The 126,667-nt window shown below is 38.3% G+C and overlaps 2 protein-coding genes and 2 long non-coding RNA genes across 16 annotated transcripts in view; all 4 read left to right on the top strand.

Annotated features, from left to right (window-relative positions):
• Positions 1-8,820: 8,820 nt before the first annotated feature.
• On the top strand, positions 8,821-11,538 carry LOC103881760. The gene is made up of 2 exons (XR_643295.4): positions 8,821-9,602; positions 10,417-11,538. It is a non-coding gene; the product is annotated as an uncharacterized LOC103881760 (long non-coding RNA).
• Positions 11,539-12,373: 835 nt separating this feature from the next.
• Positions 12,374-15,510, top strand: LOC103881762. The gene is made up of 3 exons (XR_643296.4): positions 12,374-13,203; positions 13,982-14,103; positions 15,477-15,510. It is a non-coding gene; the product is annotated as an uncharacterized LOC103881762 (long non-coding RNA).
• Positions 15,511-22,964: 7,454 nt separating this feature from the next.
• TRDMT1 (tRNA aspartic acid methyltransferase 1) lies at positions 22,965-80,147 on the top strand. 13 transcript variants are annotated; one of them, XM_009199812.4, is made up of 11 exons: positions 22,965-24,884; positions 52,827-52,936; positions 62,160-62,236; positions 65,906-65,977; positions 66,598-66,663; positions 67,730-67,799; positions 68,871-68,954; positions 70,327-70,649; positions 73,543-73,600; positions 74,640-74,769; positions 79,656-80,147. In XM_009199812.4, exons 1-11 carry the CDS (start codon positions 24,821-24,823, stop codon positions 79,754-79,756), a joined length of 1,155 nt encoding a protein of 384 aa, XP_009198076.2. In that variant the 5' UTR covers positions 22,965-24,820; the 3' UTR covers positions 79,757-80,147. The 13 variants fall into 13 exon arrangements, with proteins under 13 accessions (XP_009198076.2, XP_021789491.1, XP_003919381.2 ...); XM_003919332.5 differs by having other exon boundaries at positions 22,988-24,884; positions 70,327-70,670; XM_009199814.3 differs by lacking the exon at positions 62,160-62,236 and adding an exon at positions 52,611-52,731 and having other exon boundaries at positions 22,992-24,884; positions 70,327-70,670.
• Positions 80,148-100,659: 20,512 nt separating this feature from the next.
• The window catches only part of CUBN (cubilin), a 308,229-nt gene continuing 282,221 nt past the window's right edge, over positions 100,660-126,667 (top strand). Inside the window, 11 exon segments of the mRNA XM_031652472.1 lie at positions 100,660-101,510; positions 101,904-102,033; positions 103,261-103,356; positions 104,380-104,418; positions 107,508-107,609; positions 108,308-108,411; positions 115,216-115,342; positions 116,628-116,790; positions 119,770-119,901; positions 121,084-121,179; positions 125,890-126,008. Coding sequence (XP_031508332.1) covers positions 101,392-101,510; positions 101,904-102,033; positions 103,261-103,356; positions 104,380-104,418; positions 107,508-107,609; positions 108,308-108,411; positions 115,216-115,342; positions 116,628-116,790; positions 119,770-119,901; positions 121,084-121,179; positions 125,890-126,008 — 1,227 coding nt within the window. The 5' untranslated portion in view covers positions 100,660-101,391.

A 126,667-nucleotide genomic window follows, 5' to 3' on the forward strand; every position in this document is an offset into this window, starting at 1 on the left:
ATAAACACTACCACATCTAAATTACCAACAGTGATTTTGGAATTTGCAAGCTGTCATGATGTCAGTTGAATTGGGTGACTTAAACTGACGGACCAGCCAGCCGTGTGGACAGAAGCTTAGTGGCCTATGGAGGCTTTGGGAAAGCTGGCTAGCCATGCCAAGAGAACAGCATCTAGCAGGACTGTTTGGATGGAATGTTAGAAAGAAGGAGGAGGGTAGAGTGAGAGGGTGAAAACCATATCAAAACCTAAAATCCATGGAAATACAGGTAATAATAATAGTATAACTACTTTAATGTTGATACCAACTGGATGACAGGCACTGTGTATACATTTAATTTAACTTAACGCACTCACACCCTCCTGCAAGATAGACTTGATCATCCACTTCACTAATGAGGAGTCTAAGATACAGGCTAACAATTTTCTTGCGGTCGTATGACTAGCAGGGGAGGGAAGAAGGGGACAAGAATTTGAATCGAGGCCTTTCTGACTCTAAATGCACGTCTGTTTTCTGTTTGCCTTAATAACAAAATTTTGCTTATTATCAACCAGTTCAATTCACAAATATTAAGTGCTAGACTTATTATTTAGGGACCTACTACGTTCCAGGAACTGAAGAGATGGGATGATTAACACAGATCTTGCTGCTAAGGGGCAGATTTTTAGAGGAATTTGGCAGACAGCTACAACACCATGTTTATGATGTAAAATGATGTAAAAAGCAAAATCAAATGATGTAACAGTGATCGTAATATATAAGAAGGGAGTTTGTTTTCACCTGCATTCTAAAACTTTACTTTCATTTGTGAGTTAAAATTTTTCACGTAGATTCCGTTTTGCCTCTTAGGAGGAATCACATGCGAGATTGGGTTTAGCTTGCCTCACGCCCTAAAACCCATGAACCACCGTCGCTTCCCTTGCCAGCTTCCCTGTCTATTCAGGGCAACGCAATGAAACAACAAGATTGGAAACTTTCATCATTGCCACTTTCTAACTCTTCCATCTCAGATCCAATGGGTATCATGCCCCCCTCTTTCTGGATCCACTCCTCTGTTACGTTGCTGTCACTCAGATCCAAGCCATTTCGTACCTCCTTCCTGCAATACTGCAATTGGCTTCCATTCCTCCATCCTTTTTTTCTTCCACCAATGCATCTATCTTCAAGCCATCACCCCTTTTTCTTTAAAAAATATATATTTATATATATATTATTTATATATATTTATATATATTATTTATATATATATATATTTAGAGACAAAGGCTTGCTCTGTTGCCTAGTCTGGAGTGGTGCAATCATAGCTCACTGCAGCCTCTTAACTTCTGAGCTCAAGCATTCCTACTGCCTCAGCCTCCCTAAGAAACTGGGATTACACGTGTGTGCCACCCATGCCCAGCTAACTTTTTATTTCTTGTAGAGCCAGGATCTTGCTATGTTGCCCAAGCTGGTCTTGAACTCCTGGGCTCAAGCAATCCTCCAGCACTGGCCTCCCAAAATGCTGGGATTACATGCATGAGCCCCCACAGTTGGCAAAAAACTTCCTTCTTTAAACTTCTTGGTGGGAATTGCTCATCTCCTCACTAGAATGTAATCTCCATAAGGGAAGGCAGGAATTTTTCTCTTTTTTGTTCACCATTGTATTTCCAGTGGCTAGAGAAAAGCCAGGCACATCTGTTGAATATATACATTAATACATGGGTAGTTCATAGAAGGAAGAAATAGTGTGTGGGGCTAATATTTACTGGTGCTTATGTTTAAGCATTGTGCTAGTCACTTTAGACATGACTACATTTAATCTTCACAAGGTATCATGATACACAACTTTTATTCATTTACTCCAAACATATTTATTGAATATTTGCCATGTGCCAGGCAGTCTGGTAGATACTGGGGAAGGGACAAAAGCAGGTATGACCCAAAGCCTCTTGGAACATAGTGTTGAGTGTGTATATGTATATGATGCAGAGAGACAATACTCGTAAAGGAACAAACAAAATAATTGCAAGTGGTGATAAAGACTGTGAGGAAAACAGAAATTTTGCTGCAGAGGAAGTTGAGGATCATAGTTAACTGGTGGCCTTTGGAAGCTATGTTAAGTATGTATATCCATCCTCATTTCCCACTGTTCCCCCCAGGCAGCAATTTCAGTAAAACCCTAAGCTCCTTATTCCATGAATATAGTACATTTCCCCCACCCTCAGGTCTTTCCTCATATTCCACTCAACAGATAGATGTATTCATATTTTTTTGCACTGCCTGCAATGTATCTTAGTATATTTCAGTAAGTAAGATACTTTTTATGCCTCTAGGGATCTCATAGCCTTGTATAAGGATTAGAAAGCAGATAAAGAGTTGGAATACATAGCAGAATGTGGTAAGTGAGTGCTGTTGCACAGATAGGATTAAATGCTGAAGAGTTTAGATGGAGAAATAATAATTGCGGCACTATTTACAATAACAAAGACATGGAATCAGCGCAGGTGCCCATTTACAATGGATTGGATAAAGAAAACGTGGTGCATATACACTGTGGAATATTATATAACATAAAAAAGGATGAAATCATGTCCTTTATAGTAACATGTATACAACTAGAAACCATAAATCTAAGCAAATTAATGCAGAAACAGAAAACCAAATACTGCTTGTTCTTACTTCTAAGTGGGAGCTAAACATTGAGTATACACAGAGACAAAGAGGGAAACAATAAACACTAGGGATTCCCAAAGTGGGAAGGAAGGGAGGAGGCAAGGACTGAAAGACTGCCTATCAAGTACTATGTTCGCTATTTGGGCAGCGGGATCATTAGAAGCCCAAACCTCAGTATCACACAACATACCCATGTAACAAACTTGCACGTGTACCCCCTAAATCTAATTAAAAAAAAAAACTATAATACTATACCGAAAAATAAGTTACATATTGTTGAGAAAACAAATGATCATATCTACTCGGGGGAGAACAGAAATTGTCATTAGAAAAGATAGTATTTGAAGAATGAGTACAATTTCTACAGCTTCTCAAGGCAAAGAAAGGTTGCTCTAGTGCTGACCAAACAGTATAAGCAAAAACTGTGTGGGTGGCAGAGTGCTGAGGACATTTAGGGAACAAGAATAATCCCAGGGTTGCTGGATTATGGAGTATTTGTAGGGGAGAAAGGGAACTGAAAGTTAACGTGGGACCATGCGTTGGATGGGTAAATGCCAGGAAGAGGAGTTGATAATTAATGTGGTGGGCAGTGGGAATGCACTGTGAATTTCAACTGGGAGAAAGACATGCTTGTAGCTGTATTTTAGGATTGGAGAACGAGGCTGATTTGAGGTCTGCTTGAGGTAGATCAAGTGAATGGTAAAGGGAGCCTGAGGCGGAGATGATTTTAGCAATTGTGATATTTAAGGGCGAGGGGATAAGCAAAATCGAGTGGGCGCTGAGCCTTGTGAACAGGGTAATTAAAAGAATAAATGCGGCCGGACGCGGTGGCCCACACCTGTAATCCCAGCACTTTGGGAGGCTGAGGCGGGCGGATCGCGAGGTCAAGAGATTGAGACCATCTTGGCCAACATAGTGAAACCCTGTCTTTACTAAAAATACAAAAATTAGCTGGGCGTGGTGGTCTGCGCCTGTAGTCCCAGCTACTGGGGAGGCTCAGGCAGGAGAATCGCTTGAACCCGGGAGGCGGAGGTTGCAGTGAGCCGAGATTGTGCCACTGTACCCCAACCTGGCAACAGAACAAGGCTACATCTCAAAAAAAAAAAAAAAGAAAGAAAGAAAAGAAAGCATAGATGCCTTCCAGACAGAAATAATTGAAATAATTAGTTGGAAAGTTAATTTGAGTTGAAAGACAGTTAATTCAGGTACCTTAACCTGGAAGTGTCTTCCCTTCTCTGGTCTATATAAATTGTAGTCTCACGGAGGTGAGCTATAACTGGACAGCATGGTTTTACATTATCCAGCAGTGGTCCCCAGCTTGTTTGGCACCAGGGACCGATTCCATGAAGACAATTTTTCCGTGGACCAGGCGTCGGGGGTGATGGTTTCGGGATGATTCAAGTACATTACATTTATTGTGCACTTATTTCTATTATTACATTGTAATATATAATGAAATAATTCTACAGCTCACCATAATGTAAAATCAGTAGGAGCCCTGATTTCCATATAATTTCCTGCAATTATATGGTCCCATCTGGGGATGATGGGAGACAATGAGGGATCATCAGGCCTTACATTCTCATAAAGAGCACACAACCTAGATCCCTTGTATGCACACTACACAATGGGGTTCACGCTTCTGCGAGAATCTAATGCTCACCGACTGCTATCAGACCAGGCCCAGGGTCTGCAGCATTTCTAAGCACTTTTAATCTGTTCACCTAAAGGATTAAAGTAGACGGTCTTACATTGTCATTTAGCTGCTTTGAGTGAATTAGTCTTGTTCCCACAGTTAGTATAAAATCATGAACTTCATCACGATTCTCTAAAGCAGTGTTTACAACATTAGAAGGGAAAGAAAAACCATAAAGACACTTTCTGGGAGATATTTTTGAACATGTGAGGGGGAAAACACAGGTAACAATTCCCTGTAGATTTTAAGTAATTTTCAACTTCATCAAAGTCTAATTCACAGTCTGTGACAGAGGAAAGAGAAGGGGGTAAGTATGTAGGGAAAACACAAGAGTTTAATTAACATATGGAGGAGAAATCTAGTGCAAAAATAAATTCCAGCTGATGTTGGACAAAGAACTAAAGCCAGATTTTCAGTATTAGTTCACTTGATCAAAAAACAGTAACAACTACAAACAAGCAAAAAAAATCATCAATCCAGTTATAAAAACCTCATGTCATTTGAAAGAGCCCGAAATGACATCATCCCAGTTTAGTTACTGGCTGAGTGAGACTACCATAAGAAAACTATCAGGTATTTGCCCAGTGGCCTATAATGTTGTTTTTCTGTTTTTCCTTTTTTTTAGAGAGAGAGAAAAAAAGGTTATGCAATTGGCATCTTGGGAATTTACTCTGTCTCCTTTGAGGAGGTCATGTAGTTCCCAAGTGGTAGAAGTTTTTTTCTCAAGATATTTAGGTAAGGGACCTAATAATAATTTTGTTTAATAGCACAATTTTCTTTTTTAACTTTTATTTTAGGTTCAAGGGTACATGTGCAGGTTTGTTATACAGGTAAATTCGTGTCACATGGGTTTGTTGTATGGATGACTTCATCACTCAGGTACTAAGTCCATTGTCCAACAGTTATTTTTTCTTACCCTCTCCCTTCTTCCACCCTCCACCCTCAAGTAGGCCCCAGTGTCTGTTGTTACCCTCTTTGTGTCCATGTGTTCTCATCTTAGCCGCCACTTATAAGTGACAACATGCAGTATTTGCTTTTCTGTTCCTGCATTAGTTTGCGAAGGATGATGGTCTCTGGCTCCATCCATGTTCCTGCAAAGGACATGATGTCTTTTTTTCTTTATTCTTTTTTTTTTTTTTTTGAGGCAGAGTCTCACTGTCGCCCAGGTTGGAGTGCAGTGGCATGATCTCGGCTCACTGCAACCTTTGCCTCCCAGGTTCAAGCAATTCTCCTGCCTCAGCCTCCCAAGTAACTGGGATTACAGGTGCATGCCACCATGCCTGGCTAATTTTTGTATTTTAGTAGTGATGGGGTTTCATCATGTTGGCCAGGCTGGTCTCGAACTCCTTACCTCAGGTGATCCACCCACCTCGGCCTCTCAAAGTGCTGGGATTACAGGTGTGAGCCATTGTGCCTGGCAGATGTCATTCTTTTTCATGGTCGTTCTTTTTCATGGTTGCATTGTATTCTATGGTGTATATGTACCACATTTTCCTTAACCAGTCTACCATTGATGTGTATATCAGTTGACTAATTTTCTTTTAAAGAACAGAGAAATTTTTAATATAAATTTTTATTTGCCTTTGTGGTAACCTGTGACATTGGAAGGGGATTATTGACCATCTATATAGTCATAATCTCTTTCCTATAAATCTGCGAAATATAATGGAACTCCATCTTACATATTTCAAAACTGATTAATGAATTGACTGATATTTCCAAAAATGGACAATTGGGAGATGCTTCAACTCTGGCATATCACATTCACTCAGCCAGTGAAATGATTTTCTTCAGTATATTAAATGTTATATTTAATTGTGAATATGTTTGATCAACTCAGAGTTTAAAATAAACCTCTCAGGCTTTGGTTTTTGTATATGGTGACAAAGATCAGTATGATTTGCAGAGGTTGGAAATGGAAATCAAAGACAAATTCTAGAAAAAAAATAACACAAAGTAACCCTAAATGAAGCCATGTAGCAAATGGAAGGAAATATAAAATGACATAATGACAATATGCAAGGATGAAAAGATAAGCAAATTCATTAACATTACAATGAGATGTAAGTAAAGAAAGACCATTGAGAGTTAACTGTAGCAGAATAAAGGATTTGGCAGCCCTCTTCATAATTCTACCATGACGATTTCTAAACCACTGAATAAGGTTTTGTATTTCTAATTAACTAAGTACTAGAAATATGTTCTCTAATGTGACTCATATGGATATGTGGCATATGGACAAAAAATTCTGGGGTACTCAAGCTTAATATAGATTAAGTACATGTTCTTTGTAACATAAATTATGAGAAATTGTTCCAATACAATATTGTAATTTACTCAAATGGCATCTGTAGAACTTCAGACAGGTGTGATAGAACACACTGCAGAGATATTTATGTGTTTGATCAGGGTTTTTCTTTTTCTTTTTTTTTCTTTCTTTTTAAGACAGAGTCTCACTCTGTTGCCCAGGCTGGAGTACAGTGGCACTATCTCGGCTCCAACCTCCGCCTCCCAGGTTCAAGCGATTCTCCTGCCTCAGCCTCCTGAGTAGCTGGGATTACAAGCGCCTACCACTATGCCCAGCTAATGTTGTATTTTTAGTAGAGATGGGGTTTCACCATGTTGGACAGGCTAGTCTCAAACTCCTAACCTCCAATGATCCACCCACCTCGGCCTCCCAAAATTTTGTAGTTACAGGCGTGAGCCACCACACTAGGCCAGGGTTTTTCTTTTGCCAACTCTAGAATGGCTTTCTCAGTCCTTGACTAATACTAGGTCCCTGAGTGAACCCAAAATGATGATCACCAGGCAAACTCTGATATCATTGCTAAAACTGGAGTCTGACCTGGAGAGAAAGGTTAATGGTAACCATAATGATTGCTTTCATATATTGAGTGCCTACGACATATGAAAGCAATCATTATGTACTGCCCATGGGTCAACTTATTTAATCCTCATGACAGCCCAGTTTGACATATGAAGAAACTGAGGCACAGAGAAGGTAAGTAGCTTGCTCAAGTTTATCCAGCCACGAAGTGGTAGACCCGAACACAGGACTTCTGGCTCCAGTCTCCACACTCTAAACCTCACCCGTACTGTGGTACTTTATATGCCATGGTAATTTTGTACTACCACTGGAGACGTCCCCAGATCTCTTTAGCATTGTTATCATGAGGTTTGTCTCTTTGGTCTACTTTTTTCCTGTTCTGATGCAGCAACAGGACCCATTTTGATTCAGAAAATATGGTGCCCTTAATGAATCATCAAGAAGTCCATAGACAGTTTTAGGGGTTTTCTGTGGAGATCTCATTTCTTAATTCTGACTCAACCCACCCGAATGAATGGATAATTATGGCATTTGAATCTTGCATACAATTAAGTGAATAAAAATGCTTTGCCCCATTTGCTAGTAGAAAAGAAAGAAAACCACATTTTTGGAACACATTACTTATACCAGTTAAAAACAACTTCTCCCTATACTTACTATTAGTTTGATTTTTAGGGAGATTTATTAACATTTTAGTCCCTCATGGTAGTACTACTGTGCAATCCAAGAATTATGGGGGAGTGTTTGGAAATGAGAGGAGGCTCAGGGAATTATGGGCAGCCAGGATTCTCAAGGCCGAATCCAGACAGCGTTACTGGTAATACATATGTGCTTACTATCCAGTTTTTAAATGTTCTCGTGCAATACTAATCTCATTGCTTTTGTATATCAGATTTTCCTAAGTAGTGCTCATCAACACCAGATTTATTTTAAAATAGAGCATACTTAATGTACTTCACATGTCTGCAAGGGGAACAGCAGCAAATACCACAGTCCCATGGTAAATATAAGGGAAAAAGAAGGCATATATACATTAAAAAGTCTAATGAATGGCTCATACCTGTAATCCTAGCACTTTGGGAGGCTGAGGTGAGTGGATCGCGAGGTCAGGTGTTCGAGACCAGCCTGGCTAACATGGTGAAACCCCGTCTCTACTAAATAAACAAAAATTAGCCAGGCGTGGTGGCAGGCACCTGTAATCTCAGTTACTGGGGAGGCTGAGGCAGGAGAGTCGCTTGAAACAAGAAGGCGGAGATTGCAGTGAGCTGAGATCGCACCACTGCTCTCTTGCCTGGGCAACAAGAGCAAAACTCCATCTCAACCGCAACAACAACAATAACAACAAAGCCTGATGAAATCCTAACTCAGCAGTGGCACAATTACTTCATAGATTGGATTATTTTGAAAAGAACAAGCAAACCCCATTTGGTGGATGTATTTTGAGTCTTTTTATTTTTTCTGAGACAGGATCTTGCAATATCACCTAGGCTAGGATACAGTGATTCCATCACAGCTCACTGTAGCCTGGAGCTCCTGAGCTCAGGCAATCTTCTTACCTCAGCTTCTTGAGTAGCTGGGACTACAGGCACATGCCACCATGCCCAGATAATTTTTTTTTTTTTTTTTGTATTTTGTAGAGACAGGGTTTTGCTGTGTTGCCCAGGCTAGTCTCAAACTCCCGAGCTCAAGTGATCCCTCCTTGGCCTACCCAAAGTGCTGGGATTACAGGCATGAGCCACCGTGACTGCTGGGCCTGTATTTTGAGTCACCGGCTCCCTGCTAGGTGCTAAGGACACAGAAATGAATACCACCGCTCCCTTCCTCTCAGAGGGCTCCCAATCTGCTCCTCTTTTCTCTGTTAAATCATTTTGCCTTTAAGTCTTGCATAATGATGTGGCCACATTGAGACCTAGTTGAATAGTTTCACAATAACTCCCTTAAGTCAGAGGGCCTTGGTGAAATAACATTGACTTTTACTCTGAAATCCATGGAAATGCAAAGTTTACTGTTTTGTTCTCCTTGATAAAATATAGCATAATAACTAGTTGCTGGGTTACTACCTAAAACACAGGCCCCAAACTGCAGCTGGGAAGGACAGTTAGCAATTAAGTAAAGGAAATGACTATGACTAGTGGGTTTGAAACCCAACACACTGCCCATATCCTTCTTAGCACAGGGAGGCATCGATGTTACTTAGGCAACTTTTATCACTAAGGAAGTAGTTTTGGTGACTCATGCTCATACAGAATGACTTATTTCAAGACCTGGGTGTTCAGTAACCTTACCATTATGCTTCTGTTTTCTCCGTTTTGGGCTCAGACAGCAAAACTCCCTTTGGATGACATAGATTTATTACTTAGTAGTATATCATGCATTGGCTGTCCCACATTTTGAAATTTAACGGAATCGTGGTGATCAGAATAAAAGGTCAGTATTTCCTACAATATATTGATATGTTAAAGGTAGATCTAACACCTTATTTTCTAAGCAGAAATATTATCTTATTACATATCTTATGAAATGTCTAAGTTGACATTGCTTGCCAATTGTTTTTTACTTAATGTAACAGTGCTGTTTCAAATACTAGTCATTATTTAATAACTAAAATGGAATGCTGAAGAATTTTATACTATGACATAAAATGCCTTATTTTTTTCCCCAAATATATGAAAAATGGAATTAAAATCCCCACCGAGGGTTGCTATTACAAAAGGAAGAAATCCTAAGGAAATTCATTGGCTAGGTTCTTGGTTCAGATTTACAGCCTACCTGCTTGATGGCCCAACAGCATTTATTTCTTGACAATTGACATATTTTTCTGTGTTAAAAATAGCTGAGAAGTTGTAGAAAAATTAGTTAATTAAAAGAGTTATAGGTTGCTAATGTGTTTGGAGAGCTATATGGAAGAACTTACTGTTGACAGAAAAAGCAAGCCACCAGCCAAGGACCTGAGCTGGCTTCTGGGGTAGTGCAGGAGCAACATGGCTTGGGTTCCAGGGTATGCTGGGAGCCTTGGAAATGCCATCTTACAATGTGGTCAGCCCAGGACTTATTGAATCACTAGTATACTTTTTGTCCTAATTCCAGAAATCATGCCATAAATCTCAAAATTTGGACAGTGTTACTTGAGCTGTTTTTATTTTGCTTTCAATTGAGTCCTTTTCTGGTTTTAATTTTGTAGCTGGAACAGCTTGAAAAAGGCAATGAGTCATGACAAATATTTCTTTTCTTCTCCATATAGAAGCCTTCAATGTGAGGCCCAGGCATTGGGTATCATGTGTGCAATTCATGAGCCTTGGCATCTGAACACTTTTCTGGAAGGATCCATCAAGACAACACATCGGGGATGTACTAGTGAAGTGATTTTCAAAATGTGCTACTCAGACCTATAGCATCAACATCACCTGAGAATTTGTTAGAAATTCCAACTGTTAGGCTCTACTTTAGACCGAGTGAATCTGAAACTTGGGGAGTTCATGGGGTCCAGCAATTTGTGTTTTTACAAGACTTACCAGATGATTCTGAGAACCACTGTGCTAGTGAATTGTTACTGTCTGTGGCCACGTAGAATATGAAAAGTAAAGGGTTGGAAAATGGGGAAATTGATGACTGTTCACTTATGAGGAAATGAATAGATAGAAAAGAATGAGTTAACTTTTGGAATTCAAAAAAGAAGCAATTTGTAAAAGCCAGGAATTTGATTTGTAGGACAATTGCTTGCAGAATATTTGCTTTCTCAGAGAGGGGCAATCCAGATCACTAGGTTACTGTGAAATATATTGGTATGGTTCTAAAATTCTAGAATAATCTCACTAGTGAGAAAAGGCATACCTTTCCATATTAGGACAAAACTTCAAATCAGGTTTGTAAAATCCTCTAAGATTCTTGTATCCCATTGCCATGGCCAACTTGTTTGTCTCTGGACATCCCAGTTTCTACATCTGAAAACCATACGCATTCCTGCTCACCATGAATTATCTCATTGAATGAAGCGAGAGATTCAGGATGTGTAAGATCATTTATGAAGCATTTGGATTACCAAGAAATGTGAAGTATAAAGATCAAGAATGATTAATGTAAACACTGGTGGTAAAGAGGTGTTTCGAAGTTGATACCAAAAATGAGTTGCTTATTTCAGTCTCTCTTTGATATATCTGCCTTTTTAGTGCTGACTCTATCATGTATTCACTATTTGATTTTAAATGAATCACATGTTTAAAGCTTTTAATCTGTTTCCTCAACAAATATATAGTTTTAATACTGTCTACTCACAGGACTGTTGTGAGAATAAAATTGATTCAATTGATTTTCCAAAAATATGTGGAAATATAGTTTTTAAAAATAAAGCAATACCATTTTTGGATATGCTAGTGCTGTGATTGTTATTTTATGTCTGGGTTGAGGAATCCTAAAGGATTGTTGACGTAATGACATCATCCAGGGATTTGGAATAAGAGCATACATCAGCAGGTTTTCTGATTACAAAAAGTAGCTATGTTTACTTTTCTGTCAATTCTCCTTCAGTGGAATGTTTCAATTTTCTCATGAAATGGGGGAGATCCATTTTTTGAGAGCTCTGTTTTATTAAAGAAAGCAAGTCTGGTGGCTCATGCCTATAATTTCAGCACTTCAAGAGGCTGAAGTGGGAGGATCACCTGAGCCCAGGAATTCAAGACCAGCCTGGGCAACATAGCGAGAACCCATCTCTATGAAAAATTTTTAAAACTTAGCTGGGCATGGTGTTGCATGCTGTAGTACTAGCCACTCAGGAAGCTGAGGTGGGAGGATCAGGTAAGCCCTGGAGGACTAGGCTGCAGTAAGCAATAAGCCGTGATCATGCCACTGCACTCCAGTCTGGAAGACGGAGCAAGACCCTGTTTGTTGTTTTAAAAAAAAAAAAAAAAAAAAAAAAAATGGCCCGGGCTTGGTGACTCACGCCGGTTATCCCAGCACTTTGGGAGGCTGAGGCGGGCGGATCACGAGATCAGGAGATTGAGACCATCCTGGCTAACATGGTGAAACCCCGTCTCTACTAAAAAAATACAAAAACAAAATTAGCCGGACGTGGTGGCGGGCACCTGTAGTCCCAGCTACTTGGGAGGCTGAGGCAGGAGAATGGCGTGAACCCGGGAGGCAGAGCTTGCAGTGAGCCGAGATCGCGCCACTGCACTCCAGCCTGGGCGACACAGGGAGACTCTGTCTCAAAAAGAAAAAGAAGAAGAAGGAAAAAAAAAAAAAAAAGGCAAGTTTGACACTTCGTATCCTTTGACCTGAGAAAATATATTTCACATTTCATTCATTCTTTCAGGGAAAAAAGTGGGACTCGGGAGTCAGAGTAGCCAAGCAAAATTTCTCAGCTCCTCTGCTTACTAATAATACTACCTTGGAATAGCCTCATTTTCTTGATATAAAAAATGGAGGTGATAATAACAGCTGTATGTGCATGAAATGAGAAATGTATATAAAATACATAATCGATTGTCCTAGAGTAAATAACAAACGTTGATGGTTGCTGATGATATTATTAATCTATGGCATAAAGAGGAGAGTAAAGAACCTGTGTCCAAAAACCAAGGGTAGGAAGGAATAAGAAAAGAGAGCAGTTGATAAATGATTATTTTACAAATGAAAATTCATGCAGCTCCTATGACTTTTCCAGTCATTTATTAAAACCAAACCATTCTTTGATCACTTCTAATGAGAAAAGTGATCATAGTAATTTACAATGCTCACATGTACATAATTTTCCAAGTTTCAACCTTGCCTGAGAGTTAACATCCTCCCTCCTGTGGTTTGACTGTGCCTTAGGAAAGGGAAGTCCTGGGTTTCTCACTCTCCCTACTTGGGTGCCTCCCTTCCTCCTTCCTTATTTTGCAAACTAAGGTTTCTTGCCACTGCAGGGTTAGAGCTCACAGAGGGAAAGTGGTGCAGGAGATAAGAACACTCTTACTTGACAAGGGCTATTGGTGATCTGGTGTTTACACCTCGAGGTTTGGCATATGCTTAAAGCTGGCCCATTTTCTAGCAGGTGCTTCTTTGGGGTTCTCTCTCTCTCTCTCTCTTTCTGTCTCTGTCTCTTTGTCTCTCCCTCTCTTTCTCTTTCTCAAAGCTCCCCGACATGCAGACATGCACTTGTGTTCTGCTTCTCTGTGACTGCTGCCACAGCCCCTAGGAGTCATTCAGTGATACTCCCCTTGTTCCTTTTTGCATGACACCTTGTCTCTTGCAGGTGACCCCTTGAACAGGGCTTAAGAGAGCTTGCTTTCTTGTATGGCTCAGATCTATCCAAGGGAATTAATTTGCCTCCCCAAACTCAAAGGTTATAGGGTTACATTTTAAACTCTCTGGGTGGTTCTCTGGATCTCTTTGTCTCAGGCTTGAGGGGAGAAGCAGACAGCCCCTGTAGCATGCTGATAATTTTCTCCAAAGACCTTCTCTTTGTCTTCAAGAATCTTCAAGTCTTTTATACCTTCAGCATAAGTATAAGGTTGTAAGAATTACATAACTATTTCTGTACCCCTTCCTTCGAAAAATTTGCATTATACTGCTGTATAATTTCACTTTGGAATATGTTTCTAGTGTTTGGGTACCTTAGGCAAAATATCCTAATTTTCTTTTTCCTTTTTCTTTTTGGGAGACAGGTCTCACTAGTCACCCAGGCTGGAGTTCAGTGGTACAATGATAGCTCACTGCAGCCTCAAACTCCTTGGCTCAAATGATCCTCCTGCCTCAGCCTCCTGAGTACCTGGGACTACAGGCACGCACCGCCACACCTGGCTAATTAAATTTTTTTGTTTTGTTTAAAGGCTGGTCTTTAACTTCTGGCCTCAAGGGATCCTGCTGTTCTGGCTTCCTAAAACACTGGGATTGTAGACATGACCTCCCACACTGCAATGGCCAAAATGTGATCTTTCGCACCATATTAAAGGTAAAAGGGGGAATAAATCACTTTGTGGATGCCCTGACTTTACAGACCATCATCCTGTAGGAGCTGAGGCAGCCAAGGAGAAGATGCTTTACACACGCAAGGGTTATAATTATGACTTTCATGGTACCTGATCTAATCACAAAATAGAGCTTTAAAGGCGAATTATTTTTGAAACGTCCATATTTAGTATTTTCCTCCTGGGTAGAATTTTGAAAGAGTGCTTATCTGAGGCCTGACATATTGTTTTGGGAACTAAAATGTGTTTAAAATGTAATGTTCAGAGGAAGTTAACTGTTAACTTTTCTCAGTTGTAAGATGATTCCAGATTCCCATGTATATTAAAATACATCAGTCTTAAGAAAAATTAAAATGCATTATGTATTTTGTTTAAATTATTATTTTTTGCACTTCAGGCGTAAATATTTTTAAATATGAGAACTCCCACATAAACATATGTGTACAGCTGTGAGCTCGTGTCAAAAATGTCTGTGACTGCCTTGTCATAGTTTTGGAGATGAACATCTTTATTAAAAGACATTCAACAAAGTTAAAAAAAATTTTTTTTAAGGGGGAGGATGGAATCAAAGTTAACAGAAGAAAGTGCCTTTAATTTTTGTATATTTTTGTAATTTGTTTTACCGCTGGATATTAGCATGTATTATTTTTAAAATTCAGAAAAATAAAGTCAGCATTTAAAAAGGGTATATATCTTTAATGTGTTTAATGAAGTACAGAACTGATAATGATAACATATTAGGTGAAAAAGAGCAAGGTATAAAACATATATGCAATAAGATTCTGATCTGGGTAAAATACAATTAGTTCAAAGACTATGGGGGAGAAACCTCAAAATACTAGCTATGGTCGGGCACAGTGGCTCACACCTGTAATCCCAGCACTTTGGAAGGCCAAGAAAGGCAGATCAGTTGAGGTCAGGAGTTCAAGGCCAGTCTGGCCAACATGATGAAACCCTGTCTCTACCAAAAATGCAAAAATTAGCCAGGTGTGGTGGTGCACGCCTATAGCCACAGCTACTCAGGAGGCTGAGGCAGGAGAATCACTTGAACCCAGGAGGTGGAGGTTGCAGTGAGCTGAGATCACTGCATGCATATTTTACTATTAGCAAAAAAGAAAAAAAAATGGTCAGAAGAGAGACTTTTGCAGTTACAGTGAGCTTTCAGTACTTCGGACTTTTCCAATGTTTGTTTATTAAGTTCCTTTCACTGTAGGTGATAATCAAAAATTTATTTTCCAAATAATAATGCCTCATATCTCTAGGGAAATAGTAATATGATAAAACTGCTTTTCGATTTTAAAACTGTGAACTCTACAAAGATATATAAATAATGCTGTTTTTTGCATTCTTTTTTCAGCCTATTCTAGGATTTGGTCCTAAAATGAAAGGAGGAAAAAAAAAAAAAAAAAGACATGCAGATTCCTGACATTCTTTCCTAACCAGAATCCTGTCGAACTCCTAATATGAAATTCTTCCTCAAAATATATACTAACCCCCTTTCATTTTTATTTGATGACTTCCAGCCTATTTTTTCCTCAAAAAACTAGTGTTATCGTCTAAATTCCCTTCTTTTAAAAATGTGATCATGTGATTTGTAAATAAATCTGTTAACCTGCAGAACGTTAACTTATGTGACTTTGAGCAAATGACGTGAGGTTTTCTACTTATTTGTAAAAAAGTGAATATTAAAAAAGAAAAGCTGATAGGTCTAAAATGGGTTAATAAACATTTTAAACATTTATAAAGTTATTTGAAACATACAAGTCATTGATATTTTTCTATTAGTCAAACATACTTTTTCTGTCTTTTGGAATGTGGTCTATTTTCGTCAGCCAGTATTCTCTGAGTGACTAAACATAGCACCAATCCCATTGGAAGATTTATATATTTTAACTTAGCAGTAATTACCTTAGATGGAAATAAAACATTTTAGTCCTGATCTGCAGGAATAAGTTTAACTCTCTAAAGTAAAGGTTGATAACCTCTACAACATGAGGCTAGAGGAGAAAGTTTGAAATCTAAAATGTGCTTGTATGTTGTAATATGCTTACATAAGTGACTTTGAAACTGTTAAGAAACTTTTTAATAATTTTAAATAATACGAAGTTTTTTTTCTTACAGAGTGAATAGATACAGTCATGGCAGTACTATGAAAGTGTTATTACATTTTAGTTATATTTGTCATTATTAAATCATATGAGAACAATTCTAAGTGATACTGTTGTCTACCTAAACTAGTACCTAAGTAGGGTAAAATTAAAAGTCTTTGTCTTTGAATTTTCTCTGGGTTTTAGTTTATCAGTTCCGATGATGTAGCAATGCAGAAAAAACACTATGAAGGGGTGTGTGCCTGTGTGTGTGTGTGTGTGTTTTCCGTTTCCTGGTGGGACTGGGTCTGATTTGTGTTCTTTGGTTACCTTGAGCGGTTGTAAATGTTCAGATAAATTACAAGAGAAAAGGAACAAAGTACTAACAGCTCTCCAAGGTACTAAATTCTGTCTCCTGTATTTTCAACGTGGGTCGTGTTTTTCCACCTGAAAACAATAAGGAAACACATCTCTCCTTAGTTTTTGCATATTTTAATATGCAAATTAATCTCTTGGGCATATACCCTTTATGAAAACATACTAGGAAAATAATTCACTCTATTGTTAGAAGAAATGGGTTATATATTATGACAAAGTTGTTCAGAAAGTGAAAGGAAACCAATATTTATTGTTCTAGGCACATTATTGAGATATATATACACACACACACAAAATGTATGTATGTAGACAATGTATATATGTACATTTCAATATATACACAATGTATAAATGTGTATATATGTATATATCAATATATATTTATACATATATACACATATGATACACATGTATATGATATATATGCATATATACCATATATACATTGTGTATATATTGAAATGTACATAGTCTATATACACACATTTTATATATATAGATAGGTACACATATAAATATATATAGAAATGTACACATATATAATTGATATGTGTACAATTATGTCATATACACATGATATATATATATACACACACACACACAGTTACCTTGTTATCAAATATGTGAAAAAAGGGAGTATTTGAGGCAGGATCCATGGTAATCCATCTAGTTCTAAGGACCATAATCTTTGTATTGTATTAAGCTGTCTTTTCAGGAGTGATTGGGCAGGGGATCTGTTATAAATGTTAGTTTGTGAGACAGTCTCTATTTTGTGCAGCTATGTTAACATTTTTGTCTGGCTTTTATAACATGCCTTGCCATATCAGATCAAGTTTGCTTCATAGATCTCTGAAGTTGCCCTCAGTTCTCAGGTCAGCCTGTTCTCAGGAAGTGACATATTGTGGCTCCTGGGGTTGCTTTGGTTTAGATCCCTGGCCTTGCCTCTGGGTGTTGGGGGGCAGCAGGCAGGACCAACTGAGCCTACTTAGTATCTTTTATACTAAGTTATAGTGTAGCTCTTGCTCTACCTCTCTCTCTTTGCTCCCCATTCCAGAGGAGATTTTGTTTGAACAAAAGGCTTTATCTCTAAAAATAGTTTGAAAACCAGTGTATCAAATAGTCCTTAAGATACTTTCTAGTTCCAACTTTCTGTGAAGTTAAGAAAGCAGTTTTAAAGAATGGATCCCACTATATTTACTTTGAAACATCATCTTTTAAATTTGCTGCAAAATATTCTTAAATTGGGAATTTCAGAAAGAGCCTCCAAGAGGAAAATCCATGTTAAAAATCTATGAGTACTTTGAAATGGCAGTGTGAGGCAAACTGCATGGTTTCTATTTTATTCGGCAGAAAATGTATAATTAAATTTCTTCATGATCCTAATTTTTAAAAACATGTTTTCTTTTTATTCCTTCTGAGGTAAGTGTAAGATAACATTATTCACAGTCAGAAGTCACTAGAATATACTTTATAACAGAAAAGTACCACTTCTGTTTGGGTGCGGTGGCTCATGCCTGTAACCCAGCACTTTGGGAGGCCATGGTGAGTGGGTCACTTGAGGTCAGGAGTTTGAGACCAGCCTGGCCAACATGGTGAAACCCTGTCTCTGCTAAAAATATAAAGGCCGAGCGTGGTGGTGCACACCTGTAATCCCAGCTACTCGGGAGGCTGAGGCAGGAGAATCACCTGAACCTGGAAGGCGGAGCTTGCAGGGCACCATTGCACTCTAGGCTGGGTGATAGAGTGAGACTCTGTCTCAAAAAAAAAAAAAAAAAAAAAAAAGTACTGCTCCTTAAAGATATCATGAAGTTCATTTTCCATCTGTTCTTTTTCTCTTGAAAGTTTATCACATCCACTGACAGAACACATCTGGTGTTCCCATTTCTTTTCCTCCATGACAGTTTATCAGTAAGGCGACTGGATAATAGAGAAAGGGAAAGAATGTTTAGCTGCAAGGTTTGCTTTGAGTTCGTTTTGCTCCATATTTGGGGGGGGACATTTATTTAAAATTGGTGCTCAGTATGCAATAATTGATGCACACATTCCAACACTGGTCATTTATTGACGGGCTATTAATAAAGGCTGTAACTAATAGGCACTATCACTGCAGAGCAGCTCTGCCCGATATAACTTTCTGTAATGATGGAAATATTCTGCATCTGTGCTGACCAATACGGAGCACTTGGTATGTGCCTCGTATAATTAACTCAATTTTAACGTTAATTAAATTAATTTAAACAATTTACCAAATGTGGCTACTGGTTATCCTCTTGGATAGTGAGAATCAATTAAATTAGAAAAAATGCCCTATGCTTAGGAAATGAAAGTATTCAATTGCATTTTTTACTATTGGCCATTTTATGGTCTGAAATAGATTACAAAGTTATACACTTTGCAAGTTTTTTGTTTGTTTGTTTGCTTGTTTGTGTTTTGAGATGGAGTCTCGCTCTGTCACCCAGGCCTCCCAAAGTGCTGGGATTACAGGCATGATCCACTGCTCCAGCTGCTTTAAAATTTTTTTTTTAATTGCAAATCTCCTCAGTGCCTAGTGTATGAAAGAGTCAACACATGACTCGCTGCTATTAATACGTTGCCCTCCTCTCCACCCCAGATCTCCCCAATTCATGCATCCTGGTTAAGGTCACTGGAAAAATTTTCCCTGAAGATTGTTAGAGCTGTAGCTCTAGCCTTCACAGCCGTCCTAGTTCTTCTGGGAGTTAAGAGTTAAGCGGTGTCTAGTTTACTATGAATTCTACTGTCTATTCTCTGACTTCCTTATTTCCATGCTCAGCACCTCCTCAGTCAGGGCTGAGGCAGCTTCCAGACTTTCAGTCTTTACTCCACGATGGTCTAAGTGGAGGACCCCCGAACACTCCTAAAGGGTCCAAAGCTGCCTAGAGCCCTTAAATGTCTGTAGCCATCTGGTACGCTCTACCATATGCTGATCTGACTATACTCAGTTTGTTTCATGCAGTTTTGGCTCCTAAAATGGGTATCACCAAGCTAGACTGTGACCGATGCGAGGGATCTGAATCATGCCATGTGATAGTTCATAGCCGACAGGACTGAGAATGCATCACTTAGTGGATGTCATTGTATAGACACTCTTTATTTAACATATATTTATTTGTGTTGTGCTAGGCACTGGGCTAAGTGCTTTTAATCTTCATAGCAATTGCGTGTCCTATTGTTTATATATTTTAGAGGTGCACTTGGGCTCAAAAGGATGTAGTGACTTTCTCCACGTCACTAGCTAGGGAGCAGCAGCAGCAGACGTGTGCTTCCTGTCTACACTGTGGCTCTCAAGCTTGCATTCTTAACCACAAAGCAAATCATTATAGAAGAGGAAAAAATCTATTTTTTTTTTTTTTTTTGAGACGGAGTCTCGCTCTGTCGCCTGGGCTGGAGTGCAGTGGCCGGATCTCAGCTCACTGTAAGCTCCGCCTCCCGGGTTCACGCCATTCTCCTGCCTCAGCCTCCCGAGTAGCTGGGACTACAGGCGCCCGCCACCTCGCCCGGCTAGTTTTTGTATTTTTTAGTAGAGAAGGGGTTTCACCGTGTTAGCCAGGATGGTCTCGATCTCTTGACCTCGTGATCCGCCCGTCTCGGCCTCCCAAAGTGCTGGGATTACAGGCTTGAGCCACCGCGCCCGGCCCAAAAATCTTTTTTTTTTCTTTTTCTTTTGAGATGGAGTTTCACTCTTGTTGCCCAGGTTGGAGTGCAGTGGCACAATTTTGGCTCACTGCAACCTCTGCCTCCCGGGGTCAGTGATTCTCCTGCCTCAGCCTTCCGAGTAGTGGGGATTACAGGCATGCACCACCAGGCGCGGCTAATTTTTGTATTTTTAGTAGAGACGGGGTTTCACCATGTTGGTTAGGCTGGTCTCGAACTCCTGATGTCAGGTGATCCACCTGCCTTGGCCTCCCAAAGTGTGGAGATTACAGGTGTGAGCCACCTCGCCCAGTCCACAACCGACTAATTTTTGTATTTTTAGTAGAGATGGGTTTCGCCATGTTGGCCAAGCTGGTCTTGAACTCCCGACCTCAGGTGATCCACCTGCCTCTGCCTCCCAAAGTGCTGGGATTACAGACATGAGCCACAGTGCCCAGGCAGAATAGGAAGAATTCTTTAAAATCAGTGCAGAGGGCAAATCTAAAATAAACTGAAATTTAGGAGACTATAAGGAAGAATTTTCTTGTAATTCCAGCTGTTCACCGTGAAACATTTCATTAGCAGTTTGCAAGCTAAGGCTTACTGCCCACGGATCAGGAAAATAGTAGAAGGCATTCTTAAATAAGTGGGAGCTCGGAAGTGGTAAATAAGCTCTGTGGTCCTTTCTAATTCAAATTTGTAAAATGTACTCTCTTGAGGACATTTCTTGTTGTCATTTTCTTCTCGTATGACTTTTTCATTTTCCATGCAATTCATAAAGACCATTATTTTTCAGTGTAAAACCTAAATGCAACTTGTTCGTGACTGAAATTGGCATAAACAGGGTGTCCTCAGCCTGTAAGTGAGCCTGTGTAGGAATCCACATCATGTTTCACTGAGAAATAGAGTGGCCTGGATCATGGAAATTCAAAGATGATTGGAAAAAGCATTTTCAGCACTTGGAAAACTTTATTCCATTTTATTAGATATTAATGATCAGTGAAAGAATGCATAGGGGAAGAAGATAAAAATGTCATCAGATTCCAAGCCCAGTGTCTTTAATAATTGAGTGTGCGCTATTATTCTTTTAATACAATCCTTAGTATTGTGATGTGCCCCTTAATTATTTCTGATATGCTTTATATGTGCCTTTATTTTCCAGGTGTTAATTAATGTGTTGTTTTTTTTAAAGAAATGCATTTTCTGCTTTTAGAGAAAATGTACTAAATATACTAACATTCAAGTTTTGATATTTGTTTGCTTTTTTAGAAGTATGTCTAGTTTCTGTAATTAAAATATAAATAGTATTGTACATATCATTGAGGATGACTTCATGGGAAACTATGGGGCTAGAGAGCTTTTCTTCTCTTTTATGAGCCCTCAGGATTTGCTTTGGGAAAAAGTAATCAATATATACTTTCATTCTGCTCACCCCACTTTTCTCCTGGACTACTCCCTATTGTACCACTTCCACCAGCCCTCCCGCTCTTCCACCAAATCACGTAATTTGTGCCAGTGATTGGAAGACATTTGCATACATAATCCCAGGGGGCCTAATATCTACAGATGCTTCCATGGAGATAGTTGTAGATTATGATTATGGAGAGAGTTTTCATTCTTGAAATAATTACCATATGAGATAAGCTTTAGAGAGGAAATAATACATAAAGACGTGGCACATATGAGGTGAAAATTGGGCTAGAAGAACTGGAAGGATTGAATGACAGGTATAAGGGTGATCTGTATTTCAGAAGACGAGGGAGATTGAGGAGTCGTAATGTGTCAGGATATTTTAGGCTGGGAGTCCAGAAAGAAGGTTCCACTTGAAGTATAGATCTTGAAGAAGTCTAGGAGATTTCTAGAGAAGGGAAAGAATACAAGCAGAGAAGTGAAGTGAAGGGTATGTTTGGGGAACACCAAGCAGTTTCATTTATAGCAGAGTTCAAGAAGAGAAAAAAGGAAGAAAAGTAAGTTCAGGGCTACACTGCGAAGATCCTTAAGTATCAGAGTAAACAGTTTGTAATTAGCCTGTGTGGGGAAGGGGTTTGAGGCTCCTTCCTCTGAGGAGGTTGGCATTTTTCATTAACTCTGCCACGTTTCTGTACTGTCTCTCCCCTACAGGTAAGGTCTTTTGTCACATTTATTTTGATTTATAGCATGAATGCTGAAAATTCCAGATTTGTTTAATATATTGGGTTTCGGCTATATATAAGTCACTATGACTACATAGCTCCCTTTACATTTTATGTACTGATGTTTATTTCTGGTACTATAGGTAATAAATATTAGAAAAGTTGGCTTCATGCATTATACATATGTCAGTTTGTACATGATTTCTATAATTTAAGTTAGTTTAAGAGTGCATTTGCTTAAAGCAGGTAACAAGTCTTCTTTCTACATTTTTCAAATTGAATAAATAATTAACAGGTTGCCAAATCAGGTCTCATTTTTTTCAAATTTGAATTCAGCCATGAATGCATTTCTTGGAACGAAAACACCCTCAGCAATCCATCTCTTTCTGTTCCCTTCTCCTTTATCTTAAAGATGAGGAAACCAGGGTCATCTCAAAGTGACACAATCAGTTAACTGGCAATGCCAGGGCTAAAGCTGAGTTATCTGGTATCACCATACCCCTCTTGTTATCTGAAAGTGACTAACAAAAAGTAAAGCACATGGCCAATGCACATTTACAATTAAAAAAGTTAATTTCACAGACAACATCAAAATGAACCAGTGAATTCTATAATTTGGATGCAGTGGTTATACTTTTATTTGTTAACAGCATCACATTAGCAGGCATGCAACATTTCTAACATATCGGTTATTGTTATTACAGTGGTACCCCCCAAGTTCCCCCTAACGAAAACCTGTGGTAGTGTTGGGAACAAACTGAAGAACACTTCACAATGGGAACATTTTCTATCCTCCATATGGGTACATTATTTTCATTTATAAGTGACTATAAGCACCCCCCCCAAATTTCTAAGCTCCCCCCAACTGACTGAGTGAACCCCTCCACCAAGCAGATTCCAAAGAATCCTGAAAAACTAGTTCAGGCTATGATGGGAAAGGGAAGCATGACATGCCTCATTATACTCTCCTCTCTTTGGAGTTCAGGCACAATTGATCAGCATTAATATTAAAACAAGAGATCTTCATACTGACAAAACAGACTCTTCTTAGCAATAAGATACCAAAATTCCAACTTGACTCTAGTAAAGCACCATATGAAAGATAACAGGCCCTAAATCAAAGCATTTGACCCTAAAATAAATTTATTTGACATATTTTGAAATGGCCCTGCACAGCCATCTCTTGTGGGGTAAATCTACATTCTATAGAGACTCCCTTTTCCTTTCCAGGTCTTTTCCTGATCCAAGAGAGATTTAACTAAGAGTCTGGCATCTTTTTACATGTGATAAGAGGCGTTTGCCAATTATTCTCTCTGAAGCCTGTTACCTATGAGACTTCATCTACATAATAAGAACCTTGGTCTCCACCTTATCTTAACCCAGACACATTCCTTTCTGTTGATTCCGGGTCTTTAGGTCACAACTTAACTCTTTCAATCAATCGCCAGTCAGAAAATCTTTGAATCCACCTGTGACCTGGAATCCTTCCCCTTTTTGAGTTGTCCCATCTTTATGGACCAAACCAAGTACACCTTGCATATACTGATTAACGTCCTTATGTCTCCCTAAAACCATATAAACCCAAGCTGTAGCCCAACCACCTTGGGCACATGTTCTCAGGACCCCCTGGGGTTGTGTCATGGGTCACCATCCTCACCTTGGGCTCAGAATAAACCTCTTCAAACATTTTACGGAGTTTGTCTTTTTTCATCAACATGAGCCTTTAACAATTGGTTACTGGACCATCCTGAGGAATCAAGGCCCTAGCACTTAAAGACCCATAAATAATCCTACATGATATTCACTGTGTATTCTATGTAGGTGAAATTTCCAAGCTAAAACATAATTAACCGCACTAATAGACACAACAAACATCCTCTGTATTATTGGCACGCACACGGGTTTTTCTCTGCTGCTAGTGGACTTGTGTCCTTACTTGTAATTCTGGAACCTTCTCTAGGAGAGAGGCTGGTCTGATTTATCTCTATTGACCCAGGGCAGGCAGGACACAAGGCACACTGTGGAAAGAATGTTTGAATGTTCAGGCTTCTAAGTGACAGAAAAGCAGCTTGCCTGAAAAATGATTTTTTTTCTGGCTTCTAACCAGTGTTAATTCACTTAGAAACCAAGGCAGTTTTCTCCCTTTTACTGAACTCTGGATTTCTTTTCCACTCAAGGCCCGTGACACCAAAGAAGGAAATGGAGCGTAAATCAGGCTACAGAGTGGCTGCCATTCATTCGGGAAGCCTTATTGTTTTCCGTTCTTTGTTCCCCTCTCGACCCCTGCCAACCCCCAGGCCGCGCGGCCCTCTGAAGCCCTCAGCCTGGAGCCGCAGGAGAAGGGGGAACTGAAACGCTGCGGAACCAGAGGCTGAGGGAGCGGTGCGATCGAGGGAGGAGGAGCGACGGACCGGCAGGCCTAGCTCCGGGGCTGCAGCGGCTGAGGCGCGGGGATGGAGCCCCTGCGGGTGCTGGAGCTGTACAGCGGCGTGGGCGGCATGCACCACGCGCTGAGAGGTGAGAGCCCATCGAGCACCCCTCTCTATATTCGCTCACGGGGGCTGGTCGGAGCACCGGCGCCGGGAAGGGGCGGAGCGGCGAGACGCTAGGGGCTGACGCTGTGGGGCGGACACTGTGGGGCGGACTGTGGGGCGGCCTTCGGTTGTCTTGGAAACCGCTCCTGCGCGCCGCCCTGTCCACCCCTCCAGACGCTGACTCCCTTCTGGCGCCGAGTCTGGTCCGAGGGGCCGCACACGGCGCCTCCAAGGGCTCATTTGGGAGTTGGGATTCGCAAGGCAGTAAATCAAACTCAAAGGGTATCAAAGGGGCGAGCTCCCCGCCTGGTGCCAAGCCCCCATTCTAAGTGTGCAGCCACCGAGAAGCATGGAGACTCGGTCCTTCATCCTGGGGGACTTCCCAGCTGGGAGGGAGGGAGTGAGCTAGCAGGGGCTCCCCTGGTGAGAGATGGATCTTGGAAGGGGTAATAGCTACAATTAAAGGTGGAAGTTTGCGAATGCTAAATAGGACGGTAGAGGAAGCTTGGAGAACTTGGAAGTCTGATCGTTGGAAAGAAACGTGTCTTCTATAGTTCTGCGTTTAGATGCCAAAGAACTGAGTTCCAGCCTGGTGGCAGTGTGACGTTGGGCTAGTTAGTGAACTGTGATGAACCTGTTTCCTGGTTTTAAAAGAGAATGATGATTATAAGGATTAAAGTCTGTCAAGTGCTTGTTAGTGCCTGATACATTGTAGCCACTCCAAGTATTATACATTGTTATCGCTATTACTTTAAAACGACATCACGAGATATTATCAAGCAAACTATTACTTTTTATGCAAGTCTTTGATTTTGAGATTTTTGATTTCTTTCGTGCTGAGTTGGAACTGAAAGGTTTACTTTTGGTGATAGTCCCTCAAAATTATTTATTGAGCTCCTATTCTGTGCCAGATTTTGTGCTAGGAGCTGGGGATATAGAGTGACAAACAGGCTTTGAAGGTGCATGTTTATTCTTAAATTACTAAGACAACCACCAAACTGAAGCTCCCCTGCTTCCTTATTTAGAACCAAGGCTAACAAGAGACTAAGTGTAAGATACAGACAATATTTAATGGGTTTAGCATATAACTTTTTTGAGCAGATTTATTGAGTTTCAATTCTAGACTAGGTTAATGATCAAGTTTTTAGTACTTATTTGCTGGCTATCTTTATTTCTCATATTAAAACTTAACAGCATCGAAACAAAGCTCTAGTACTATTTACTCTTTGTTAATTGTCTAAAGTGATATACTGTCCGCGTTTTCCCACGTCTTGAAACTCCTTAATGAATTGCGTAGTACTTTATCCTAAGCTGTAATTCAACCACTCCTTAAGTGTGGAATATTTAGATAATTCTTCAAGTTTTTGCAAGTACAATGTGCTACAGTTACATTCTTGAGTGTAATGCCGATTTTCTCTTTAAGCATGTTTCCTAACTGTTGGAATGAATTAATTCAACAGTAAGACTTAACTGTGTGCTAGTTACTAAGTGAAAAACTATGAGAATTTTTCAGGCTTTTGAGAGAGAGGATAGCAAATTGCTTTTCAGAGATTTTGTATTATCAATTTTTAATCCTTGCTAATTTGTTAGGGGAAATTGTGTAATTTTAAGTTACTGTTTGGGGATTAATGAAAGAGTAAAATATCTTCTGTCCTATTAGCCAGTGCAACGTGAATTTGTACACATTTTTCGATTGCCAGTGCTACTGTTGTGAATCTAAGCTATTATGTTCTCTAATTTAAATTATTAACCTAGCTTTCCAGCTTCTCTCCTTCCTTCCATTCTGCCTCCCTAATCCATCTGTTTTCCTTCTAGCAGGCAGAATGATCATTGCAGAGTAAACCAGATCATTTTACTTCGCTGCTTAAGTGGTTCCCTTTGAGGTTGGAATCACAGTCCCATCTTCTTAACAGGCTTGTGAGTTCTGGCTTCTGTCTCCTCTTCAATTTTATCCGCCACTCCCCCTCAGCATCCCGCTTCACCGTCAACATCCAAAGCTGAAATTCTAATTAAACTATTCCCTGAATTCTTTCCTCAGCCTCTCTTGTCGAGGCTCATTGGTTTTCTTTCTCTCTGCTCCTCAAACCCTCAAAGTTCTTCGAAGTTCTGGCCTTTGCTTTTGCTGTTGCCTTATCCAGAGTGCTCCCTAACCCCAGACTTTTTCACTCCAGCTTCATTTCACATTTCATGTCTTAGTTCGTGTGTTGGCCTTCCCTGGCCCACCCTGTGATCCAAAGCAACTTTCCTAGCTCCCTGTTCCTCCCTGCTCTCATCTTTTGGGTGGAAGTCTGCATATTAGGGATAGACTCGTAATCATATTGATACACATATTTTTCCACACTCGTTTGCCTTCCAATGTTCACTTATTTGGTGTACTAAAGTTTAAAATTTACCTGTTATAAAATGCATTGCTCCTTTCCGGGTGGTTTTTAATATAATAATAAAGACTAATAACAGCAGCTAACTCTACTGTTTATTAGGGATCTTTTAAATTCAGATCCTTTTTTAAGTATGTAATAAACTAATTAGTGGTAGAACCTATATTCTAACCTAGGTCTACCTACCTGACCTTTTGACCATGCTATGTTGCCATTGTTCTGGTTAGATCTACTAACTTCCTTGGATCTATACGTTAAATAGTATAATAAGCAGCACAAAAGGAATAATATTGAACTTCAGTTTTGACTGATTTCTAGATAAGGTTCATAACGGAATTTTTTTTTATTGTGGTAAAACACAACATGGATTGTATCATTTAAACTATTTTTAAGTGTATAGTTCAATGGCATTAAGTACATTCACAGTGTTGTCCTACCATCACCCTTGTTCGTTTCTAAAGCATTTTAATCATCTCAAACAGAGCTCTGTACCTATTAAACAAAAACTCTGAATTCCCTTTCCCTCAAGTCCCTGGTAACCTTGATTCTACTTTGTCTTTATGAACTTGTCTGCTTTGTGTACCACACATAAGTAGAATAATACAACATTTGTCCTTTTGTGTCTGGCTTATTTCACTTAGAATAATGCTTTCAAGATTCATTTATTTTGTAGCCTGTATCAATATCTCAATTGTTTTTGTGGTTGAATAATATTCCATTGTATATCTGTACAATTTTGTGTATGCATTCATCTGTTCATAGACACTTCAGTTGTATCAGTTACCTGTTGACCATTGTGAATAGTGCTGCTTTGGATATTGGTATATAAGTATTGTCTGAGTCCTTACTTTTTAAGTTTTGGGATATAGACCTAGCAGTGGAATTGCTGGATCATATGATAATTCTGTTTAACTCTTGAGGAACCACCAGACTGTTTTCCACGGCAGCGGCACAATTTCCCATTCAATTTCCCATTGCATGAGCACTCTGTTGCCTCCATCTGCATATTCTCCACTTGTTATTCCATTTTTAAAAAATCATAGCCGTTCTGATGGATATGAAATCATATCCCATTGTGGTTTTGATTTGCATTTTCTTAATAACTAAAGATGTTGAACATCTTTTCTTTTTCTTTCTTTTCCTTTTTTTTTGAGATGTAGTTTCACTCTTCTTGCCTAGGCTGGAGTACAATGGCGTGATCTTGGTTCACTGCAACCTCTGCGTTCTGGGTTCAAGCGATTCTCCTGCCTCAGTCTCCCGAGCAGCTGGGATTACAGGTCCCTGCCACCATGCCTGGCTAATTTTTTGTATTTTTAGTAGAGATGGGGTTTCACCATGTTGGCCAGGCTGGTCTCAAACTCCTGACCTCAGGTGATCCACCCACCTTGGCCTCCCAAAGTGCTGGGATTACAGGTATGAGACACTGTGCCCGGTTGTTGAGCATCTTTTCATGTGCCTGTTAGTCATTTGTATTCTTCAATACAGAGAAGTGCCTTTTCAAGTCCTTTGCCCATTTTGGAATTTTCTTTCTGTTGTTGTTGTTGAATTGTAGGCTTTATATACTCTGGATCTTAATGTCTTATTAGATATATGATTTGCAAATATTTTTCTCCACATTACTGACTTTTAAGTTATAAAAAGTATATTTAATTTCTTTAGCAACATGATAGATTTACCTCAAACCCAGTGAACATTTAAAAAATATGTCAATAAAAGTTTTTCATCCTTATCAGCATATCTAATATGCTGTTGCATTTTTACAGTCACTACATAGATGCTTCTATATTTTCTAAATTTCGTTTAACTTTATTTTGTATCTATATGCCCATGTGTTTACATGGCTTAAATGTAACATCCTTTGCTGTTCCTGTACAGCCTCTAGCACAGTACCACACTCTTTGTAGATTACTATTGAGGTTACTATTGAATTGATAATCATTCTGCTATAGTTTTATCAAATGATGAAGGTTTATTTAGCCCAGATTATTTTTTTGTATTATATGTAATTCTTAGTTGCAACCCACAGAATCCACTGTAGCTAACATAATCAGGAAAAAAAAAATTTGGAAACTCACAGAATCTCCAGGACACCAACAAACAGGTTAGGTGAACAGAAACACTGCCCACACTATACTGTGGGTATTTCCACAGTGAAGCTGTATCCCAACATCACAGCTTACACCAACGGTGCTGGGGTCTGGAAGCCAAAAGTGCCGTCATTTTTCCCGAGAGGTGGGTACCTCTTACCACTTCCCTTGCCAGAAAGATGGGTTTCCTCATTTGTTTAAGTCCTTACATTGCTACCTCTGAATTGAAGTCTCTCCTCACATTGCTGACTCTAAACTGAGGTCTTATCATGTAGATGCATGTGGTTGATAGGCACTACATCCCACTGTCAGACAAGGGACGCTGAGAAGGCGAGTTCTGGCTTCTATTTGGGGAAGGAAAGATCCATATTGTGGCAAATTTTCAAACACAGGAAACATAGGCAAAGATTCTAGATGGCCACAGCATAACAATGTCTATTACATTTTTAAATATATATTTGACCTATACAGAAACTACTTATGCACACTTTGATATTTATGTCTGCACAGTCTACAAAGTTTTGGCTAATGAGAATCTTCCAAGTGAAAATATCTTCTTTCAGAAAGCAGTGGAAGAAGTAGTGTCATGGGTTATATATCAGGGGAGCCTGCAAGGTCACCTGCAAATAAAATTCTGTATTTTTCTCATTTTAAAATGTAGTAGCAGGAGAAGAGTAAAATGTGGTTTAAGGTGGCAAATGAAGGAAAGCTCTAGTTGGATGACTGTTTTCTATATAGTCAAATATTGGAGTCAGCCTTTAAAGCAAAAAGGCCTGTCTGCCAAAGAGCTTCTAAAGCTCTTCCGAGGAGTTGGCTTTGAGTTTTACCCCGTAATACTTCATTGTGTTTAGTAAGAATTACTTAGCCTTAAGATTTTCTTTTAAAATGCCAAGCCTCTCATTTGTCACATATTAATTATTCATTTTCTGAATCTCTTTTGTCTTTGTTCCTCCACGACTTATATGCCAACTTGGGAGTCTACCAAACTAGTTTGTAACTGGGTGTGTTTGTAACTGAATCAGGCAACTACATTATGATGAAGTGTATTTGTATGTAGATATGAATGTCACCTAAGGATATTTTTATAGCATCAGTTGTTAGGGGCTGGAATATAAACCACTTACTTTTTTTTTATTTATACATACCTGTCTTTGGGATTATAAAATTTTCCTTTTTATGCCTATTTCCTCATAGTTACTCTTATATAGCATGTCAGATTTAAAGTGAAGCAATGTAAAAAGTTGTCCCATTAAAATATATTTATCATTTCTTCTCTGGTACCTGTGGAAGTTAATAAACTTGAAATACAAAAAAGAAATATGTAAGATGAATTTTGAATATTCAGTAAAAGAGAACCTTAACTTCCCATTAGACAATTGAATTACTTATCTTTTCTTGTGCTGAATAATGTGTGCTTACTTCACTGCAAAGTATTTTTTGGGGTTGGGGTAAATTTTTTTTTTCTTTTTCGACTTCTAGATTCAAGGGGTACATGTTCAGGTTTGTTACTTAGGTGTATTGTGTGATGCTGAGATATGGGGTATGAATGATCCCATCACCCAGGCACTGAGCATAGTACCCACAGTTAGTTTTTCAACCTTTGCTGCTCCCCTTCTCCCTCTTGTAGTCCCCAGTGTCTATTGTTGCCACCTTTTTGTCCATGAGTATCCAATGTTTAACTCCCACTTATTAGTGAGAACATGAGGTATTCAGTTTTCTGTTCCTGTGTTAATTCGCTAAGGATAATGGCCTCCAGATGCATCCATGTTGCTGCAAAGGACATGATTCGTTCTTTTTATGGCTGCATAATATTCCAATGATGTATATATGCCACATTTTCTTTATTCAGTCCACCATTGATGGGCACCTCTTTGCTATTGTGACTAGTGCTGTGGTGAACATGCGAGTATATGTGTCTTTTTGGTAGAATGATTTGCTTTCTTTTGCATGTATACTCAGTAATGAGATTGCTGGGTCGAATGGTAATTGTGTTTTAAGTTCTTTGAGAAATTTCCAAGCTGCTTTCCACTGTGGCTGAATAAATTTACATTCCCATCAATAGTGCATAAGTGCTCCCTTTTCTCTGCAGCCTTGCCAGCATCTGTGGGTTTTTTTGACTTTTTTTTTTTTTGAGTTGGATTCTTGCTTTGTTGCCCAGGCTGGAGTGCAGTGGCATGATCTTAGCTCACTGCAACCTTTGCCTCCCAGGTTCAAGCAATTCTCCTGCCTCAGACTCCCGAGTAGCTGGGATTACAGGTGCCCACCACCACACTTGGCTAATTTTTGTATTTTTAGTAGAGACAGGGTTTCACCATGTTGACCAGGCTGATCTCAAACTCCTGTCTCAACCTTCCAAAGTGCTGGAATTACAGGCGTGAGCCATCATGCCTAACCTCTTATTGACTTTTAATCGTAGCCATTCTGACTGGTGTGAGGTGCTGTCCCATTGTGGTTTTGATTTGCATTTCTTGAAGATTAGTGATGATGACCATTTTTTTCATTTTGTTGGTGGGCCACTTCTTTTGAGAAGTATCTGTTCATGTCCTTGCCCATTTTCTAAATGGAGTTGTTTGTTTTTTGCTTGCTCAGTTGTTTAAGTTTCTTTTAGATTCTGGTGTTATTAGACCTTTCCCGGATGCATAGTTTGCAAATATTTTCTCCCATTCTGTGGGTTGTCTGTTGACTCTGTTAATAGTTTCTTTTGCTGTGCCAAAGCTCTTTAGTTTAATTAGGTCCCACTTGTCAATTTTTGTTTTGTTGCAATTGCTTTTGAAGACTTAGTCATAAATTCTTTTCCAAGGCTGATGTCCAAAGTGGTGTTTCCTAGGTTTTCTTCTAGGATTCTTATTGTTTGAGGTCTTACATTTAAGTCTTTAATCCATCTTGAGTTAATTTTTGTATATAGTGAAAAGTCGGGGTCCAGTTTCATTCTTCTGCATATGGCTAGCCAGTTATCCTAATACCATTTATTAAATAGTGAGTCCTTTCCTCATTTTTTTTTTTTTTTTTTGTCTACTTTGTTGAAGATCAGATGGCTGTAGGTGTGTAGCTTTATTTCTGGGTTATCTATTCTGTTTCATTGGTCTAATATGTCTGTTTTGTACCAGTACCATACTGTCTTGGTTACCGTAGTCTTATAGTATAGCTTGAAGTCCAGTAATGTGATACCTCTGGACTTGTTTTTTTTACCTAGGATTGCTTTGGCTATTCAGGCTTTTTTATGGTTCCATATGAGTTTTAGAATAGTTTTTTTCCAATTTTGTGAAAAAAATGATGCTAGTAGTTTGATAGGAATAGCATTGAATCTGTAGATTGCTTCAGGCAGTACTACCATTTTAACAATATTTATTTTTTTAATCCATAAGCATAGGATGTTTTTCCATTTGTCACCTGTATGATGTCTTTTAGCAGTATTTTGTCGTTCTCCTTGTGGAGATCTTTCACCTCCTTGGTTAGATGTATTCTTATGTATTTTTATATATTTTTTGTGGCTGTTGTAAATAGGATCACATTCTTGATTTGACTCTCAGTTTGAACATTATTGGTGTATAGAAATGCTTCTAATTTTTGCATATTAATTTAGTATCCTGAAACTTTGACGAAGTCATTTATTAGTTCCAGTAGACTTTTGGTGGAGTCTTTAGAGTTTTCTAAGTATAAAATCACATCATCTGCAAAGAGAGATCGTTTGATGTCTTCTAACTCTGTTACCCAGGCTGGAGTACAGTGGCTCAATCTTGGCTCACTGCGACCTCTGCCTCCTGGGTTCCAGCGACTCTCCTGCCTCAGCCTCCTGGGTAGCTGGGACTACAGGCACGCACTACCATGCCCAGCTAATTTTGAATTTTTAGTAGAGACGGGGTTTCACCATGTTGGCCAGGCTGGTCTCGAACTCCTGACCTCAGGTGATCCTCCCGCCTCGACCTCCCAGAGTGCTGAGATTACAGGTGTGAGCCACTGCACCTGGCCCCTTTATTTCTTTCTGTTGCGAGATTGGTCTGGCTAGTACTTCCAGTACTATGTTGAATAGGAGTGGTGAGAATGGGCATCCTTGCCTTGTTTCAGTTTGCAAGGGGACTGCTTCCATCATTTGCCCATTCAGTATGATGTTGGCTGTGGGCCTGTCATAGATGCCTCTTGTTATTTTGAGGTATGTTCCTTTGATGCCTACTTTCTTGAGGGATTTTTATCATGAGGGAATGTTGGATTTTATTGAAAGCTTTTTCCACATCTTTTGAGAGGATCATATGGATTTTGTTTATTCAGTGTACCTTGATGTTCAAATATGTCTAGAAACTCTCCACACAACATCTTTCCTTGAGACTTTCTGTGATACATAAAATGTATCAGAGGTTTTGAGAAGTAAAGTAGCTGTTTGGCTTAAAACAGTACTTCTCATATGTATTTATATTTGGGCAAGGATCCTGCTGCTCCTGCCCCCCGCCCACCCTTTTGTTTTGCGGGGAAGGAGAGCACACCTACATTGTGAAAACAGTGTTATTTAGTGCATGTTTCGGGAAATGTCTGATGGGCAACAAAAGGGCAGTGATGGAGCTGTGGGAGGAGATGCTAGGGTTGTGAAAGAGAAGAGGCGCCAGGGCTGTACATATTAGCCAATTATGTTCACAACTTGGACGAACTTTGAAATAAGCTTCTCTGTAATTTTTCTATTAGGCAGGTATTGTCGTTCTTACTATCTCTGTTTTCTCTTAGAATGCCCAAAGCTGCACTATTGGTTTCTGTCCCCTTCCAAAACTTGCTACTCTTGTAACCGGCCTCATCCCAATCACAGGTGGCTTCGTTCTTCTAGTTGCCCACGTCTGAGCCTTGGAGTCATCTTGTTTCTTCTTTTTCACCCACATCAGCCAGTTCTACAGGCTCTACCTTCAGACTGTACTTATAACTCTATCATTTCTCTCCATTTGCACCTTTTCCACCTGATCTATAATCTCTCTCCTGTCTTGTCAGACTTAATTTTTGCGCCACTCAGATTTGCTCGGCCCCACCTGCCTCCTGGCCTGGGGCTGCTTGTTCAGTGTCACATCCTGACTAATGCCACCTTGCCTCATCTGATACTGTCAGGGGGTGATGGCCGAGCTCGACCCTCAGAATGATCGTCAACCCCTGTACCTGGACTCAGGTGAAGCGCCAGGCTGTGGGCATGCACTCTGTCTGCTCAGTAGCTGTCTAGAGGAGTCAGATCACAAAACCTAACATGTGTGTAGGTAGCGGGGAGGTGGGAAGTCACGCTTTAGGGGGACTTCTGATCAGTAACAGACAGGATGAGAAAGGAGCCAGCAGATACAACTCTCTCCCTTCTCCCCCTATGGTGCTGCTTGCTCAAATGCCAGTGAGAAGATAGGAAGTGCTATTTCAGACCCAGTAGTGTCTCTACTGCAGGGCTTCTCATCATCTCCCACAACAGATACAGCCCTCCCCTGACAGCTCTGAGGTGTGGTCATCCTGTCCAGCCTGGCTCTCCCAAGTCCCTCATGCCAGATCAGTTGGCTGGGTTTCCTGGGAAGCACTGACCAACGTGCTAATGCACTCCCTCCTTCCCTGCCTCACTGCCCTCACTCTTGCCACTTTGGAGGTTTCCTTCCAGATAAAGCATCTGCAGCTAAGCTTTGCCTGAGCTACGTTTCTGGGACCCTGGACAAAGGATTATTGCGGTAGCTTCTTTACTGATCTCCTTGCTTCTGCTCTGGCATCGCAAGTTTGTTTTCAGTAGAGTGGCCAGAGTGATCTTTAAAAAATGTATCTGATAAGTTATTACTGTGATTAAAACTCCTGAGGAGCCTCTCCGACCACTCAAAACCCAGAGTCCTGAATGGGTCCCCAGGCCTGCTTGGTCTAGAGCCCCTTTCTCTCTGGGGCCACATCTCCTGTGGCTGTCCCCTTGCTCACTCTACTCCAGGCTCCCTGGCCTCCTGGTTGTTCTTCCTACAAAACCAGCTTGTTCCCATCTCTGGGCCTTTGCAGTGTCTCTTCTCTCTGTCCTAGAAAGTGCTTCTCCCTGATATCTGTCAGGCCAATCCCTTCATCTCCTCCAGGCTGCTGCTAAAGAGACATTCTGTAACCGACCTACATAAAACTAGAACCACTCCCTTCTCCCATGCTCTCTTGCTCTGGTTTTTAGTTTTCTCCATAGTACTTTTTATTGTTAGGCGTAATTTAAACTTGTGTGTTTATTGTCTCTCTCCTCTAGAATGTAGGCTCCATGATAGGATAGGCTTTGTTTGGAATATTCCTTATATATACTAGATGAATGAGTGAATGAACAAATGAGAAAATGAACTCCAGGCATGCTTGCTGTGAAATATCTGCAGCTTGAAGGAGATGTCATCCTACTGGGATAAGTTTAAACTTAAGTATTAAGTCTGAATCATGAAGAGTTTTTGTAGGCATGGTTGTGTGTGAGATTTAAATAGATAACAAATATTTTTCTGTAATATATGATAAAACTTTTTTCTTTTTATTTAAGACATTTTAAATATTGTCAAAATAATCAGGGCTTTTGAGAATAAATTGGTCTTTACTTACTGTAAAATTTAAATCATATGCTAACAGTGAGCTATGGTCAAAATAATTAAGTGGTTTTTTTTTTTTTTTGCTCTTTTATTCCTGTCAAGAAATATGAACTCTTTATTTTTCAAAGTTGGAAAGAAGTTGATGTATGAGAGCAAATCTACACACAATTACATGGTGATTATTATCATAATGATAAATGAGGTCAAGGTTACATGTACAGTTTGGTGTCTGGAACCTGTTTAGAATCTCTGTTGCCATTTGCTTTCCCATGGAGCATTATCAGGAATATTGATGAAAAGTGCTACCCAGGAATAGTGCCAACCAGCTCTGATCTTGTCTAAAAGCATAAAATTGTATCTCATTTTTAGGGACTAGGTAAAGTGTATGTTGGAATTTTAAAAATTACCATTACTTCACCTGGACCAATGATTTCTTTTACTTATATCCACTAATTATTTTCATTCTGAGACTTTAAATCACCGCAAACCTAGCCAGACCTCTTTGTCTAAAGTCAAACAGCTCTTTTAGAGAGTTGAACATTAATATTAAATAGTTCTTGTGCATCCATTAGTGATTTTTGTTCAAACTCAATAATGAAGTTAATTACCCTCTAGTACTCAATGAATGAGACTTAAGAAACAAATGCCAGAGTCTTTTAGGACATACAGTACTCCATAGGCTTTGGCAGATGCCTTCATGAGAGTTGAATTTTGGTCCAAAAAGAACCTATAATTCTTGATAGGATTTGTGGTTTAAAAATTCTAGTTAAATTTAAATCATATGTTAGCCTATGATTTTAGCATCATGTTAGCATATGATTTTAAATTAACTAGCATTTTAAAACTATGCTAAACTTTAATAGGTCACTAAGGTTGATGGTAATAAAGTACTAGAATCATTTCTCTACTTCTTCAGAACGGATGTTATTCTTGTGTTCTCAATTTATTTTTGTGGTTATTGTTTGCTGAGATAATTGTTAAAACTATATTATTTGAATATTGAAATTAAATGATGCTCTTTGTTGATTGTGACTTAATCTCTAGCTTGTTCTCTATCCAGTGAGATTTCTTTTCATTAATTTTGAACTGTCAGAATGTTGGTACCATGGTTTGAAGAAAAGATGTGACTCTACCATTTTTCTAAATTTTTTATGACTTTGGATATCAATATATGGCAAAGGCACTATATTTAAAATCCAAGGGTTTTTTACTATGAAGACATCATCTTTTGTATTTCCTTCATGATTGTAAATTCAAAAGACTTGTGATCCCATTATTTTAACTAAGAACAAAAACAAAATACAAACATATATACATATACGCTTACAGATACGTTTGGCATAAATTCTTCTATATGAGATACTCATTTTACCTGAAAAATTATACTTCAAAAACAGAGGATGGCCTTATAATTTAGTCTTCAGAAAGGAAATCTCTTCATATTACTCAATTACTAAACTTCTCAAAAATAGCAAATCAGTAAAGTACTGCTTAAACTACATTAGCCTGAAGAAACTTAATACCAGTTCTAGATGCTTATTGAGGTTACTCAATGGAATTGGCCTAATGCCATCCAAATGAATTTAAAGATCTAGAAGTAATTTTTAGGGGGATGACCTCACAATTACAAGTACTAGATGTTATTGTAAACAAGCCTTTTGAAAATTATAAAGCAATACAGTAGGTGATTAGTTTGCAGAAATCACAGATAGCTACTGGGTATTGTGGTGGGCATAGAATTTCCAGTGACATCATTATACATGAACTCAAAAAGGGCTAGATCTCAAGTAACTTTGACTGAAGGAAAGTTGGTGTGTCCTTGAATACTGTTAGATGATTTAAAAGGTGGCCCTGTTGATGAGAGTGACCCTGATTTCAAAGCTGCACATGAGAAAGTAGAATAAAATCATTTCATGAACTTTGAGTAGAAAATATACAATATTTCCCAATGAACATGCTAAGATAGTGTTACATAAAATATGTTGGAGGCTTCTCCTTGTGTGAAGCTCTGTGGGAGCAGGGATTCATTGTTTTATCATCTCTGCCTGGAGCCAGAGCCAGCGTCAGTCATGCTCAATAAATATGTCTTGAATTCATAAATGAACCTGGTTATAAACTCATAGGAAATACTTGCTGAAAATATTTTGCAGGGCATGAATAAATACTTGACAGGGTTGGTAAAAGGTTTTCATAAGCATTGTCCAGTTCAGTAGTCAGGGGATAAGAAATTCTTTCTCTATTTTTTAAAGATATTACCTCGAATTATATCTTTATAAATTCATAGCAGATCCTAAAGATTACCTCAGATGGCTTCTTCAAGCACATATTTATTGAATACAAGTTGGCCAGACCTATTAAATGGGATAAATACCCTTTTCCCTTCCCATGTTAACATCTAAGAGCTGTAATTCTTCATGCCAGTTAAAAAAAAGTTCAAAAAACAGTTTGTTTTACTAATGTAGAACTTAATTTAAAAATAGTAATTAAACTGAATATAAAAAATAAAATATGTTGAAATTATAAATCATACAATATGAAGTCATTTGATTATTTTGGCTACATCCTTAAACATTTATATAATGAAAAAGACCAGAAATCTAATTTTGGATATTTTCATGGGAAAAATAGGGGATTAACTTTTATTCTATTTGTCTTATATTTGGGCACATACAGTGTGTATGTGTGTAATGTATTTGTGTTTAGACACAGAAAAAGGTTAAGAAAGATGCACAGTGAACTGTTCTCAGTACCAAAAATTGTATCCTCTACCCTGCCTCCCTATCCTCCTGCCTGTTTTGTTTTTCACTTTAGCACTTTACGGCCTATCATATTTTGTATTGTACTTGTTTATCTTTATAATTGACTGCCTCCTCTTCTAGAATGTAAGCTCCGTGAGGGTGGGGATTTTTTTTGTTGCATTTTGTTCTATTTTGTTCACCATTGTATCCTTGGACCTAAAAGCACCATTGTATAGTGGATGCTCAACAAATATTTGTTGAAGTAATGAATAAGCTATAGTACATGAACATTTTAAAGGTTGTTGATGATATTGTCAAATTATTTTTTTAAAAGGACATACTAGTTTATATTCAATAATGTCTTTGTGACCATAAATATGCCAATATAATATGTTAACCTATATAATTTAGTAGGTGAAATTGTATCTTAATTTTTGATTACTAGTGAAGTTTAATATTTAAAAATTATTATTATGTGCATTTCTTGTTTTTTATTTTTAGTAGTATTAGTAATACATTTGTTAAAAAATTGGGACACACTGAAAATATTCATTTATTCAGTACCTAACTATGGAGTGATTTTTCTTTGTTGCTTACTGTGTTGTATGGTGAGGATACAGCATTGAACGAGACAGTCATGTTCCTTTTTCCAGAGATTATGCTCTACCAGGCAATACCAATGCTATACAAATAGAGAAGGAAATTTTAAAAAAATCACCAATGATGCTAATGCAGAGATAGACACTGCATTATATTTTTATATATAATATAATGAACCCTTAGATTATAATTTTAATCTTTATTCTAATGTGACCATGAACATTAAAATAAATTATAGCTTTCTTTCTTTACTTAGAGTATCTGGAATATTTTCCCTTGCCATTAAATGTAGAATTTATAAACTTGGTTTTTAATGGTTGTATGATACTCCACTTTATGGAAGTACCGTATTTGTTCAAATTAATCGTCTATACTGGGACATTTAGATCATTCGTAATTTTGCACTATTATAAATAAAATGACATCACTTATCCTATATATAAATATTTTCTTTACATCTCTAATTATTATCTTATACATCTATGAGTTTCCTATTGCTGCTGTAACAAATAATCATTAACTTAGTGGCTTAAAGCAACACAGATTTATTATCTTATAATTCTGGAGGTCAGAAGTCTTAAAATCAAGGTATTGACAGGGCCGCATTCCTTCTGGAGGTTCTAGGGGAGAATTCATTTGCTTGGCTTTTCTAGCTTCTAGGGGCTGCCCATACTACATGGCTCATTATCCCTTTTTCTGTCTTTGAAGCCAGAAGTGTAGCATCCCAAAGCCTTCTCTTTGACCTCTACTCCATCTCCAAATCCCCTTCTCTGATTTTAACCTTCCTCAGTCCTTCTTGTGATTATACTGGGCCCACCTGCATAATTCAGGATAATCTTCTCATCTCAAGTTTAATCACATCTGCAAAATCCTGATTCCCATGTAAGGTAACATTTTCACAGGTTTCAGGGATTAGGATGTGGACATCTTTGGGGATTATTATTTTGCCTGTCACACCTTAAGAAATGTGCCAAAATGTAAAACTAAAAAATCCAAAGTAATTTTTAAGGTTTTAAATGTATACTGTTAAATATTCCTTGAAATATTGAGTGTTAATTGATACTCACATCTACATTGATGATTTTTATTTATTTATTTGTTTATTTATTATACTTTAAGTTCTAGGGTACATGTGCACAATGTGCAGGTTTGTTACATATGTATACATGTGCCATGTTGGTGTGCTGCACCCATTAACTCATTGTTTACATTAGGTATGTCTCCTAATGCTATCCCTCCCCCAGCCCCCCACCCCATGACAGGCCCCAGAGTGTGATATTCCCCACCCTTTGTCCAACTGTTCTCATTGTTCAGTGCCCACCTATGAGTGAGAACATGCAGTGTTTGGTTTTCTGTCCTTGTGATAGTTTGCTGAGAATGATGGTTTCCAGCTGCATCCATGTCCCTACAAAGGACATGAACTCATCCTTTTTTATGGCTGCATAGTACTCCATGGCATATATGTGTCACATTTTCTTAATCCAGTCTGTCACTGATGGACATTTGGGTTGGTTCCAAGTCTTTGCTATTGTGAATAGTGCCACAAGAAACATACGTGTGTATGTGTCTTTATGACAGCATGATTTATAATCCTTTGGGTATGTGCTCAGTAATGGGATGGCTGGGTCAAATGGTATTTCTAGTTCTAGATCCTTGAGGAATCGCCACACTGTCTTCCACAATGATTGAACTAGTTTACAATCCCACCCACAGTGTAAAAGTGTTCCTGTTTCTCCACATCTTCTCCAGCACCCGTTGTTTCCTGACTTTTTAATGATCGCCATTCTAACTGGTGTGAGATGGTATCTCATGGTGGTTTTGATTTGGATTTCTCTGATGGCCAGTGATGAGCATTTTTTCATGTGTCTGTTAGCTGCATAAATGTCTTCTTTTGAGAAGTGCTGCATTGATGAGTTTTAAATCAAACCTGGTCCTTTCTAGCATTTGATATTCTCATTTTTAAAAAGTCTTTGCACTTTCAATAATAATAATGGCAAACATTTATTATATGCCAGACACTAATCAAGTGTATTATAGTTATTATCTCATTTAATCCTCAGAAAATCCTTTGGCATGGGTACTTTATTATCCTCTGAATAGGTGAAGATACTGAGGCTTAAAGACAAATAAATTTGCCTAAATCACACAACTGGAAATAGCCAAGCTAGGATTTAAATGCAGAATTCTAGCAGAGAAAGAGATAAATACACAAACAGATATCCATATTCTAAACCTTCATCAGGATGTGTGAATACACACACACAAAATAAAACATTCCATAAGAATGTCCCTAAGACAACTATGATAAAAAATAAAATAATAATGCCTAATGTTGAATACTGTGTGGCTTAGTGGAAAAAGATTTGTGGAGAATGGTATTGTTAGGAGGATGCTTGAAAAGGGGAAATGAGTGAGACAGGTGAAGTCCATAGGTCTTATGACAAGCCTATACTTTCTGGCCTACTGCAAAATTGTAAAACTTAACTCTTCTTTTAGAGGTATCTGTAGCAGAAATTATACTGCTAGTGTTTTGCAGGATAAGATTTGAAATTTTATTGAGTAAATGATGAAAAGTATAAGCTTTCAAGGAGGGTTAACTATAAAGCAAAGAAGGCTCAGAATGGCAAGACGAATTTAGAGAGGATTTTCTTAGGCTAATTTTAGGGATCTTTGTGAGTTAATTATTATATATTATACTATATGTTATAAAATATTATTAAAATAATTATACTTTTACAAGTCTTAAACAAATTCAGTTAACTAGATATAGAGTACTAACATTTATATTACTTTTGATTTTTTCCATGGACTTTTCCTTAAGTATGTCAGAAATGATCAGCTTATAAATTATGAGAAAGCATCAGTAAAGAGGACTGTAAACATTTTATAGTAAGGAACCATTCATGAGTGGTCATTCACTGAAAACAAATTTATGTAAAACAAAATCAAAGTCTTTGTTGTTCACACATGTAATTGACTGGATCCCATGTGTTTCTTTTATTTCTTGACTTTTTAAGTAGTTTATATCTTTCGACTTCTATAAGCGTGTGAATAGGTTACTTTCAGCCCTACATTTTTTGGTCGTATGCTAGTTACTTGCTGATCTTTAAAAGACTTTCATAAAGTAGTTTAATTTTTATTTTTTCTTTTGATGGTCGTTGAGTTGGCAGATAAAATAATGCACTGAGTTATAATTGTTGTAATTATAATGAGTTATAATTGTTTACTGGTGTGTATGTGCCTGTGACGGGTCACAGTGCAATTGGCATGCTTTGAGAAAAGAGCCAAACCTTTCTTGTCATCCTTATTACTTTCCTTTTGTTGTTTTTCAGGGTCAAAACCAAGAGCAGTATTGAATTCTTTTGTTTGATAAAAATCATTTTTTTTGGTTTGCTTTTTGCCAATTATAAAAATAGTACATTCTTGCTGGGCACAGTGGCTCATGCCTGTAATCCCAGCACTTTGGGAGGCCGAGGTGGGTAGATCTACGAGGTCAGGAGTTCGAGACCAGCCTGGCCAATGTGGTAAAACCCTGTCTCTTACTAAAAATACAAAAATTAGCCGGGCATGCTGGCACACGCCTGTAGTACAGGAAGCTGAGGCAGAAGAATCGCTTGAACCTGGGAGGTAGAAGTTGCAGTGAGCCGAGATCGTGTCATGGCACTCCAGCCTGGGCAACAGAGCAAGAGTCTATCTCAAAAAAATAAGTAAATATATAAATAAAATAATAGTATATTCTCATTGTAAAAAAAAAATCAAATTATTCAAAAGAGTTTAAAGGAAGAAGTAAGAATTACCTCCAAATCTCACCACCAGGAGTTAGCCTTTGTTGATATTTGCCATTCTCTGTCTTAAGGTGCACACATACACATACACTTTAAAAAACTTGAATTTTTACTCAACAAGATATTCCATAATTGCTCTATGTAGTAAATAATATGGATATCGCTTTGTGACAGTAAATATGGATGTTATCTTTGTAACATCTCTATTTTCATACATGTATGTAATCTTACACTTGTATCTTTACATACTTGTCTACATTTTTCCTTAGCAAACCTTTCCAGATGTAGTATAACTAGGTCTAATAATCAAAAGAATTATATCAATTTATACTACAAATGACATGAGGGAGAGCACATTTTCTTAAATCCTTGCTGGCATTATACAGTGTTCATTTATTCAATCTTTGCCAGTCTGCTAGGTAAAACTGATTAATGTGGATTTCTGTCATTATTGGTGAGGTTAAGCGTCTTTTATATGTTTATCGATCATTTAAAATTCAGCGTTTTTGAATTGCTTGTAATGAAATTTCTGTTTTAACTGTTTTACTTTCAGGACTTGAACTTTGTAAGAATTGGTGAGACTGGGCAACTGAAAATATTCTGTGCTCCTTAAAAGACATGGGAACTATAGTTTATAAGTAGTTCTCTCTCTGTATTTGTTGTATTTAGTATCCATATGTAGAAATAGGTAATTGGGTATTTACTCCCCAAATTGAAGACACTTGACCTTCTTTCTTCAATTTAGGACAGTTTTATCAAGAAGAATGCTTCTATTTTGTAGATGCATGGTTAATTACTTACTTATGGGACTTTTGCATTCATATTGCTCTCTTTGCCAGTTTGGAATTTGAAATGCTTCTCCTCATAGGAACAAATGGCATATTCGTGTGTGTTCACTTGAATGCCACTTAGAAGTGTTATTTGCGAGTGACAGAAACTTAGCTCAGACTGATTTCCTAAAAGTTGTAAATATGGACTCATTTAATTGACCAGGTCCAAATGTAGGCCCAGTTAGGGGTAGAGCTTGAAGCAGTGACTCAAATCATGTCACCAGAAACCAGTTTTTTCTCCATGTATCTCAGCTTTGTTTCTTCTAGGTTGGGTGCATTTTTATATATATTCTCCCCTTATTGCATCAAAATGGCTGTAGTAGCCTCTGAACTTATATCTCTCCAAGGTTAAACCTGGTAAGAAAGATCAAGCAACTCTTGCTATTAATAGTTACAAAAGAAATAGCCAGCGGTCCCCTCTTATTGTGCCTAATTGGCTTGTTTTGAGTTGCATGCCCATCCTGAAACCGGTCTAGCTAGTCTTACTGGCTCAGACACTTGACCCAGACTTCTAGAAGCTAGGAAAGAAGGATTTGATGCCGTCGGAACCACTTCAGCAGAGTATGAGTGAGGTAAGATTCCCCCAAAGAAAATTTGGGACTATTGCCCGAAAAGGAGGGCCAGATGCTTGTAAAACAGAAAACAAATGTCCACTCGTTTTGTATCCTCACTAGAGTGCTCAGTACATGATAGGTAATCTCACAGGTATTTACTTACTGCCTGACAATAGCATTATTTGGACTATATTTAAGATATTTGTAAGATAAATAGAATTTTGTAGGTTATCCTGGGAACTTCATTGTAGGTGTTTCCAAGGTAAAAAATTTGACCTAAATGTCAAACAGTTACTAAAAATGAGCATTGAGATAGTCATATAAGATCAGACTTATTAAATACTTTTTAAGCTAGCAGTGTTCTCAGAAACAGGACAACAAGGAGGGTAATCAATAATAATTAGGAGTTGATTTTAGGAAGTGTAAATTCACTCATTCTCTTGTATGTATTCAGTCAGTAGACGTTTATTGAGGTCCTATTCTGTGCCAATTACTGCAATGCCTGGGTGCTGAGAGTACCCATATGAATGAGACATGGTGTCAGCACTGAGATGATCGACCAGTCTAGTGAGAGAGCCACTGTCCTGGGAAAAATGTGACAGAAGAGTGAACTGGAGTGTGATGAGAGTGCACAGATCACCCTTCATGGTCCATCATGGCAAATGAAGCTCAAGTCATTACATCTGCTTTCCAAACCTCCAGTGGAAAGACCAGAAAGCACAAGGAACTACTACTCTCTTCCTTTATAGAACACCCTCTGAGAGTCTGATGCACTTATTCTGTCTCATTAGTCGAACCTTAGTCCATGGCTGCATCTAGCTGTAGAGGGGTGGCAGATATCCTTTTAGCAGGGTGCATTGCCACAGTGAATAAATTTGATGTTTGGTTATTGAAGAGGAGGAAGAAATAAATGTTGGGATATGCAGATAATTTTTGCAGAGATAGTATAACTAGAAATCATATTTTTGAGTCATTAGTAAAACATATTAGTAAAATTTCATTAGCAAAATTTAATTTGATATAAAATGTACTTCAAAGGGACTGAGCACTAAGGAGAAATTGTGAAGTTCCTTGAGTTCTATAATAGGAAAAAGGTGATGTTTGCTATCCACCTTTCATACTGTTTCTTAAGTACTCATTTGCTTAGTGTTGAGTTTAGCATATTGCTAGGTAGTTTGAAATGGGAAGAGCGACAAGGGATTGAAGATTGATTATCATCAAAAAAGGCATGGGACTATTTCACCTAAGGTCCAGCTCTGTCTGGGAAATATGTTTCTCTCCTAATAGACAGTTATAAGTAGAAGGAAAAAAATTAAGCATTAATGCAGTGTTACTTCATGTTGATTCCTACAAATCAGGTTTTCTCTGCACTGAATATGGAAAGAGAATTTTTTTTTTTTTTTTTTTTTTTTTTGAGACGAAGTTTTGCTCTTTTGCCCAGGCTGGAGTGGTGTGATCTCGGCTCACTGCAACCTCTGCCCTGTGGGTTCAAGCGATTCTCCTGCCTCAGGCCCCCGAGTAGCTGGGATTACAGGTGCCTACCACCATGCCTGGCTGATTTTTGTATTTTTAGTAGAGACGAGGTTTTGCCATGTTGGCCAGGCTGGTCTCGAACTCCTGACCTCAGGTGATCCACCCGCCTCAGCCTCCCAAAGTGCTAGGATTAACGGCGTGAGCCACTGCACCCGGTGGAAAGAGAAAATTTATATTGTTTGTCATAGTTTACTTAGAGACTTACTATTTTTATTCCTTAGTAGTTATTTTAAAAGTAGTATCTAGGAAAGGCAAATTAATAGACAAAGATAACCGTAAAAGAGCACTTCTCTTGAATCAGTTCTTTAGTTTCTAACCAGTGAATTAGGGTGAAAAGGCCAAGATCTTTGTCAATAATGGCAGGTAGTAAAAGATGATCTGAAGACCTACCCTTCTTACCTAAATGCTCATAGAGTATTAGGGGTAGAAAGTATCTTTAGAGGTTTGCTTTAGTGGGACTATCTTCCTCCACATTGGATAAAACAAGTAATAAATATCCTGGGAAGAAAATTTTTTTGCCCTGTCTGAAAAAAATCCTTTCCCCAATCCCTCCGATTTTTCTCTTTCATTCTAGGGTTTGATAGCAAGGTCAGGAAAGCTTTTCCCATCAATGGGATTAAATTTTAGCCCGTTTTCTGTTTTTCCTTTTTTTTTCTTTTTTTTAGTAGAGATTAGAATCAGCTAGTTTTTGTCATTTGTGAAGATCTCTTCCTACATTACTCGAAACTCTTTCAAAAATATTTCTCCTGCAGTTCATCTGCCAGATGAACAGTATGAGTCTTAAGCTTTTCTCACTGGTCTAATTTTCTAACCTTAATGATAACGATTGTTTTAATTTTGATTTTTGAATTTTAATTAGAGTAATCATTATCATTATTATTTTATCTATTTAATCTATAATATTCCAGATAAATGCCAAGCAGTGAATATGAATTTTAATAATTATTGAGCATCTACTATATCCTAGGCATTTGTTACCTATATTCTTTAGAGACCAGTTTATGCCCCTGGAACTTGAGGTCCCTGCATCCTCAGGACTAACGGTAATGCTGGACTATGTGGCCTTTCTGTAGCACCTGCTGAAAGTGGATAACTAAATTGCTTTTTCTCTTCTCTTTTGCTGAGGCAAGCTTCAGGGCTGGTGCGAGGTTAGGGGTTGAGGGGCTGGGGAAGCTGTATTAGCTACCTCATGACATCAACATGACTTTAAATAGACTTTCCTAGAGACGTACCAGAAAGATTACTTATGCCTTAATTTTCTTTCTCAAGGTCCTCCTCAAAACTCCAAATTGCATTATATTATCTGACATGACATCTTTATTTTCCATTCCATGTAAATTCCTTCAGTGTGCTCCTTTTTTTTTTTTTACATTAATTTGCCATATTTCTCTCTTACACCACTTCTCTGGCTCTGGTGTGTCTTTTGGTATTTTGTTGAAAAATAAATTCTCCTAAGATACAGTGTCAAGGATGTGATAATTTCTGTTGCGGGAAGTCAGGGACCCCGAACAGAGGGACCAGCTGAAGCCATGGCAGAAGAACATAAACTGTGAAGATTTCATGGACATTTATTAGTTCCCCAAATTAATACTTTTATAATTTCTTATGCCTGTCTTTACTGTATCTCTGAACATACATTGTGAAGATTTCATGGACACTTACCACTTCCCCAATCAATACTCTTGTGATTTCCTATGCCTGTCTTTAATCTCTTAATCCCGTCATCTTCGTAAGCTGAGGAGGATGAATGTCACCTCAGGACCCTGCGATGATTGCGTTAACTGCACAAATTGTTTGTAGAGCATGTGTGTTTGAACAATGTGAAATCTGGGCACCTTGAAAAAAGAACAGGATAACAGCAATCTTCAGGGAACAAGGGAGATATGACTTGGAGCCTGACTGCCAGTGAGCCAGGCGGAGCAGAGCCATATTTCTCTTCTTTCAAAAGCAAATAGGAGAAATATCGCTGAATTATTTTTTTCAGCAAGGAACATCCCTGAGAAAGAGAACGTGCCCTGAGGGTTGGTCTATAGATGGCCCCCTTAAGGCGACCGCTTTTTACGGTCGAAGCCGAAGGGATGAAATAAGCCTCCGTCTACTGTAGCGCTCCCAGGCTTATTAGGACGAGGAAATTCCCGCCTAATAAATTTTGGTCAGACAGGTTGTCTGCTTTCAAACCCTGTTTCCTGATAAGATGTTATCAATGACAATGTGTGCCTGAAACTTCATTAGCAATTTTAATTTCACCCCATCCTGTGGTCCTGTGATCTCACCCTGCCTCCACTTGCTTTGTGATATTTTATTACCTTGTGAAGCATGTGATCTCTGTGACCCACACCCTATTCATGCACTCGCTCCCCTTTTGAAAATCACTAATAAAAACTTGCTGGTTTTACGGCTCGGGGAGTATCACGGAACCTACCGACGTGTGATGTCTCCCTCGGATACCCAGCTTTAAAATTTCTCTCTCATACTCTTTCCCTTCATTTCTCAAACCAGCCGGGATGCCTAGGAAATAGAAAAGAACCCACAGTAAATCTCGGGGGTGGGGTTCCCCCCGATAAATTTCATAGGTCCCCAGCAGTTCTTATCCATATTTTGGCTGGTGGTCTCTTATATTTAGTCAGGTATTAGTAACAATAATAATCTAAGGTATGTCTTCACACAAAGTAAATTTTTTGTTTTTTGACTATTAGCTGAACTTCTATGGAAACTTTCTAAGGAAATTGGATGTTTGAAAAATATTTTTAATGTATTTTTTATTTTATTCTTGGAAATAATTTATCAGCAATTTTTAAAATGCAAGAACTTTTTTTTTTTTTCCTTCCCCGAGACAGAGTCTCGCTCTGTCATCTAGGCTGGAGTGCAATGGCACAATCTCAGCTCACTGCACCCTCCGCCTCCTGGGTTCAAGCGATTCTCCTGCTTCAGCCTCCCAAGTAGCTGGGATTATAGGCGTGCGCCACCATGCCCGGCGAATTTTTGTATTTTTGGTAGAGATGGGGTTTCACTATGTTGGCCAGGCTGATCTCAAACTCCTGACCTCAAATTATGCACCCTCCTTGACCTCCCAGAGTGCTGGGATTATAGGTGTGAGCCACCTCACCCAGCAAAGTGCAAGAACTTTTAAAAAGAACCAAGCAGTATACTTTACTAGTAGTGATAAAACATTTGGCAGCAATATTAAGTTCAGATCCTTATAGGTCTGTACGTTCTTTAGTACTTTTATTCCTAACTGAGCCAGCACTTTGAATGAAAGGACATTGGATGTATTCAACCGATATTTCATCTTATAACTAGATGTCAGTGTTAACATACCTGATTAAATGTCTCAGGTATGAGTATAATGAGTAATTCAGTAGTTACTCACCTATATGAGATATATATTAGAAAAAAAATAATAAAGAAGGAACAGAATTTTAAAAATGTCTTTCCTTATTTCAAAGTGGACTAGTTATGCCTTAATTTTCTTTCTCAAGGTCCTCCTCAAAACTCCAGACTGCATTATATTATCTAGCATAATATCTTTACAATTACATTTTTTACATTTGTATTTACATTTTGTAAATATTGATTTTTTCCCCATATTAATAACTACACAAGAACAGTTAAATTTTTTGATTTATTTGGTTAGGAAAGTCAAGAAAAGTGTGAACTTGCAAAGCTTTTCACTACTACCAACCAAAAGTTCTTCCCTGCAGCTTTTCCAGAAACAATCATCAGAAAAAGAAAGGAAAGTATTGCTATTCGTGTGTGTGTGTGTGTGTGTGTGTGTGTGTGTGTGTGTTTCTTGTCTATTTTGGTAAGAAGCATATTGAAAGCAAGAATTATGTATGTATCCTCAGTGACATTTCTAACATCTCACCTAGAAGTCTCTCTGGAAATAACTAAATCTACCTTTTAAATTTAGTCCTCATATAAATGGAAGCGTGATGGCCTTATGTATTCCTTACAGAGCCAATCTGACAACCTTTTAAAATAATTTGTATTGTGTTTCTCAGCCAAGCATGGTGGCTCATGCCTGTAATCCCAGCACTTTGGAAATCTGAGGCAGGCATATCACTTGAGGTCAGGAGTTCGAGACCAGCCTGGCTAGCATGGTGAAACCCTGTCTTTACTAAAAATATGAAAATTAGCTGGGTGTGGTGGCATGTGCCTGTAGTTTCTGTTACTCTGGAGACTGAGGCAGGAGAATCAAATTGCTTGAACCTGGGAGGTGGAGGTTGCAGTGAGCCAAGATCACGCCACTGAACTCCAGCCTGGGCAACAGAGTGAGACGCTCTCTCAATAAATAAATAAATAAATAAATAAATAAATAAATAAATAAATAAAATAAAATAATTATGTTTCTCTAAGTAGGATGTCTCACCTTTTTTTTTTTTTTTTAAAGTCAGGCTTCCTGTTAATAAATATGAAATCCTGAATAATAACTGAAATATCATGAATAAAGTCTAGGCAAAGTAATATGTCAAAGTACTGAAAACACATCCTCTTCCTCTATTTCAATGAGAAGATATTCACAAATCCCTTTCCCAAATTCTGCCTCCTGTTTGAGAATTACTACTCTTGGATCACTCAAGTGATGGAGCTCACATAGGCAAAATTCTATAGAATTATGTTCACTTTGACATTTTTAATTATACATTTTCAAAATCTATATATGTGACTTAAAAGTAAAGAATTTTGGAGATTATAGATTTAAACCGTATACTAAGAAATATCAAGACAACTTGTCTTTGGAGCTCAAGTTAAAATTTTGACAGAATTGACAGATTTGCTTTTTAAAACTTATCTATAAGTTTAACCTTTTCCTTAGAAACAATAACTGCCCCCCAATTCTATTTTGAGAAGGCAAGTTGAATTAGTGTCAGTAATATGTTAGTACATCCATTTCTCTTAGTGGAAATAACTTTTTAAGTTATGTAGTAAGTCCTAATTTTGTAACAGTCTAAAATATGTACATCAATGCATGCAAGCAGTGCATGGGCTTATTGGCTTTGAATATCTATTCTTTCCTGAGAAAGAACTTTCAGTTCATCAGTTTTTGGATCACTATATGAAACACTCATTTGGCAGTTGATTTTTGTCAGTTTTTGTGACCTCCAGGCATATAACACAAGAACATAAAATTAATTATTGATTATAGTACAGATTCAGAACATCACTGTACATTTTCACTCAACCTGAAAAAAAGATAAAAGTCCTATTAACCAACGTCAGGCAATCCCAGTTTGCTTCATATATAGTGGAAATACAAGCAGGCTACATCATGCTGATTAGAACATATTTAACAAAACAGTAAAATAGTACAATGAAGTCTATTTAATTGTCAGCTCTCTTACAGTGATTAGTAGTAGCTTAATTCTTGACTTGAATTATGATAGTTTTGTGATTTTGCAAATTGATCCTTATATATTAGTATTTTCTGTTGTTTAGAAGCCTTCTTGATTTGTATTTCAAGATCTGATGACTTTAACAGATACGATTTATAACCTTAAATTTATTTTATACTAAGGCCAGTAACTAGTTACTACACTTAAATGCAGAAGAAGCAGCTGTCAATGGCATTACTAATTAGACCACCAAGTTTGCAGCACACAGGGAATCTTACTTTTCAGCAGGATACCTCGGGGATAACTGGTCCTAGCTGAGTGTCTTGAGCCTAGCAGCCATTTAGTATAAATCCTTGGGGACATTTGTGCCTTTCTTTTCTTCCTGGCTTCATCTCTTCTAGGCCTCAGTGGAAGGTTATGATTGTTTTCTGAGTGTATGTGAGCCTTTCTCCTTGCCCTGTCTCCTGTGGTCTGCTTTTATTTCCGGGTGTCTGCTGCATGAGTCCTAGTTTCTCACACCATTCTTTTTTTTTTTTTTTTTTTCCTTTTTTGATATTTGGGCTAAGCTAAGCAGCTAACTATTAAGCAGCTAATGGTGTTAAAGAAATGGCTACTTGGAACTACTATATAATATTGTATTGTTTTCTCTGATGATTTTCTTAAGTCTCAAATACTTTTATTTTTAAAACTTCACACTCTTTCCTGACTTGGGTCAGGGCATGCACATAATTGGTTTTATACATGTTTGGGGAAAGAGGGTGGTCATTTTAAAATACAGCTATGGCTGCAATTGTGGAGTTCCAATTCTGACTAACATTAAAGAATATGCTAGAATTCTCTGAATCTGAAAACATTTTGAAAATGCTTTTCTTCACCAGCAAGACAGAAGGGCAGTGAAGACATTCCTTTATAATTATTTCCCTTATTCTTCTTATATTGTCTCCTGGTCTGTCAACATTTAAGATGTTGGTAAATGAACCATTTACATTTGGATACCAATTAATTGTTCATCTCATTTAAAAACTTATGTAAGCTTTAATTGGGTGAATTTTGTCAAATGTGAATTACATCTCAATAAAGCTGTTACTAAAAAAAAGAAAAAACTTAAAGCATTTTCAATGGTACTGTGAAGCAGCTTTGTATTAATGTGAGAAGGTACAGGACAAATGGTAATTTATTTATATAAAGTTCCAAATCATAGGGCTTTTAGAATATGCCTCACTTTTCAATTTTTGGTTTAACTTAGGAAAACTTTCTATTTGACTTATAAGTGTGTCTCTTAATGAGGGAGGAAAGCAAATATAAGAGGTAAGCACTAAAATATTTAAATCTTATCTTTAGCATTGGAATGCTGTTTAGAGAGATGAACCAGAAGTCCACGTCCAAATATTTCACTTCATGCCTGGCTTCCCCAGGCCTGACCTTCCATTGACAGTCTGAGATCAGGCTAATGCATGAGGAAGTAAGGAAATGGATTACTAAATTCTGCTATTTTGATTTCTTTCTATAATGAACTTAAGGACTTTTCTTTTCAAGATACTCCATTTGTCATTACAGAAAGCTGTATACCTGCACAAGTGGTGGCTGCCATTGATGTCAACACTGTCGCTAATGAAGTATACAAGTATAATTTTCCTCACACACAGTTACTTGCCAAGACAATTGAAGTGAGTAGTTGTCATTGTTTTAATAAGTATGTTGCAAGGGAAATGTGATTGAAAAACACTGGCAAATACTGGTTTCTGGTGGCTTAATTGGAAGATAAAGCATATGTAAATTTAAGAGTTCAGGAGAAGGGAATTAACATTTTATATCCTATCAGAAGATAGCATGCTTTAAAAAAAATGTCCAGCGGCCGGGCGCGGTGGCTCACGCCTGTAATCCCAGCACTTTGGGAGGCCGAGACGGATGGATCACAAGGTCAGGAGATCGAGACCATCTTGGCTAACACGGTGAAACCCCGTCTCTACTAAAAATACAAAAAACCAGCCGGGTGTGGTGGCGGGCGCCTGTAGTCCCAGCTACTCGGGAGGCTGAGGCAGGAGAATGGCGTGAACCCAGGAGGTGGAGCTTGCAGTGACCCGAGATCGCGCCACTGCGCTCCAGCCTGGGCGACTGAGCGAGACTCTGTCTCAAAAAAAAAATGTCCAGCTATAGAGAGGGAGATCAATATTTTGGTCTCTCAGAGAAATAATTGAAATGTAAGGATATGCTTGACTTCTAAATGCTTGTTCTGTGGTGATATCAAACTTCGAAAAAGTATTTACTTTTATTAAATACTTACATAGTATATATAGTATGCAGTAAGAACAAGGGAGAAAATCATTGGCTTTTACTGAATCCTTCTTATTTTAGCAAACCTGTCAAGGTTAACCTTTTTCACCTGTGGTGACTTCAGCACAAGTATTGAAACACTGATTTATGTTGAGTTATTTTTAAAATAATGTGAAATTGGCCGGGCGCGGTGGCTCACACCTGTAATCTCAGCACTTTGGGAGGCCGAAGCAGGTGGATCACGGGGTCAGGAGTTCGTAGACCAGCCTGGTTGACATAGTGAAACCTGGTCTCTACTGAAAATACAAAAATTAGCCAGCTGTGGTGGCATAAGCCTGTAGTCCCAGCTACTCAGGAGGCTGAGGCAGGAGAATCACTTGAACCTGGGAGACGGAGGTTGCAGTGAGCCAAGATCGCGTCACTGCACTCCAGCCTGGGCGATTTTGTCTCAAAAAAAAATAAAAAAAAGAAAGAAATTGTGTTTTTTCTCCTAATTTATCATGAAAAATTTTACAAACAAATTTTCTCATGAAGCCATAATTTACATGCAATAAACACGTAGTTTATTGTATGTAATTTTAAGTGGGCAATTTGAGTTTCGACTCAATCATCAACTGTGTAACTACCACCACCACAATCAAGACTTAGAACATTTCCATCATGCTAAGTTGTTCTTAGTGCCACATTTCCGTCAGTCTCCAACCTCAACCCAGGCGACGATGGATCTGCTTTCTTTTCATTATGGATTAAGTTTTCCCTTTCTAGTGTATCACAAATAAAATCATAAGAGTGTAATTCTTTTGAGTGGAACTGCTTTTGTTTAGTGTTGATGGTTTTGGAATTCATCATATTTTGTTGTATATCAGTAGTTTGCTCTTTTTTATTGTTGAATAATATTTTGTATAATAGAATATCATATACTACAATATGTGTCTCTATTCACATTATTATAGACATTTAAATCATTTCTAGTTTTTTACCATTACAAGTAAAGTTGCAAATATGTACAAATCTGTGTGGATCTTAGTTTTCCTTTATTGTGGATAAATACCTAAATTTATTAAACTTTATGAGAAAATACCAAATTTTCCAAGTTTTTGAAGTGTTTTTACCATTTTACATTGTCACTATTAATGTTTAACTGAGAAATTTCACATCCTTACCAACACTTGATATTGCTGGTCTTTTGAATTTTAGCCATTTTAGTGAGCATGTAGTGGTATTATGGTTTTTAATTCACATTTCCCTGATGACTAATGAGGTTGAGTATCTTTTTGTGTGCTTATTGGCAATTTGTATATCTTCTCTGTCAATAAATTTCTTGCCCAATTTTTATTATTTGGGTGTTTGTATTATTATTATTTAATTGTGAGAGTTGTTTATCTTTTCTGGATTTAAGTTGTCAGAAATATGCATAACAAATATCTTCTCCAATTCTGTAGCTTCTCTTTTTATTTCCTTAACTATGTCTGTCAAAACACAGACGTTACCATTTTTGTTTTTTCTTGTAGAGGACATGTTTTTTGTGTCCTAAGGAATCTTTGCTTACTCAAGTTTTCTCCTGTTTTCTGAAATTTTATAGTTTTAGTTTTACATTTAGGTCTTTGAACATTTAAAGTTACTTTTTGTGTAGATTGTGAGGTATGGGTCAAGATTTATTTGTTTTCTTACAAGGGGACATAATGTTGTCCCAGAACCATTTACTGAAAAGAATGTCCTTTCCCTAATCAATTTCTTTGATGCCTTTATGTTAAAAAATCATGTATGTGTGGTCTATTTCTGAACTTTCTCTTCAGTAGTATTTATGTTTATTATTATACCAGTAACACTGTTTTGATTGCTGTAGCTTTATAGTATATATTGAATTCAGGCAGTGTTATGTTCTTGAACTTTTGTTTCTCTTTTTCTAGGTTAATTTGGCTGCACTATTCTTTACATTTCTGTGTAAATATTAGGATCAGCTTGCTAATTTCTAAAAAAAAAAAAAAAAAAAAAAACTGATTGAAATTGCACTGATTCATTTTTGGAGAACTGACATCCTAATAAAATGGAGTCTTCCAGTGCTCAGATATGGTATCTCCTTTTATTCAGGTCTTCTTTAGTTTTTATCAGCAATGTTTTCTAATACTTAGTGTATAAGTCTCACACATATGTTGGTTAATTTTTCCCTAAATATTTGTGGGGTTTGGTGCTATTACAGGTGAGTCTTTTTGAAATTCATTTTCCAATTGTTTGTTGCTAGCATATAAAAATATACTTATTTTTGTTTATTGCTTTCTATCCTGTGGCTTCTATATTCACATATTAGTCTCGCTGGCAAAAATGAATTTTTAAAGGATTTTCTCCATATGCAATTATATTGTTTGAAAGACAATTTTACTTTTCCCCTTTCAATTTGTGACTTTTTTTTTCTTATCTTATTGCATTGTCTGGGATCTGTTGTACAATGTTAACTAAAAAGGGTTAAAGTGGATATCTTTGCTTTTTTCCAGATGTTAGGAGTGTAGTATTTAGTCATTTGTCATTTAGTATGATGTTAAAATTTTTTGTAGATGCCTATTATCAGGTTAAGAAAGTTCCTTAACATCTGATTTCTGAGAATTTTTATTATGAATTGGTGTTGAATTTTCTCAAATGTTTTTTGAATCTTTTGATGTGACTATATTATTTTTCATTTTAATGCTTTAATATGGTAACTATATTAATTACTTTTTTGAATATTAAATCAATCTTGCAATTCCTGGAATAAATCCTACTTAGTCATGATGAATCATCTTTTTAATGTAGTACTGGATCCAGTTTGCTAATATTTTATTAAGAATTTTTGCATTTACCTGCATAATTTTTCATGTGTTTTCTTCATAATGTTTTAGTATGGTTTCAGTATTAGAATAATAGTAGGGTCATATTTTCTGGAAGAGTTTGTGAGGAACAGATATTAGTTCCTCAATAAACATTTGATAGAATTTTGTTAGTAAAGCCTTTTGGTCCTGGAGTTTTTTTTTGTTTTTTTTTTTTTCCCCCTTTGGGAAGGTGTTTATGAATTTAATTTTTCAAATTGCTATAAGGTTATTGAGGCTATCTATTTGAAAGTGTTTGTTTGCACATATACTTTCATCCTTTTAATTTTATCCTAATTATATTTTTATATTTAAGTTAGGCTTATTGTAGACAGAATATAGTTGGATCTTTTTTCTTATTCAGTCTTATAATCTCTGCCTTTTAATTGGAGTTTTGTAACATTTACATTTAATCTTGTTATAATATGGTCGAGCTTAATTTAACTACCTTGTTACTTGCTTTCTTTTTCTCTAATCTGTCTTTTGTTTCTTTTTCCCTCTTTTCTTGCCTATTTGGATTTTTAAAAAATTTGTTATTCTTCACTAATGTCCTTTTAAAGACAATTAGTCATAGTATTTATTCAATGTAAACTGAAATTTCTTTTTAAATATCTACATATCTATATCTATCTTTGTTTTTTTTTTTATTGGATTCTCTAGGGTTTACAATATGCATCTATTACTTGTGGAAGCCCACCTTCAAATAACATTATACCACTTTATGTTTAAATTTTCACAGTATACCTCCAATTTCCCCTACTGGTCTATTTTGATATTTTGTCTTGCATTTTACTGCTAAAAATGTTATAGCCACCAACATACATTGTTACTATTTTTTGGATTAAGTAGTCAAATATCTATTACAGAATTTTTAAAAAGCACAAAAAGTCTTTTACATTTATCTATCTATCTACAATTTTCAGCTTTTTTTTTTTTTTTTTTTGAGACAGAGTCTTGCTGTGTCGCCCAGGCTGGAGTGCAGTGGCCTGATCTCAGCTTACTGCAAGCTCCGCTTCCCAGATTCACGCCATTCTCATGCCTCAGTCTCCTGATTAGCTGGGACTACAGGCACCTGCCACCACACCCAGCTATTTTTTGTATTTTTAGTAGAGACGGGGTTTCACTGTGTTAGCCAAGATAGTCTCGATCTCCTGACCTCATGATCCACCCGCCTTGGTCTCCCAAAGTGCTGGATTACAGGCGTGAACCACTGCACCATGCCTCAGCACTTTTTATCCTCGTGTTTTAGATCAAAGTTTGCATGTGATATAATTTTTCTTCTTCCTGAAAAACCTTCTTTAGTGTCTCTTGTTGGGTATATATAGAAAGGGACAAATTACCTTGGTACTTTTGAGTAAAAAAGTGTTTTATTTTGTCTTCATTGTGAAATATAATTTTTATGGATTTTTTTTTTTTTTTTTCTTTTTTGGAGAGACAGGATCTCACTGTGTCGCCCAGGCTGGTCTCAAACTCTTGGGCTCAACTGATCCTCCCACATCAACCTCTCAAAGTGCTGGGATTGCAGGCATGAGCCACTGTGCCTGGCCCACTGAATCTTTGATTGCATTCATTTTGAAAGATATTTTTGTAAAAATCTGTTTGTTTTCTTTTAATACTTTCCAGTGTTAGCTGGGTTGCTTAATTTCTGACTTAAGGTCTGTAATAATTTCTGTTTTCATTCCTCTTAATATATTGTGTCTTTCTCTGTCTACATTTAAGATTTTATCTTTATCACATGTTTTGAAAAGTTTTATTTTGATGTGCTTTTTATGTTTTTCTTTATTTTTAGTGCTTGGACCTTGTGGTGCTTTTCTTATTTATAATTTTCATCAAATTTGGGGGTTTTGACTATTATTGCTTCAAAAACAATCTCTGATCTCTTTCTTCACTTTCTCCAGTTACATATTGTAGAGTAAATGCTAGCTACCGAAGACAGAGTGATCCATGATAAATATCATTAATGCCTCTGAAGAAGAGAATGACTCCAGTGGAACAAAAACTCTTAGTAAAAATAGATAAAAAATTTCCTAAAATGAAACTTACAATATAACATCCATGAGCACTTCTGGAACAGATGACTCCATCACTTAATCTAGCTAGGCAAGAGATGAATCAAAGTAGAAAACCCAGGAATGAAGCTGCCATGTTAGGAGGAAAACTATGGTTAGAAAATAGGTGAAAATGTTGTAAAGCTTTGCAGTGTAGAAGTAATAATGTAATTTGAGTGGGAAGAGGCAGTGAGACACAAAAAATATGTCTTTGCAGATAAATGAAGCTATCAATTTTTTAGGACATTATTCGGTGTTATTACTGTCAGGGTCTCAGCAGAGCTGGGAAAGAGAAAGCTCAGCTGTCAGAGCATCAAAGTAGCTAATTAAGGCAACAAGCCAAAAACAAAGGAGTTAAGCCTTCACTCACTTACGGTGGTGTCACTGGCAAGAATCTAAATGCAGAGACAACGCCACTCTCCCGGTTCCATTTACCCATGAATCTGTGTAGATGTGAGGGCCCTCTCACTGTTGAGGGAATCCTTGGTCTTAAGGGAAGGGCAAGCAGGGAGGGTTAGTAGTGGAAAAGTGCTGGGGACTGAGTCAGGGTGGCACACTCTTCAAGTGTTGTCAGGGTCTTCAGGGTTTCCCACACCTCCCCACACAAGGAGGCCTTGGCAGAGAAGTTCTGCTCGAGGCCTCAGATAAGGAGACCTCGGAATGAAGGCTCTGGGACTAAGTATGCAAATGTTCCGAGAGCATGACTGCTGGCCTGGTTGCCCGAGACCTTGACTGCACATACACACACACACACACACACACACACACGTCTAAACCCAGTAACATACCAAATGGTGAAACTTTAAAAGTATTCTCACTAAAATAATAAAAAGACAAGGATGTCCACCATTAGCACGACTACTTGATATTGTTGTGGAACTGTTAGCTAATGCACTTACACAGAGAAATATCATATAAATAGAAATAGAGATTTAAAAATGTGATTGAATATGCCAGAAAACACTAACAAGTTAAGCAAAAATAGTATCTGAGGAATACTTAGTGCTTTAATAAGGAGGCTGGCTACAAAAATATGCTAACCTATTGCATACTATATACAAACAAAAACCTACTAGGAAACATAATAAGAGAAAGTTCCTATTTTTAGTAATGACACAAGAATCTATATAACAAGAAATCTAATTCATATGGAGGTTAAAGAGACTTGAAAATGATGAAAGCGTACTGTGGTTTTGGATAGGATGGCTGAATATTGTAAAAATATTGGCTCTCTTTCACTAAAACTTCAATAAAATAGTCAAAAGTTGTTGTTTTCTAATCTGCCAAGTTCTTCCTAAAGTTCAAATGAAAATTAAGTTTAAGAATAGCCAGGAAACTTTCTGAGAAAATAAGCAAGAAGGCAGGCAGAGGGACATATACACCTGCCAGTCAACACGGGATGAACAATGTTAGCACACTGACCTGATCTAATATTGTCTGAAAGCAAAAGTGTTTTCCTTAACTTGTATAGTCATATAATGTAAAAAGTCTATTTCCATTGGCTTTAAAATATTTAGTCATTAAAGATAACCTGTGTATTTCCGTGACTGCTTTATTTAATCCAAATACATTTTCATTGACCTAGAATACCAGGTTAAATAAGTTGCGAATGGTTCAATTTAGTGATGAATTTTTGCTTAATTGCCTTATCAGTTGGCCTACACTATTAAAAAATCACTATTTTCAAAAAATGCTCATCATCACTGGCCATCAGAGAAATGCAAATCAAAACCACAATGAGATACCATCTCACACCAGTTAGAATGGCGATCATTAAAAAGTCAGGAAACAACGGGTGCTGGAGAGGATGTGGAGAAACAGGAACACTTTTACACTGTTGGTGGGACTGTAAACTAGTTAAACCATTGTGGAAGACAGTGTGACGATTCCTCAAGGATCTAGAACTAGAAATACCATTTGACCCAGCCATCCCATTACTTAGCACATACCCAAAGGATTATAAATCATGCTGTCATAAAGACACATACACACGTATGTTTCTTGTGGCACTATTCACAATAGCAAAGACTTGGAACCAACTCAAATGTCCATCAGTGACAGACTGGATTAAGAAAATGTGGCACATATACACCATGGAATACTGTGCAGCCATAAAAAAGGATGAGTTCATGTCCTTTGCAGGGACATGGATGAAGCTGGAAACGATCATTCTGAGCAAACTATCGCAAGGACAGAAAACCAAACACCGCATGTTCTCACTCATAGGTGGGAATTGAACAATGAGAACACTTGGACACAGGGTGGGGAACATCACACACTGGGTCCTGTCATGGGGTGGAGGGGTGGGGGAGGGATAGCATTAGGAGAAATACCTAATGTAAATGATGAGTTTTAATGGGTGCAGCACACCAACATGGCACATGTATACATATGTAACAAACCTGCACGTTGTGCACATGTACCCCAGAACTTAAAGTATGTATATATAAAAAAAGAATCTGTTAAAGCTGTAACTTTTTTAGTGGCTAGCTGTATTAGAGACATTGACTCTGTTTACTTCCTTTTGATTCTAGACATAGGATGCCACTGGAATAATTGCTATGAGAGATTGTTGTTTTATTTTTACTTTAGTTTTAGGAATTTAGCTGTTATCATTCCATGTCCAGTTGCTTATCATAATGGCCCTGTATATACAGGCTGTTGAACTTGAATGCGATGTGCTAATACCCTGCCCCGTGTGTTCTGGCTGACTGCTCAGTGTAGAATTTTCAGATTGCTTTCCTTAGCACTGCGGAGTCGAGAAGTGCTTTAGGAAATTTTCAATATCTAATTTTGATTTCATTTTCACAGATGTATCTGTAATTATTTAAAATCCTATGATCAAAAACTGATAAGACATGCACATTCAAACTGTTAATACAATGGAGACAACTGACATGTTCCCACGTTAACTCACTCTTTACAGAATTCAGAGTAAAGCTTTTCCTGCTTTATTCATGTGCTTGAACTTCTTAGAAGTGGGTTATAATTAGGAAGGTTTTGATTCTGGACTGATTTCTTTAAGTTTCTAGCTAAAGATGTGCACTGAGAGTGCTTAATGTGAGTTGGCAAACCCCTGACGTGTGCTTCCCTGTGTTTGTCTTCTGAGATATAGAAAGGGAGCAAACATAGCACAGTTCTCAGCTAGTTAGCCCATTAGGAATTCTTTTGATTCATCTTGTCAACAATCATTTGAAGTTCATTGCACACAACTGCAAATATTTGTGGCTATCTGAGAATTAGGCCCTTTTCCATTTGATAATATATTAACAGATGTATATGAAAGGGATGGTGACTGGTCTGCATATCACATTTGCTAAATAAAGAACATTATTGACAGGTAGGTATTTAAAAATTTCCTAGACCCCATCCCCATGAAAATTGTCAATTATAAAATAAGGTTCTCCATGTTTTACTCCAGAAAACAGCAGTGTTACACTTGAGGCGTGATACAGGCCAGATGTGCTTAGGATCCAGGAAACAATTGTTCCAGCTCTGGGCTGGTGCTGGGAACTTGGGGGAAGTCACTTAATTTCTTATAGCTTCAGTTTACTGCCCCACTTCCTTCACAGTATTGTTTTGAGAAGTTAGTTAACCAAAGTTGATTTGACAAGCATTGTATTATAAACTGTTTCAGTTTCTGATATATTTAGTTATAGTTAGTATTTTCCTTCTTCCCCATTCTATCCGTTTTTATGTTTTTGTTCCCCCAAATGTTCATTCCTCAGGGCATTACACTCGAAGAGTTTGACAGATTATCTTTTGATATGATTTTAATGAGCCCTCCATGCCAGCCATTCACAAGGTATGTGTCATAAATATTTCAATGTTGTATCGGTCCATTTTGATGCTGCTGATAAAGACATACCTGAGACTAGGCAATTTACAAAAAAATAGGTTTCCTAGACTTACAGTTCCATGTGGCTAGGGAAACCTCACAATCATGGCGGAAGGCAAGGAGGAACAAGTTATAGGCAGCAGGTAAAGGGAGAGAGGTTGTGCAGGGAAACTGCCCTTTATAGAACCATCAGCTCTCATGAGACTTATTCACTGTCACAAGAACAGCACAGCAGAGACCTGCCCCCACGATTCAGTTACCTCCCACCAGGTCCCTCCCACAACACGTGGAAATTCAAGATGAGATTTGGATGGGGACACAGCCAAACCATATCAAGTGTTGAGAAAGTGCTTTTGAAGGACTTACTAAATCAAAGTATACCATAGTGTCAAGCATGGACACTTTGAAGTTTATTAGCTGCATTTCATAGTTTGGAAATTTTTTCATAAATCTTTTTATCTACTTATGTTTGTATGTATTTATTTTTAAATAATAATTATTGGGACAGGGTCTTGCTCTGTCACCCAGGCTGCAGTACATTAGCATGATCACAGCTCCCTGCAGCCTTAATCTCCCAGGTTCAAGCAATCCTTCTGCCTCAGCCTCCTGAGTAGCTGGGACTAAAGGTATACACTGCCATACCCAGCTAATTTTTAAATTTTTTGTAGAGATGGCATCTCACTATGTTGCCATGGCTGGCCTGAAAGCCCCGGGCTCAAGCTATCCTCCCACCTCGACCTCCCAATGTGCTGGGATTACAGGCGGAGCCACCGTGCCCAGCCTCCATTCATATTTATAATTAAGCATTAATCACAAAGGAAATAGCAATTGCTACCAGATGAGCAAATTAATTTGGTCAAAAGTAGATATGCAATACTGTAGGATACCTCTTTTATACTTACCTAAGACACAATGTTTATTTCCAGCCCAAATTACCTTAATTCATTTAAACTAATGAGCATTCAAGAATATCTTTCTAATACTGATTAAGCAAAGTGAATTTCCGCTATAAATATTCAAGTCCTAAATTGCTTAATTGTAGAATTTAAAAGCTAGTTAAGCATGCACTTGTGAACTTTACATTTCTTAAAATTCATATGTACATTGAATAATTCTGACTTTTCACAGCAACATTTTAATCTCTTCATTAAAAAAATTATTTATATGTGTGTGTATATATAAATATTTGGCTATATGTTTCAGGAAATTATATCTTCAACCAAATCTTGACTAATTCATCTTCATTTAGATATTTTTAATAAGAGTCTTTTGAATTATTTTAAATGATAATAGCAGTAGTAATCCTCTAAGTGTCTTACGCAGAGGATGTCATTTAATTTAACAAGCTTATGGGGTAGCCATTGCTGTTATAATGATTTTACAGATGAGAAACTGGGGCATAGAAAGGTTAGTTTTCTCAAGGATATACAATTAAAGAATGTCAGAGCCAAGATTTGTCAATCATTTTATATATTCCATGATTTTAAGTAGAATATCATATGTAATAAGCAGTCTACAATGAATGAATATTCTAATGCTAAATTTCCATCTAGGTTTGGATTTATTTAAACAATTCTCTAGGAAATGAATTCCCCAAGGATTTATTGTTCACCTCCAAGCCAGGCATTTTTTTTTTTTTTTTTTTTTTTTTGGGACAGAGTCTGTCCTGCCAGGCTGCGGAATGCAGTGGGATCTCAGCTCACTGCAAGCTCTGCCTCCTGGGTTCCTGTTCTCTGCACCTCAGCCTCCCGAGTAGCTGGGACTATGAGCCCATGCCGCCCGGCTAGTTTTGTATTTTTAGTAGAGGCGAGGACACTACGTGTTATGGGATGGTCTCGATCTCCCGACCTTGTGATCCGCCTGTCTCGGCCTCCCAAAGTGCTGGGATTACAGGCTTGAGCCACTGCGCCCGGCCAGGCATTATTTTTGATGCTGTAGTTCCTGTCTTTTGGGAGCTTATAGTCTAATGGGAATGGCTGACAAATAATTATCTTATAATGTTATCTTAAATTATCTTATAAGTTATATAATAAAAGAATGCTGAAAGTGTCACAGGAGTTCAGAGGAGAAAAGGGCTTGCTGCATACCAAGAGAAGGGAATTCTTTCAGAGGTGATGTCTGAACTGTGTCTGGAAGTAGATTAGGAGTTTATCAGAGCAGGCAGAGGCCATTCCATCTCAGGGTGGCTCTAGTGGAGTATGAGAGTGTGAGAGTGTGGCCTGCGGAGTACAGTGAGCAGGTTATACACAGCGGAATGCAGCTCCAACTCTGTGAAGCCTCAGGTAATACTGCAGAGGGCCCCGTAGCTTTCCTACTCCCATCTCCCCCTTGTCTTAGCACAGTTCCAGCTGCTGATGGCAGGAGTAACTGATTCTGTAGTCCTCATGTGAAAGTCTGACAGGAAAGGACAGAATAAGAACTGAAGATTTCTGAGAAGTCTGTTCACATCCAGTCTAATCCCATAGCTGAACCTCAGGTCCACTGATGGTTTTGGTCCTGCTATCAGGTGTGAGGAAACTGACCGACGATGCCAAGTAACTTATTTAAGACTCTGAAGATAAATAGGATGCTTTTGAACCCTGGACCTCTGTTCCTGCTGCTCAGGCTCAGTTCAAGTCTTCATTTCTGCTTTATCTTTGGTCATGTTGTGAATCTTATTTGTAGGATCTACTTGCTAGCCCAAATACTGCCTGTTTACATGACTCGTTTTGACCCTAGTTACTCTAACCTCCTGCTTATAGAATCTAGCCTTCAGCTTAAGTCTCTCCTATTTACTTTGGACAAAATTGTGTTAGTTTTACCTACTGCTTTGATTGTCTTAGATTGGCCACCAGTGCCATTAGCTTCAGGTTGCTACTCCATTCAGCAGCTCATTCATCTGAACTCTCGTTATACCACCAAGGGGAGAGCAAAAAGTATAGTTAGTCAGCCAGCACGTGTGTGTGTGTTTTCTAAACAAAGTGATTGTAAGAGAACAGTTGGTTTTATTCTGCATTGACTTCTTGTTCTTTTTTGATTAATATAAGTCATTTGTCATATTGTTTTATAAAGATAAATTTTAAGTGTACTTGTTAGGTATGTAAGGATTTTTTTTCTTTTCAACCTCTGCCTTCCAGGTTCAAGCAATTCTTGTGCCTCAGCCTCCTGAGTAGGTGGGATTACAGGCGTGCCCCACCATGCCTGGCTAATTTTTGCATTTTTAGTAGAGATGGAGTTTTGCCATGTTGGCCAGACTGGTCTGGAACTCCCGGGCTCAAGTGTTCTGCCCACCTCAGCTTTCCGAAGTGCTGGGATTACAGCTGTGAGCCACCACACTCGGCCTAATTTTTGTATTTTTAGTAGAGACAGTATTTCACCATGTCAGCCAGGCTGGTCCCAAACTCCTGACCTCAAGTGATTCACCTGCCTCACCTCCGAAAGTGCTGGGATTACAGGTGTGATCCACTGCGCCTGGACCCCTTTTTTCTTTTTAAATGAATAAATGTATTTTCTTCTCTGTAACAACAAAGATGACCCTATTTTTTGTGAGCACCAACTTATTTTTATTCTCTGTTTTGACTTAAAAAGTGATTTGACATCTTTTTATCAGATTATTGATAAACTTTTTTTGTGCGTGTGGTTTTTTTACCGCTTTAGGATTGGCCGGCAGGGTGATATGACTGATTCAAGGACGAATAGCTTCTTACATATTCTCAATATTCTCCCAAGGTAAAAAGTTTGGTTCCTGTACAAGCTTACCCTTAATTTGAAACTCCAGGTCTGGAAGAATGTGATGTTTGTCATTTTATAGAGGATAGCCATTTATACATGCTGCCTTGAGATATTGTGCATGTCATTTATCTTCTCCTACCATGACTAATAGAATAACTGCAAATGTTTCACAATTCCACGCTTGTCACCACAGTAAGTGACAGGGAATCACAGCCTAATAGCTAGCTTCTACTGCCTCTGTTCATAGTGTTGATGCAAATGGTGCTAATGTTAGTGAATGCTGTTACCCATGGCCTAGAAATAAGTGCAAACCCTTAAAGCCACCCTTCTATATGAGTAGCAGCCCTTTCAGTTGTCACCACAGAGGCTCTGTATGAACCCATGTTTGAGATAAACTCCAATGGAAATTAACATTTTAAATGTTAACTTTATCAAGTGTGCCATGTTTAAGGGAAAAATGAATAAATATAAGTTGTCTCCAGCCTTATAAAATTCCATTTTAAAAATAGTTCAGAAAATTACTTACCTCATATTTCCCACAAGTAATGATTTTCTTTACTTTTTCTTCTTAGTAATGAGATATTTAGAATTCCATTTGTTTGTGTTTTTTTTTTTAGATTACAAAAATTACCAAAGTATATTCTTTTGGAAAATGTTAAAGGTTTTGAAGTATCTTCTACAAGGTAAAAAAAAATGTGTTTGTCTTGCATACATCTTAGACTTGATATATCTTATAGTAGGAACTGTTGTGAAATAAAAATCTTAAAAACCAGTGCATACATTCTGACATTTTATATGTTAAATTCATCAGTGTTGATTTTGACTAATAATATAAAGTATTACAAAGTTTTGTTCAACTGATTCTCTTCTCTTTTGATGTTTTCGAATTTTTCTGGAGTAAGTGGTTAGTAAGAATGGCATTTCTCAATTTTAGCCATTTATATTGGTGCTTATTTCTGTGTAAGTGGAAATGTTTTCAGTAAGAATTGGTCCTGTTGGCAAGTATTTTCTGCCCTACAGCTGGATGCAGGAAGAATCCCTGTGTTGGGGTTCTTTCAGATGGTGGCTCAGCTGGAGAGAAAGCATCACCCCAGTCCTTGCGTCAGCTGCTGTCTGTAACAGTGCTCCCATCTGACTGGCTACCTTGAAGAAGATAGAGTTCTAGTTCCCATGGCAGATTGATCATCACTAGATTAGCAATTCTAACTTTCACCAATTTGGATAATTTATCTGGCAGCTTTATTTATTTGTAATAAAGAATTATCTATATCTTTTGATTCAATATTATTTCTCAGGTGCTGAACTTAGTAAAAACGTAGGTCATTATCTTTCTAAACAAGTGAAGTTACAGTTTTCACTTAAAATGAGGTTTTGTGGACTGGGCGCGGTGGCTCACGCCTGTAATCCCAGCACTTTGGGAGGCCGAAGCTGGTGGATCATGAGGTCAGGAGTTCAAGACCAGCCTGGCCAAGATGGCGAAACCCTGTCTCTACTAAAAATACAAAAAGATTAGCCAGGTGTGGTGGTGGGCACCTGTAATCCCAGCTACTCAGAAGACTAAGGCAGAGAATTGCTTGAACCCGGCAGGCGGAGGATGCGGTGAGCCGAGATTGTGCCACTGTACTCCAGCCTGGGTGACAGAGCGAGACTCTGTCTCAAAAAAAAAAAGAGTTTTTGTGTACATTATTTAAATAAGAACCACCTTTCCAAGTAACGAATGAAAGCTTTTTTTTTTTTTCTCCTTTTCAGAGACCTCTTCATACAAACAATAGAAAATTGTGGCTTTCAGTACCAAGAGTTTCTATTATCTCCAACCTCTGTAGGTACCACAGTTATAAATGCTTACATAAATTATAATTTAAAGGCTTTTTTTCTCAAAGGAAATTTGATTCAATAAGCAGAATGGCTTTATTTTGGATAATATTATAGGTAAACTCTGAAAATAGTTTAGATTATGGATCTTCCTTCCCAAAGAGTTGAGTGCTTGCATATAAATTCATTCACACATATTTCATGAAAAAAATTATATAGCTTGAAAGAGAGACTGTATTTTTCTTTTAGAGAGTAAAGGATAGCATATTTTAAAATATGTCAAGTTTGGTATTTCCAAACTCGGTGTTAATAATGTTAATAATTAATAATGTTAATGTTTCAAAATAATCCAAAATAGAAAACAAAACAAACATGTAGTAACTTTCTAACTACTGCTTTGGGGACATAACATTAAGTTGAAAACACTGCTTCCATTTCATGGATAAGAAATTTAAATAATTGATCATAATAAGACAAGTTATTTGACAGATTTGAATTTTGCAAGTGTTGCTGTCAGCTTTTTATTGTTCTTGTTAGTTTCTTGTGATCTTTAGTCATATTATATTGTTCTTTGCCCAGAAATTAATAGAAAACCCATTATAAAAATTCAAGATACAAGCTGTGGAAATTGGCAACATATTTGATTTCTTTAAATTTATTTCATATTTATTGCCTTTTAGTTTGTAAAACATAGTGAATCATCCTTTTTAACAAAATGAGGTAATAAATAGCCAAGAATAGCTATATTTGAATTTTTAAATTATTACTATATTATCAATAATGAATGTAAAAATATCTATAGTACGTCTTAGCTGGGAAATATAAAACGGAAGTGACTTATAGATATATTTGTCAGCTTCAATCTTTAACTCATTCAAATAAAAGTACAAAGTAGCAGCTTAATAGTTGAGAATATACTACAATGGAGTCTTCTACAAATCCGTAGCAAATTTTGCTCTGGTAGAAGCTAAGTGTAGACTCGTATGAGTTTTTTGTTGTTGTTGTTTAACTTGTTGCTAAAGTTAGTACCGCTCTCTTTAATTTTCTAGAGTAACTAACTGCTTTGCTTTGCTTACAGCTTGGCATTCCAAATTCAAGGCTACGGTATTTTCTTATTGCAAAGCTTCAGTCCGAACCATTACCTTTTCAAGCCCCTGGTCAGGTATTATTATTGGAATTTTATTATGAGTGTTATGACTTATTTATTGTAAATATATATTAGTCTGCTAATTTATTTTCAAGAACTACTTTGTGTAAGTGTCTCTGTGTCCTATGGAATGTAAAGTATAGACCATGCCCTAGGTCCCTCTTCAAGGCCATTTTCCTCTTGCCACTTTTATTGGTTTAAACAAAACAAAAACAAAAACAAAACAGAACAAATTTTCTTTTCCTCATTGGAAAACAAATGAGTTAAAAAACTTATCATTAGTATCGTTATCTTCCTCCTTCCCCCGTAAGTTCCCTTTTGACTGTTGACTGTTTTGCATTTATCATTTTATCTTTCCCATAGAAGCTATTGGTTACTTTTGATAAAATTTAATATTTTATCTTAAAAGTGGCTTACAAGTATTTTAACACATTTGTTGCATTTTCTTTAAAGCCAATGCTATTTAGCTTAATTGATTAAAATATAGTAATGATTAGTACAAGCTAGAATAAAATGCTCAATTGCTACAGATAGAATCTCTAATTATGTGAGCAGTTTTACATGCTTAGGTCAAAAAACAGGGATGGATAACTGAGTTTTGGCGTTTCAGTGAAACTCTCCTTAACTTTCATAGGTAAGGACACAAAAGTCATGTCTACTAATAAAGGATTGGTAGTGTCACCTCAATCCCCTTATCACATAATACTAATATTGCTCCCTTTCCATAGTAGCCAATTCCAAATGTAGAGTTAATACACCTTATACATTGTATTAAGTTAATATTAATTTTATACATTGACTTCAAAGACTTCATCATTAAAAATTCCTGGAACGGTTTTCCTTTTACAAAATAGGACTTTATACACGGTTATATGTTTTGCAGAAGCAAGTTTTTCCCATGGGACTCATGAGTAGAAATAACCTTTCACAGTGAAAAGCGCTTTTCTTTTTTTAATTGCTAGTTTTCCTTTAGATCATAGCTATGTTTCGGTTTTTCCTTTTTAATGAAGGAGTATGGCAAAACTTGATCCAAAACACGTTTTCTGGAATTATTAGTGTTGCTTTCTAAACTTCTTTTCCAAATAGGATACAAGTATGATTTATCTATATTCAGTACACTTTCTATTACTTTATTGAATGTTTTTATTAATAAATACTGTAAACACTAATCCATGAAATAAATCATCTGTAGCCTGATGACAATATAGCTGTATGATTAATAACTTGTAATAATTTGTGCAAATACAAGTAAACCACAATTTCTGTCTTTTAATGGCAACTCCATAAAGACTAATGAGGTTTTTTTCATAATGTTGACTGGACATTATTAATTTCTCTTATTTTTAATGAAACTTTTGACAATTTGTTTATTTTTATGTAATGCCAGGTACTGATGCAGTTCCCCAAAATTGAATCTGTACATCCACAAAAAGATACAATGGATGTAGAAAATAAAATTCAAGAAAAGAACATTGAACCAAATATTAGCTTTGATAGCAGCACACAGTGTTCTGGAAAAGATGCCATTCTTTTTAAGCTTGAAACTGCAGAAGAAATTCACAGGAAAAATCAACAAGATAGTGATCTCTCTGTGAAAATGCTAAAAGATTTTCTTGAAGATGACACTGACATGAACCAGTATCTTTTACCACCAAAGTCGTTGCTGCGATATGCTCTTCTATTGGACATTGTTCAGCCCACTTGTAGAAGGTCCGTGTGCTTTACCAAAGGGTAGGTTTTAAAGATCTATTCATTCTGTATCCAAAGTAACCAGGTTTTTAAAAGCTATTGTTTCTTTAAGTTCTTCTAAAAACAAGGAGCATTTTATAAAATGTTTTTGCTAGAATGATGTATTTTCCCTTAATTGCCTGCTTCATGTTCCAATAGAACACAAGTAAAAATTCCGTTTGGCAGAACATTATGTGCACCACCCACAAAAGTGCTCATAAAAGACAATGTCATTTGTTTGGTGACCTTCATAGGAGCTTAAATACCCATAGTGGAAACATGGTTTCTGTAGACTATTACTTGCTAATTCTTTTTTTTTTTTTTTTTTTTTTTGAGTCGGAGTCTCACTCTGCTGCCCAGGCTGGAGTGCAGTGGCGCCATCTCTGCTCACTGCAAGCTCTGCCTGCCGGGTTCACGCCATTCTCCTGCCTCAGCCTCCCGAGTAGCTGGGACTACAGCTACCACCTCGCCCGGCTAATTTTTTGTATTTTCAGTAGAGATGGGGTGCTAATTCTTTAGCACTTCTGTGGTACATCGTATCTCAAAAGAATTGTGTTCACTCTTATGATCAATGTATAATAAGAAATTAAATTTTAATCTAAAGAAGTAATATTGAGTCATCTGGAGAATATTAGAGTAACTTTTAAATTTAAATTTTATTCAGGTTTTTACATAAGTGATATATGCCCATGGTTCCCCAAAAGATAACTAAGATTGTAAGACTCCATTCCATTTCTATCTCTTGACCATTCAGTTCTTCTCCCCACATGCAACCAATGATATCAGTTTACTGTATAATCTTCCAGAGGTATTGTATCTGAAAGTGTATTTAAATATCCATCTATATTTATCCCCCTTTTTAAGTAAATGGCAGGATACTATATATATGCCCCTTTTTTCACTGCACAATATAAATAGAATATTATCGCATATCAGTACTTAAAGGACTTTCTGTTTTCATTGTATAGGTATATTATATAATTTACTGGTTACCTATTCATGAACATTTAGAGGGCTTCCTTTGGGTTATTTCTTGAACATTTAATACATTTCTCACTAATTTTTTTAAACCTAGAAAAGGGAAAATTAGAGCTTTTTAAGAAAAATTTTGGCTGGGCATGGTGGCTCATGCCTGTAATCTCAACACTTTGGGAGGCTGAGGCAGATAGATCACCTGAGGTCAGGAGTTTGAGACTAGCCTGGCCATCATGGTGAAACCCTGTCTCTACTAAAACTACAAAAATTAGCCAGGCATGGTGGTGGGCGCTTGCAATCCCAGCTACTTGGGAGACTGAGGCAGGAGAATCGCTTGAATCTGGGGGGCAATGGTTGCAGTGAGCTGAGATCACACCACTGCACTACAGCCTGGATGACAGAGTGAGACTCTGTCTCAAACAAAAAGAAAAATTTTGCCAAGGGTCTCTGTCTCTGCTTTCTGAATGCTACTCAACCTCATTTGATAGGTAGTTGTATGATTTGTCAATTCAGGCTTTCTGTTCTTACCTTCTAGCTAGCTATTAATATCTTGTATGATATCCTGTACCCCAATATAACAATACCAGACTCATTCTGACTTTATTATACTCTGCCCTTGTACTTCAGGGGAAAGAGTTTATTGCTTTCCATTACCTTGAAAGACTTCACTGGGCTGTTGTCAATTACCAAGTTCAATAGGTTCTGTTTAGGACTCTCATAAAATAAGACTTAGCAATTTTGTAATAAACAACCTTGAAATTCTTTTCAAATTATACAGATGACATAAAAGAAGCCTGATTGTAAAATTTATTTTGGTATAGATACTATGTGTATATACACACATACTTATATGTGTAATATATATGAAAAAGACAGTTTGAAAAAAATTGTTTTTTTCCTGGTTTGACTTTTTCCCTCTAATTCTTATTTTAAACTGTTTTATTTGTAAAAAAGAAATAATGCTAAAATGTTGAACGGCCAGCTTGGCAATAATCTTAGAGAAAGACATACTGCTAATGACTTGCATTTCTGAAGTGTTTTATATTTTCTGTGTAGTTTTTTTATATAATGGTCTAAGTGATCATAAAATCGTACTGTATTAAATGACAAGCAGACATAGGCTCAGTGGCACTGTGTTTGCCATGGTGTTAGAGGGCAGGGTGGTGGGTTCCTGAGAGGAAATGATGGTTCAAGCATGATGAAAATGGCAGCAATTTCTTTTCACCTATACAGCATTTGGGTTAATGTGGCAGCGGTGCCACTATTGAATTATATTTGAATATAAAGTGCATCCTTTCCAGTGGTGAACATTCAAGATGGGCCAATTAATACAAAGAAATAACAACTTATAGTTCATAATTCAGTGGTGTCTATTCAACTAAAAAAACTGTGCCATGTTTCATTTCTGAGACATTTATTATTTATTATTATCATTTACTTTTTGAGACAGAGTCTCACTCTGTTGCCCAGGCTGGAGTGCAGCAGCGTGATCTCGGCTCACTGCAACCTCTGCCTTCCAGGTTTAAGAGATTCTCCTACCTCAGTCTCCTGAGTAGCTGGGATTACAGGCACTTACCACCATGCCTGGGATTTCACCATGTTGGCCAGGCTGACCTCAAACTCCTGACCTCAGGTGGTCCACCAGCCTCGGCCTCCCAAAGTGCTGGGATTACAGGCATTAGCCATTGTGCCCGGCCCATTTCTGAGACATTTAAATGGAACTATCTTATGTCTTTTACCTAGTAATTTTTTACCTACAAATGATATTTATGTGACATTATTCCAGATATTTCAGAAGGATGTAACTGTGTAGATTGATTAATTCATTCAATAAATATTTAAGAAATATAGCATTAACACATACATCAGGTGCTGCATAATAGTTGTGTTGATTTTTCAGATATGGAAGCTACATAGAAGGGACAGGGTCTGTGTTACAGACTGCAGAGGATGTGCAGGTACTACGCATGTTTTAAAACTAAAACACTTTAAAACTTTTAACTAAAATTGTGTAATACTTTGAGAACATTAAAATAATTTTATGCATCCAACTGGCCATCAATATATATTTTATTCATTCATATGGATATTCATATATATATTTTATTACTGTTGAATAAATCTTTTTCTTGTTGCTCTACATGAGTATATGCACAAGGAATGTTTTATGTTTTTCTTTTTCTTATTTTTACCTTCTGCTTTTCTTTTATTCCATAAATAGTAAGTTGAAATTCAGCCTACAATAGTTAATGTTCTCTAAAATGTTGTACAAACATCTTAATATTGGAGCCCTCCTTTGCAGTACACACTATAAACTTCCTTTTAAGGAAAAAAAAAATCTTAGCAATGTGCTTTATGAATACTTTAGTTGTTAATTTTTCATGTTGTCATGGTTGAATACAAGTCTAATATATAGCAAGTTTTATATTTTTTTGAATACTTTTAAAGTGAGATCACATTATCTTTTATACTGATTCAAACTTTTAACTAATAAAATTTACCCATGGTAAAAATTCTGTTATAGGCAAATGAATGTCTGGATTGAAGAAATTATATTTGCTTAATGTATTTAATCATTTTAAGGAAGTATCTTGATGAAACCAAGTATAAAAATGAAAGTTTTAATGATTCTCCTGTTTTATTGTAAAATCGACTTGGTTGTTTTGTCAAGCTTCTTTTGCATTTTTCAATATATTTCTTTTATATTGTCATTTATTGTTTATACTCTTATGATTTTATTTTAAAGGCTCAAAAATGACAGACACCCTGAAAAATATCCTGATCTGTTGAATGTTAACCTTTTTTTCTTTTCAAAGTTTACATTGCCCTTATCGAGCCAGTATATAGTCTATTGCACAGAGCCAATTTGCCCTGTGCACTTTGCCGCTGTGTGTTAGAGCAGACTGTATGTCCATCGAGTTTAAACTGTCTCACAGCAGAAGATCTTAAATCCAATTGCACATTACTTTTTTAGTTATCTTGGGTATTTTCTTACAGATTGAGAATATCTACAAATCCCTTACCAAGTTGTCACAAGAAGAACAGATAACAAAGCTATTAATGCTTAAACTGCGATATTTCACTCCTAAAGAAATAGCAAATCTCCTTGGATTTCCTCCAGAGTTCGGTATGTGGGATACATGCAGAATTCAGCTTTCATGTATTAAAACTCTCAAAAATCTTTAGGGACTTGTGTGTCTAGGACTTGCCTCAACAAACGGGCTCAAGAAACCTCTTTCCTTTCCTGATCATGCCTTTATGGCATCTTTCTGCCCTCTTTCCCCTCATAACTGCCTCATTCGGTTCTTTCCTGATTCATTCTCCCTCTCACTAGCTCCACTAGTGGGCCACAGAGGTTGGCATGGCTAGAAGGGTCACATTGGCAACTCCTCACCTCTTTCCACAGATGGCTGTGCATAGCATCCCCTTTCCAGCTTATTTTCTTTTTCAGAGGTTCTCTCCTAATCACCCCACAGTAGAGCTTGTGAAAGAATGCTTTCGATCACCTTTTTAAAAAAATTAAAAGGCAGTTGAGGGATTATTTTGGAAGGGTGGGGGATGTATTGGTATTTATTCTCCTCAGATACACCTGTGTCAGCTGTGTGGCTCTATCCTTCCCTACAAGGGGTAGGTGGAGAAAGAGGAGGTGGAGAGGCTGTCTAGGAGGGAGCTTTCATAATGGAACGAAAGGGGGACTCAGAAGATGAAATTGACACAGGAGATGAATTGACACAGAATTGAAAGTTTGGGGATCTACAGCAAGGAATCTCAAGAACAAATGGGAAGATTTAGTTGTAGAGTCAGAAAGTCAAAGACCTAACTTCACTGGCAGTCCAGGAAGTCCAGGGATTGGTGCTCTGAAGAGGTTGTACACACTGCTTTGGCCTTCTCAGAGATGCCCCAGCCCATCTCCCTGATCCCACCACCAGGGCCAGTGCTCTCAGCTCTAAGGAGGCTGTGGGTTTCTCAGGCCTGGGGTGGGCATGCTCCCAGTACCTGGCTGATGGACTGGGAGAAAGATTGACCTCCCTAGCATGCTTCCCTGGCTAGAGAAGGAGGAAGTGTGCTTTTGAGGACTCTGATTGAGAGTTCGAATGCAGAAAAGTCAAACTTTGTTAAGTCCAATACTTTTATAATATTAATATGGCACTATTCCTCAAATAAATAACAGGTTTAATAGATCATGTTTCAAATTCTAAATAAGGGATTTAAGCTGAGGTTTTGGAACACAACTGTTTTGTACATAGGGAACAAATTGCCAATGTAATTTGACTACCCTCTTGGTAATTGGTTCTCTGAGCGTAGTCGCAGCAACCAGGTTTATTTTGTACTCCCTGCCTCTTTCTTGGTGATCTCATTTTTGTCCCAAATATCCTGGGGAGTGTTGTTTAAGAGAAACACAAACTTTCCTTGTCGTAGTTTATGCCACAAAATGAGTGAGAGCATTACAAAACAAATAAAGACCTGAGAATTAGACTCAAGAATTCTCATTCCTAGTCTGCTTTCCTAGCTACTATTTTTTTTTTTTCCTTTTTTCAGATAAGCAATTAGACATACTGTTGAAGAGAGAAAAGAGATTAACTATCTAATTAAAACGAATTCCTCAGCTTTATTCCAGTGCTTTTTTGTTTTCAAAGGGCCGTAGTCACTTTGGTAATACTGAACCTTGCTAAGGAGTACAGAGCCCAGAGTCAGACTGAGTGATTTCATATCCCAGCCCCACCTTAACCGTTCCCTTCTTTAGTTTACTTGTCTGTAAAATGAGGATAATCATAACTCCTACTTCATAGGGTTATTGTGATAGTTATATGAGTTAATGTATACAGAATTCTTATATAATATCTGAGACATAATGTAAAATTTGTTTTAGATTTCATTTTTAGAATGAGCCATTTATTTACTTTTGTAATATTTATTTCATAAATATTTTTCTCATTGTTTTAAAATTTTAAGTGGGTAAAATAGAATTTTTCAAAACTCTCTGAATTACATGTGTAGCACTTAGAAAAACAGCCTTTGAAGTTACTGAACCTCCTTTTGAAATACATGGTATGTTTGTGGAGTTGAGCTTACCCTGATGTCACCACTGAGCAGCACCATGACACAACTGTCCCTGATATGTGTTTCCAACATTATTGACTCTGGGTCCTAAAATGGGCATTGTTTGAGCTGTTTGTCTACTGGCAATGATGGATCTGCAATGAACGCTCTGTCCTGGTTCTGTGACACCTGGTGGTGTGTGTTCTGCAGTAGTAGGCTTTTGAAGAAAAACACTAACCTGCCCTTATGGGTGAAAGCTGATATCTTGACTTTGTCCATTCTATATTTCTTTGTTTTTGGGGATTATTATTGTTATTTTTAATGTATCTAAGTTTTTAAAAAGTTGTCTTTTAACTTAAAAAATTATGTCATGTTTTCCACAAGTTGTTAGGTTGGTGCAAAAGTAATTTGCCATTACTTTCATTGGCAAAAAGTGCAATTACCTTTGTGCCAACCTAACAGTTTAGATTTAAAGAAATATGCACTGATGCAGACACATACACACGCACACACACATAGATATAATTTGTACAAATCTTACTTGTTTGTTTTCAAACCTTTCTTTCCTTCTGATGTAATTGTAATATTGCAAAAGGTCGTCTCTGGGATAGTCTAAAAGCCTGTTTGTAGGTACATTTATACCTTTGGCTACTTTGAAGTAAGTAAGTTTAGATAAGTAATGTGCTTACCTAAGATATTATCTTTAGAATAGAAACTTTATGATCATGTTTAATTGCAACAGTAATTGCTGTTATTTTATTGCAGTTAATAAAATGTCAAGCGTCGATGAAGCAATTTTATTGTAACTAATTCTACCTTCCTGTCCTCACAAGTATATGAAATTTTGCTATTCTTTTTTCTTTTTTTTTTTTTTTTGAGACGGAGTCTTGCTCTGTTACCCAGGTTAGAGAGTGGCGTGATCTTGGCTCACTGCCAGCTCCACCTCCCAGGTTCACGCCATTCTCCTGCCTCAGCCTCCCGAGTAGCTGGGACTACAGGCGCCCACCACCACCACGCCCAGCTAATTTTTTGTATTTTTAGCAGAGACGGGGTTTCACCGTGTTCGCCAGGATGGTCTCGATCTCTTGACCTCATGATCTGCCCGCCTCGGCCTCCCAAAGTGCTGGGATTACAGGTGTGAGCCACCAAGCCTGGCCGAAATTTTACTATTCTTAATACTCCTAATTTTTAAAAAAATTTTCCTAAGTTATTTTTCCTTTATTTCTTTGCTTTGCCAGAGTATGCTGAATGTGAAATCCTGACATTATAACTAACATTATAGTGCACACTCTTGTACATGGACAGTCTTTCATGCTGATATTTGCAAAGCCTTCTTCCAGCGTATGAGGGATCCATGGGCCTTTTTGTTTTAAGAAAGGAGTGTAGCAAATGGAAGTCCAACATGAGAAAGGCAATTTGTGGAAGCAGAGTGTAAAAACAACCGTGGGGGACTCGTATCCAGAATATGTAAAGGACTCTTACAATTCAACAATTATAAAAAGAGAAATCCAATTTTAAAATGGGCAAGGATTTGAGTCAATATTTCTCCAAAAAGGATAGATAAATGGCCAATAAGCACATTAAAAATATGTTACTTAGTTATTAGGGAAATGTAAATCAAATCACAATATGATATTATTTCATACTCATTAGGATGGCTAAAATAGAAAAGACAAACAATAATAGTACTGATGAAGATGTGGAGATATTGGAACCCTCATACACTGCTGGATGTGAATGTAAAATGGTGCAGCTGCTTTGAAGAACAGTCTAACGGTTCCTCAAACATTAAACATAGACTTACTGTGTGACCCAGCAGTTTCACCCCTATGTATATATCCAAGAGAATTGAAAATATATGTCTATACAAAAACATACGTGAATGTTCATAACAGCATTATTCTCAACAGCCAAAAAAGTAGAAACAATGGAAATGTCTTTGAATGAATGAATGAAAAAATAAAATGTGGTAAATCTATACAATAGAATATTATTCACCCACAACAAGGAATGAGGTGTTAGTACATGCTATGACATGAATGAACCTTTAAAACATGTTCAGTGAGGCCGGGCGCGGTGGCTCAAGCCTGTAATCCCAGCACTTTGGGAGGCCGAGACGGGCGGATCACGAGGTCAGGAGATCGAGACCATCCTGGCTAACCCGGTGAAACCCCGTCTCTATTAAAAAATACAAAAAACTAGCCGGACGTGTGGCGGGCGCCTGTAGTCCCAGCTACTCGGGAGGCTGAGGCAGGAGAATGGCGTAAACCCAGGAGGCGGAGCTTGCAGTGAGCTGAGATCCGGCCACTGCACTCCAGCCTGGGTGACGGAGCGAGACTCCATCTCAAAAAAAAAAAAAAAAAAAACATGTTCAGTGAAAGAAACCAGACACAAAAGACAACATATTTTAAGGCTCAATTCATATGAAACAGAAAGTAGATTAATGGTTGGGGGCATGGAGGTAATAGGGAGTGACTGCTAATAGGTACTAAATATTTTTTTGAAGTAATGAAAATATTCTGGAATTAGACAATGGAGATGTTTGAAAAACTCAGTGACTATACCAACAACCTCTTAATCGTACACTTTAAGTGGGTGATTTTTATGCTATGCAAATTATATCCATAAAATGATTATTAAATCAAAGAAAGAACTGTGAAATAATGGCAGCCATAGCTTTTTTTAAAAGTGCACCAATACGTGGATTTCTCTGAGTTCTGTGGATATTTTATGTGTACGTGTGTGTGTGCTGAGCATAACACATAATGTGATATGTTGCTATCTCACTGTGTAGGCAGTATAATGTTATAGAATATTTTTGGCTCCAAATTCTCTTTTGTTAATAAAACTTATGGAGACCTTAGTGATTTATTTATGAAATGACTGCTGTGCCCTTACTAAAGGATACATCCTTTCATCTCTGGAAATTGTGATTACAAATGATTTCTTTAAATTGTTCTTTGTCTTTTCTAGGATTTCCTGAGAACATAACAGTGAAACAGCGTTATCGCCTACTTGGAAATAGTCTCAACGTGCATGTAGTAGCTAAACTAATCAAAATCCTATGTGAATAATTTCGAAATAACTGTGAAAGATGGTCATATGACATTCCTTCATTTTTGGAGAGTAATTCTGAAATTCTATTTTGGACTAATTCTGGTGGAATTTAGCTAAATTATTTCAATCTGTCTTTAATAAGAAATTTGGATTTTATAAAAAAATCCAGTTGTTTCTTCAAATTTATATTACTGTATTTTATAAAATACAAACTATTGGTATGCTTTATGGACAGTATATTTGCATATGAAACTGGTAAATATATATGTGAAATATTCTTTTTAAAATGATTTCATAAACAAATCAAGGAGCACTAGAATTTTAGTGTCTACGTGAGTATCTTGTGCAATGTCATAACAGGCATATTTTTATGTTAATTAAAGAAGTTTTTTATTTCTAATTTTAAAATAATGATTCTAATTCTAGCCCATTGAATGTTTTATTTAATTTCCAATCCTGTAAACACTTCTTTATTTCATCTAAACAAATGCATATGATATGTAAACCAAATTATCATTATTCAATTTATACAGCAGTCTGAAGATTATGTCAGGAAAAACAATCCTAAATGTTTGATTATCTCTCCATCAAGCGGTACAGAAACTGTTGGTGCACATTATCTACATTTTCCTCAGTCTCTGTCTGAAGGACAAAACTCATTTTTCCTTCTTCATTTTGTATGTACTTTCCTTTAGTTTGCTATTATCAAATCTTGTTTTTGTCTTCTCAGCTTCTGAGTTGAATTTGCCTTTTCACGCTGAGGAATGTAGCATGGCATTAAGATTTCAGGGAGGAAGCTGCCCTCTGATCCCATGCCATATGACACTACTGCCCTTCCCCCAATTGTTCCTTATTGTGGCAACATACACTCTGAATTAACTTTTATGACTTTTAACTTTCTCTGTCTCTCTTCCTCAGTAGACCTCTTGGAATTAGGGTTTCTAATCAAACTAAGTCTTGTATCATAAATTCTGTGGTTTGTGATAAAAGCAAGTGACAAAGAGAAGAGAGATGAAAAGAAACAAGTCCAGAAATCGTATTACAAGATTTTAATTCAAATTTTTCTTCTTAAAAATCAACTATTTTGAGGTGGATAAATTGGAAGTTTGTGCATTGCTTGTGGGAACGTAAAATGATTCAGCTGCTGTTGGAAAACAGTATGGAGGTTTGTCACAAAACTCAACATAGAATTACCGTATGATTCAGCGATTCCACCTCTGGCTATAGACCCAAAAGAATTGAAAGCAGAGACTTGAACAGATATTTGTACACCAGTGTTTATAACACCATTATTCACAGTAGCCAAAAGGTAGAAGCAGCCCAAGTGTCATCCCATTCACCCTTGAATGGTTGCATGAAATGTGTTCCGTGCATGCAGTGGAATGGTACCAACCTTCAACAGGAAGGAAATTCTGACATATGCGGTGACACAGATGAACCTTGAGTACCTTATGCGAAGTGAAATAAGCCACTCTGTGGGAAGGGAGAATGGGTAGTTAGTGCTTACTGGGTACAAAGTTTCTGTTTGGGGTGATGAGAAAGTTTTGGAGGTGGATGAGGAGGATGATTGCACAACAATGTGAATACTTAATGCCACTGCAACTGTATATTTAAAAATAGTTAAAATGATAAATTTTATATTATGTATATTTTACTGCAATTGAAAAAAATCATACTCTATTACCAATTTTTCAGAACTCATAGATAAATATGAATATAGGGAAGCTATAAGCCAGCCCATATACAGAAACTATCACTATCTACATTTTTCATATGTGTTCAAAGACAGAGCCTATTACAAGTCTCATAAATTTCAGTAAACAATCGGAAATTATTTTGGCACACTTTCATGTAGGTTCTCTTCACTGCTGAAAGATTCTAAATAAAATGGTTTAGAGTTTTACTGTAACTCTATGAATAATTATGCTATAATTATAGTATCCTACATTCGGTTGAGCAACATTATGCAAAATAAGTGTCAAGTTACTGTTCACCAACTATAAACACTTGAAAGGCCTGTAGAGACATTTGCTTACAAACTGGAAGACAGAAGGTAGCTTTGTGGAATTTTTTTTTTTTTTTTTTTTGAGATGGAGTCTTGCTCTGTCGCCCAGGCTGGAGTGCAGTGGCCGGATCTCAGCTCACTGCAAGCTCCGCCTCCCAGGTTCACGCCATTCTCCTGCCTCAGCCTCCCAAGTAGCTGGGACTACAGGCGCCCGCCACCGCGCCCGGCTAATTTTTTTGTATTTTTAGTAGAGACGGGGTTTCACCGTGGTCTCGATCTCCTGACCTTGTGATCCGCCCACCTCGGCCTCCCAAAGTGCTGGGATTACAGACGTGAGCCACCGCGCCCAGCCTGCTTTGTGGAATTTTTAAATTATGGAAATGTATTCACAGAAGACGGTGATTCTTGCCCTTAATTCAAAATTGAAAATATACAGTAACAAGCATAAAACTCACATCTTAATGAAGATGTATCTACCAGTGTCATTCAATTAGCAGATGTATATGTATGCATAATTAATTTGGAAAATGTTATTTTATGGAATATCTGCTATATGCTTTTGGTAATAATGCTATATATAAAATTTGCACTGGAAATTCTTTTTCCTGATCTTTGGACTTGTACGTTTATTCAGATATTGGAAAACATAGCTTCTCATTTTCAAGAGAATAATGTGTAATTCAATCTTCACCATACCTAACAGTAAACTGATTTTTCATTCCCCTTTTCCCATCATTCCTGCTCTTTTAAATGGCTTACCAGATAATTCTAAGGTATTTATTACCCTGCTTCATATTTTTAGTATGTCTTCAGGATCCAAAACTAATTCTAAAAGATGATCAGATCATTTAATGTAAACAAAATGAGTCATAATTAGAAAATGATTTTGAAGAGGTGGGTAGTCATTGTAGGAGGGGTCAGAGCCTGACAATCCTCAGTGGCAGGCAAGAAAGAGGAATGACAGCATCACCTTCATAGAGGACCCTGGACATGGTGTTCTGGCTATTAAATCAGACCTGCACCACGGGCACTGCCCTGTGCCTGGAAAGGTGAGAAAATACCTCCAACTTTCAGCCAACTTTTCTTCCTCAAAAAGTAGAGCCTTCTACAGAGGCAAAAATGGTAGTTGAAATTGTGAACAGTGAGGGTCCGTGCAGCACTTTTTTAGAAATTTGAGGGTAAACTGTTGCTTGAAATGATCCAACTTTTCAAAGAGGTAAAGTTATTTAGTAGAGAGGCTTTTAAGTTGCCCTGAAAAGCTGTTTTGCTACCATGTGGGATGTAAAGTTGGATGGAGTTAGAGGTGAGTGCAGGCAATTCAACGCATTGGTAGGGGTGGAATTCCTCAGCAGAAATCACCATCTGGGTTTTGCTCCCATGTCAACCTAGTTCAGGTCTAGAGTGATTAAGTTGGAGACTTCTGAGGAGAGAGAAATGAACCAAAGATAAATAAAACTGATTTAATTTTAGCTATAGCAGAACAGAACAAAGAAGCAACCACATTTCATCTAACATCAAGCACCTACTAAAGGATGCATTCTGCAGGCCAACTGTATCCGCATCCAAACCAAAGTCACTGTGGTTGCTCTTTTGCTTTAATAAGAGTTTAGAAACAAGAGGTTTCTAAATAAGCCAAGATAACACAATAAGGACCAAGTTTTAATCCCACATAGACAAAGAGATTAAAGTGAGTTTTCCTGAATTGCTTATGTTATGAGCAGAAGGTTACCTTGTCATAATTTGGCCTTCGGCTTGAAATTCTGACTCTTTTAGGCCACCAGTTATGACACTGACTTACTAATAGCTTTGGACTTTGAAATTGAGTGAGGGTCATATAGTGTCAGCAGTTTTCTTGTAGCCTGTGATTGCACTGAGATATAATTTTTAAAGACGTGGCCTTTGGACCTCTGTCTACTAGTTAATCTCTCCCATCTACCATTCAAATGTGCTATATACAACTATCATATCAACTTCTTAGCAAGCACTTTTCTGGTCCTCCATCACACCCACTGAGATGTCTAGTTATGCCTTTCATTTGAGAGTTTCCCCTTTTTTTTTTTTTGAGATGGAGTCTCGCTCTGTTGCCCAGGCTGGAGTGCAGTGGTGTGATCTCAGCTCACTGCAATCTCCCCCTCCTGGGTTAAAGTGATTTTCCTGCCTCAGCCTCCTTAGTAGCTGGGATTACAGGCGCGTGCCACCACACCTAGCTAATTTTTGTATTAGTAGAGATGAGGTTTCACCATGTTGGCCAGGCTGGTCTCAAACACCTGACCTCAAGTTAATCCACCCACCTTGGCTTCCCAAAGTGCTGGGTATTACAGGCATGAGCCACCGTGCCCAGCCTCCCTTTGCATGTTTTTTAAAAAGGTATTAAGCATCTTGCACATGTTCTTTGGTTTCAGTTTGCATGAGTCAACCTGTCTGCATCATTTTCCCTTTCACTATTTCTTGTCTTTGATGGTAAAATTTTAAAGCTTCAGTTTAAAAAAAAAAAAAAAAAAAGTCTTTTTTGTTGTTGTTTCTATCTTCCGTTTCCTTCTTTAGACTGTCTAGGAACATTTTAAGGTACTCATGCTCTTCAAAATCTTACACAATCAAGATCCAAACTCCATCACCATTCGTGTCTTAGCTTGTGAATTTCTTTCTTTTTAAATAAAGTTGTTCAACAAATATGAGCATGTGCAACGAGCTGTTTTGGCTTTGTATTCCCCAAGTTCTCATATAAATTGGCTTTATATTTACCATAGATTCTGAGTCTTGCTTTCCGCCACATCCAGCACTTACTGAAGTCTCCCTCAAGTACACCACACTTGACTCCTAAAGCTTCCAAAATCTCATTTTTCCTATAAATATGAGACTGGAAATTTTCACAAAAACTAGAAGATAGGAATTGAGTTCTCCCATAAAAGAACTCTCCTCTGAATAACCCTAGGGTTTTTCACTTCTTTGCTTGTACCTAAGCATGGCTTCAGTGTTTACTTCAAATATTTGCTGTGTATTTTGTTTGCATTTTGATTTCTGTTTTTATCAGGACAGATTGAAATTATAAGAGTGTACACAGAGAACATGTTTGTTTAGCTAAATTGGCACTATAATCAGATGAGATCACCTAGAGGGTCAGAGGATGAGAGTGAAAGAGAGAAAGAGAAAGAGAAGAGCAGAGGCTTGGAGCTGACTTATCTGAAGATTCAATCCTCAGGTCTCTTTCTACCCTTCACTTTTCAAGACACTTTTCTCAGAGATGCTCACCCTTTCCTACAACTTCAGCCATTTTGCCAGTGACACCCAGATGACTCTAAATCTGCTGTTTTCCTAAGCCCTATTCTAGAATCTTCATGCTGGTACATTTTTAACTTGGATATCTTGCTATTCAAGTTGTATCAAATTTGCATCAAATGTAGCGTGTTTGCAGCCTCAGCACTCTCCATTCTATAGTCAGTTCCACTTTAACATTTATGGTACGGTTAGTCTCCAAATCTTCCAAGTTCAAGCCTCATAACCAAAGATCGTCTTCACCTTCCTTCTCACTCTGCATTCCATTGGTCAGCTTCTGTTAAAACAGCCTTCCTAAGGCAGGCCTTCTCTGAACCATCATCTATTTTTAGGAAATTTTATAAAAAGTCACTGAGATTTAAGAACACCCACACATATATTTGCAATCATATTTGTGTGGTTGGTTAAACATGTCAACATTTAACAGATTTGAGCCTTCTAAATTTAATCTAACATGAATGTCGTTTTTACTAAAATATTTGCTATTTTACTCACTTAGCTGGTTCCTTACACAAGTCCAGTTAAATTTCACATATGGAAAAATGATTGAAAACACCTAATGGAATGCGATACTCCTTGTGTAGTAGAAATGAGTTGAGTTTCATATTTGAGAGCCGATCCTATGAATGAATAGACAATAAACTGAATAGTTGTTATGATCTGGGTTTTAAAAATGGAAAATGTTTCATGTTTTACAGAATGTAAATGTCCACAAGGGCAGAGATTGTTAAGACATTTTTTCCCCCAGTGACTTAAAACAGTACTGGCACGTAGTAAGCACTCAATAAATATTTGTTGAATGAGTGAATATAGGAACCATACTGGAATCGATATTGAAGCTACATAGAAAGCATCACACTGCGGAGTTCAAACAGTGTCTTTAAGTTGTTCTCTTTAAAACTATTTAATTTGTCTGTTACTGCCACTTCTTCTGTGCCCAGAGGAACAGCCAAAGTTACTCAAGTCCGGAAGACAAGATTTAAAAATAATTCTGGGGTAGGCTTTTGGCTTTTGGAAAGTAGTGCAAATAAAATTTTTTGAAATACTGTATTCTGACTTCTGGTCTTGACAAGAGAGTGTAGATTTATTTCTCCCTGCTTCTCCCTGAAAAGTACAGTTATAAACTCTGGGTAAGTATAATTATAAAATAATGCAAGAGGAATCAGAAGGAGAATTCTGAAAGGCGGGAACAGGAAGACACACTGGCGAGGGAGCCCAAGACTAGAGGAACAACATGGTTCCAAGACATCTGACCCCTCAGCCAACAGAGGAAGGTTACCCAGGCTTGGTGTTTCCCGACCTACAACCTAACAACAGAAGGCAGCCCAGAGAGGCTCATTCCTGCAGAAGAGGGAACTGAAGTCTAGTCAGTAATACCAGATGAGTCTGGCTCTACCAGCACGGGGGATATATCAGGAACCCCACTGACAAACATCTAGACCTGAGACTTGTATATTGTGCTGAGAGATGAGCACCCAGGGGCCTCTGGCCAAAAGCATCTAACCCAGGAAGATTTTTTGTTACCCTGAGCCAGAGACTCCCTTCTCCCAGAGGTACCATGGGACCCGGCTTGGGGGAAAATCCTTCTTTTCCTAAAGTAGCATCATGAAGGACCATTCGGGAGCCCCAGCAGCACCAGATAAACCAAGCAGACCAAAATAACACTGCAAAGGCTTTAAAAACTAAATTACCATTGGAGTCATAGCCCACAAAAACTAAGCCAGGGCTTGCATGCTAAACATAAATGGAGTGACTGCCCACTAAAAATAAAATATTAAAATAACAGGCAAAATGTTCAGGATACAAGGTAAAAAAGCCTGTCATACCAAGAACCAGAAAAATCACAACTTGAATAAGAAATGATGGTCAACAGATGACAATACTGAGACAAATCAGATGTTGGAATTACTTGACAAGGATTTTAAGCAGCTCTCATAAAAATGCTTCAACGGGTAATTACAAATTGTCTTGCAACAAAAAATAGAAAAGCTCAGCAAAGAAATAGAAGTTAACAAAAGAACCATTATGATAGGTGCACTCACTATATGCCAATTTTTAAAAATAGAAATAAATGGCAGTTATGTAACTGAAAAATACAATACCGAAATAGAAAACATTCTGTGGTAACAGATAATTTGATTAGCTCCTGGACATTTTGTCTGTTACATTAACTTTATTTTCAGAAATTTAATTTTGATGTATCTTGGCATGAATTTCTTTCAAAGTGGCAGATATTTCAAGGTGAATGTAATGTCCTGTTTGGTGTTCATTCAGCTTCTTGAATCTGTACATTTATATCTTTTGCTAAATTTGAGATCAGTAGTAGAGAGGAAATGACAGAAGATAGAAATCAGTGAACGTGAGGACAGATCAGTAGAATTTACCTAATCTGAATGACAGGGCAAAGATATGCTGACAAAAAAAAAAAAAAAAATTAACAGAGCCTGGGGGACCTGTGGGACAATAACAAAAGAACCAACATTTATATGTTTGGGGTACCAGAAGTAGAGGGGGAAAAAATGGAGCTGAAAGAGCATTCAAATAAATAATGGCTGGAAACATCCCAAATTTGGCAAAACCTTAAAAGCAGCTGGAAGCTGGGTGTGGTGGCTCACACCTGTAATCCCAGCACTTCAGGAGGCCAAGGTGGGCAGATCACAAGGTCAGGAGACAGAGACCATCCTGGCCAACGTGGTGAAACCTTGTCTCTACTAAACACAAAAAAACTAGCCGGGCATGCTTGTAGTCCCAGCTACTCGGGAGCCTGAGGCAGGAGAATGGCTTGAACCTGGGAGGCGGAGACTGCAGTGAGCCGAGATCACAAGACTGCACTCCAGCCTGGTGACAGAGTGAGACTCTGTCTCAAAAATAAAAATAAATGCAGCCGGAGAAAAATGACACGTTGCTATGGGGTGGGGGACACAATTTGGATGACAGTAGACGTCTCATCAGAAACCATGAGGACCAGAAGGAGGTGGCATTGTCAACTATGAATTCTGTATCTAGCCAAACTATCCTTCAAGAGGTCTCTCTCATATCGATATATGTATAGATACACATATTCCTCTATGCAGCTCTTTACAATTATTAGGGAGAGCAGGTAGTTACATGGAATTAGGCTTATGTGATATGTGAAATAATCAAAGATGAGAGGAAGAGACCTAACGTATAACTAATGATTATAACTGTGAAGTTACTCATCTAAAAATAGATTGGAATAAAATAATGATAGCAGTTATGTTAGGGTAATAGCATTTTAATTTTTCTTGTTTATATTTTTCAATTGAATGTAATCTTTTGTTGTTTTTGTTTTCATCAATGTGGCATAATGTTAGTTTTATAATTTAAAATGTTCTTTCTTTCAAAACACTCGATTTCAAGTCTTTACTGTGGAGTCTGGTCATTGTAAGCTTGTAAGTTGCTACTTCATTTGCATCTTGATGCTGTGTAATATAATCTCCTTCCCTGCTGACTTTTTTCCTCCAGGGCAGAGACTACATCTTGCCCATTTGTGTATCCCCAGTACCTTGCTCAGACGCTGACAGATAGTGGGTACCTAATAAATAACTGTCCAATTAACTGATTTAGATATCAGTATGCTGAGTATGATAATAGAATTGTAGGTTCTTTCATGGCTTGAGGGATTGTTTGAATAATTCTGTCAGCTAAAAAGACAAGAAGCACTGAGCACAGTGCCTCACACCTGTAATCCCAGCACTTTGGGAGGTCGAGGTGAACGGACCATGAGGTCAGGAGTTCGAGACCAGCCTGGCCAACATGATGAAACCCTATCTCTACTAAAGGTACAAAAAAAAATTAGCTGGCATGGTGGCATTTGCCTGTAATCTCAGCTACTCAGGAGGCTGAGGCAGGAGAATCGCTTGAACCTGGGAGGCAGAGGTTACAGTGAGCTGAGATCGTGCTATTGCATTCCAGCCTGGGTGACAGGGCGAGACTCCGTCTCAAAACAAAAAGTGTTACTGGAAGAATATTTAATGCCAAAATTGTGTATAACTCCTAGCGTATTGTTTATGTCTCTTCTAAACATAGTCTAGGAATTGTTGACAAAGCTTGATTTAGCAGTGTTTCTGTAATAAATATAGTCCAAGTCACTATGAAGAAAACATACAAAGGTTTTTTTATAGATCTTAGAATAATGGCACTGAAAAAGACAGAAGTGAGGTCATCTCATCCTTTCTGCCATTGATGACAACACCTTAAATCTTCCCATAGATCTATGTGGCACTTCAATTAACAAATCCCCTGGGAATGATGCCCCTTTGTAAGGCATCAGCCTTGTTAAATCACTCCTCCCACCATAAATCACATCCATAATGCAAAGCTTCCTCTCACAAGATAAAGATGCCTGTGCGTACTGCTTCTGTGTCTATCTTCCCAATTAAAGGTACAAGAGGCAGAGTCTGAAGAGTGCCAAGTATCCCCAAACTTTGTTTTCTTTTCCTTTTTTTTTTTTTCCTTTTTTTTTTCTTTTCCTTCCCAGAAGAGAACCAAACTGTTTTTTACTTCCCTCCTCCGTGGTGACACCCTCACCTCTCTTGCTCTCCTCCCCTAATATAACACAAAGTATTGTCACAAAGATGTACTTTCCTCTTTTCCTAAGATCAGATCCAATATAAGTTGTTTGCAGTTATTTACCACCTACGTTTCTTCTGTCATTCATGCTGAAGTCTGAGTGCAATCAGACACTTTTCTTTGGTTGTCGTATGAATGGTACCTAAATATTTCACTTCACTGCCTTGTTTGGGGGAATTTTAGGGGTCACCAAGTAGAAAACTCATTTTGTCCTTTTTAGGTTGATTTGGAACAGGATGGCAGCAGGGTTCACTTATGGTAAACTCCGGTTCACTGCTTCACACCTTCTTGGAAACCAAGCTTGGATTAATCCAGTGGAGTTGCTGAAGTCGCCATTCTGGGAGCTGTTGGAGGTAGAGAAAGCTCTATTGATTTTTTTACTAGCTTTTGGAGCCTTTAATCCTAGCACTTCATATCTCCTCTGCTATGGCTGATCCTTAACCACTCCCTGTCTCACAATGACACAAGACCCTTCAGTGCATATTTTATGTTTTCTGTAACATTTGCTTGAGTTACAATTAGGAAGCTGGGTGTGCACACGTGTGTATACATGTGCCATGAATACCCCTGTGCTCCTCCTCCAAAGCCCTATTCCCCTGTTGCATTTCTCCCTCTGGATTTGAATTTTGTTATTGTATTCTCATTTTTTGTGAAGGGATTATATTACTTAAAAAAAATTGAAAAAAGTGGAAAAGTTCTCTAAACTCTCAACAATCTGCTTTCTCAGGAAAAGCTCTGCCAAACCTCCATAATTTAAATGGTAATGATTAACTCATAATTCTTTTTCATTCTACTCAAAGATAATTGTAGTCATTGTAGTAATGAGCATGGAGAACAAATGCCTGCTTTATGTGCCCTGAGCCAAGACCACACTGCTTTCAAAAAGATCAGTTCATCACAGAAGTGGACTTGGTAATTTCCTAGGTGGTAATGCACTTCCCATGAAATGAGCAAAAGAATAGTTTTAAATGTACATTGATTTCCATAATTATTTTATGTAATCCTTCATGGAAAATGAATGAATTGGAACAATGCTCTATTGCCCCAAAATTTTGCAGAAAATCACAAAACTGACATATGTAAATGTATCTTTTAAGCAATGTTATGTCCCTGAAAAAGAGAATGAATTAAGTGTCATGAAGGTTAAAAGATCGTTCTATTCACAAATGTTTCCATTAACGACTGAAAACCAGATTAATTCTACAGTGTTCTGTTTCAAACTGATATGAAAATGAAAAGGGACTAAAAAAAGCACAAAAGCCAGATTGAAGCTATAAAATGTAATGGGAGCTAGCATTTGGGGTATGAGAATCTTGCCAATTTGTCCATCCTCCAACGCACCTCTGCATCTCAACTCTCTCTTCATTTTTATGACTCCCACATTGATCCAGCCCTCCAGATAAATTCAGCTGGCCTAGCAGAAATATCACATAAGGATTATTGCACTCAAGATAAAAGAACAGCCCCCTATTAAAAAGATTAAATTAACATTCTTTAACCTGCCACTTAAGGCCTTCTATCAATGTCTTTTCCTTTACCCAGCCACTTTCCTCCAAGGTCACCCTGCTGGACAAGTGGAACCACCTCCTTTTTTTTTTTTTTTTTTAAAGGTGGAGTTTCGCTCTGTTGCCCAGGCTGGAGTTAAACAGCAGCTCTCAGCTTGCTGCAACCTCCACCTCCTGGGTTCAAGTGATTCTCCTACCTCAGCCTCGCCTCCTGAGTAGCTGGAACTACAGGCATGTGCCACCATGCCCAGCTAATTTTTTTGTGTTTTTGGTAGCGACGAGGTTTCACCATGTTGACTGGTCTCAAATTCCTGACCTCAAATGATTGGCCCGCCTTGGCCTCCCAAAGTGCTGGCATTACAGGCACCAGCCACCGGGCCTGGCCAGTAGAACCACTTTCTATAGTGTGCCCATAATGGACCTTGGACATCTTTCCTAGTTTGGTACCTGCTGTTTTACTTAACAGCATGTTACTGTGTATTCTATACCATCTTGTCACACTTGTCTTTGTAATGTTGCCTGACTCTGGCTCTTCAGATTTGTGCATTATGACTTTATTGTAAATCAGAGAAAGTCAATAAATTTACTTCTTTAGAATTTCCCCCATGGTCAAGGACTTCATATATCTCCACTAACTGCTTATTAAGGCTCTAAAACAATGGAATTTGGATAAAGCTGGTAGGAATAAAAAGTGAACTTTGGTATAAAAAATAGCAGTGAAATATACTAATGTGGTAATGAGATGCTCTTCAAGAATTTAGAGAAAAAAATAGAAAATAGAAAATAAAAGGGTAAGTAAAGTCTGTACACTTAGTATAAAATCTCCAGCCACCTTTACTAGTCCAGGTAGAAAACTGAAGAATTTTTTTCTGGACAAAGTGAACGTCTCCAGGGAAAAATGCCTTCAAAAATGGGCATTTGGGGTTCTCCAGTGAAATCGTCAGTTTGCCATTCAGTCACTCTGTGGCAAAGCCTACCAGTTATAAACACCACCCATGCACACAGAGCCTATCATTCACTCTGTAATGTCTTATTTTTAAATGTCAATGAACATATAAGGATCCATAGGTATTTGAGGAAAGCCTCTAGCATCAAATAAAAGACCTAAACCAGCAAACCAATGGGAGAAAAACAAATTAGGGAAAACAGAGCCCATACAGGAAACAAGAAAACGTCAAAAAGCAACTATCTAAAAATTACTAGATGATGTTACAGCTACAAAACGAGAACAGAAAAGGGGCTTTCAAATTTAAAATGATAGCAACATTTTAAAACAAATTACTAGAAAATTAAAAGATAAATACTTTCTCAGAAAGTATAACAAAACAAGACAAAGAGGTAGAAAACAGAAAATTATTTAAAAATTGGAGACTCAATCTAAGAAAAGTGTAGAAATGGAAATGCAGACGCAGTGGCAGGGACCACTTGACTCTCTTCATGAGTGAAAGTGTCTTCGTGCTCCTAGGTCACTTTAATGAGTGTACAGATAATTGGCAGGGAGGGGGATCTTTGTAAAATGCAGATTCTAATTCAGCAGGTTGGTGGTAGCACCTGAGATTTTCCATTTCTGACAAGCTCCTGAGTGATGCCTGTGCTGGGTCCGTGGACCACACTTGGAGTAGCAAAGTTCTACCCTACGGCATCTCTACGTCTTCCCCACTCCCATCTTAGATGATTAAACCACTTGCAGGGAGTGAGGCCTGTGAAGCAGCAAAGAGTGGTGGATGTTCCTTAGAGCTCTATGCATCCAAATCTGAACTATCTTTCCTCCAAAATCTTCTTCCCCTGATTATTCTCTTACTCACTTCATGACGTCTCTTTCCTTCCAATTTTCCAAGCAAGAAACCTCTGCATTAACTCGTTAACTTCCCCCTAGTTCTTTTTTTTTTTTTTTTTTTTTTTTGAGACAGAGTCTCCTCATTACCCAGGCTGCAGTACGACTAGTGCAATCATGGTTCCGCTGCAGCCTCCGCCCTCCCGAGTTCAAAGTGATTCTCCTGCCTCAGCCTCCCGACTGAGACTACAGGTGCATGCCACCACACCTAGCTAATATTTTTGGTTTTAGCAAAGACAGGGTTTCACCTATGTTGGCCAGGCTGGTCTTGAACTACTGACCTCAAGTGATCTGTCCACCTCGGCCTCCCAAAGTGTTGGGATTATAGGCATGAGCCACCACTTATGCTCCCCTTTAATAGTTCTAATGAAATATTAACTGCCCAAGTATTTCTTTAGGATATCCTGTTTTCTGAATCTCTCTCTCACTGTCTCCTCATCTGACTGTCCATTGCCTTAAGCCTCCCCAGTTCACCTCTCTTTAAATGTACTCTAGGCCAGGCACGGTGGCTCACGCCTGTAATCCCAGCACTTTGGGAGGCCAAGTTGAGTGGATGAGGAGGTCAGGAGTTGGAAACCACCCTGGCCAACATGGTGAAACCCCATGTCTACTAATAATACAAAAATTAGCCAGGCATGGTGGTGTGTGCCTGCAATCCCAGCTACTTGGGAGGCTGAGGCAAGAGAATTGCCTGAACCCAGGAGGCAGAGGTTGCAGTAAGCCAAGATCATGCCACTGCACTCCAGCGTGGGTGACAGAGTGAGAATACGTCTCGGGGATAGGGGGATGAGAAACATGTACTCTAACCTCCTTACCAACTCTGGGTCTCAGACGTGGCTCCACAGAGATGCCTGTAAAATGCAAACATGACCATGTTAATCTTTTCCCTAAGAGACTCTCATAATTCTCCAGTATTAAAAGTAAATAAAATCTAAGTTCATTAAAATGATATTTCAAGGTCCTTCTTGATTTGGCTTCCTGTCCATTTTTCAAACTTTATCTCCCACATATGCACGCTGCTGTAGCCCTGCCGAGCTACTTTCTACTGAAAAGCTTTGTATATGCCATTGCTCTACCTGAAACTCCTCACTCCACTATTCACCTGGGAACTACTCAGATGGACTCCTGGGAAGCCTGCATTTCCCTTCCAGGCAGAGTTAATTCTCTCCTCCGTTATTCTCCAATAAAGGTATCTCTCTCTCTCCCCACTCTGTTTTTGTCCTTAGCCATATTCTGATTACCATGACCCCTTCTTAACCCTAAATTCCCCTCATGTGAAATTCTAGTATACTGGGATTAACTTTCATCTATGTTTTTGATGGCTATGGGAATTTTTGTTTGTGAAGTCTGTAGGAATTATTTAAAGGAGCAGCAAAGAACTGAGCGTTCAGAATATAAAGGGAGGAGAAGTGGATGTCACAGAAGGAGAAAAGGTTGCACAGAGATATCTTGAAAAAGATTTAAAAAAAATAGGAGAAAGGAGTAGTTCATTCTGATTCTTACAACTACCTTCAGGTGGGTTTGGAAGGAAGGAGGGAGGGAGAGAAGGGAGCTAAGATTTCAGTGAGAAAGGCTGTGGAGCCAGGATGAGGAAGAAAGAGAAAGGTGAGACCACGGGACAGGACCAGGAGCAGAAGTCAGCAGGTCATGAATTATGGATGAGCCATACACTGAACATTTGGATACCACCCTCATTCCATGTACCATGTATGATATCAGCAACAATGCAAAATACATTTGTGTGCATCTTGCTGAAGAAGTCAAAGAAAGTAAAGGCTGATGAGTAGAAATCAAGAGTACAGCAGACACCATTATAAACTTAAAAGTCTACAACATGTCATTGATGTTATCAGTGTTCTGACCTAAGGGTTTTATTTTATTTTATTTTATTTTATTTTATTTTATTTTATTTTATTTTTTGAGACAGAGTCTCACTCTGTCACCCAGGCTGGAGTGCAGTGGCGTGATCTCGGCTCATTGCAAGTTCTGCCTCCTGGTTTCAAGCCATTCTCCTGCCTCAGCCTCCTGAGTAGCTGGGACTATAGGCACCCACCACCATGCCCGGCATGTATTTTTTTGTAGAGACTTTTGTATTTTTAGTAGAGATGGGGTTTCACCATGTTAACCAGGATGGTCTCGATCTCCTGACTTCATGATCCGCCCGCCTAGGCCTGCCTCCCAAAGTGTTGGGATTACAGGCGTGAGCCCCCACCACGCTGGGCCCTAAGGGTTTTATTTTAATGAATGCATACAAATGTGCATAAGGGTTCCTTAGGTAAACTCTCCACCTCCTCCAAATGCTGAGCAGCCCCCAGAGCAGACCCTCCCTGTTCAAGGGCTCCATTGCTAGCACCCCACAAAAAAGCTTCCTCACCCTGGTTACTCAGTTCCACTCAAGGATGATACTGTTTCTTTTGGATTGCCTGCTCTTAAAAACTCTTGGATTTAAATGGAATCTTGCTTTTTACCCACCAATGTAGAGTTGTTCTGTGCTTCCTGGAGCCACCTTGCCTTGTTCTTAGGCACCAGTTAACCTTTGCCTCACACCTCTAACTCCAGGTCAGCTATCATCTGCCTCACTCAAAGTCCCCAATTCATCTCTCTGCTCCGAAATCCTCTTTTCTGGGAGAGATGATCAGACGCCCTTGCTTCTCCTTGTACCCAAGATTATAAAGACAGCTGTGAATTCTTCTTATCATTTTTTCTTTTAAGGAATCTAAACCCAAGAGAGGATAGAGGAGGGTGAGGATTATTGTATTTCTTTACATGATATTGATAACAGCTTATATTTAATGAACACTCATTTTGTGCCAGAAACTGAATGTGCTGAACATTTTACATATCTTCAGTGCTGTTATTATCTGTCTGCTGATGAAAAAACAAGGTTCCATGGACAGTAAGTGATGAGGCCAGACTTTGAACGCACATAAATGAGCTTCAGGCCCATGTTCTTAACCTTCAACCATGCGGTCTTCCCTAGACTGGAGCCTTCAAAGGAAAAAATCTGCAATTTATTATATTTCATATTCCTATCATCTTATAGATGGCTAATATGTAAAGGGCACACACAGAGTATTAGTGGAATGCATTCTAGATTAGGGAACAGACAGGAGCGTTACTAGTCAATGAAAGAATTTCAGGTCTATAGAATGTTTACCTTGGGGGAGGAGTAGAAGGGAGGTTATTTACCATATAGATCTGAAGGTCATAGATTCTAAAACTACTTTAATTCATCTTTGCTGAAGAAATTCTGAATAGAGTAAGTAAACAGAATGAGTGACAGTGGCTTGGAAACAGCAATTGATTTTTATATTGCTTTTCACAGAGTCAACATATGCAGACAGTCTGACTTGCCTATTGATCTGAGCTAGAGTTGAGTGAATGAGCTGGTTGTAAAATTCCCTAACTCATCACTAAAAGTCAGTCAGACCTTGAAAGACTGTTACTTTCTTTTTTTTTCCTAACATGGAGGACAATGAGTAATTGAATGCCCAGATTGGGAGCTGAGAGATTATCTTTACTTTGTTGTGTAATAAACACATTAACAAAACAGGAAAATCCTTTCAAAGAGGAAGTCCTCATTAAGATCGTGCTAGAGGCCTTTTCTATTCACTGGAAAGATTAGCTGAGTTCAGTGGTCTTTAAGAAAGTATAATCATGAAAATAGTTACGTCCAGAGCTCAGAGAGTTTGAATTGTCCTTTTGGTTGGAAGATTCTAGCCCAGCCTATTTTCTCCTATTCTAAACTTGCCAAAAATTTCATATTGTCAAGCTTTCCCTCCACCCCATGCCAAGTTGTTAAGCTTTCAAACAAATTTATTATGATAAATTTCATCTCTATTGATGTAAAGGCTATTGGACATCTTTTCTTGGCATTTAATTTAATACCAAATTAATATTTTGTATCATCCTGATATATGAAGACATTTATAAATATAGAAGAGAAATAATTTTAATTAGTTTTATTGTGCTATAATTTACATCTACCAAAGATTATCTATTTTAAGTATACAGCTTTATGAGTTTTGACAAATTTATACAGTCATGCAACTACCACCACAATCATGATACAGAACATTTTCATCACCCTTAAATGTTCTCTCATGCCTCCTTGCAATCAGTCTCCTCCCTGATTCCTGTCCTCTGATTTGTTGTCTATCAATGTAGTTTTGGCTTTTTAAGATTTTCATATGGAATCATACAATATAGAATCACTTAGGAAGTAGTCTTTTGTGTCTTACTTATTGTTGTTCTTGAAAAATATTTTTAAGCAAACAAAATGACATGCCACAGGTTGGCAGAAAAATATTCGCAAAATATGTATTTGAAAATTCTTGTATCTAGAATATGTGAACTCTTATATTCAATAAAAGACAGGCAATGAAATTTTTAAAAATAGGCAAAAGATCTAAACAGACAGTTCACCAAAGAAGGTAGACAAATGGTGACTATACATAAAAAGATGACTAACATCTTTGGTCATTAGGGAAATATAAATTAAAATCACAGTGAGACACCTATGTTCACACAAAGACCTGTTCACGAATGTTCATAGCAGCTTTATTTATAATAGTCCCAAACTGGAAATAACTCAAATGTTTATCAACTGATGAGTAGAGAAGCAAACTATGGGATAACCATATGATGAAATACTACTCGATAATAAAAGGGAACCAATTAATGATATACACTACAGCACAGATGAATTATAAAAGCATTGTGTTGACTGAAAGAAGCAGATATAAAAGACATATAGAAGAAATTTGGAAGGTTTAAAAAATTTTTTAAAGCAGTGACTATTTGAGTATCGCAAGTAAAGTATTATATGCTATGGTACATAATGATCCTGTCCTCAAAGAGCCTACATAAGTAAGACACAAAATAAGTAAAACACAAAGAAGCTTGTCCTGAAAGAGCCTGCATGGGTATTAACCAATGCAATGGTAATTACCTAGAGATTTTTCTTAGAAGTGAGATTTTATAGCTCTCCCTCAAGTTCAGTTTTGTCTGTGTGCTCATGGAAAGTTTGAGTGCATCAGTAGTTGATTTTACAATCGAAATGTAGAATGTTTTCATCACTCTAAGTGGTTTCTGTAGTCCCAGCATAGAGTCAGTGGGGACATTAATGCTGCATGTCCTCAAACCATATATCCAGCTGGAAGGGTGTACAGCACAGTGTAGAAAGTGGGAATGGATTCCACAGCCATCCATAGGTACCACAGGGATGAGGAAAAGTAAAAATTCCTGGAGCTGAGACAAGGGGCTTCAGAGATCTTGGCAAGTAAGTGTCACTATTTTTCAGGTTACAACCTAGATGTGGTCTCCTCATAGAAGCCTGTCCTGGCCACTCACAATAAATATGAGTGACTTCTCCCCACCCCCATCACTCTATGGCACGTCACCCTCTTTTATTTCCCTCAACATTCATCAGTACTTGAACTACCCTGTTAATATCTTTCTTTACTTTTGTTCCTGTTTTCCTGCTCCAGAATTCAAGCCCTTTGAAGACAAGAATCTATGTCTTTTAGTAACCGCCATATCCCAATTCATAGCATTGAATCTGAATCTGGCACAAATTAGATGTTCTCAGTATGGATTCGATGGAACCAAATACAATTAAATTCCAATGGGTTAGATAGCAATGAATAGTAAGGATGTGGAGACACTGAATAAAAATGAATCTCTAAACAACTATTTCCTCATCTGGTTTAAGGACAAAATGATATATGAATTACTCCATACAATGTCTGGCACATAGCAAGAACTTGAAACTGTAGCAGTTACTAATAATAATGAGATAGGGATAAATCACCTCATTGTAACAGTAGATAAAACAGACCTATTCCTCCCTTGGTTCCATCACTCTAGAGAGAAATTTCTTTTCTTCTTTTTAGAAAGTGTATTTTCTTTATTTAAACGTATTGTTGCTGCCTTACCCTTTTTTTTTTTTTTTTTTTTGGTCACTGCCCAAGAATGTTGGGAGTTAGAACCAAAACCCCAAACTTGAAGTCTTCCTTCTGTTTTTCATGTCTTAGATCCTAGAAAATTTAGAAAAGTTTTAGTTCTGCTTGGTTTTCTAAATTGAATGATGTGGTTTGACTGCATAGTGTCATGGTAGAAAGCAGATTTGGACTACTGTAACTTTAAACTCATGTATTCAACCCAAAATACCATTTGTTGTATTAAATCTGTTATTTTTTTTTAAACAAACAACAAAACCTCAAAATACCCCTCATCACTTGACCTCAATATCAGCTCAGGGAAATAGCAACTTGCAAGCCATTTTTGTTTTTGTTCTACGGTAGTGGCCGAATAGAACAGGTATAAAATAGTGTTACATTTCTCCATAACATCAAATGGCATAGCCTTATTTAAGAAGATAATTTTCTAGAGATACTATTTAAGATTTTAGATGGCACTTCAAAGTTCATCAGATTGTCTTTCTGAATTTTTGAAAGGAGCAAATCTACGTGAAAAAGTATTTTTTTCTTTTCTTGAGATGGTTTCTATAGCAAGCAGTTCCTGTCCCATTTTCCTAAGTATGGATTCATTATTTAAAGATTGTTATACAATACACATAACATAAAATTTACCATTTTAGTCATTTTAAGTGTATAATTCAGTGGCATAAGTATATTCATATTTTACAACCATCACCACTATCCATCATCAGAACTTCTTTTTATCTTTCCAAAGTGAAGCTCTGTACCCATTAAACAGTAGTTTCCCATTCTTTCTTACTCCAATCCCTGGCCACTATTCTACTTTCTGTCTTTCTGAATTTTAGCATTCTAGAAACCTCATGTCAGTGGAATCATACAGTATTTTTTCATGTAACTGATTTATTTCTCTTAGTTTAATGTCTTCAGTTTCGTTCATGCCGTAGCATGTGTCAACATTTCTCACTTTTTCAAGGCTGAATAATATTTCGTTTGTGTATATACCATATGTCATTTATTCATTCATCTGTTGATGGACACCTGCGTTACTTTCACCTTTTCTGGCTATTGTGAATAATGCTGCTGTAAACATGGCTGTACAAATATCTCTTTCACTTTTTCCTTTCAGTTCTTTTAGATATGTACCCGGAAGTGAACTTGCTAGATCTTATAGTGTTTCTGTGTTTATGTTTTGAGGCATTGTTATACCATTTTCCATAGTACCTCCACCACTTTACATTCCCACCCATAGTGCACAAGTGTTCCAGTTTCTCTGCATCCTCACCAACATTAGTTATTTTTTGTTTTCTCAGTAATGACCATGTTAATGGGTGTGAAGTGGTATCTCATTGTGGCTTTGATTTGCATTTCCCTAGTGATGACTGATGTTGAGCATCTTTTCATGTGCCTTTTTTTTTTTTTTTTTTTTGCCATTTTGCTGTCTTCTTTAGAGAAATGTCTATTTGGGTTCTTTGCTCTTTTTTTTTTGAATTGAGTTTTTTTTGTTTTCTGTTGTTGTGGGAGTTCTTTGCACATTCTGGATATTAACCCATTATTGTATATATATGATTTGCAAATATTTTCTTCCATTCTGTGAGTTGCTTTTTCACTCTGTTGATGTGTTTTTTGATACACAAACGTTTTTAATTTTGATGTATTCCAATTTATATATTTTTGTTGTTTTTTTCTGTTTTTGCCCACGCTTTTGGTATCATACTCAAGAAATCATTGCCAAATCCAACATCCAAGGTCATGACTTTTTCTACTTTTCTTCTGAGTTTTATATTATAGTTTTAGAGTTTTTGAACCATTGTGAGTTAATTTATAGTTTTAGCTCTTAGACTTAGATATTTGAAGTTTTTGAGTTAATTTTTGTGTATGGTATGAAGAGAATAACTGGCCAATTCTGTTCTGTGGCAAATGCAAACTGGTCACATCGCCACATATCCTTGGTCTCTTCCTTCCTTGCATCCCCTGTGGAGGAGTTTCAGTTCTACCCTCCATGCCTTCTCTGGACTAGGGTGTATTCCTAGTCCAGACTTCAACTTCTTTTGCATGTGGATATCTAGTTTTCCTAGCACTGGGTAGAACTGGAACTCCTCTGCAGGGGACGTAAGGAAGGAGGGGAGCAGAGAAAGGTGTAGATAATGACCAGTTTACTTTTGTTGAAACATAGTTACTTCTTAAGCAAAGGTTGTTTTCCTGGATGTTTTCAAAGCTGCTTGTTACTGTTTCAAAGGTCAAATAGATAATGATTAAGTTGTGCATCACTTAAGGTAGATTTTGACCTCTCACAAGTTGAAGAGTACTGAAGATCTAAGATCATTTACATCCCTCTGGAAGAAAAAATAACATAGCCTTCTAGGGCTAAGAAGGAAAAACTGAATAGTTACAGGATATTCCGTGGTTCAAAGTACACCTGCCTGGTTTGCTGTTCTCCAAAATCCCATACTCAGTTGGTTGGAGTGGCCTCACTCTTACTTGCCAACCCGGGAGGTTGGTGATGAGCATGTCTTTACCTTTTCTTTGGAGTTTGGTTACCTTATTGACTTTTGCTGAATTAAATGGCGAAGCTGGAGGACTTGAGCTGCAGAGACAGAAAAGAAGCGCCAATCTCCAACAGTAAGTAAACACATGGGTCATTCTTACTCAGGGACTAGGCTAATTCCTCACCAGTTTTCCCAAATAGCCAGATAAACAAAGGTGCAATTTTTCTTGAGGAAAATTATGTTGAGAAGCAAACAGGGAAAAACATTTAGACTGAGGTATGAAATTACCTTCCTATGCACAAATTATTATCTGTCGTCTTGCAAATAATCTGTTTGCAATTGCCAGGGGGTATCTCCAAGAAATGTGCAGAGAAAGAAATGGCAGATGAGCAGGGGCAGTTGGGTTAAGTTGATCAAACAGTGAAGATGTATTTGGCCTGTAGTTATTCAGTAAGAAACTTTGTTATTTTGGTTTAAAAATTGTACCTGCTAGTTACTGATGCATTCTCTGGTTTGAATTATATAGGCCTCGAATGGCTACAGAGAGGGGAAATTTGGTGTTTCTTACGGGGTCTGCCCAAAACATTGAGTTTAGAACCGGATCCCTGGGAAAAATTAAATTAAATGAAGAAGACCTTGGCGAATGTTTACATCAGGTAATACCCTGGAAATATTTTGAAGTTGTTTTTGTATATCCATATATGGTGACTTAATTGAACAAGTCTAGATTAATCTGTACCTGGAATCTTTTCTAATTATTATTTTTTATTAATATGTAGTAGATGCACATATTTTGGGGTGCATGTGATAATTTGATACATTCCTATAACGTGTAAAGTTCAAATCAGGGTAATTGGGATATCCATCACCTTAAATATTTACCTTTTCTTTATGCTAAGAACATATGAATTGTTTTCTTCTAGCAATTTTGAAATGTGCAATAGATTAATGTTAACTATAGTCACCCTACTGGCCTGTCAAACACTGGATCTTATTTTTTCTATCTTACTATATATTGTACTCATTAATCAACCTGTCTTCAACTTCCCTCCCCCTTCCTAGTGTACCTTGAATCTTTAGCATAGAGAACATAATTGGACATCAGACATGTTCTTGTAAAGGGCAATGGCCTGGCTTAATGGTGGGTAGAGAGAGTGTGCTAAAAGAAGGAAGCTCATTGTGCCAGGCAGTGCACCCTAGTCCAGAGAAGACATGGAGGGTAGAACTGAAACTCTCCACAGGGCATATGAGGAAGGAGGGGACCAAGGATATGTGGAGATGTGACCAATTTGCTTTTGCCACAGTACAGAATTGGCCAGTTATTCTCCTGCCTTACTGGGTGTTTTCAGTTCCCAGGAATCACTGCATATTTCAGCCACAATGTTAGAAGTCAGCATTATTCAGAGCTTACTGTGGGCCATCCACTGTGCTTAGCACTGTATGGATGTTATCTCATTTGACCTTCACAGCTGTCCAATGAGGTGGCCTTTATTGTCACCCTAGTTTTATGAGAGGTAAAGAAACCCTGAAGCAGTTAAGTAACTTGCCCAGGACATGCGATAAATAGCTGAGGCAGGACTTAAAACCTAAACAGTCTGCTTCCAAGCCATGTTTCTTAATAAGCACCCTAAACTGGTATTATAGGAAAACATACAAATGGAAAATACCTTGATCTATTGTTACTGAAAAGGATAAGTGGAATTAAGCTGTGGCTATTTTAGCCCAGTGTTTATTACACGTGGTGTTGTTTTGGTTTTTATAATAATAGGCAAGATCTTAGTGCTTAAAGTAGAATACTACTCAAGTTTTTAATTATATTACTGTAAGATAAACATGATATTTTCACTAGTGCTCTTCATTTCTTCTTCTTTTTCTAAAATTAGATCCAGAAAAACAAAGATGATATTATAGAGTTAAAAGGGAGCGCAATTGGTCTGCCTCAAAATATATCTAGTCAAATCTATCAGCTTGATTCCAAGGTAAGTCTGACATCCACATCGTAAGAACTGATGAGTTCTCCCTAATTCAATGTTATAAGTAACCATTTTGTAGGGGATATGCCAATTTTGCATGCTCTTTAGAGATTTAGCATGTAACTACCACACTGTTTGGTTAAATGGCGCAGCTCTAATGGAGGCTGTAGAAGTGATGGGCAGAAGGCAGGAAATGCTGTGCAAGCACTTGTTGCAGAAGTAGGCCTTGGGCCAGGCACAGTGGCTCACTGCAAGTGAATGGATAATTAATATCAAAAACTGCCATAATCCCAGCGATTTGGGAGGCCACAGAGGAAGGATTGCTTGAGCCCAGGAGTTTGAGACCAGCCTGGGCAACATAGTGAGACCCTGTCTCTACCAAAAAAAAAAAAAAAAAATTAGCTGGGCATGGTGGCATGAGCCTGTACTCACAGCTACTTGGGAGGCTGAAGTGGGAGGATGGCTTGAACCAGGGAGGTTGAGGCTGCAGTGAGCTATGATCATGCCACTGTGCTCCAGCCTGGGCAACAGGGCAGGACCTTGCCAAAGAAAAGAAAGAGAGAGAGAGAGAGAGAGAGAGAAAAGGAAGGAAGGAAGGAAAGAAAAAGAAAGAAAGAAAGAAAGAAAGAAAGAACAAACGAAAGAAAGAAAGAAAGAAAATAAGCCTTGCTGAAGTTTTAAGAGCAACCTTCTTACTGGTGAAATGGATGTATCACTGACATTTATGAACATTCCCATAGTCACTGTGTACAGAGAAGCAATCAGTCAACTTAACAGTGGGTTGTACTTAAAAAAAAAAAAGAAAAAAGGCTAAAAAAAAACCCCCAGAAATCTATGTGACAGGACGGAACAGGAAGGAAGAAAATCCTGAGGGGAGAGGAATGAAGAGGAAAAAGGCAATAAAAGCAGGAATGAACAGACAAAGTGTGTCCCTAGCAGAGGGCATTAGGACAATATGTCAAGGCTGTAACATCACCTGTGCAATGCCTTTGAACCAGCTAACTGAAGCTTTTTCTTCCCCAATGGCAGCTGGTGGATCTTGACAGAAAATTCCAAGGCTTGCAGCAGGTAGGTCTCATCCTACTACACATCCAACATCTTTCACAGAAAACATACTAGAATCATTAACAGAGCCACTATTCTTATTTTAAGGGTGAATGGATGATTAATATTAAAAACTTGCTTTTTCCCATAACTTACTTCTCATCCCAGCATATGCTTCCCAGGATGCAGACACAGAGCTGAGTCTAAGACAGATGAAATGATCAGGCTGAGGTCTCTGATCCTATTAGGGCTTCTAACCCTGAGTTTGCAGCCCACAGCCCACATCCTTTACCATCACCCTTTAGCTCTGTGTGCTGTGCTTGGTCAGCTGGTGATCTCCCAACTTGCTGATTCTCCCATCAGGGACTGGGGCTTGGAAAGCAAGCATCGTCTCTGACACTAAGCTCAGAAGTCTAGGTGTATCACAAAATATTCCAAATGTTCTTAACACTACATTTGCTGGTAATTAAACTTGAACAGTTTCTTAGAGAAAGCATTCTATAACTGTACTACAAACTTGGAGACTGATCTATGTAAACTTAGGCTTCTTACCCCTTTTGTAGGAAGCTGGCCTTTTTAAGACTTTCATGGAAGCCATAACCTTCTATGTAGAGAAATGTACAGAATCTCTTCATATTTAAAATTTTGCATAAAAGCCTGGGGATTCCAGCATAAGAATGTCAGCACAAATATTTTTCATCTGTTTTGCTCATACGTCAAGCATTTCCCTCTACTTTTAAGTTTGATCTGTCCCACTGTGAAGGACAGATATAAAAAAAGGACTCATACAGATTGAGGCAGGTTCCACCGTTCCGGCAAGGATTGCTGCTGCAAACCTTTTTGTCATTTGATGAACAAGTTCGTGTATTCCTTTTCTCCACTTAGATAATACATTGACCCCTCAACTGTCATTTTTTAGAGAGTGGTTGAGCGAAAGAAAATGAGTAAAGAATAGTGCTGTGGACCATGACACTGCACTCAAGTTTTGTCCCCTGGAGGGCTTCATTATTTTAGCCAAAGGTCAAAGACTAGAGGCCATGCTCAGCCGGTCCTCCTACCCCCATCCCTCAGGAGGAACATTGAGTGATTTTCAAATGTGAATGCCTTTGTGCCTTTGGATAGGGTAAGTGCTCTCTGGCCACCACAGTCCCCACCACTCCCTATTGTCTTCCTCCTGACTGCTGATTTCATTTTCTACTGGGCCCCTTTAGGCTTTTAAATTTTTAGTCCCCAGACAGTGTTGCTTTTGTCCAACAGAAAACCTTTCAATGAGTTTGTGGTTAATGTTCTAAAGAGCATTCTATGATGGACAGAGCCAATTGTGCTAGCACAAAGAGAAAAATAGAACAATGGAATAAAACAAGGTTCATGAAGAGACACCCAGATGTATGGTCATCTAATTTATGACCAAAGTGGAGGAGGAATGTGCTTTGCAAAAAATGGTATTGAGTTGGCTCTCCTTTGGCTTTCTATTTCATCTGTAAAATGAAGGAAACAGATGGAATTTTCTTTGTGAGTCACTATATATATAGTATGTTGTGTTTGTATGTGTATGTGTGTGCCTATAGACACATATGTAATATATATGTGTGTGTGTGTATATATGTATATGAAATGTAATGAACAGTTTGCCCCTATTTTAAGTTTTTAAAAGCAGAGGATTAGGTTGTGTACGGTGGCTCATGCCTGTAATCCCAGCACTTTAGGAGGCCAAGGCAGGTGGATCATGTGAGGTCAGGAGTTTGAGACCAGCCTGGTCAACATGGTGAAACCCTGTCTCTACTAAAAATACAGAAATTAGCCGGGTGTAGTGGGACATGCCTGTAGTCCCAGCTACTGAGGAGGCTGAGGCACGAGAATTGCTTCAACCCGGGAGGTAGAGGTTGCAGCGAGCCGAGATCATACTACTGCACTCCAGCCTGGGTGACAGACCGAGGCTCCACCTCAAAACAAACAAACAAACAAACACAAAACAAACAAAACAACATCAACAACAACAAAAAACCCAGACAATTGGACTGTGAGTGAAATTCATAAAATGGCTATCATTACATAATTAACTGTTCCCTCTAAAGATGTTTTCTCTGGCCGGGCGCGGTGGCTCACGCCTGTGATCCCAGCACTTTGGGAGGCTGAGGCGGGCAGATCACGAGGTCAGGAGATCGAGACCATCCTGGCTAACACGGTGAAACCCCGTCTCTACTAAAAGTACAAAAAATTAGCCAGGTGTGGTGACAGGCGCCTGTAGTCCCAGCTACTTGGGAGGCTGAGGCAGGAGAATGATGTGAACCCGGGAGGTGGAGCTTGCAGTGAGCGGAGATTGCGCCACTACACTCCAGCCTGGGCAACAGAGCGAGACTTAGTCTAAAAAAAAAAAAAAAAAAAATCAGAAAAAGAAAAAAAAAAAAGTTTTCTCTGCACCCAAAGGCAATAAAAATCTTACAAGATTGAAACTGGTAGCTGACATAGGGTCAGATTCCCCAGGTTATGTAGATGTAGAGGTAGACAAAGGTAGGTTTGTTTGTGATCTGGACTGAAAGCAGTCAGGTGAGCACCACGGTGAAGGCTGTGTCTTAGCTGGCCACATTTCAAACAAAGAGACTTGGAGCAGAAGGAGTCCAGTCACCTTAACCCATGGGAGGAGGGGCAGCAGCAGCAGATGCTAATGTTTCAAAGGCTCACCTGGAAGGACCAAAGATAAGAATCACAGGTAAATGAACCAGAATCTCCATTTTCTTTTCTTTGTGCAATGGGAACATCCATTATTATTTTCACACCTGAACCTTTACTCTTGTCCACTGAGGTCTCTTTCTCAGGGGAATAATACTTTTCCAAGACAAAGTGAGAATCTTCTCCCCTCAGACCTCATCCCACCCATGGTCAAAAGCACGTTGAGAGTTAAGGAATAGGAACAAGATTGATAATAGGAAACGCTTTCTTTTTTTTCACAAGAGAGGTGATTTGAAGATCATAAGTAATGGCTTTAAAGTCTGGAGGGTGACCCCCATTGACTAAGAGTTAAATGTAATCCCACGTACACACCTGCATGGTAACATGCCTTTTGCTGCTGCCGACTGCAAGTCATCTCATTAACTGTCCTGTCTTTGTTTCAGACTGTTGACAAAAAGGTTTGCAGCAGCAATCCTTGCCAGAACGGAGGAACCTGCCTCCATCTGCATGATTCCTTTTTTTGTATCTGTCCCCCACAGTGGAAGGTGAGTCACTTGCTTTTTGGTTAAGAATGATGGCGGGTCAGCATCTGTGGTTTCCTTGGAATCATCAGGCATATTTAATTCTCCATCCGAAGTTTCTAGGATTCTGTGGCCTCCAGAATCAAAATGAAGTACACCATGTATGCTAAAATCCAAGCAGTGGTGAGTTTGATTGTATAACCCAGTGAATACTAAAGCCATTGAAAGGAGAGGTTCATGTGATTGGATAACTACCTGGAAGAGCACAGTATTTCTGTTAACATTAATTTAAATCGTTCAGCATTGGACGGTACCAAACAAATCTTGACATACCTATGTACATTTTCTTGTTTTCTATGTTTGGTCTGTTTTTTTTTTTTTTTTTTCTGATAATGGTGAAACTGTCCCCAGCATGAACATAAAAAAAAAAGTAAGTATCCCCAGACATAGCACCCCTGTGAACTGAGGATTCTATAATGTTTAGGTAACGATTCTCCTCCTGTGACTGCTGTGATCTTATGAAGAGCTCTTTGGTTCTATTAGGTGAAATCTGAGTTCCAGAGGAAGAATAGCCAGGGATTAATATTAGTATTTATTATATTTGGCTTTACTGAGGACTTATTTACTGTCCATGTATAAATCCTTAAACATATCATGTGAATGTTGGCCCCAGATACCTCTCTGACCTTTGGCACCTGACTTTGTTCCTTATACGATCACAGGGTCCTCTCTGCTCAGCTGATGTTAACGAATGTGAGATTTACTCAGGAACACCCTTGAGCTGCCAGAATGGAGGCACATGTGTTAATACAATGGGAAGTTACAGGTAACCTTTTTTTTTTTTTGATAAATATCAGGTATATTTTTGAAGGCCTAAAACGTACCATAATTAAGAGCATCCTAAATTAATTATCTCTATTCCAGCAAAAATTGATACTCCATGAGGAAATGTTTAGCTCTTACTTAATGTCTACATAGCTATTTTTACTTAATTGAAGCAAAGCTCATGAGTCCTTTACTCTCACCCCGTGAAGAAATCCTTGCTCTAATATCCCCAAGGAACTGGAAGAAGGCTGCCGTGATTGGCACAGAGAGTAAGCATGGCCTGGTACAAGAGGAGCTGAAGCCTTAGGAAGAGCCAGAGCATCAAACGGGAGCCATTGAATGGCCTCAAGTAGAAAAGGGGACATCCCACCACACCAGTGCACCCCGCTGTACTCATTCCATGTATTATAGCAAGCTCGTAGTTTTGAGTAAGGAGAGCTTTCTTCAATGCTATGTCAAAATGTGACCATAACAAGGTCAAAGATGAAACTGAGGTTCAATGAATGAAGTAACTCTCTCTGACCACAGTCATCATTACAGCTCTATCTTCTCTTCTGATTTATTCTGTCAAGTGACTTATCCACAGACTTCTCCTGCTCAGCTCAGGCATCACTTTCTGCAGGAAACCTTCCCTTCCCTTATTAAGCGGAGTGAGGCATCTCAGGGCCTCTGTGTTCCCATCATGCTCTAGGGATAGCTGTCATCAAAGCTTTGCTGGGGACACACACATTGTGTTTCTAATAATGAAGTCCAAAAATTTAGGGCAGATCAATGGCAAACTTACTTTTGTACCGTTCTTTAAAGTCACCTTTTAAATTAGACATTGTTTTTCCTTGTAGTTTGGTTGGTCTCTTTTACTGTGTGATTTTTAAAAGATTAATAAATAAATTCTGTTTTAGAATGAACAAATCCTTTCAATTCTCTGGAGTAGAATCTCACTGGATTAAAGAGCAATTATTTGCTCTCTCACTGGTGTCTCCGCTATCTTGTTCTTCAATTTCCTCCTAACAATATCCATTCTAGTCTTTCCAGCAAAAATGAGTGCAGTAATTTTGTTTGTTAAACCACTGCTGTTCTTAACGCACGCTCCTAAAAATGCAGTCACAAGCCTTCTGTTTTTATTTGATACTTTTGTTTTTTGATTTGATCTTTAAAACTTTTACTCATTCCAGGTTGTAAACTCAAATCATTCAGACTTCTATTAGATATGTCTATGAGTTCAATCATTATGCAAAACTAAAATTAACCACTTCTGATTTAAATTTAGTATTATGTTATTAAAGAGCTTTTTGCTTCCAGGACTCCGTTACTCATTTAAATGAAGCCTCTTTTCCCTGCTTTTATTAGGCTTGGGTTGGAAGCAAAATGCAGTCTAGTCTTTCATTTCCTTGAAGCCATTGTCTCCTGATTTCCGTTTATGGGCATTTATCAAGGAGGATTGCTATGTAGAGGTATCGGTGGCAAATGTCCAGGCTTCTAGAACATCTACTTTCTGACCTTCCTGATATTTAGGAATGTCATGGAGGTTAGATTTCACTCCTGGTCTTCCTTTATCGTCACTGTCTTTTGGAGTCTTGTGGGCCAATAGAGAGACAAGTATCAGCAAACTGCGATGAGATCCATAGAACAAGCGAAAGTTGTTGCTGTTGCTGTTTTCAGCATATTATTTTTTTTCCCCCTGCAAAATTAAAAACAAAACAAAAACCCTTTTACTATTCACCACTCTTTGCAGCATGTCAGAGGTTAGAGTTCTTTATCCAGACCCATACATATGATGGAATGAGAGCTGGGAGGGAAGGAACCGTTTATTTGTTGAAAGCTGCATTTCTAAATGACAGATTCAACTTTGCAAGAGCAGTACCAAATTCTGTCTTGCACTCTTTTGTAAAGGACAGCAAGAATGCAGAAGAACTGATGATGTGTGGATGGCTTTGGAATGATCTTGATTCCTAGTCTCTGCCCTTCATAGATTTGCTGGAGGACATTAGAGAACAGAGCATTTAAATCAGGTTTCTTTCTCTTGGTAAGGGAATAGTTTCTGAAACCCCATGAATCCCATTTCATTATCTACACTTTAAGTCCCCTAATTCAGGCATATGTTGGAGACTTCTTGAGGGAATAAAAGAAAATAAAAAAAGGTGCATGAGCCTAAGATTAAATTATTGTTTTGTGTAATCCACGTGTAATGAAACAAGTGGACATTTAGATTCTTTCTTGAGTTCTGTTAATTATGTGAGGTTAAATCCTTGTTAATCAGGAATTTCACTGAGGCTAGAAAACCCTTTGGGAAACTTCAACACACATCAGCTAAAAGAAAACTTGAGCCTCAGAATCATCTGGACCTGCAAAAATGTAGTCATGCCATCGAAGTTCACTTTGGAGTTTGAACCTCCTTCAGTTTCTTTAACTCTTTGAGCTCTTTTACTTGGACAGAAAAAGGAGTCTTTAACTGGATTAATACTTTGCCATTGTAAAGACCTCTGAAAAGGTGCAAATACTCATTCATGGGAAGCCCTGTTTCATACCTGTTTCATAGGCAAACTTCTGGTAGAAATTCTTTTTTAGAACAATGATTATAGCACAAGAAACATCATTTTCTGTTTCCACTGATTCTTTTGGCTTGAGGTCTAGACCCAGAGCTTCAGACAACTAACACAATGATATTTCGTGACTTCTCCATGCTGTTACTGCCTCTTTGTTCTGAAGACTTGATTCTTATTGTTTCCCTGCTTACTTTGTTTTGTATTGTTTGTTTTTGTTTGTTTGTTTTTGAGACGGAGTCGTGTTTTGTCACCCAGGCTGGAGTGCAATGGCTGCAACCTCCGCCTCCTAGGGACAAACGATTCTCCTACCTCAGCGGCCCCAGTCGCTGGGATTACAGGCACCTGACACCACATCTGGCTAAGTTTTGTATTTTTAGCAGAGACAGCGTTTCACCATGTTGGCCAGGCTGGTCTCAAATTCCTGATCTCAGGTGATCTGCCCACCTCAGCCTCCCATACTGCTGGGATTACAGGTGTGAGCTACCACGCCTGGCCACCCCTGCTTACTTTGGATTTAACACAGCCCTTAGGATCTGAACTTGCCATGCATGGATGGTGTGTGTTGTACATTTAGGGCTCAGATCTAGAAGGCTTTCCAGAAAAACAAAAAGTTGAGTTTGTCTGGTTTTCCAGAAACGTGATGATTAGTAAATTTTATTTCATTTATTTCCATTCATATCACTGGTAGATTTTACATCATATAGGGCTTAAAAAATGAGGATAATCTGGTTTTAGCTCAGGTGGTAGTTAGGTATTAAACTTATTACCTTTTTCAGTCCGTCAGTAAAATTAGTATTGAACCATGGACTCAACACAAGTTAAACTGTGACTATCAAAGTGTGTTAAACCTCTTCTCAATTGCCAAAATGCACTTGCAGTGTTTTCAAAGAAAAGCCTAGCTTTGTTCTGCTGGAAGCAAGTCGGTAATAAAAGGTCATTAGAAAAGACACTTCTGCTAAATCAGTAACTAATAACTATAGCAGGGATAGTAGTAAGTTGGTTTTAAAAATACAATATATCGCTTTTATTTTCACTTAGGGAGGTATCTAAGTAATTGTTCATTTTTTAAAGGCCATATCAAGACACTTTGAGAGTATATTTTGCCTGTAAACCCTGATACGTTAACAAGGCACATAAGGCTGGGCACGGTGGCTCACGCCTGTAATCCCAGCATTTTGGGAGGCCGAGGTGGGTGGATCACCTGATGTCAGGAGTTCAAGACCAGCCTTGCTAACATGGTGAAACCCTGTCTCTACCAAAAAATACAAAGCTTAGCTGACATGCTGGCATGCATCTGTAGTCCCAGCTACTTGAGAGGCAGAGGTGGGAAGATCGCTTGAACCTGGGAGGCAGATGTTGCAGTGAGCTGAGATCGCACCACTGCACTCCAGCCTGGGCACAAGACCCTGTCTCAAAACAAAACAAAACAAAATGCTGCATAAAAATGCAGCATCTTCATATAACTCTACTTACCAGAATGTAGGAATGTAACATGCAGGAACAGTGGTGCAGGAGTCAAGTAGACCTAAGTGTCTAATTATCTTCTGCCAATTACTCATTGTGTGGTTCTGGGAAACGTTAGTCTGTAAAATGGGATTAATAATACTTGTCTTGGAGGATCATTTCAAGGAATCCTATGGTTTACTTGACTTTCTTCCTCCCTTTCTCTGTCTTCTCACATCATCTAAACTTAAATGAAAGAAGTGTACTTTGTAGCTATTTAGATAACAGAATAGGATTAATGCCTACTCATCTCCCAGTGATAATAGCAAGGATGAAGGAAGAGAGAGATAAAGAGAAAGGATTTAACTGCAGGTCCATGAACCAGAATCTCCTCTCAAATCTTGCATCATTTTGCAATAGTTAAGCACTTAGTGATAAAATAAAGACAATCTTCTTAGCACTTCCTACAGGGGGATGCCTTTAGACTGCAATATGACCATAGTTCACAGAGATTACCAGTATTATTCCATAAGAAACCGAGGCAGAGGGAGTTAGTACTTTGTATGGGTGAACAGTTAACAGGAAGGACCAAAATTTAAACCTAGGCAGTCTTATCCCAGGGGTTCCCAAACACTCAGATCTCCCAGATATAGAAAATAGAAAGCTAGTAACAGTTGGTTTAAAAATTCTTCGGCAGGGCGCAGTGGCTCACGCCTGTAATCCCCGCACTTTGGGAAGCCAAGGTGGGTGGATCACCTGAGGTCAGGAGTTCGAGACCAGCCTCTACTTCCAGCAAAGAGACTTCTGCTAAATCAGTAATTAATCAGTTGGCTTCGCCAACGTGGTGAAACTCCATCTCTACTAAAAAATAAAAATAAAAAATTAGCCAAGTGTGGTGGCACACACTTGTGGTCCCAGCTACTTGGGAGGCTGAAGCAGGAGAATTGCTTGAACCTGGGAGGCAGAGGTTGCAGTGAGCTGAGATCGCGCCACTGCACTCCAGCCTAGGTGACAGAGTGAGACTTCATCTCAAAAAAAATAAAAAAAAAAAAATAATAAAAAGATTCTCAAGCATTTTTGGCAGGTGTTGGGACTGGTGGTGAAATAAACTGTTAGTAGTGAAGCCTCCTGGATCAAATGCTCAAATATGTGTCTGAGCTGTTTTAAAGTTCCATAATCCTCAAGAGTCTAATTAAATTGTCTGTACAAATATTCTATGTAAAGATGGGCACAAAGAGGAAAGAAAACAATGTGAGAAGGAAAATAGAGAGAGATGAGGGGAAGATAAATGGCTATGGGTGGCAATGGATAATTCAATTTCTCCTTAAGTTTAATCATTTATGATTATTTTCCTATGGCTTTATCTTAATGAGAAAGGCAACTTTGGAATGCTCAGAAATGTCATGTATTAATGAAGCAGCTTTTATGTAAATATGTACTGATGTTGTAAATTGCATGGAACATATTTATACCAAAAAATATTCATTTATTGGAAACTCACATTTAATTGGGCTTGCTGTATTTTTATTTGCTAAGTCTGGCCTCCCGACATGAGTGCATGGATGATGTTCCCCGCATTCTTACTCTCCATCTCTGGCCACACTCATTGCTCTCCTCTTCCTTAGAAACTGCCAAAAAGCTGCCACCCAGCAATTGCTTCTGGGGCCCACCACGGGCAAGCTGAATCCTGTGCCTGGAGTTTGGTTCTTGATGACTTTCAAACAGTCAAATGCTAATTTCCCACACTGTCATTCATACATTGTCATCTATGGACATTACTAAGCTCCTTGTACCTTACTGTGTCTTGTTGAAAGAGCTCTTCTCTTTGTAGAATGGCATGGGAGGGAGGCCTGGCCATGCAGGCGCTCCCTGTTCCTTGTCTCTGACTGCTGGCACCATCAGTCATTTCCCCCATGAGAGCTTTTCTTGCCAATTCTGCTTGAGTCCAGCAATTGGCAACCTCTGGGCCTGGCCCTCCCTCTCATCAGATGTGCCCAGGCACGTGTGGATAGGCTTAGGCTCCTGGGACTCCTCTTCCCTCCTCCTCCCCCAGCTCCCATACTCAGACCATAGACATTCCCATTAAGCTGCAAAAATAAGGCTAAAGCAGCTTTAACAATGACAAGGGTTTAAAACAACATTGCTTATTTGATTATTATTGGACTAAAATCTTCTAGTAACAAAGCGCCCACTGCTAGCTTCAGCATAATGTAATAATTACCACATTTTGTTGGAAATTCAAATGTGCCTATGAAAGAATGTCACTGTGTTATATTATATAACTACACTTTTTACGGATAGAAGACTTATTGCCCTTTGTAATATAATAATAACGATCATAGACTGTGGGGTGTGGACACTGGGTTGCGTGTGGGGTCATATAATCCTAGGGAGCATTTGGGAGTTATCAGTGTAGCCCACGTTGCCTGTGCTTCGTGGCAGGTCCAATTGGACAGATGATGAATGGATTTGCTGATCTCTCCCTTTACCTTCTTGAACTAACTCTATTACCTTTGGCTGATACACATCTGACCTTTGAAAATGCTGTTTGATGACCTGATAACACAAGAATTTATAGTGCTAGGCTTACCAGGTGATAAGTTGTGATTCTCTAACATTGTATTTACTCAATCCACCACTCGGAGCAGAGCAGAGCGATTTTCTCCCAAGACTCCAGTCAGTAAATTTGCATTTCTGGCTTACGATTCCATGTTAACATCGTTGATTTGTAATTTGAATTATTTTCCTCACTGATATTAAGAGACAGGCACTGCCCCCAAAGCACAAGCCCTTACACTGTGCTCTTGTGTAACCAACAGTTGTCACTGCCCACCTGAGACGTACGGACCTCAGTGTGCCTCCAAATACAATGACTGTGAAGGGGGTTCTGTGACACGCTGTGTCCATGGCATCTGTGAGGATTTAGTCCGCGAGCAAGCTGGAGAGGTGGGTCCCTTCCCTAAATGTGCCTCCTTGCAGAGAGCCATGGTTAGTAGCTCCTCCTCCTCCTATGCCCACTGTATACAAGCACTGCCTGGAGCTTGTAGAGGTGAAGTCACTTCCTGCCTGTAAGTGGGACGTAGGCGAGGAGGGGAGATGAACCGTGCAGGAAATAGGACCCAGAGATTAAGATGTCATTATGTAAAATAGGACCTTTTTTTTTTTTTTTTTTGAGGCAGAGCCTCACTCTGTCACTCAGGCTAGAGTGCAGTGGCACGATCTCAGCTCACTGCAACCTTCACCTCCCTGGTTCAAGCAATTCAATTCTCATGCCTCAGCCTCCTGAGTAGCTGGGATTACAGGAACATGCCAACATGCCTGGCTAATTTTGGTATTTTTAGTAGAGACGGGGTTTTGCCATGTTGGCCAGGATGGTCTCGAACTCCTGGCCTCAAGTGGTCCACCCACCTCAGCCGCCCAAAGTGCTACAATTACAGGCATGAGCCACCACACCCAGCAGAAATAGAATCATTTTTATTATCCCGTCATGACTCTCTCTGAGATAAGACCTTCTCTTGGCCTTGTAAGTTTTATTTTAACAGTGACAAAACACAGGAATATAAAAGGGCCAGTCTTGTTGGCAACATGTGGTTTCAAAGAGTCTGACTTTTCCTGACCTGAGTCTCTGGAACTGCTGCAGACTCTAAGAGCCCACTCCCCAGAATACCCCTCCATGCCCTAGGTCCTGATGACTTTGACCCCTGACCCTTAAAGTTGTCCAGTCTTGGCTGGCTTGGCTCTTCATGAGAACTTCAATTCTTTATTTTTAGTTCTATTTTTTCTACCCATGTGATGGAAAATAGTTCCCATCCAATGATGGGGATGGAAGGGTTGAGGAGGCGGGTAGGAGGAAGAATTTTCCAAAGAAAAACAAACAGAATTGAGTTTCCAAGGTCTGTGCCTACATGGGTGTTTTTCCCTCTAAAAACATAGCAGGCTGAGTTGATTGACTTTAATTATATTGACTTACGGTTCTTGATTGTTGTTACTCTTTCCCTGGCATCTTTGGGAGAAATTATAGCTTGCTTTTACTCTGAAATAAAGATGTTTCCCTTTTTGCATGGTCTGGTCTAAATGCTTAATCATATGGGAAGGAAAAGAGAAGCCAGTGGATTGGCTGTATGGAAATGAACGTTAGAGGATAAACAGCTTGGGGCTTGATGAAATGTTCAAAGGCTTTTCTTGCTGATTTTCATGATTGTCTTTATTCATGCTGTTGTCATCCTGCCAGCCCAAGTACAGCTGCATCTGTGATGCTGGGTGGATGTCTCCACCAAACAGCCCTGCCTGCACACTGGACAGAGACGAGTGCAGCTTCCAGCCCAGGCCTTGCTCCACACTTGTGCAATGTTTCAATACTCTAGGCTCTTTCTATTGTGGGGCCTGCCCAACAGGTACGTTCTCAGGGCCATATGCCAGGCTCTGCATGCCAGGTTGGCGAGGTGCTAGAATCAATTTTCTTTCACTATTGATGAGTAAGAAGACCATTCTTAGGAGGTGTGCAAATCCAGTTTTGTGTCCTGGTTCACTAGCTTCTGCTCGACGATCTCACTGCTATCACAATTCCACGACAGAAGGGGGAGGCTTGTCCAAAACTGTGCTAGAGTCAGACTTTGGGGCAAGGTTAGCCATAGAATTTGTAAGTTAGACAATGCATTGCAGTGACCGTCAACCGACCGGATTTGAGATCAAAAGAAATACTCTAGTCCCACCTTCCATACTAACCAGATGTTTGTACACATGGGGAAATTATTTGACCTCTTTCCATCTCCACCACAGTCCAGTAGCTCTTGCCTGGGTGTGTCATTAGCGTATCTTGTGGACTTGACATAAACAGAGATATCCAGCTCCATCACAGCCCTGCAGCAACTGAATCTCTAGGGACACCGGATGTTGAGTCATGGAAAACCTGGGCTCTGTTAGTCAAAGACTGCCTGGGTTTGAATCCAAGGGCATCTTTTGTTCTATGAGATAGTCATCATACATTCCACACATATTTTTTTTGTAGGATGCCTACTGCGAGCAAAGCACTGTGCTGGGTGCATTGGTAGGCAATTAGCCAGACCTCAGGTTTATCTGCCCTCCAGGGGTGTTCTTAGAAATGGAGCACAAAGATAATGTAATAATAGTAGCTGGTTTTCTTTTGCTTTGTTTTTGTTATTGTTTTGAGACAGAGTCTCTCCCTGTCACCCAGGCTGGAGTACAGTGGCATGATCTCAGCTCACTGCAACCTCTACCTCCTGGGTTCAAGCAATTCTTCTGCCTCAGCCTCCCGAGTAGCTGGGATTATGGGCGCAAGCCACCATGCCCAGCTAATTTTTGTAGTTTTAGTAGAGACGGGGTTTGCCATGTTGGCCAGGCTGGTCTCAAACTCCTGGCCTCAAGTGATCTGCCCACCTTGGCCTCCAAAAGTGCTGGGATTACAGGCGTGAGCCACCACGCACGGCCTGCTTTTTATTTTTAGTAAAAGTGTTATTAAGGCACTGTATAAGTAATTTTTAATTCTTTTAACTACAACAAAACCAAGACATGGTAAGAATAAGTATTACTCACATTTTAAAATATGATAACTTGAGCTTAAAGAGGTTGAATAACTTGCCCAAGATCACATAGCTTTACAGATAGCCAGAATTGAGACCCAAGTTTCTTGGCGAGTTTCTTCTCTCCAAGAAACCCCACAAACCTATTGCCCAGGTAGTGATTTTTGGTTTAGTGGTTTTCTGCGTGTATATATTAGATCTTGTAAAACTGGAAAGAAATGGAGAAAAACCTATGAAGACTTTTTCCCTCTTAGTTCTCAGGGGCAAGCATGATTTGCAAGCAATCACATTTTGAAGGTAATTTATCATGCACAATCTTTAAAAACTATAAATCGGAAAAATAAATTATTTAAATTAGAGGATTGGCAATGTGTTTTTACATTCTTCTTTTTATTGTTGGAGAAGAAAAAGAGAAACAATTTTGTTCTTGTTTATCACTCTATTTTTCCTGTAATATATAGCAGTTACATTTTATAAGCAGCAAAGCAATATATGCTGCTTATAAAATATCACTACAAAAATACGGAAAAAATAGAAAAAAATACCTTTGATCTTATCACACAGAGGACCATGATGAACATTCGGGCATTTTTTTCTTCCAACTTTTTTCATGTATGCATTTTGCCATGCACTAATATGATAATTGTCTTAGGTAGAGTCTTAGAAAAGGATTCTGCTTAAATTAAAGAATATAAATATTTTTAAGTCTTTAAAGGTTTTTAAAGATTCTTATAATTGTAATAATTTGAATTATAAAAGTAATACAAATCTACAACCATTGAATAAAATGGGAACCACTAAAGTAAAATTATTAAATCTCATCTTCCTAATGACACCATTAGTCATTTGTTCTCCTTCCTCTTTTACCTTATTCTTCATTCGTACAAGCACATATGCAGGAGTTTAAAAAATTCTTTCCCAAAATTAGGAGTATGAGCCCAATCCTCCATATGATTTTAACAGTTAGTTTCTTTTTGTTTCTGTTTTTGAGACAGGGTCTTGCTCTGTTGCCCAGGCCAGAGTGCAGTGGTACAATCTTGGCTCACTGCAACCTCTACCTCCCGGGTTTGAGGGATTCTCCTGCCTCAGCCTCCCAAGTAGCTGGGACTCCAGGGGTGCACCACCACGTCCAGCTAATTTTTGTGTTTTTAGTACAGATAGGGTTTCACCATGTTGGCCAGGCTGGTCTTGAACTCCTGGCCTGAGGTGATCTGCCCACCTCAGCCTCCCAAACTGCTGGAATTACAGGCATGAGAACCACCTTGCTCAGCCACGTTTAGTATTTTAATTAATGTATATATAAAAATTCTTTCAGTGTTTGTGTGTATGCACATGTAGGTATATAGGTGTGCGCATGATATTAAAAAGTGTTTTTAGTGTTCGGTCACAAAGATGAGTCATAAGGTGTTCGGCTATGCTTCTATTGATGCTTGAGGGGTTTTTCCCAATTAAACAGCGCTGCAGTAGACATCCTCTTACCTACATCTTAGTGTGGTGGTAGTTTTATCACAATAGGCTGAATTTTAATAAGTGCAATTGGTAGTCAAAGTCTGTGTATTTAAAAAATGTTAGTGAATACAGCCAGAGCTCTTTCCAAATAGTTTATATCAATTTAATGTCTAACTATCAGCATATAAGAGGAACCCATTTGCCCACTTTGTTGCCAGAATTTGATTTTAAGAATTCAAAACAACTTTTGCCAATCTGATAAGCATATCTCATTTTTATTTTATAGTTCCTTAGGTGGAGAAAGTTTTAATATGTTTTGACTTGTATTTCTTCCTTGTTGACTTGTCTATAGAGCTAAACTTTTAAATCTTCTTGTTTTTCTAGGCTGGCAAGGAAATGGATATGTTTGCGAAGATATCAATGAATGTGAGATAAATAACGGTGGCTGTTCTGTGGCTCCACTTGTTGAATGTGTGAATACGCCTGGGTCTTCCCATTGTCAGCCCTGTCCACCAGGTGCTGCCTCGGTTCAGTGTCAACCTCCTGACCCCAGTACAGGGAACACAGACATTTGAATATGGAATCTTGTGCTCCATTTAAAATATGATTTCTGGCTGAGCGCAGTCGCTCATGCCTGTAATCCCGGCACTTTGGGAGGCTGAGGTGGGTGGATCACATGAGGTCAGGAGTTCGAGACCACCCTGGCCAAGATGGTGAACCCCCTTTCTACTAAAAATACAAAATTAGCTGGGCGTGGTGGCGCGTGCTTGTAATCCCAGCTACTTGGGAGGCTGAAGCACAAGAATCACTTGAACCTGGGAAGCGGAAGTTGCAGTGAGCTGAGATTGCGCCACTGCACTCCAGCCTGGGCAACAGAGTGAGACTCCATCTTAAAAAAATAAAAAATAAAATATGATTTTTGTCTTAGGAGAGAAAATAGTACAGAAAGTTTTGTTTATCTTGTGAATTCAGGACACATTAGTATAACACTCTGATAAGAAAGAAAAAACATTTTGAATATCAATGGAAAACAACAAACTTTACAAACTGTCAGATAGCTACAGAGATAATGCAGAATTTGAAAAGTTTTCTGAGTGGATCACAGACTTACTGTTCCATTGCCCTCACAAATAATTTATTAATATCGTGCACTCCTGAGTTGTTTTGTATACCAAGTTTACTAAACCACAGTCATCACAGTAGGCATATTTAGTAATTGTTGGTTTCCCTCCTTTTCTGGAAAGAAGTCTTTTCTGCTATTCTCTAACCTAAATCAAATTACTATCCAAGAAGTTCAGGGAGTACTAAGGGATAAACTGAAATCTTGTATGTTTTAATAACATGGAACTACAGTACTTTGGGCTGCTATAATAATTGACGTCTAAGAACATCAGAGTCACTGTAACGTAAAAATATTAACTTTTTTAGTGTCAGCACTTTCTAAGTCAACCAGCAGTTTTATACATATTTTTTCATTAGAAACAACCCAGAACATTGTTTAGGAAATCAAGTTACTAATTCTTGTTATTTTTCATATTTATGAAATTTCATTTGTTGATGACATTTTATACTTATTTTTTTGTTTTGATGAGAGAGGATCCCTGATTGGTCTGTTTCATGATATTTGAATCCTAGACAGACATTGTCCTCCCATCTTCTTGACATTGTTTCTTATGCCCTGGCTCTTGTTCTCATCAGGGTACCAGGGTGACGGAAGAGTGTGCACACTCATAGACATCTGCTCAGTCGGTAATGGGGGCTGCCACCCAGACGCCTCATGCTCCTCAACTCTAGGTAATGACTCATTTCTCTCTTTGGCTTTGGGCATTGTAATAAGACCCTCTAAACCAATTCAACATCTTACACACAAAATCCTCTGTTCTCAAAATTATTATTTTGACCTTCAAGCCTAAAATTAATCCATGTCATGAAACTACATGTTTGAGTTTCTTTTTTTTGTTTGTTTTGAGATGGAGTCTCGCTCTGTTGCCCAGGCTGGAGTGCAGTGGTGCAATCTCGGCTCACTGCAAGCTCTGCCTCCCGGGCTCACGCATTCTCCTGCCTCAGCCTCCTGGGTAGCTGGGACTACAGGCGCCCGCCACCACACCCGGCTAATTTTTTGTATTTTTAGTAGAGACGGGGTTTCACTGTGTTAGCCAGGGTGGTCTTGATCTCCTGACCTCATGATCTGCCCGCCTCGGCCTCCTAAAGTGCTGGAATTGCAGGCGTGAGCCGCTGCACCTGGCTGGATTTCTTAAAAATGTAATAAGCTATGCTCTTTAATGGTCTGCTCTAATTTAGGAAATAAGGTAATTAAGCCAACTAATTAATTAATGACTGTATTCCAACAAGCAGGCAGGAGAAAAGAAGGAAGAAGGCTATGCCACCTTCTTTTAAAGGACTCTTCCGTTTCTAGGCTGTTGCTTAGAACTGAGCCGACTGGCTAAACCTGGCTGCAAAGGGAGGTTAGGAAGTACAGTCTATATTTCAGGCATCCTGAGTCCAGCTGAAATGAGGAGTTCAGAATGAAGGAAGGAGAGAATGGATCTAGGGTGGCAACCAACAGTGTTTGCAATACTACATAAAAGGGTTTAACCCTGTAATTTAACAAAATATATACTGCTGAACTTTCTCCAAGAAAGGTTGTATCAATGTATGTATTCACCGACAGTATATAAAAATACATATTTACTCTTTGACAATAATAGATATTATTATTATTTTTAATCTTGGTCAGTTTTATAGGCAAAATTAGTTTTTCCATTATTTTCATTTATACTTTTTGATTACTAATAATTAATATTTTCCATATTTTCACTGGGCATTTTTTTATTTGTTCATCCCCTTTACTCTCTTTCTTTCTTACTGATTGGCAAAATCTCTTTATGTACTAAAGACATTATCTCATTATATGTCTTATGTTTTATAAATGTTTTTCCTGGTATGTTGTTTTTCTTTTAATCTTGTGGTGGTATTTTCTGTAAGGTTTAGAATTGTTATGTAGTCAAAAAGATAAATCTTTTCTCTAATAATTTCTCCCTTCGCAGTCATGTTTAGGAAGGCCTTCTTTACTGAACTCTTTAAAAATTGTCAAGTACATGTTCTTTTATACTTTTATGGGTTTCCTTATGGTAAGATATTTTATATTTTTAGAATGTATTTTTTATCTATAGCATCAAATAGAGATCTGGCTTGGTATTTTTGCTCAAATAAGTGGACCCAACTCCATCTCTTGAATAATCGTATCTCTTGCTATTTCAAGATACCACCTTTATTTTTTATTAATTTGTCATATACTTTCATATATAGAAAAGAATATATATGTGTATGTAAACACACACACACACATACGTGTGACTAAATGCTTATTAATTGATTATCAACATACCAAAGTGGTTAGGAGCATGACTTCTAGATAAAGACTGCTCTCATTTTTCCCTGGGCTCCACCATATTTTAGCTGCTTGTCCTCAGTCAAGACACTTAATCTCTATGCTTTAGTTCTCCATCTATAAAATGAGGATAATAATAGCACCTGCCTCAGGGTGCTTGAGATGATTAAATGAGTCCTTATATGTAAAGTGCTTGTAACAAATATTATTACAAACTTAACTCTTTCTTTAATATGGAAGACGGTCATAATGTTGATGACATGAAGTATTAATAGCACTTTATGTACTTTTAGGCTGCCCTTCTTTACTGCAACCTGTAAGCTCACCCTGGGAACCTTAAAAAATTTCTAGGCAGAGCTGCAACAGTTTTAGAGCTTACTTAGTCCATTTTTCCCTATAAATATATTTTTTTCTTTTTCTTTCCTTCTTTTTTTTTTTTTTTTTTTTGAGTTGGAGTCTCGCTTTGTCGCCCAGGCTGGAGTGCAATGGCATGATCTCCGCTCACTGCAAACTCCATCTCCCGGGTTGAAGCAGTTCTCCCACCTCAGCCTCCCGAGTAGCTGGGACTACAGCCATGTGCTGCCACACCTGGCTAATTTTTGTATTTTTAGTAGAGACAGGGTTTTGCCATGTTGGCCAGACTGCTCTCGAACTCCTGACCTCAAGTGATCCGCCCGTCTCGGCCTCCCAAAGTGCTGGGATTATAGGCGTGAGCCACCGCGCCCGGCCCAAATATTTTTAAAAGAAGTAGTTAACTATAAAAAATGCATTTCTAGGCAATTCTTTATTTAAGAAATATATTTGTGTTTTTAATATTGAAATGGAATCTTGCAAGTAATATAAGCTGAGAATATAAAAAACTTATATTGTCATTCAATTCTACTGTAAATCTGTCACATTGTATAATTTGTTTTATTTTCTAAATTATTCAGCAGGGTTTTTCTATCCATCTTAAACAGTTCTTGCTGATGGAGAAATGTAGTTAAGCGCCACATTGATTTCCTTGTATTATTTCAACCATTGTACAATATAGTAGAACGAACATATATCTCTGCAATGAGATGTGGCTTTTTGTGATTAAGTGAGAAATCTGGAAAAGTCTCTGGATATTAAATTTAGTACAATTTTGTGATGTCTATGATGAGTATTTTTTTTACTTAACATTGTGTAAGAAAACTGTCAAGACACTGAATGCTCTAATACTATTGTTAGCTATTATCTCATGTACATCATAATTAATCGTGGATGTTAATTCATGTTTTAAATAGACTCAATCATTTCAAATTCCTTTCGACCAAGTTCCTTCCCAACCCAATTCAATTGCCATTGTTTTAACCTTGTACCATGGTGATGAGGAGCTCATCAGAAGTGTGGGAGAAGTTTTGGCGCTGGTATTTGGTTGATGTCCCCATATATTTATGTTACTGTATTATCTTCAATCTGTGATTTTATTGCAAACATCTTTTAGAGACTTGAGTTCATTCTCTAATGGCTATTTAGCCTGTTTAAAACTGGCAGCATACGGGCCGGGTGCGGTGGCTCACGCCTGTAATCCCAGCACTTTGGGAGGCTGAGGCAGGTGGATCACGAGGTCAGCAGATGGAGACCATCCTGGCTAACATGGTGAACCCCGTCTCTACTAAAAAACACAAAAAATTAGCCGGACGTGGTGGCAGGTGCATGTAGTCCCAGCTACTTGGGAGGCTGAGGCGGGAGAATGGTGAGAACCCGGGAGGTGGAGCTTGTAGTGAGCCAAGATCGCACCACTGCACTCCAGCCTGGGCAACAGAGCGAGACTCTGTCTCAAAAGAAAAAAAAACAAAAAAGAAACAAACAAACAAACAAAAACCACCTGGCAGCGTACAATCTGCACGTCCAGGTAACTGGGGAAATGTGGCCTGCCCGTGTAAGCTACACGCCCATGCAGATGTGCCATAGGCACCCTACACATGAGGGGGCTGCTTGCTCTCTGGGCTCCTCTTCATTCTAGCTGTTTGTCCTTGGCCAGGACAGTCTGTCTGTGCTCTGGCTTCATCTATAAAATGGGGATTATAAAAGAATATCTACATAGGCCTTTTTGTTGTTGTTGTTGAGATGGAGTCTTGCTCTATCGCCCAGGCTGGAGTGCAGTGGCGGGATCGTGGCTCACTGCAACCTCCACCTCCTGGGTTCAAGCAATTCTTCTGCCTCAGCCTCCTGATTAGCCTGGACTATAGGCCACCATGCCCAGCTAATTGGTTTGTATTTTTAGTAGAGACAGGGCTTCACTGTGTTGGCCAGGTCAAACTCATGACCTCAAGTGATCTGCCTGTCTCGGCTTCCCAAAGTGCTGGGAATACAGATTCCATCGTGCTCTTTATTATTATTATTATTATTTAAAAAAATTTTTTTTTGGAAATGGAGTCTCATTCTGTCACCCAGGCTGGAGTGCAGTGGCGCTCTCTCAGCTCACTGCAACCTCTGCCTCCCGGGTTCAAGTGATTCTCCTGCCTCACCCTCCCAAGTAGCTGGGATTATAGGCGGCGCCACCACACCCAGCTAAGTTTTGTATTTTTAGTAGAGACAGGATTTCTCTATGTTGGCCAGGCTGGTCTCTAACTCCTGAACGCAAGTGATCTGCCCACCTCAGTCTCCCAAAGTGCTGGGATTACAGGTGTGAGCCACTGCACCCAGCCCTCTATTGGGTTCTTGAGAGGATTAAATCAGTGTAAATCCAGTGCTTGCAACAGATAAGTTTCATCCTAAGAATCTCCTTTTCTGCTGTTAACTCCTCCATGAGGAGGAATGTCTGTCTTCCCCAGGTGCCCCTCACCTTTATGCACAGCTCAGGACCATCTAACATATGGGCTGACAGCACTGATGTCAACCCAATACTTCAATAATGTATTGACCGCATTTAATGGCTTTCTTATTTTAAGCTAAGAAATAAAAAAATAAAGATTCTAATGTTTTCTCCTCATACCTTGTTTTATCTGCCCGTCAAAATATGCAGACTGGATGTTGGTGGATCCTTGTTTATACAGCATATTCTGAGTTTAGATGCTGCATCTGAACAGAGCATCTGAACAGAGGAGGAGAACTGTATTTACACGTTTGTTTTTATTTCTGAACAGGATCCTTACCTCTCTGCACGTGTCTCCCGGGTTATACTGGAAATGGTTATGGGCCAAATGGATGTGTACAGCTCAGTAATATTTGCCTAAGTCACCCCTGCCTAAATGGACAATGCATCGTAAGTCCTTTGTTCTTCCTGTGGACAGAGAGTACCTGAGAATAATTTTAGTTTCCCGCCTATAAAATGTATCGTTATAGGATTCAGGAATGTTAAGCTAATGAGTCAAGTTTCAGATAAGGAACTGTCGAGATCTCTCAGATAAAAGATAGATAATGATTTTAGTTCTCAGGAAAAAACATTGAGTTAATTTTTTGTCTCAGTGGTTTATGAAATACTAAACTACACCTGCAGTTTGATCTAAATAAATCTGACTTATACTTAACAATTACCATTTAAACTTATTAATAACAAGTTAGACTACTAGACAATACCTATATATAAATACATATATATTTGTAGCACCTGTTAAATATATCAATAGGCCAGGCATGGTGGCTCACACCTGTAATCCCAGCATTTTGGGAGGCTAAGGTGGGTGGATCACGAGCCAGGAGTTTGAGACCAGCCTGACCAACATGGTGAAACCCCATCTCTACTAAAAAAAAGTTAGCCAGGCATGGTGGCACATGCCTGTAATCCCAGTTACTCAGGAGGCTGAGACAGGAAAATCACTTGAACTCGGGAGGTGGAGGTTGCAGTGAGCTGAGATCACACCACTGCACTCCAGCTGGGGTGACAGAGCGAGACTCCATCTAAAAAAAAAAAAAAAAAAAAAA

Source organism: Papio anubis, chromosome 11, assembly GCF_008728515.1.
Source record: "Papio anubis isolate 15944 chromosome 11, Panubis1.0, whole genome shotgun sequence".
NCBI classification, from domain to species: domain Eukaryota; kingdom Metazoa; phylum Chordata; class Mammalia; order Primates; family Cercopithecidae; genus Papio; species Papio anubis.

Excerpts from the sequence above, each read along its gene's own strand:
- TRDMT1 (XM_003919332.5), top strand. The coding sequence starts at position 24,821 with ATGGAGCCCCTGCGGGTGCTGGAGCTGTACAGCGGCGTGGGCGGCATG. Across the intron at positions 24,885-52,826 it reads CATGCACCACGCGCTGAGAG|AAAGCTGTATACCTGCACAA; the intron begins GTGAGAGCCCAT and ends TTGTCATTACAG. Across the intron at positions 73,601-74,639 it reads AGACTGCAGAGGATGTGCAG|ATTGAGAATATCTACAAATC; the intron begins GTACTACGCATG and ends ATTTTCTTACAG.